This window comes from Labrus bergylta, chromosome 17 (assembly GCF_963930695.1).
Source record: "Labrus bergylta chromosome 17, fLabBer1.1, whole genome shotgun sequence".
NCBI lineage: Eukaryota > Metazoa > Chordata > Actinopteri > Labriformes > Labridae > Labrus > Labrus bergylta.
Genome location: NC_089211.1, coordinates 15216106 through 15338900, shown reverse-complemented (window position 1 = coordinate 15338900; position 122795 = coordinate 15216106). Strand labels below are relative to the sequence as shown.

Sequence of the window (122795 nt, the reverse complement as noted above, 5' to 3'; positions counted from 1 at the left end):
TTGCATGTGCATTTTATACAGAGACAAAACGTTCAGTCAGCTGTTCCTTTTGTCCAAAGCAATGGCTTCAGGGGTATAGCGTCCCCTAAAGGTGAGCACTGAAGTCTAATGTCGGCACACACAGCCATGGCTAGCTGTCAATACTAAAAACAACAAAGGTTTAGCTCACAGCAGCCCTCTTGTGGCGGGTGTCTGCAACAAGGACAACACATATTGAGAGTCGGTCAGGACCCCTTAGCGTCAGTAATCGACACACGGGGTACCCCTTTGGCGTGCATTTTTGACGCAGAGGGTCGCCCCGTAGACTTCAATATGATTCCCAAAACGTCACATATGTACGCTATGTGACGGTGGCCAGGCCATCCAGCTCGTGGGATACCCCCTACGTCGATCAATGGTGCTAAGCGGTCCTGACCGATAAATATATGACAAGTTGAGTCTGAGCCTCCAACATCTTACATGTTATAACTAGGTCAAAAAACACCATAAAAAAACAAAATCAAGGGGTAGGACATACGTGTGGCTTCAAACTATGAAAATATTTTTTTCCAACACTTCCAACTGGCAAAAAACAACAACCTTAGCCTCGTGTAGTAGCTTCTTAATTGCTTGTCAAAGAACTTTCTAAAATATGAATCAAATCACATGTCAACACATAATGTATTTCCTAACCAAAAGCCCTGAAACAGGAGGAAATACAGACTACAATACAAAAAAATCAAAATGGAGCAGAAACAAATCACATACAGAAACTGGTGATCAAGATCTACTATCATTTTTAGGGTCACACTGGGTCACCAAAAAAACAACTGGATAAAATGCATGATACTGAATGGAGCCATATTCAAAGTCTGCTGAATGAGAAGCTCATTTCCTCATTCCACTCATATAAACACCAGCATCAATGAGGCCACAGCAGACACTATCTAAATTTGCCATCAGCAGAGAAATGATAAGCCTTGTGTGAATGAAAGGTTTTCAGCTTGGTCTTTGGCTGGATACACTCTGGCTGTGGTCCAATGACACAGTGAAGAAAGAACAATCTCTGATTCATCTCTCTCCCTATAACTGCAGGATACATAGACAGCTGGAGGATTTGGAGAAAAAAACGGCAGTACACTGTAAAAACAAAAAGTCATAACAACATAACATTTTACGTTAGTTTTACTTCAAGTCTATGAAAATGTTGTGTCAACTCAATATTATACGTTTATGTCACCTCAACTAATTGAAACTTTTCCAACTTTGAAAAGTGATTCATTTTAACTTACAAATGGCGAGCTCTGTCAAACCCTGCTTGCTCGCGGAGACATCTGTTGTTAGTGCAACAGAGGGCGCAGCTGTTATTTGTGCTTATCTGCACATGTGATGGAACATTGTCACAAGGCTTGAGCACTTTTTAAAATGTTCATGAAGCGTGGGTCCTCTACTACTTCATATGCGTGCATGTTGTTGCTGGTAGTGATGATGATGGTGACAATAATAATGATGATGTTGTGGAAGAAGATTATAATCATTGCTATAACCTGACGTTACATATTCATTCAATGTTAATATTATAATAATAATATAATAATATATATATAATTTTTTTTGTTTTTTTTTGTGGTTTGTTTTTTCCGTTCCTCTTTCTTCCCAGTCTGATTTTCCCTCAGAGTCTCCATAGCCTACACCAGAGAGCCTATTAAACACACAAGCAAGCACACTGCCGCTTACTCTGTTCTCTTAAAATGGGGTAAAAAAAAAAAAAAAGGCGAGGTCTCCCAATGCCGACCTGACTAGAGCTTGCACGATTGTTTGTGTACATTGATTTTATGATCTCGTAAGGGTGATATCTATCTCTCTCTCTCTCTTTTATCACAGCTTCAAGTGAGAGCAGATAACTCACCTGCACTGTCAAGAGGAGACTGTCATGCAGGAGATTTTCCACTTCCACCATCTTCCTCACTCCTTTAAATCAAACATAGAAAGAGAAATTACTGAAAGTTTGGTAGTTTTGAGCAAGTTGTTTAAGTTATTTAAGAAAAAAAGAAAGGAGACAATACATTTGAGGAGAGCACAAGTTGGTTTAGCAGTAGTGTTGTTTCACCTTGATATAGCACAGCTTCAAGTGAGAGCAGATAACCTTTCTCAGATATACTGTTGAAGAAGCTCGTCGCAAAGCAGGATACTGCTCGCCACTGTGGTGGAGATCAGCTCTTTGTCCAGCATGAAGACAAACGTACACTTCCCGGTCAAAGTCAGAGTCATTTCAATCAGAATGGATTACAGCCAAAAACAGCTTGAAATGCAGTCAGAAAAACATCAGTGATAAACGTTTGAGACGGACAGCAGCAAGGATATATTCCAATACAGTTTAATTCATGGATACACCACCACAAAACTCACTCACAGTTCACAACACTGCCTCACTTCTTCGCTGTTTACGTTACTTGCTGCTATTTTATCAGACCAAGTCACTTTAATCATCACTTGTCACTTTATCTTGTCATTCTCTGCAAATACTGTCTCAATTCTCAATTCCCCCCCAAGTTAACTTCATCATTCATTTTGTACTGTATATACCCCCTGTTTTTTAATTTATTTATTTATTGATCTTATCTATTCTGTTTAATGTGTATTTTGAGCTTTCTTGCCTGTGCTGCTGTAACGCCCGAATTTCCCCTCTGGGGATCAATAAAGTTTTATCCTATCCTAAATCAAACAAACTCGTGTCATGTTTTTGACCCCACCCCATTATTAAATCACTGGAACAGGTAAATACAAGAGACAAAATCAGCTAAATGATTTCCATACATATTGAAGCATATTATGAAGCATGATCCTGATTACTCATGCCTAAAAGTGCAGCATTTTCATATTGTAAAATAAGTCATTGTGCTTGAACTATAGCGTTGTTTATCAGTTTCATAAGAAGGGCCTACAGCCTAACAAATTTCAATGTGAAGAGAAACTTAAAAACTCTTAAAAACAGAGTAGGAGCAGGAGAGAGACAGTAAAGGGTTTAGGGAGGAAGGAAGCATGCAAGGAGGCACTTAGGAGGCTGTGCAAGTATTGGAACCAGACCCGCTTTGTTCAACAGTAGGGGAGGGCAGACGAGCCCGAATCGTTCATTTCAGTCTTCAAGAGCGGACTCTCCTGTCTTATCTTTTGTCTGTGTGTAACGTGTCTTTTAAACATTTGTCTTTGGTGGATTCTATCGAGGGATGTCAAAGCGAGTGCGAAGCAGAGAGGTCTGCGCTGACTGCAGTGCTCCGGGTACGATGTCAAAAGACGCTAGCTTTAGCTGCGGAGCTAACAGCTAGCCCTGACTACAACCAGCTAACCTAGTTTACGTTGACAAATGCTCATGTAAAAACCTGTAATTAGCAACATCTTCGGTGTCTAAATGATACGGTTCTAGATGTGCTTGTTGGAAAAAAAGTTGTCCGGAAATGTAGCATTTGCGTTTTTTAGTCGTGTGTTGTTGACATTGATTTGTCTTAATCCTGAAACTCTTTTTGCTTGAATTGTCAAAACGTAAACAGATGAATTTATTGAACTATGCAACCTTATTAACTAATAATGTTAACATTATTATTATTATTATTATTATTATTATTATTATTATGACTAACTTAACTAACGATACTGATAAGGATATCTGATGTTGACCCCACGCCTTGTTGCATCTGAGGTTGTGTTTTCGGATGTGTTGAAGAAATTGACCTGTGTTGTTTCTGCTGAATATCCTGATATCACTAAAATCGATTAATAACTATAAAAGGCGTGAGTGAGTGTTAAGTTATTAGTCCTAATTATTTAAAGACTTTTCGGCTAAGTAGGATTTCTGTCTTCTTGTGTTTCTGCTTATAATATGTCTACACTCATGCACTTTAACTTATGTCAGTACTGTCCATTTACAACTGTTTTTGCACATTTACATTTAATCTTCCATATTTAATTTTTAACCATCTACAACTCTGTTTTTGCACATTTACATTCAATTTTCCATATTTAATCTTCCTATTTAAGACTAGTAATGCTTAGTGAAATCCTGGTTGTATATATTCACATTCTTATTTTTTGATATCTTTTAGTACTTATTTACTTTTTAGTTAATATTATATTGTGTTTAGATTTGCTAACATTGTGTTTTTTACTTATATTGTGTGTTTGATAACCTGCTGCTGTAACGCCACAATTTCCCAGTTTGCGATCAGTAAAATAATTCTATTCTATTCTATTCTATTCTTTTAGAGCCACGCTGGGCCTCTGTTAATAGGGGTGTTTTGATCTGTGATGAGTGCTGCAGCATCCACAGAGGTCTTGGGCGACACAGCTCTCAAGTCCGACATTTGACTCATTCGTCATGGCCATCTTCTCAGCTACAGGTGAACACAGCAAACACACTAAACAGCCAGATGCAAGCTGTTTCATACATTGGTTGACATGTCATGTCATATCAAATGTCCAGGTTACTGTCTTAACATGACATGTGTTGTGTTTTCATGTTACTAGATGGTCCAGACACTGTATGGCAATGGAGCTAATTCCATATGGGAGCACAGCCTTCTGGATCCTTCTTCCTCAACAACCGGGAAGCGCAAAGCCAACCCTCAGGACAGAGTACAGTGAGTGTCCTTTAGGGATGTGTCAGTGCTGATTATGATGTGCTTGTTTGCACTTTGAGATAAAGCTCTGTTGGTGACATGGATTTTTATAGTGAAGGTCAGTGAACGTGCATAATCGGGTTTCTGAACCATGAACATGACTCATGGCTTGTCGGTCTCGAATAACCTTTAGAAACTAATTGGATTGATCGTGTGAATTATAAAAAAAAGACAACAAAATGAATTCAGTGTACTAAAAAAAACTTTTTTTGAGATGATTAACTGAAGTATTGTGCATGTGAGTAACTTTCCCTTATAAGGTTTTTTTTTTTTTTTAACAATCATTATGTACTATAACTTGTATAGCTGTGATGGAGTCACCCACATCCACTGCCTGGTATAAACACTGTGTCAGTCTCGTGTCTAACTGGCGGAGTAAGGATAAACATTAAGCCACGTATAAACACAAGCAGCGCTCACACTTTTAGCAAATGCACTTAATCACAAGACAACCTACAGAGACAGACAGAGAAAGTTGGTATGAAACCAAACAGGAGGCAGATTTCTGATTCCAGGATATAACATAATTGCTACCTTATTAGGTGTTTCCAACTGTTTTGTTCACAATGGACCACAGCTAAATTTAGTTCCTGTCTTCCAGGTATAATAAAAGCTCCTTCTTGGGATGGAGTGGGTGTGGGGAGTAGTGGTAAAGCGCTTTCACGCTGTAATACTGTTGACTGCAGCTGTGTCAGCTTCCTCTTTTCACAAAACCAGGAAGTTTGCTTGTAATGACCAAAGGACATGGTGACAAAATTAGGCTTTGTTGCAGTAACCCCTCTAATGTAGGAGCTGTAACCTACATGTCTGGATACCATCAGAGAACAAGTGTTCATGTGACAGTGAGGTGGGCGGGGGGAGGGGGGGGCACTTGATCAAGAAAGAGTTTAAATGTGAATGTTGTCTCAGCTGTCTGCCTTATTTCATTCTACAATATCAATACATCCCTAGTTGAGATCCGTAAAAAAAAACGTTGTTGTCGATCATGTGAAGTGGTAGTCAGTGTTGACGGTTTTCAGTGTTGCTGGTTTTAGTTGGCTTTTTTCTTCTTCTTTTTTTAAGTCCCAACAAGACGGAGTTCATCAAGGGCAAATACCAGATGTTGGCATATGTCCATCGGATGCCTTGTCGGGAGGATGACAGTGTTACCGCAAAAGACCTCAGCAAGGTGAGAAATGTACTCTTAGTGTTTTTAGTGGATTTTAATTGTTTTGTTTTTAACTAATATGGCAGCGCGAGAGAGACAGGGAACGTGGAGAGAGAGAGAGAGAGCGAGAGAGGAGGACCTCTGATTAGAGGACTATAACCTCTGAGCACTAATCGACTAACTGAGCAAAACCAACCCCCCCCCCCCCCCCCCCCGAAAAATTGCTTGGCTTTTTTGGTTGAGCCAATTAGATTCTGTGATTGAAACCCAGCGTGCTGTGGAGAAATAAAGTAAAGCTCGTCTTCTCATCCCAACAAACTGAAGGACTTACATTGCCAAAGTTCAACCAGGTTTTTTTTTTCTCATGTAACTTTTTTATCAGACCACTTCCTATATATTCCAGAAATGTCGTCTTGACCTATTTATGGACACAGATTTTGCATTCTGTCCCACTGCAACATACTGCCGCTCACATTTCCTGAACTGGACACGCTAGGACTTTGAATATCAAACTGTGTAAGCTGTCTGACCCAAACTCTGACATCCTCTACCTCTGTGTCATGCTTCTCTTGGATTTTTGCTTTGAATTCCGTGTTATTTCCCGTAGATAAATGAAGTACAAGCTGAATTATATGCATGTCAAACACAGACATTTCAAAAGCCATCAATGGCTGTCCAACGGCGAAGTCTTTATCGTTCAGAAAGTGAAGAGTGCATGAAGGGTAACGTACAGAATACATAAAAAATACACATACAAAAATTGTCTCTCCCTTGCAAGAATCCAATTTTATTTATGTTGATATTTATCAGGTCGATCAGTTCTTGGCAGGTGTATTCAGTGACGCAAATACTATCTGTTGGCACTTGAAAATCAGCTAAAAAAAAAAAAAACAACCCATTGATTTATCCTTTCCTTTCAGCAACTTCATTCCAGCGTTCGGACTGGAAACCTGGAGACCTGCCTCAGACTCTTATCTTTGGGAGCACAGGCCAACTTCTTCCATCCAGTACGTATAGTGGAAAAAGCAAGCAAACGTTAATGAGAGTTGACATAATACTGATGCTTCATTATTATGTTGTTTTCTTTGGGACAATAGGAGAAAGGAAACACCCCACTGCACATAACAGCAAAAGCAGGACAGATGTTACAGGCCGAACTGTTGGCAGTTTATGGAGCTGATCCCGGAGCTCTGGACTCGAGCGGGAAGACCCCCATTGATTATGCAAGGTAATGCAGGGTCAATGTTTTTGAGGACTGACTCATGACAGTGACTCCTTACTCCACCTCTGTCAACCACAAGTACTGGTTAGTTTGATTTGTCGAGCTGTTGGCTAAACAGATAATCAAACTCAACATCCAGCTGTTTCCCCCCCCCCCACTATTGCGGTTTGAATGATCAACGCATCGAGGGGCTGAGAGCACCAAAAAGCCCAGCTTACTGTCGACTGTAGTACAGGAAATGATTCCCATCCTCGTGTGATTTTAGCGTGCGCTCAGGAACAAACCCTTGTGTGAATTATATGAAGAGTTTTGTATGAGGAAATGTAAAACTTAAGAGGAAAGTAACAGAATCACTGGTTAGGAAAAGAGTTATTAACTTTGAAGAAATAGTCTCAAATGTTTAGCAATACAATGAACATTAGAAATAGACCCTTAGGGCGTTGGGTGGGTGTGACTAATTCAATAAGTGTTTCACTAACTGGGCCAAGATGGGAAGGAGAAACTTGGACTGAAGATGCAGAGACACAGAAACATTATTCAATGATTCGTCATGTTAATTAGAGGTGTGATTTTTTTGTGGTTATTGAAAGTATTTTAAAGAGAAACATAAATGATAAAGACATGCTAAGACAGATAGTAAAAGACAGATACAGAATCATGGGCTTGTTTTAAAAAAAAAATCCCCCCCAAAAAAAAAAAGATCCTAGAAAAAGATTAACCAAACCATATTTGTATACAGAATGAGAAATAAATGAATGCTTTTAAAAAAAAAAAAAAAAGCATAAACAAAATGTGTGCTATTCGTAAATAGTATATTGATATGCTCACTGCACCTTAATCTGTATATTATAATCCTAAAAATACACTTATATTTATAGCATTTATTTATATTTATAGCATCCCATTAATCCAGCCATCCATATATACCTAATAATTCACTTTTTTTTAGTCTACATCTGTAAATTTTGTAATTACTGTACATAGCACAGACTCTTGCACTTTCCGCTTATTTGCACTTCTGGTGAGATGCCAAACCTCATTTCGTTACTCTATACTTGTATATGTGTAATGACAATAAAGTTGAATCTCATCTCATCTCATATCCTACCTCAGTCATGCTTAAGTCTTAGTGATTCTCCATAGTTCTCGAGCGTGACCTTTGATTCTGTTTTCTCTGTGCAGACAAGCTGGGCACCAGGAGCTGGCAGAGCGGCTGGTGGAGATCCAGTATGAGCTCACTGACCGATTAACATTTTACCTCTGTGGGAGAAGACCAGGTAAGCAGGAGGCATATTAGACCTCATTTCATCCACACATGACATTACAGAGCTGACGTCTTTCCACTTTTCTATGATAGTTTCTCTCTCATTATCTCCTCGTTGTTTTGTAGATCACAGAAACGGGCAACACTTCATCATTCCACAGATGGCAGACAGGTAAGAGCTCTTTTTCAGTCATTTCAGAAGTTGAAATGTCTTGCACCACACTACCAGTCTTTTTTTTTTTTTTTTTTTAATGTCAGCTAGAACGTGCTGCATGTTTTACTGTTGCTATGGTATTTTCCCTGTGCTGCTTTGTTCTGATGGATAAGAAATGAGTAAGTATGACTTTCGTTCTGCTGTTTTCGCTGTCTTGTTTTCACGGAATTCTGTGAGCAAAAAAAATCATCAATTTGACTTTCTTTTCCCGTCCAAAGCAGCCTGGATTTGTCAGAGTTTGCAAAAGCTGCAAAGAAGAAGCTCCAGTCGGTGAGACATGTAGTTTGAGGTTTACGATGTTTTGTGTTTTACATTCTCTTGTTGAAGTGTTTTTTTGAAATGAACCAAACGTTCTGTTTGTTTCAGCTAAGTAACCATCAGTTTGAAGAACTTGCTATGGATGTTTATGACGAAGTGGACAGAAGAGAAACGGATGCAGGTAATTAAAAAAAAAAAAAAAAGAACAAAATGTGATGCTGTTTATCTCTGCTTTTATAGACATTCAACTTCGATGTTGAATAAATCTTGTGCTTTTGATTATTACAGTGTGGTTGGCCACCCAGAACCACAGCACACTTGTAACAGACACCACAGTTGTGCCTTTCCTGCCTGTCAACCCCGAGTACTCGTCCACCAGAAACCAGGTAAGTGACTGCACTCAGTGTTTTTTTTTTTTCCTTTCGGATCTTCTATGTGATCGGGGAGAAGTGGATTTAACAGAGCTGCCATGTTTTTAACTTTTTTTATCTGTTTTGTCAGGGTCGTCAGAAACTGGCACGGTTTAGTGCTCATGAATTTGCCACACTGGTTATCGATATTCTAACTGATGCTAAACGGCGGCAGTGGGGTAATTCCTGTGACAGTCCCAAAGGTAGGAGAGGTCTTTCATTGTTTTTGTTTTTTTATATAGACCATGAATGTCTTTGTTTATGTCCTTTTGTTTCTGTTTATGTTGTTTTAATGCAGGAAAATTGTTAATTAGTTATTCACATAAGATTTTCATTTTTTAGTTAAGAAAGCTTAAATTGCTAAATAACTATTTACCATGTGGGCTCAGCTAAACAATCCACAATCAGAACATGAAGTCCTTTAGACCAGGGCTTCTCAACTGGTGGGTCGGGACCCTAAAGTGGGTCACAGAGCCATTTTCAGTGGGTCGCGATCCCGCAAATGTGGGCCTGGAAAAAAAAATGGTGTCAAAAAGTCAGAGGAGTGCTTTATAAACCTGTTTGTTTTGATCCATCTCTTTGTTCTGTCACATGTTTTCTACCATCTGACGCCCAAACTGCCCATTTTTCATTAAGTAAATTTGATAAGTAAAAAGAAAACTAAAATTTGGATCAAATTTCTCTTAAAGGCTTTATATGCGATTTTTTGATCCAGCAGATGTCGCCCTTGAGCACCAGCATGAAACCAAAACAACTCGCGCTGCATTGTTGTGTTAGCACGCTAATGCTAGCGATCTTTATTATGCTCGTATCTTCACACTGCATGTAAATTTACCCGAAATGACCGTGATCTAGAAACGCTTACGTGACATTCAATTAAGCAGTGAGTACAGTATGTTATTCTTCTTTTCTCTAGTCCCTCAATTAAACAACTTTTAATCGCGAGGGGATGAGCTGGCCGGCCGTCCGGGCGATGTAAACAAAGTGAAGATAGGACTCAGAAAACATCACAGACAGTGGGACTCAGGCGTTACACTCATTGTAAACAGTCATGACTCACAGAGTTATTTTCAGAGGATATACGCATATTAAGTCTTTAAAGCAGTTGGTGGTGGGTCCTGAGACTAGCTCAGTTGAGGAATGCTGCTTTAGACCGTATGTGCAGGTGTTCGTGCAGAAACTTTGCCCATCACATATTGTTCATTGTGGCTTTAACAATGAAAACCCCTGACTTCTATAAATCATAGCAAACCACACTAGAGCCTGTTTTCTCTCTCGAACAAACTCAAGAACATTCAGATTCAGGCCAGTATAGAAGAGTAAGCCCTGACTTTTGGATTCAGTAAACACAAATGTAACGCCTTCTTTAGTATTTGATTGATACAGCTGCCGGTTTGCAGCGAGGCTTGTTTGATATCTGATGCTTTGATTTAATGGTCTCTCTTCAGATAATGTGGAGCTGATCCTTCAGGGAATCAACAGCCACCATAACAGCGAGAGCCAAGACAACGACCAGCCGGATTACGACAGTGTGGCGTCAGATGAGGATCCGGTGCAAGAGGCAACCTGTGGGGACAGCTGCAATGATAGAAGGACCAAGGTGGATGTTGTTCTGAGATAATTCAACACGTCTTGCTTTACGTTTTTTTTTTTTTTTTTTTTAAATGGACAAACTGATGCTTAACTATGTGACATGTTCTCCTGCAGAGTTCAGAGTCATCTGACCTCTCTGATGGGCCAATCACAGTGCAGGAATTTTTGGAGGTAAAGACCGCCCTCACTGCGTCCGAAGCCAAAATACAACAGCTTCTAAAAGTCAACTGTCACCTGAGTGAAGAGCTGCGGATGATGCAGAGCAAGGTCAGTGAATTCACATGTGATTGATGAGTAGAGTGGGATTTTAAATCAGAGGTTTTTTTTTTTCACACTTCTGGTTTTTACAGTAAAGTGTTCAAACACAAAAAAACTTATAGTCTGATTTACAGCCCTTAAATGAGATGGTATCACACATTAAAAGTTAAAGACTAGAGCTCACTTTTCTCTGGCTTTATGTCATTCACATTCTCTCTCATACTTCTTATGTGGGAAGCCTTTCTTTCCTCTCGACTGTAAAACAGCCAGTGTTAAAAAAAAAATGTTAGTTTGCCGTGCAAGACTTGATCATTCTCCGTGTTGTGAGAGACATTGAGCAATACGATTTCACCATCGGACATTACAAATGTATGGTCAGGTTTTGGGGCGGCAGGCTGCCCCCCTAATATAATGGTAGGGGAAACACTGCAGTTTAAATAAATGAATATACAATTGACCGTACAAACTCAGTCATGTCAGTTCACTCTGAGTTAACTAACTAATGAATCATAGAGATTGTTATATATGCTTCTGGATGTGGCAAAATTCCTGTGGTAATAATTAACAGCACACCAGACCTCCTCTGGTGTGTTGTTCAGTGGAAAACAGATCAGATGTCGTATTTCTGTGACATGGGACTCTGAATCCTCGCTCTGATGCAGACCACCGATGTCAAAACAGCTGAGTACATTTATCAACAAATAGTGGTTATGGAGGTCTCTATGATGCGTCATTGTAAGTTTACTCAATCACAATCAAAAAACAGCTTAAAACTGCAGTGATGAGAACTTAAGTGTGAAAGATCATTGAAAAATAAAGATCACTACATGGAGCAAGCATAAGCGTCACACGATCAGGCTATATGTATTATTATTCTGGGCAAATCACAGCACTCATTTCCTTATTTCTGAGAAGTACAAAAGTAGATTGTCCCACTTAGCCCCACTAGTACTTAGAAATGCTTTTTTTTTTTTTTTTTTTTTTTAACTTACTGTGAGGAAATCCTCCTCTGTTAATATTTCTACCACTTCAGTAAAAGTTTCCAGAACATCCTGGTTATACAGGCATATCAACAGAACCTGTAGTGGACTGTGTTCGCTATGATCACTCCTTTTTTTGTTAGAATATATTTCTACCGAATTACCGCCTTTTCTACATTTGGCATTTGGATTTCAACTCGTCCTGATTGTTTTTTAAACACATTTACACTCAGATTCTATCCCATCCACCCATACTAGTCCCTCCTCAAAGACACGAGCAAATCAGCAGAAGCAATCTGTCGGTGATCGGATTTTCTAGCCTCAGCTCTAGACTACATTTGCTTGTTAAAGGAAGTTGGTGTGTTTAAAATAGACAATACAGATTGTCACTTAGAGACCCATATTAGGACATGGAAGTATTTAAAAAAGAGAACTGTCTGCAGCCCACTTTCTTCTTTTAATTTGCCTGAGAGACAGTTTGAACTCAATGTTCTGCCTCCTCCTGCTGGAAACATACAAGTAAAGTGGGCTGTGAATACGCCTCTTCTGATAATCATGTTAAATGTAGAGTCTCAGGCAGACGCTCAAGAAAAGGAAACTTGTTTTAGCCTGGTAGCACAGACCTCTATGTCCTTGAAGTCTCTGCCTTTGTGGCATTAGATTCTTTGTTATTCCTCTTATATGTCAATTTATTTGACTTTATACTAGAGAGTGACTTCTTTAAGATGTTGTAAATAAAGAAAGAAGAAGCCTGCTGTCCGTTGCATTTTACAATTTCAAACTGTATTTCATGTAAATAAGGGCAACCACTTGGGCAGCAGTTTCTCAAGGGGTCATTCTTCAGTAGTTGCTGTCAACACTCTTGTGTCAGCATGTTTTTTGTTTAAGAAACAAACCTTTTGTTGTGAGAAACACCGTTGAAGAGAAACCAAATACAAGAGGGAGTCGAAGATGAGCCCAGCATAAAGGTTTTGCTTTTCCCCCTGCAGGGCTGAGCTGTATTCCACTCTATTATTAATACCTGGCAGAGCCTTTGTAAGGAGATCATACCCCAGCTCCACTTGAACTGAAAGATGTTTTGTTCTTCTCAGCTGAGCTCCCTGCAGACTGAAAACACATCGCTGCGATGGCAGACCCCCAGTGGACAGCAGCAGCCCCAGGGGCCCTGTGGTCGACACCCACCCCGCGGAGGTCGCGCCATATCCATGTATGAGACGGGCTCCACTCCGAGACAGTTCCCCCACCGCGTCGACACGGCTCGGCATGAGGACGGAGTCATTTTACAACCTTTCCCGACTAATGTAAGCACACACAAGCACCAATGTTCCTGCTGGTTTGTCGTCAAAAGACAAATCAATGATGCCTGGCTTGGGGCTGGTGTTGGTTTTTCATTCATTCATTCATTCAATCATCGTTCATTGCATCTCAATAGAGTATGCTCAACTTGGTTTGACCCCTTTCTAGATTGGGAGGGGTCCTTTGGGGACGGCTGCTTCCTCCCTCCCTACCTTCCCCTCTTCCCTGTCCTGGTCGTGGGATGAGAGATCTCGAAGGGTTAAGTACTGATGTACTGAAGACGGTGAAAACCCGTCCCGCTGCTTGACCCCACAGTCTTCTCTATCCTGACCTGTGTCTTTAAACTGCTTCTTTTTTTTTTTTTCATCGGTTATGGCCTGCCTGCCTGCTTGCATGCACCACAGTGCCTCTGCTTCAGTTCAGTCATCTGAACACCTTGTTCACCACTCAGCTTGTTATCCACACAAAACCTCAAAGGAGAAGAAGTGAGGACGAGATGTGGCCCCAGAGAAAGCTGTTTGATCAGTCAGGCTGCTGGGTTCAGTATCTATAAAAGATAGATAACATGGCTAATAACAATTAAGTCCTATCTGTTGTTCCACAGTTCACATCAGGATTTCTCTGCATTTACTAATAGCATCCACTGCAGTACACACCGTGTTACACAACATGACACGGTTGTATATCTCCTGTCTTTTTCTCTTCATCTACTCTAAAGCCAAATGTCTCCTACTGTGAGCTCGGTTTGAACTCAGAAATGCATGATTCTGATTTATTTGTGCCTACTGTTAGAAAATGTGTTAATCATACCGGAGATAATGTTGTCACTTGGTGGTAATTGAATGATGTCTCTATAGGGCTGTAGTCTGGAGGGACAGAATATCATGCTGGAGAACGACTACGACATGACGCCCAACCACTCTGAACTGGACGAGACTGGGTAAGAACATTCGTGTTAAGTTTGTGCACCACAGCTCTTAATCACTTTTTTTTTTTTTACATTTTTGTTCTCCCTTTGTAGTTTGTAGCCAGAGACTATGACTTCACTTTGGCAGAAACAGAGTTTAAGTTTACTTGAAAGTGAGGGGGAGGCTGGACTAATAATTTGTCTGGACGAATGTTAGGACAGTTTTACCAGTCTGACTCCACAGGACAGAGATTCATATGAAAGGACTTGCATTTGTCTGACGAAAGCTACCAGTTGTAGAAAAATCCACATACGGACAAATATCAGCAAATGAATTAAATCCATAATTACATTTTTTTAAAAACCTGAATTTTTCACCTCTTGAAACCCTGTTTAACTAAATGTATTGAAATGAGTTTCTTTATGAGATACACATTCGTACAGCACTGTACTAGGATACAGAATGAGTTTTTCTTTTCATTTCTAGCAGCCCTCTGCCAGGGTCTGACGCAGGCGAGCCGGGGGAAGACGGTGAGCGAGATGCCACCCTGCCGTGCACAGAGGACGTCATCTGTAAGACGGAGCAGATCACTAAGAACATACAAGAGCTTCTGAGAGCTGCACAGGAGACCAAACATGAAAGGTAGTATAAGATCTTGAGATTATTATCCTGTCGTATAAAATAAGTCTCTTTTTATATGAAGTGCTTTTTTAATGTCATTTGAGCTTTAACGTTGTTAGGCTACATATGATCCATGACTGTATTTCTGACATTCTGCGTGTCCTTTTGGGGAAAAGAAAGGAAATGGTGTTTCAGCCTTCATCACAGCTGGTTCTATGTCAGTGGTTTCCAGTAGTCGTCCTCAGGGACCAGGGCGCTGCTGGTTTGAATCTTTCATAGTCAGCTAACAAAGACGGATTTTAACCCAGAGTTGCAGTGATTTGATAAACCAGCAGCACCCTTCTCCCAAAGAGCAGCATTCAGAACCCTCCTGAATTTTGGCCTCGCAGACGGGCCCATGTCCTTGTGTCTTAGAAACTGCAGCTGACAGGAAACAAACACCACATGACCACATACTCCCCAGTGACCTTTAAATCCACAGCGAGTCAGTGTAGATAATGAGGTGTCCTGCAGTCAGCCATGAACTAATTCTTTGTTTGTTTTTTTAATAATTTTCCTCCATTCTCCAGCATTTTAATGATTTAAGATATAAATGTTTCACCTCGTGCCAGCTTAACCATTAAAAATACTTTAAAATCAACAGTGTTCATTATTCAGCAGTGTAATTCCTCAGAGTTTTAGCAGCTGACTTGGCTTGCTGTTAGTGCTGAAACTGATCAGGCTCTGTGTTGTGGTCCGTTCCGATCGCTCTCACCCGGTCTGCATCATGCAGGTAACAGCTGGTGGCTGTGTAGTGACAACTATCAGCGGCCTCCTGTTAGTAACGTTACAGCCTGCTGTAGTCTGTTACTGTAAACGTAGACAATGTGACGGAGATATAGCTCCTAAACGTGCATCGTTTGCAATGTGTGTGAAAAAAAGATCACATATAAAACTTAAAAAGATTTAAAAAGAAAAGTTCATCTGAGATTCACGGAGAAGCATTTTGATTTGCAGTGATGATGTGAAACAGCACAGTTTGAGTTGTTTAGCTGAGAAGTTGGAAAAAAAATATTACAAACGTCTTTTTTCTTTTTGGGTCGATCCCGGAGAAACGATCCGATCTGTTAGAAAAAAAAACATGATGTTATCTTAACAGTGGAGGTTGTGATCCGTGACACCACTACTTGACATACAAATTAGGTCATATTTTTCTCGTTGGGCCAAACAATACTGCTTTCAGTTGATGTTCCCTATTAAAAAAAATAATAATAATAGAAATACTGATGTTGATGCCGGGTGTCTGTTTTTGTTTTGTTTTTTAAGTCCCAACAAACATGTCCGACAACCAAGAGTTATTTAATCTCACACTTTGTTCTGATGTGACTCTTTTTTTTCAACATACATGATCATAAACAGCAGATATAAAGTATGTTTTACATCTTAATAGTGTACGTGTGCAAACAGCAGCAGCAGTTGTAATTAGGTGCACTGGATAAACCAGTTTGATGATATGAAACGAGGCTTTACGAGGTTCTTTGTCTATGATTGTAAAACTCCTCTTATTGGAATGAAAAGTGTCCTGTCATTATAGATGAGTAGTCAATGTTTGTAGGACAATAACATCATTTTTCCTTTCCCTTAGGCTTAATGATTAGGAATGTTTTTGGTGTCTGCTTTGCTTTGGTGCTCGTATATACGCCACAGGTCGATTCCCCCAGTCAGCCATTTGTCTCCCTCTCCCACAGCTTCCTGCCTTGTTCAGAAAAAATCTGTGTGGCTGTGACTGAGATGGCCGCCCTTTTTCCCAAGGTAAGACGACTCCGACCAACATCCTCCCCCTCCCCCCCGAGCAGTTATAGGATTTGTACTTTGTTAGAAAACAGCCAAGGGGAATCGAAGCAGACTCGTTTGAAATGGGAAGGTCCAGTTAACCACATTACTTGTTTTATGTTCGCTATATATTGGGTTACTTTGTTTTATGTTGACTCTCACTCACACACATAGCCATCTGAGAGGGTTTTTATTTATGGAAGCTGTCAGTTCAGTTCCTTATCAAGTCTCCATCATCCCTCCATTCCCTCACAGAGGCCGTCGTCAGAGACCGTGCGCGGGTCTCTGTGTCTGCTCACATCGAGCGCCAGCCGGCTCCACGGAGAGTGCCAGAAGGCCGCGGATCACAGTCCCTGCCCGGCGGACATCCAGCTGGTCACTCAGCAGGTCATCCAGTGCGCCTATGACATTGCCAAAGCTGCCAAGCAACTTGTCACTGTGACAACCAAAGAAAACAACAACTAGTAACTGAACCCCAAAGACATTCCTGATAAACACCCCAAATACAGTTTAACGGTGTTGCTAATTTTCCAATTAATTAGTGTTAACACCATTTCCCCCCCCCCTGAATTATCTATGTAAGGCTCACATACATTCCTTAAGTTGAGAAAACATTTAAAAAAAAAAAAAGAAAAAAGCTTAACCATTCAAAGTTAACGATTAATAAAAACATTAGTTTTATTTAGTTGTCTTTGTATCAAGGTTATAGGTAGTGAACGTCATCTTTAAAAGTAGGACCGAATCTGATTCTACTCTTAACCTCACGATGTGAAAGTAGTTGAATCCACAAAATGTCCTCAAGTGCAATCCTGTGTGCGTACATCCAAAACAAATAGAACAAGTTATTGAGTCTCATACGTTGTACTTCTCCCCGTAGAGGTCATCAGTGTAGCTCCTCCAGGTCAGACCAATCTACAGTAGATGAACTATACTTAACACCGGTGACATTAGTCGTTTCCCTATAGCCGTTTTTAAGATGCAATGACAGTATTTTAATCTTGAATCATCATGACACCGCTCGCTTTGAGTTTCAAATGTTTGTTTCGTAAGCAAACTGTGATTTTTAGAAAACCGCTTCACAAGAATGAGCACCGTGTTGAGGCCAGCAGATCCAGGAGTGTGCCAACGATCAATCCATCCAGAAGCTCATGTCACAGTTCAGTCCCTCCTCTCTGGTTTAAGACGTGTTTTTAGGTGAAGCATCGATAGTTTTGGAGTTAAGATGTTACAGCCATACTTCTGATGTTGTGTGTATGTGAATGTGTGCTTGCAAGTGTGTGTGTGTGTGTGTGTGTGTGTGTGTGGGCAATACTGTCACAGAGAATGGCCCGAGGGCTCATGTGAAACCCAATTTTGAATCAATTTTAATAGCATTATGCAAATATATAAGATGTATGTATCCATGTAATTCTTTATCAGAATAACCCAAATGCTATTCTATTTATGAACTTGTATGTCATACCTCTAAGAAAATATCAATGTTTATTTTTTCATAAGCTTTTGTCTAACATGATGCTCCTCACAGACTAACTTGTGTTCTGAGGTTTGGGACAGCTCAGCCGGCAGTAAGTTAAAGGCACCTGGTGAAAAACTCTCTGTTTAATTGATGTGGCATGCTAACTCCAGTGTTTTAGATGCTACGTGGTCAAATATGTACAGCTGTGTTTTACAATCACTGATCACAGTTAATATCCTTTAGGAGTTAGAGTACTTGTTGTAAAACCTGGTGTCCTATGTGCCACTCGTTGTGAGGCAGGAACGTTTAAACCAGGGGTGGACAGAGAAAAGAAATCCCTGTTCATTCAATATTCCTCCTGTAGACCATCAGTTTTGTCTTCAGTTTAAAAAAAAAAAAAAGTGTAAGTAATAAACACGTTACATCTGGTCGACATGAAAGAATGCGACTGTAACAGTTTCAGTGTAAACGTTCAACCTCGTCCTCTTAAGAATCAAAAATTCTGGAGTAATTTCCAAAGTGGTGAAATTCTGAAATTTCAGAACAGGTTTTCATAGATGAATAAGTGAATGTCCACAAATTAATTGTTTATATCTTCTGTTTAAAACAAATGTCTTAAAAATGTGTTTTTTTTTTTTTTTTAACTTTGCATTTACTTGATGACCCTGCAACTAAATTCCATGGCCTAAGAGTCTGCTTTTGTTGGTTGTTTACTTGTGTTTATAAATTATACATTTGTAAAAATATTTTTTATGGTGTATTTTTAATTCTGCCCTTTTCGTGAAAAAACAGTACGACTGGTTTATATTAGCTAGTATGGCCACAAGCTTATGAAAGTTTTTGGTCAAACTAGATCATGTGTTTTTTTGTTGTTTTTTGTTGTTTTGTTTTTACCCTTGAGTGTGAATTAAACAATGATGCCATTTTTGCTTAAGCTGTCAAACTTTAAACTTACAAGGGGAATAAAAGCTGACTTTACTTTTAAAAGTTAGATGGCTTTAAGTCTTTTATTTAAAACCCAAGTATTGTAACAGAGCCATGGGAGCATTGGCTGAAATTGTGCTTATTAAACAACCTTAAAATTACCTCAGAGCTCCTACAAAATAAAGTTTAAAAATACAGATTTTCAAAGTAATGGCTCGCTTTCATGTAGGTAACTCTCCACTCCTGGTTTAACCCTGACATTTAATCCCCTGTAACTTTAAGCCTGCCGCTGCCTCTGTTGTTGAAACCATACCTACCTTAGGTATAATAAAGTATTATCCATACCTCAACTCGGTCTTTGTCGTGCTTTGTTTGGGGATACAGCGGTTTTCAACACGCCTATGTATATTCCCCCCCCACCACCACCACCTGTTGGATGAGGACGCGATAGGGGGCTGGTGTCGCTTCCCCACCCATCTGACAAAAAAAAAAAAAAAAAAAAAGAGTTCCGGGTTGTCTACAACCAAGAGCCGCTCGCCACAGCTGCCTGTTCAGACGGCGGGAACATGTCTCTTTTACTGGATAATCAATTCAAAGAGCTACCTCCAGACAAGTCGATAGACACAAAGTTGTTCCTGGAGACTGTCGCTCATCTGCCAACATTTTTCGGTGAGTGTGCCTCCATTTAAACTCGATAAAAACACACACACACACACACACACACCGAGAGTGTCTGAGGCGGTCGTTTCGTTTCAGGATACGGTTCATACTTGGCTGACTTCTTCCTCATGACATGTATTGCTAAATGACTTGTCACTTCTTCTCTGACACCAGGTCGTGGTTATTTCACGCAATACACAGCAGAAGAGCAGCACCATTGGTCGAGCTGTACCAGCTGTGTCGCCTGTATAGGGACAGTCTTTGTTTACTCATTGCACAGTGGCATACATTGAGCTCATTGTGCCTTTATCTTACTAGTGCATTCACTGCATGTTTAGCCCTTACTGTTCACATTTAAATGCTGACCTGCATTCATGGTTCCTTCTGAGCGAAGGACTTGTGTGATGAAGTCATTCATATTTAATTGATGTACTCTCAAATGTCTTGTCTTTCAGACTGCCTGGGTTCAAAGGTGTTTTCACCCATTAAATCAGATATCAGCGGCAATATAACGGTGAGATAAAAGATTTTTCTGTGCCAATTCATACAAGTGCTTATTCATGCAACTTATGAGGTCTTCTATGGAGTTTAATGGAAATGCCCCTTCATGCAAAACTTCTGCTCATTTTTCAGAAAATTAGAGGAATATATCTCAAGGATCCCACAAAGTATGTGACCCTGCAGAGTATCCTGGAGGCAGAGCGAGAGGCCCATGCAGCAGAATGGCCCAAAGTTGGAGCTACATTAGCTCTGATGTGGCTGAAAAGGTGAGCACTCTCTGGACTTCATGTTATGTCATGCTGTAGGTTGAACTTTAAGCTGCTGAACTGAAGTAGACAGAGAATTATTGTTGTGTTTTTTTTCACTATATGCTGCGTCTCTCCTGCAGGGGTCTCCGTTTCATACAGATCATGCTGCAGAGTTTGGCAGATGGAGAAAAGGATGAGAACAACCCCAACCTCATTAAGGTCAATGTGACCAAAGCCTACGAACAGGCGCTGAAGAAATACCACGGGTGGATGGTTCAAAAGCTTTTCAGTGTAAGGAAAATTGTTTCAATTTCCAGTTTATTTTTTTTTAATGAGCCCTCTTGCGTTAACGGACTGTATCTAAAGAGGTTTCTGTTTTTGTATGAGGTTTGTTGAGTGCCCCCTCACCCTGACATCTCTCCATTAATGCATGTCCATAGGATCTTGTGTATTTCTGCCTTTTGTGTGTGTAATATGTCTCAATAACAGTGTGAAATTAAATTTCCCCTCGCAGGATTAATAAAGTACATCTTCTGAATTGTACATACCTGTTTTAATAACCTGTGCAGTTAATGGTTTAGATAAAGACTCCCCCCCCCCCCCTCCATTACAGGCAGCGTTAAACGCAGCTCCCTACAGATCCAACTTCCTCAAGTCTCTGTCCAAAGGAGAGGAAGTCAAAGAGGACGTCTGTTTGGCGAATGTGCGTCAGTTCCTGGTGAACTACACCATCACTGTAGACGCGATCTACGAGATGTACACGGATATGAACGCAGAGTTGGACTACACAGTTTGATGCCGCTGGACATCAACTTGACTGGATACGCAGCAGCGTCGTGATGACAGACAAGTCCAGTTTTCCTGTGATTGTAAAAGGAGGGTTTCTGTTTTTCCTCAGTGTGCTATTTAATACTTCAATCATGCCTTAATACTATGTGGTCTTACAATTATGCTTTAATTTTAAACAAACGTAAGGAAACAAAAAGCACTTCTATGATATTTTAAGAAATAGTTGATTCATTACAGGAGTTGTGAAGCGCTCATTCTTATGCATCACTGTTATTATGTGGGATGCTGCTATCGTTATTATGACATACACACAGGTAGCTTTCACCTGTTCCACCAGGAGAGGACTGGAAAAACCATTCTTACACCAAACCCTTTCTGTTAATGCCTCACAATAAGAGGCTGTCTCTGCCTCCTGAGCCCGCGAGTCAGTTGTGCCCATTTCAGTTCTGCAGCAGCTACGCACCAGTGTGTGCCTTGTTGTCAAACACGCAATGTTTTTGTTTTCAAATGAAGCTTGGAATGTTTTTATTATAAATTCTGTTGGCCGTAAACCCTTCCCCCCCCCCCCCCCAGGGGTTTAAGGTGTGTCTGTTGAGTAAGTAGGTGTGGTCTGGTTTTAGTGTGTGTTTGTATTGTTGTGTTATCTGTGTTTGTCCTATTTATATCTCAACTGACACAACAACTTCAACACAATGTTTGTCATTTTGGCAGACAGCATATCCTGTACACAATTTTGAATACTTGTTTATATGATCTTAATATAGATGGGGAGTGTGTTTGATTCTCAATAAATTACTATAATTATTTTTTTTTGCTTATCACAGGGTATTTATGTTTGAATTAAATAAAGAAGTTATGCAATTTGGATGAATCAGTCTAACCTCCAGTTACTTTTAAAGTTCTTTGTGATTCCTCTAGGGGGCGATATTAACTTATTTTTGTCCTACTGTTTTAAACGTGTGTTGTTTCAGTTACTAGAATGTTTTAAATAATGCTCAGTGATAAGAAACATTTTCTAAGTGCAATTGGACCAGTTCCAGTATTCCCAAACTAAGCTCTTAATCTAAAATAGTTTTGATTCATGTTTGTCATTTTGCAAGTATGCAACTGTGGACCAACATTTCATTTGCTCACAGCAAAGATACTTTTCATTCTGCTTGCTGGAGAAAATGTGAACAGTGGATGCTGAACACTGTTTTTTTCAAACATCAGCAATAAATTAGAGCAAATTTCCCTCCTCCTCGTTATGTCCCCTAATCCCCCTCCCAGATCAAGCAGCCTGTTCCTCTGCCCAGTCTCACTTATCTGAAGTGTGTCCCAGAGGTTGGAGTGGCTCTGGTTCCTCTCCCGGAGGAGACGAGTCTGAGCTAATCGTCTCTGAGTGAGAGCTAGGCGAGCATGTCTGTAATCCTGAAGGTTTATCAGCACAGTTGCCTGGCCTGGCCTGGCCTGGCCTGACTGATAGATAGGATGGAGAAGCTTCAAGCAAAGCCGTGACACAAAGGGCTGAAGGCAGGAAATCATTTACAACAATGCCTCAATGACAAAGCCACTGACCTTTCACTCAGAAATATTTGTTATCTGCAATGAGGTAATCAATTGAAAATTGCAGTTCTATTCCCAAGAGTGCGTATAATGCCTTTAGTCACGCCATCTAGGTTATTTGTTTTGTAAAAGCCTTTTCAAAATGGGTGTGCATTTGACGTCTATGGCAACCTAAACCACATTACTGCTACAGCATCCAATTTAGGGAGGATAAATGAAGCAAAATAAGAGGTGCAGGCAGGCATGCATGCTGCAAGGCGTCTAGGATTAGCAATTCAATAGCTGGATAATGGCAGGCCCATTTCTACATGTGTGAACAGTAATATTCTTGTTGATTTATCTTCAAGACAAAATGTATTTTTCATGGACGAATGTATTATTAGCAAAGGCCTGCACATTTGTATTTACATATAAGTATTCTATGTCGTCTGCCTAAAGCATTGGCCATCCATCTAGTCTAATATAAGACTCTATGATAAAAAAAAAAAGAATTAGCACTTTTAAGCTGCATCATTTATGAACGAGCCTGTCCAATATATTTCAACACAGGACTGATTTGCATCATATTATAAAGCCTGCAATCCTCCAGCGAACAGATAGATCTGAATAAAATGGTTAAGCCTTAAATCCTTTTGCAATAAACCTGAAGACATTTCTCACATTTCCTGAAATAGTTTATCACTCAGACATAGAATAAAAGCCGTCTTCTGTACTTGATGTAATAACAAATGATGCACAACGACTAAATATTTGCAGGGTTTAGAAAATTTCATTTACTTGACAATCCTTATTAAGAAGAGGCAAAGAGGGTGAAGGATTAGGGTCAGACATTGCAAAATGTAGTTATCTCAACAACATACTCCATGGAGAGCGCTCACATGTTCATAGATAATAATTGCACTTCATAATTATAGAGACAGTTTGCCATATAACTGAACAGGCCAACAGAAATAAATAATAATTACAGAACCAGTGCAGACACACAAAGAACATGTCATCATCATACATACATTTCCTTCCATCAGAGTATAGCCGTACTAAAAAAAAAAAAACATATTTTTAAAAGACTCAGGTGGCCTTCTTACCAGTGTCGCACTCCATTACACTCACGTTATTAATATGTCATAACCTTCAAGAGGAAAAACATTTCATTCAAGAAAAATGTCCACACAACCTTTTAAAATTTCAAAAAGCTTAAAAAAAAAGCTAAAAAAAAGAAAATACAACCACAGGGCACATCTATCTTGGCCTGAATTGCCACAGTGTTGATTTGGATAGGCAATAGTCCTAATACAATATGCTGAGCATGACTAAGTAAAATGCTAAATGGTGTTAAATTACATGACTTGTTTCTGGAGAACATAAAACATATTCAGATAGTTAAAAATGATCAAAAATATTTCCAGTTGATGAAGGATTTGCATCACATTGCACAAGCTATGGGCACTGCGTGATGTATGTTACTGCAAGTAAGGGGGGAAAAAAAACAGAATCTAAAACAAAGCAGAAGACGACCAGAAGTTCAGTTTATAGTAAAGGAAAGTTCCCTCTTAAATAAATGGCTGTTTAAAGTTAAAATATACAACATATTCACATAATCCGTTACTAGCACTCCTTCCAAGTTTGATGTGTGTTTTTTTTTTTTCAAGAAGAGTACTAAGATTATTTCAGTTCAGCAACTTTCCATGTTTAAAACATAACCAAAGGAATCATCTGCAAAGCTGTACAACTCATGTTAAAATGGAACGGGTCATTCTGATCAGTTACTCAGCATCAGTATGAAACGAGGAACAGCAGGCTTGTTTGATGGCCAGTTAAGATATAAAAATAAAACACAGAGTCCATAAGATAAACCTGTATCTTAAGTCATGATTATCATTTTAACAGTTTAGGCTTTCAACACAAAGCTTTCTACAAATACAGTACATGCACAAACTAAAAACGGCATGTCTTTTTCTCATAGACGCCTTGAGCTGACACACTTCCATTATCTAGAAGAGGTTTGTCTCTGCTGCGTCCCTGCGTCCTTATCTGTAGACGGGGAGCTGGATGTGGGCTTGCTGGTGGTGCTCCAGGAGCTGAGGCATCCCCACGGCTTCGTACCCGCGGCCCAGCATGCGCTCTTTGATGCAGGGAGGCTGGATCTCACTGATGAGGCACTCCAGAGACTGCAGGCTGCTGCTGAGCACCGCAGCATGGCACAGGCTATTACTCGGCAGCCCACAACAGAGGTTTTGGTCTGTGCTGTAGGCCTGGGAATGAAGAGGAAAAGGAGGGTGAAGCTGTGGCTGGTGGTAGTGTTGATGGCGGTTCGGGTGGAGGTGGGGGTGGGAAAGCCCCGGGTTTCTAGGCCTGGCTACACATGTACCCGTTGCCAGCACCTGAGAATTGTAACAGTCGCTATGAGGAGTAGCCAGAGCACCATCCCAAAGAGGAACGAAGAACTGTCCGACAGGGGGCTCCACCTGCATGGTGGAGCAGTTCAGAGAGGAGCTGATTGATCGCTCATGCCTCGTGCCCAAACTGCCAGGATGCAGCCTATACGACGCCAAAGGGAGGCAGCTTTCAGGAGACTGGCTGGTGTCTGCAGCTCTGTGCCCCTGAGCGCTATTCCTCATGCTGTAGATCCTCCCTGCTCCCTGCTGATACTGCTGCTGCTGCTGGATTGGATGTTTCTGCTGCCATATTGTGTACTCTCCGTTCTTCACATACCCTGCTTTGCCCCCATCCACACTCTGCGACGGTATCACTGCCCCCGTGAATGCCAGACTGCTCTGGGGTGGCACTCCAAGAACAAAGTCGGAGTCTGAATTCGCCACAGCAGCCACGGCCTGCAGTGAGGGGCTGGCTCGAGCCTCCCCCCCCAGCTGCAGGGCCTGGCTGTGAGGGACTCTGCTCATCTGCCTCATCATCATGCTTTGAACCTCTGCCAGCTCAGACTGGGGGGCCAGGCTCTGATCTCCGGAGGCCATCCCTGCGCTAGAACAAACCGCCTCAACAGGAACATCAGGGGGCTTACATGAGCTTATATGATAGGCCTTGTGCCCATGTCGAACGGTGTAGCTGTTATTCAGAGGATTATTGTACGGTGCCATGGGAGTTTGGCTGTTTGCATGTTTAGTCCTCCTACCCTCAGAGTTTTTCAGTACACCTTTGACCACCGCAGAGGCTTTGATGACGGCTAACAAACCCTGGTTTCCTCCTGAGTATGGATTTGAGTAAGGACTGTAGCGTTGTCCTGTGGTGTCCAAGCCGTTAACAGTTTTGTTCAGCTGTTTGTGCTGTGGCACCCGCACGTCAGTGGGAAAGATTTTGATGGACAGGGGGCTGTTGGCAGTCTTCTGGGCAAAAGCATCCAACTCTGCAGGAGAAGGGTACCGAGAGACCATGGAGGCCGGCTCGCCTGAGAAGGAAGCAGACAGAAATAAGAGATTAACCAACAAGCGGCAGAAAACTAGTAACTCAATCGTAATGCTTTTTTTTTTTTGTTTGGTGATCCTGACAGACATGAACAAACTTATTTTAAGGAGGGAAAGACCTTAATCGTTGTTTGACAGTGCTAAGTGAAATTAATTCACAGTTAGTTCAAGACAATATTAGTTCACTGTGGGAAATCAGAGTGTAAACAGAAGAAGGTAGGGGACTTAATTCCACTGAATCCACCCTGTGAGATTCACCGGATGACATTTAGCAGCTAAATATCAGAGACCAAGATAGAGCTGGTTGTTATGAAAGGAGAAAAATCTTAAAGTTGCTTTAAACTAATATTCTTGTAGCTGTCTACAAATAAAAATCAGATTGAAACCCACCTTAACATAAGTCAGTCATTTCTAACATAGCTGATAATTACCCTAGCAGTTAGCGTAGATGTTACTATTCCTCTGATGCATACCTCCTTTTTGGTCGTTTCTCATAAACCCTGCATTTTTTTCGAGCATCACCAGTTTCCTGCCTATGACATTTCGTTCTACTTCATGCTTTTATAAACCTGACTTGGTTCTACTGTAAAAGCTTGGAGCCTAAACTGAAAGAAAAGTCGAGCCAGATGGAGGAAGAAAAAGAGCAATCACCAAAAGCACTGAGGATTGAATTGTGTGCAGGAAAGCTGTCGGGACGGACATTGGATTTAAACACTATTATTCAGGCAATTTCATGGCTGCTTAACTCCCAGCGACAAAGGAAAGGTGGAAAAAAGGCGCCCCATTTAAAAAACAATAAATCACCTTGTAGAAATTACAGCCTGCATTTAGAGTGACACTTTTATAGAATTCCTGACATCAAAAGAAAAAAGGGACGGAAATGAACACAGATCTGGCTTTAGGTTGGTGGGGAATCTTGGCAGGCAAAAGAACAAGGCAGTAATCTGCACTAAAAGAAGTGAAAAATAAAAGCAAACCACTTCATTTCATTTTCAATAACAAATCCAATTCCAGCTATGCAGAGAGAGAGAGAGGAACAGAGCTCACTTGTTGTTCCCATTTGAAATTGATTTGGGAGTTCATTTCATTTCGGGGCCTACAGTGAGCCTCCCGACTGTGAAAATGATTCAATCTACAAGATCCATCTCATGAAAGAAATAAATTGGGTGTTTAAAATGGAGGGAGGAAAAAAAAAAAAAAACGAGGGAAGGTGGAGTGTTCAATCCATCCAGCAATCTCCCAGCGGAGCAGAAGGAACGGCACCACAGTGCCAGGAGCATGCATGAATTCTACAGAGAAATACAACAAAGCAAAACACTGCTTATTATGTGTCGCAGTGTAGAGCTGCTATAGGAAAGCATAACATCTGCGACATTAGAGAGGTGTTTAAACTGTGAACAACATCAAGATAGAAGCTCTGGTTCCTAGAATCCTCGCTGCAATATCGATTTTTAACAGCGAAAGAGACGGAGTACTAAGATAAGGAGAACAGGTTCATTAGACCTGAAAGGAGCTTTGGTTGACAAATCTGAAAAGAAAACATGTATTTTAATTGCCATGATGCGTTCCGCAATTACCAAAGCTGGAAAAGAAAACAAAAAAGGCTTTTATAAACCCATTTCTTGCCCAATAAAATGTCAGTGTCAAGCTCTGGCATGCTGCGATTGGCTCGCTGCTCCACAAACACTTCAAACACTTTGGATGCTAACACATCTTCACAGGGTGTCTGATATTGTTAGTCCAGAGATTACAGCCCTGTCAGAGCCGTGGAGACACAACACAGCTGCACTTCTTACTGCGGCTGCCTTAATGTGGCACTATGGAAACCTCATTAGCAAATAGGCCATCTCCACTCTGAATTCACAGATTCATCTTCTGACGGCCACTACTGTGTGACATGTGCATTAATAAGGGCTTATTTTAGCTGATTCTGACAGAAGGCCAACTGCTGGATGATGTGAAGTTAAAAAACGGAGATCAGAAACATAAATAAACGTTAAAAATAAAACTGGAAATTACAACCAGAGGCTTGTATCTCAATCCTGAGGACTTTAATACCAATCAATGGTGTTAAATGGTAGTAAACCCAGCCCAGCATGTTATATTTACTGGCTTTCCCATAGCATGTGGTCGTAGCAGTCATAAAAGTGCACCTTTAAGTCACTTATTGCAGTGTTTGCAGGCCTCCTTGCAAAAACATATCCAGAAAAAGAGAGGAAACTTTGCTTACTTTCTGCATGATGTATATCCTGTTCTTCTCTTTATACCTCTTCAGGTTTAATGAAATAAATCACAGTAGGAAAAGAACACTTCAGTCCCATGCCTGTCTTTATTAGGTGCCACTGTAGCCACACAACAAAAGATATTCAGCAGTGGAAATAAAGATGAGGAGTGAAAACAAATACGAGGCTGTTCACATGACAACGGGGGGAAATGGCAGCCGTGTGCTGTCAGGTAAGGAATGGCAGAGAGATAATTAGTAGTCTGACCTTAAGCACTTAATCACCCTGAACCTGCAAACTGCACGCTGTTTCACTCTGCAGCCCTGACAGAAAGCACAGGAGCCGAGACGGATGGAAAACAGCACAGAAAACCAGATAAAAAAAAAAAAACAACCTTCACTGAGGGCGTCATGCAGCCCTTACAAATTTTAATTCTTTGACCCTTCACAACCTCCCCCCCCCCTCCCTCCCTCCCAACCCACAACAGTGCTGATTGAAGCAGCTTATGTAAGATTTGAAAAGCTTTTTTTTGTGTGTATTTTTCTCCTTTTCTCAGAAATCTGCATAATGACACCAACGTGTGAAGCATCTGCAGCGCTGGATTGATAGATTTAATGGTCCCACTCGTCAGTGTTCCCATGTTTTCTCGGTTGGATAGGGCTCCACGCATTAAACATGCTGCTCAACTGTTGTGGCCCCATGCTGAGTGAAACTGGCACACTTTCACAGGGAACACCTAATCCCGATTTCCTCTTTCCTGCATGGAGCGAAACAGTAGGGGGTGGGGGGCCAATTATAGACTCTCAATCAGCACTGGGCTTAAATTGTTATGTTTGTGCATGTTGTTTGTGACTGAAAGGAAGAGATTTCATAAATAATAGCATGAAGGGATAAAACATTGGGTATTTACCATTCTGTGGTGTGTGTGTATATATATATATATGGTCTTGCACAATCCTGTTTCCACCCCCATAAAATCCCACTCAACGCTTTTCCTGCCACTTTAAACTGGCTAATCTTTTACCCGTGGTCACGCTTGCAGCCATTAACCCCCAGATTAGAGCGGAGACCTCATTGTTTTAGAGCAGTTTGAGTTAATCATTAATTTATGGGCAAAACAAGCCCCAGAGGCAAGGCTGAAAACGGCATGACTGTGTTTCCAAAAACCACGGCTTCCAACCACTTCATACCCCAGAGGGCCAGCATAAGGCAACAATTAGAGTGACCACTGTGGATTATTCCCACAACATATTACGAAAAATTCATGAATAATTCCTTGTTAAATACGCATGCACGTTGGCTGAAGTGATAGCCAAATATCCCGCAGGTCTTTGATGTAATGCTGGAGACTAATCATGACCACTTTTGTCAGATAACATGTTTACGAGCATCGCATCTACCACGCTGAGAACCCAACGGTTAACAGCAGAACAAGGCTTCTCAGCAGGCGCAGAAATGTTTACAACGCCTACAATCCTGATATTTCAAATACTCGGGACTACATTAACGAACAGGGGCTAAGCACACTCGCAAAACACATTTGAAAAAAAAAACAACCTATGTCTACGTTGCCATGACAACCTCTTCAATGTACCCAGTTGGCCCAATAAGCTCAGTCATTAGAACCATGTAATTAATTGGCCCTGACCTCATTCATCTCTGTGAGACAAGCTGCTGCATTGGACTACGTGCTGGTTAGAAAAGGCAGAAACACCAAAACTAACTGCAGCTAGGTTCTCCGTTCTTTAATTCTGGCCACAAATTGAAAACAATTACATTGGGTTTTAATTTTGATATTATTGTACGTTTTTATGATATATATGGCTGTGATGGATAACTTCAGCTGTCAATCAATATCATTTTAAACAGCCTGTCAATACAAAGCTAATGTATACATTTTTGGTGATAAGCTGATACTTTACATAATAAAAAGAGGACATGGACACATATATGTATTTAACTATGCTCCTAATTGCTGAATTTGCTTCTGCTCTGATCCTAATCTCTTTCTTCTTCTCCATAGCCGAGCAACTGAGGCTAATGGATTTGGTAGTGTTTGATTAACCTGACAAAAATCTTACAAAAGAAGTAAAACTGGTGGCCCTAGCAAAATTTGATTGTATCATTATCCATGTTTCAATGTTAGATATAGAGGGGGAAAAGATACATTTGAAAAGGGGAAGAACAAGGACCAATCTAAAACTCCAAAGTAAAACTTCAGGAAAAAAGCTGCATACATAAACATCCATAAGTCATAAGAATGGTCATGCAAGTTTGGTTTTTTTGACACCTAAAGAGTCTACAGTAAGTGCATTATATCCACTCCAACTTGAGCTCCGTTAAAGTCCAAACATACACTCCTAAAATAAATATCTAGGTCTTTGTTAGCGTGTTAGTTTAGTTAAATTAATGTGTGTTTGTTAGCTTTGTGAAGTTCAGACATTACAAGCTATAGAGCCCAATGCTAATTATGTGTCTGTTGTTTGGTGCTGCGCAGGAAGAATGCAGTGGTTTCATCAGTATTATTTTCCTGAAAAACAGAACAGAGTTTCTCTGGTTGGTAACATGAACCATATTGTAAATATGTCTAAATGTGCAAAAGATGCTAAAGAAAGATCATAGTTAAAGGCTATTCATTGGTTTTTTGCTTATAGACCCTTTTCACATTGAAGTAACTGACTCATTGACTCAATGTAGATTCAAGTTATTGATTAATACAGAGTCAATAACTATTATTACTACGCTGTAGTGTCAGCAGCTTTTCTTTGTAAGCAGACTGAGAGATACAGACAATAATACTGACCATTAAAGCACCTCGCCAGCTAATTTCTTTAACCTTACAACCAAGAGGATAAGAAGATACAGAATGACACGAGAACATATGTTTTGAAATTTCGCTCACTCTAACCTCTTCATTCACGACCTTCTTTCACAAACACACACACACACACACATACAAATACAGACACTCCATTTTCACATGCCTTCCTCACTCAGTGTCAGTGATCTCTACATGAAGGGTGCTCACAGAGAAGAGTAACCTCAGGGCTGAACACTTAGTTATGTGTGCTCGAGGAGGCTCTGTCGAACACTTCTTTGCACCAGTGTCACTCCTCATTTGTTTCTGTGCCGCTTGGCCCAGCTTGGGCAAAGTTTCCCCTTCTCAAAGCCGTCCCGACCCGAGCGCAGGCCAGCAGCGTGGGAAAAACCATTTCCAGCCCAGGCTTTGAAGCTTAGATAGCTGAGGAGAGAACAGCTCTCATTCACTCTCATCACATAAATCCTAACTCTGGTTTCTCAGAAATCTTTCACATGGGTATGTGCCGCTGAGCGCTTTCATGTCTCGAGCCTTCCATTTATTGATAGCTCGAAATGGAAATGGCTTTCAAAAGCGCGGCAGCGACTAAAGACTGTCCCTATTTAACTCTGTCCAACAACGCCTCATTTAACGAAGAAGCCGGGGCCACACAGACTGAGCTCCCCATCAGCAGCCTATTCCCTGCGGTGGTGCTGGAAATGTCAGAGTAGAGCTGAAAGGTGCTGCACTACGCACAGTCGCACTACATAAAACTCAAGAGGGGCAAAAAAAAAAAAGGCCTGCAGGTAAACAGGATGAGAAACGCAGCTCTGGTTCTGCCTGAGGCAAAGTAGGCCCTTCTGTTCCAGCGTTTAGCAGACAAGTGCCGCATTGATTCCCAATTAATATTTAATAACAAAAAAGACAAGGAGGGAATTTAGATGGTGGAAAAAATGAAGGATGGAAGGGAAGAGTATTAAACATGGAAAATATAATTATAGTTAGAGAAAAACATATTTTTTTAAGATTGTTTGGGGAATTATGCGTTGCACTGGGCTAACATCTCTATAACTTTTCTGTAAGTATTATATGCACCTGCTATATCAAGAAACCCTTCATCTTTCTTTTCTTTTTTTAGAGGTTTAGTGCCCTTTAAAACGGCAAGCATGGTTCCACCTCACTTCAGCCACAGAAAAGGTCTAATTAGATCGCTTGAGTGAAAACACCTGTGTGTATGTGCAGGTGTCACTGAAATCTGAGAACTACAGGCTAATAAAACCTGGAAATCTATACTTCATACAACCCACAAATGCACATACTATGTTGTACATACTCAATGAAGGGTTAGAGTCTGCCGTGTCATATTTCATGATGGATGAACAATGAAGCTTTATGAGCATGCATGGGCTTATACAAATGAACATGCAACATGATAGACAGATAAGAGACTCCAGACCACTGCCCTCTGCACATCCATCACAAAAGCTTAGCTAACCTTGATAGTCAAACATGCCTCCGTCGAAGTCATATAATAGTCTACACAATATCACTGTTCAGTATTTGCATGCTCTGTTTTCCAAGAGGCCACAGTCTGAGAAGTACGTTTTAGCTTCTGCAGAGTGTTAGATGAGTCCAAATACAACTTATTTAATACGCAGGCACGGGGTAATAACAATACAACAGTCTGCAACAACTATGCCAAATAGAACAAGAGATCTTTAAGGACAAATAATGTAATACTTCATAGCTAAGTCCATTCAGAATAATGCAATACATATCCAGCTGAACCATTAAACTGTGAGTAGACCTGCAATATAGCTTCCAACCAGACCCAGCAAAAAAATGTAAGGCATCAGCAATTTTTCTTTTTAAAGCATTCATGAAATCCAAACCAGAGCCGAATAACTTTGTTTGTGGCTCTATGATCTCATTATGTGTATCTAGACTGCCCAGGATGAAAAAGACTATGTCATTTGGGAAGCACTGCACAAATGACATGGATGCAGAGGAACCAATAAAGGAAATGCAGTATTAGACCAAGAAGTAAATCTGCAAACATGTCGCATTCAATCAATGAATTGAACGAAATCTAATCACAAATGTCAGTGTGGGTTAGTCCCGAAGGCTTCCACTCAACCTTTCAATGACTGCAGTGTAATCAGTCAAGATGAAGGTCAAACAACACTGACAAGGACCACTTTCTCCACAAAACGGGAACATCATTAGTAACCCTGTACGAGAGAGCTGATTAACTGTGTAATTTCAGAGTCCACTTTGACCTGCGCACTTTTGCACTGCAGGAGCACACTGATTAGTCGCCCAATTAAAAGGCATCATCATCATCAGGCAGCCCATTATTTTAATTTTAAAGGCTTTAGAGTTGCTCAGCACCCTGCTAAAAACATTCATGATCTTTGTGTGCACCTGGAGGCAACAAGGTCAAGCTGAAGATGATGGATTGAAAATAACTCAGGGACATGACCAAGGTTTTACTAGTCACATTTCTTTTCTATTTCAAACTATCAGTGTGGAACTTTTAGACATTTTAACGTGTGTGATATTAACTCACCTTTACGGGTGCAGGCCTGCAGCGGTGGTACTGATAGCAGTAATGGCTGTGCTTGGACATCGAGGTTTTTGGGTTTACAGCCGAGATGCTGCGATGAGAGATTCTGCCGTCTCTGAATGCAGGCCAGCATGATAGTTCACAAGGGCTGAAACCAGCCTGGGTTAACCTGCTGGAATAGAGTAGAAACAGTTTATTTTTTTACATAGTATCACCGACCTTTAAACATAAACTCAGAAGAGTCCATACAAATGCTTAGCACTCAGTAAGGCTGTGCGTTTGATGGTACAAAAACAACTGGACAATCCCCTGCTCAAAAGTGAAGCTTTTTTTTTTTTTTTTTTTTAGAATTCTCTTAAAACTGCCTTCTTTCTAATGGCCAGTAGGAGGCAACACCATTGGTAGCAAAAGTGGAACTAGATGGAAAAATTACTTTTCTTCTCAGTTAGTATAACACTCCATGATAAACATTATCCTATTTAGAGTCAAAGTGTTGATAGTCCCCATCACCACAATACAAATGTGGAAATACATCTAAACCCTGTCATCGAACTGAGAACAAGCCACATGCCAAACTTGAGGCTTTAAACATTAGTCCACAAACCAGTGGGTGAGTTGTTGGGGATTCGTCCGCTTTGAAAAACACTCTGCAGGCTAATGGTTTCATGATGGGGGCATGGGAAGAAAATTCAACCTTATTTGCATGTTAGAGTCAGAGTATTTCAGGTATTTTGTCATGAAACATACATACAATTTTAATATAAATGTCGGTGCCATCATTTCAAGGCAAGCTATCGGTTAGTTATCGAAACATTTCAAAAACAGAAACAAAAGCCCAAACTTGCGCTGTTGCTGGGGGAGCAAGGGAGGGATCAGCCAAGTCCACTTCATTCTTTGGACACCATAAATGTCTCTACCAAATGTAAACTCCAATCAATCCAAAAGTTGTTGAACTATTCAATAACAGACAAAATGTTGGACAGAATTATAAACAAAGGTCTTTATCTATTAAACAGTAGAGCTGAAGTGGCTTGAAATCCTTCATCCTCACAAAAGGTTCACTTTTAATTTTTGGGATTGTAAAGGACACACGGTCTTGAAGATTACTGAAATTACAAACATCAATTTTGTAAAAACATCAAATTACAAGACTATAATATCTTGCATCCAAGACCAGTATGGTGTGAGAAGAAAACTGCAATCTGGCTCCCTGGAAACCCTACAGGAGACTCCTCTTACGAAACAGAATTTCCATGTTACTTCAGCAGTTTTATATCTAATGCTTCAATATAACCCTGCAACCATTGTGTTCACTCGACATATTCATATTCAGGAGCTTGTCCTAAAAAAGCTGAGATTGTGCATCCAAAAAAGTAATATCATTAAAAGACAATTCCATCTCTGTTCTTCTCCTAAGTTGTTTTGATGGCTCTTCGCTGTTATCAACCTTGTCCTGTCAGTAGCAATTGCACGGATCATTAACAAAGGCATCCGCTAGCCTATAAGGCTGTATGTTTCAATTTGTACCTACCCCTGCAACCCGGCTTCATTGTTCAATACATTTATGGCTGTATTGGTCAGCAGAGAATGCCAAAAGCAGCCCCCTCCTTTAAATAAGCTGTGCTTTTTGAAGGGTTAAGTATTGTTATAGGAAATGATCAGTGTGTCTTTAAAAACCTGCCACCACAGCTTATAGTTGACGCAATCATTCTTCAGACAAGCTGTGATAATCCCATTTGAAATTCTCTTTGATTATCTGAGGAGTCGCCAGTTTTTTGGATGTTTTCACTGCAAAAAACGGAACTGAAGGCTTATTGTGAAAGACTTCTTACCTTACATGAATCAGGTACATTCAGACAGGCAAGTACAACGTCTGGGCCATAATCATACAGCAGCCATTTTCCTCAGAGATAGGCCTAATGCTCAGGGCAGAATATTATATCCTGCTGTGTTTGTATGACTATAGGAAGTAGGACAAACATTATAATTCCATTGAAGTGTTGCTGTATTGTATTGGGAACATATATTTAAAGACTACAGTGAATGTTAGCAATTAGCCACTTCCTAGCTAATTGAACCTTTAGCCAATAAGTGATTTCAAGTCATTACCTTTCTTAGTGTATTAATTTACATTTTTTTTTTACCTTAATACCTTACCTTAATATCTGTTTTTCAATTTCCCTCAATAGACAATAGTTTACAACCACAACCTTTCTATCAAGGCAATGTTCGCATTCAGCCACCTCCTAGCTAACAAGTATTAAAGCTGTTAGCTGAATACTAAAATTGGCTGTTTTCTGATGGTAGCTAATGTGTAAATTGAAATCTTTTCAGTTGCTTACTTACAACCTAAAACACAGACATAATAACATTTGAGCCTCCCTTCCTGAGTGACTTGTCAGAAGAAAACGGCCACCTTATAAAGCCAAAAACAAAAACGGAGTTATATATATGAAAGTAATTTTACTACAGCACAGTCGTCTCCAACAAAGCTAGTATAAGTCTTCAGCATATAGGTGTCAGAATGGCGCCTTTTCTCGTCTGGTTTTGAGGTTCTTTTGAATTTTTGCTTTCATTTCTCCCTCAGGGTCCGGAGAGCAGCTAAAGTGGTCCAACCACAGACTAGAGCGTTCAGAGACGAGCTGCAGAAAAGTGATTACCTTATCCTCAAAAAGGAGAAGAGAGAGTGGCTTTCATTTTACTCAGGTGCCAGGAGCTAAAAAAAAAAAAAAAAAAAAAAGATTCCCTGGCTTTTCCTTTTACCTCATGCGTCTGCCCCCCCTCCTCTGCTCAACATCTGTCCCTTGGTGACAAGCCCACTTCAAAATGCTCAGTGCAACCTGTCTCATCCAAGCACACACACACATTTGAGGAGCTAAAAGCCTCAGTATGTTCAGATTCCATTTAGAAAATAATGGCAATTTCACAACAACCCTTCCATTACCACGTTTTTGGGTTGAGATGGAGATGACGAAAACACAGGAGGAGTACAAGGGAGGAAAAGGCCTCTCCAGGGAAATCCCTTACCAGCAGAAAATGAGGCAGAAATTGGAATACCTTCCATTACTCCCATAATTTTCAGCTGTAATAAAACACATCAAGACAGACAGTATAATTCAAAGAAGGGCCAGCAGTGGCTTTAAGAAAAAAAGTTTCTCTGAAAGCAGGAAAGATGAGCTGGAAATGATGCAGAAAAGTGTGCGTAATGATGGTTTCTTTCATCCTGCCATCTGAATTTTAAATTTGAAGAGATTTGATGAAAACTTAAGCTTTAAATTGCCTTCTTGCTCATGAGTCGGGTTATAAATAAAAAGAAGGGAGAGATATGAGATCAAAGAGATCCGAGAATGCATAATTTTATCTGGCCGACTCATGCAGTGTATCAGTATCATTATCTCCAACTCCCACATAATATTTTGCCCGAAAAAATAAAGTTTTATATTTTGCACTTTTTTTACAATTTGATACCTCCCTTCAGAGATAGAGGCTAAAATATTAGGCTACAGATATAACGTACAGACGTTCTGCAAAGTAATTGTCGACCATCTTAAAAGCAGAGTGCAGTCTAGCTCAACTCAACCTTCAAAATAAAAACCCAGATTTTAAGCCGTTAACATAAGGGTCAATGAAGTCAGCTTTCTTATGATAAAGAGTTATAAACGTGCTTCTTGTGTATCGTCTGAAGCCTTAATTCTTCTGCACTTTCCATGTATTACTAGTTCATATGTTCAAGAACTTCACCAACAGGCAAATTAAAGAAAAAGAGCACAAAGTATAAGCTGCAAGGACGTCTAATCCTGGCCACTCTCAGGCGACATCCATGCAGCTGATAAGCAGCGTGATGTGGTCCACCGAGGGGCCTGTCAGAGAGATAAAGACCTCGTGCTTCGAAGTCTATCTAACTGTCCCCCCAATGGTTTCCTGATAAGGATGCCTTGACAAATAAATCTATTTTTCAAGCCTCTATCTCTTATCATTGACAGGATGCAAAATGGCAATTTTTTTTTTAAGGTGTCGCCTGTCCTCGAATCAGGAAAAGAAGATTGTACGGAGGAGATTATGTCAATTTAAGAGGCAGTGATGGAGTAACTTTTTGACTGGCTTTGAACTCATTTGTGGCAGAGTAGATCACATTTCTGGAGATAATAATGCATAACAACCCTGAAAAAGACATTAGTTTGTTCAAAAAAAAGATCTCAAAGTCTTGTTTTTTTATGGCCCAAGCAGCAAAAGAACATCCATCAAAGCGTGGAAAGGCCCTAAATTATACAGAGACTCAGAAACGAGCATCTGCCTGACCTTCTGGAGTCTTTCATGACTTCATGCAGCATCAAGGGTCAGAGCGAAGATAGAAGCAAACTGCGAAAAAGAAAGCCTCCCCCTCAACAAACATGAAAGGCATAGAAAAAAAAAACAGATGCACACTCCTGCTTCTACGCACTAACACACATCCTCAATATGCCTCGGTCACACACACACACACACACACACACACACACACACCCCTCCCAACCCGAGCCATCTCAGCTCTTGTTAGCAGTTCTCTGAATTCTCAGTTAATAATTAGATGATAATGAAAAAGGTTTAAGACGAGCGCCCTTTTCACTCCCGGGATGGATTAGCATGTGAGTGCTATGCTAATGTTTCTGCTTCCTTCCCCTCAGAACCTTCAGATGAGGACAAGGGAAAGGAGCACAAAAGCAAAAAAAAAGCAAAAAAAAAAAGGTTAATTTAGGAAGAAATAAATGATTAACTGGGAGCAATTGGTCATTATAGAAGAGAAAAGGCAGCGTCTCTCTTTAAATGACATGCTCCATGAATATCAATCCACTTACTGTGTAATTAATTGTATATTATGTATGGCTTTTATATTATCTTTAAGGCAGGAACGACAGGATCCTGTCTAAGTAATGGAGAACAGACAAGTAGGCTGACATACAGGCTGAATTAGACAGCAGTGCTTCTGCAGCTGCTATATTCATCTCTATAAAACCATCCACACACACACACACACACTGATCCCCCCCCAACCCCCTCATACATTTTTAATAGAATCTATTACTTCTGGATTAGCCGATAAGAGCTGGCCTGGTTAAATTCTATAATAGTTTGCATAATTGGTATCAGAGCGGCATATAAGAGAGACCCAGATTTCCTCCTCCTCCTTCACTGTAGAGAAAGAAAAAGAGGCCACAAAGGTTCACATACAGGATAACCAAACAACCCGGAGCCACTCCGCTCCACGCTGCAAGAACACTTAAGGCCCCAGGCTGATAACAATGAGCCTCATTTCCATTGAGATTAGCTGCTGTAAAAAAAAAAAAAAAGAATTACAACAGCGTTAAGGAGCTTTTCCTTCACAATTCATGCACAAGCATAGATTTTATGTAAATACCATCACTGGGCAATGGTTGGATAGATGTCCAGAGAATTTAGATGGATGGAAATCACACAGTGTTAATGACTGGGTGTCTGGGAGAAAACACAGAGACTGTACTGTGTCTGCCATATAGTCACTCTGAGCACAGACGTCTAAAGAATGCTAAATATCACAATAAATCAAATCTAGCTTCAAAATGGTTAAAACAGACTGCTTGAGAAGTCTCTAGTCTCGACTATCTCTTACATATTTCCTCACTACTGCACAATTGGGCAATGAAACTCTTCTTAGTTGTGCTTTGTCCAAAGTGGCTTTCCATTTGAATTCACCATTAAATAATCAATCGGCTCCTTATGAAACTTTCCAATTTGTTAATCCAAAAAAAAAAAAAAAGGTCTATAGGAGTCAAACGCTCTCATAACAGGTCTCTAACTTCTAAATTGATAGCTACTACCTTTTTAGAGAAATATCAGAGTTTTCGTTACAGCTACTTAATCAATTATTTGCACTTTTTATGTAGCTGGGCTTTTCTACTTTGCTAGAAAATAAAATCGGCTACAAACGAACTGAGAAAAAGCTGGACCGAAGAAGAGAAATTAAGATTTCTGTAGCTATGCTGTGCAAAGAAATCCACACCGTCACATTTAGAGATCGTTATCCTGTTGGTGACCACCAGTGATGCAGGGAGACACCTTCATTAATACTTCTGCAAACTTTTTTTTGTGGCTAAAGATTATTTTTTGGGGCTTTTGCCTTGGTTCCCGACAGGACAACTGAAGATAGACAGGAAATGTGGAGAGAGACAGAGAGAGAGAGAGAGAGAGAGAGAGAGAGAGAGAGAGAGAGAGAGAGAGAGAGAGAGAGAGAGAGAGAGAGAGAGAGAGAGAGAGAGTTGGGGATGAAATACACCAAATAGCTTCAGAATTGGGAGGTGAACCTGCAACCAGTGTGACAAGGACCGTAGCCTCCATTCATGAGGAATTCAACATGCAACACTGGAGCAACAAATAATATAAACTGAATCACAGTCTAACTTCTTGGAATCAGAGCTTGCACCATCCCCTTCAGAAGCTAATGTCTCAGCTAAAGTTTTGCAAATCCCATTAACCATTGAATTAGTACTTAACATCATCCATTCCTGTGATCACGTCTGGAGACAAAATGAACAATGAGTAGTATATCACACCAAAATCAATAAAAACCTTCAGGGAATTTTGCTGAGCTTTCATTCAGCAAATAGATTTGTAATACCAAGAGGGAACTTGTCCAATTTGTCCAGTTTATCCCCACAACTTCATACTTTAGGGAATAATAGAAAAGTAAGAAACACAGAATCATACTAGTTTTTTTTTGTTGATAGTGATTCAGACATTGTAAGTTGTTGAGAATAATTGTAGCCATAAATCCAAGGCTGCACAATCACATCTCATCTTTTTGCAAAACCTTTGGTGGACTGACCCAAATCTGCACTTGCCCACAGACAGTGCCAAGGTAAAAGAAACACACTGTATGGGGTAAAGTCTGGCCAAAGCCAAGGTAGCATCAGAAGGTAAACAGAGCTTTATCTCATCCTTAACCCCATATGCACACTGACACACTGTCAGTGAACTGTGCGGGTGCTGTCCAGCCTTTACAAAACCTTGACTTCAAAGATAACAGATGGTGAAAGATGGAGCTGAAGGTTCTGTGCAAAGATAAGTGATCTTTCAAAGGAATCAAACTCAAGGTAATCAACCCAGGCTCATCTCCCATTCGCACCAATTTTTCTTTTAACTTTGGAAAACAAAGAAAATACAGAAAAAAAAAAAAAAGACTATATTACAGAAACTTGACAGTCCCAACCCCCTTAAAGCCTTGTCCTCTGGATTTTCAGGGCCGCTGCTTCCTTCCAGTCATTTAAATCCTCAAGCAAACATAAAACTAATTAGAAACCGTAGAGAAAATTCTGCCTCTAATGTGGAAGATAACCTAATGATGCGCTCTGTACCATAAAAAAACAAAATGCTCTCGGGAAAAGAGGCCCTTTGATCTCTGGACCGACTAAAAAATGTCATCATCTCACTGCGTTTTCTATTTGGGGCAAACGATGATGCATCAATTTCAATTTGGCGGCCGTAATCATTAATTTGAAGTAATGACTGACTGAGAGCCATCGTGTAGGCAAAATAAAGCTTACTGGAGCTCCTGGCAGTCCAGTCCCTGCCCCCCTCTCCTCCCTGTTGACCTCGGAGACGCAGTCCTTAACCTTTCACCCTTAACCCCCTGTCTCCCTTCCCCTTCATCCTATTAGAATGAAAAGACCAATTAGACAGATTTCAGAAGATAGCCGGCTGCCTGTAATTACACATGACGTCTCTTAGCAGATAAAAAGTTGATTAAAGAGGGTGCATGAGAGAAATGGCGAAGCAACCAAGACATTGACGTTTTATATTTATATTTTCAGAATCTCTCTCTACGAGGAGTCCCACTCTACATGTGAAAAGCCTTAAATGTGAAGCTAAGGATGACATGGCAGAAAAAGACATGACCTTAATCAGCCCTCTTTCTGGCCTCGGTAAAAAGACATCCAAGAAAAGGTCACTCTTGTGGTCGAGCCGTTTCCTGCGTTCAGTAACTCGGTAGGCATGGAGATTGAGTGAGCCGGGGGAAACTTCACAATAAATCAGAGCTCAGCTTCACTCCTGAGAAAGCAAAGGGAAGCAGGCAGCCAAAATGACAAATCCCCTCTCTTCACAGAGCTGGAATTACTGCTGGGGTGTGATGGGAGATCAGAGGGAAACCCCCATGGGACACCTGAATATTGACTGCTTCATAGTGGGATGCAATTTACAGGCTGTGCAGACAAGTTCAGGCCATTCGAAACAATCAACCACATCTGAAAATGCCATTAAGATAAGTAAAGTTTAATAGTCTGGTCACTATGGGCGGATTGCAACAAACATTAAACATTTACTCATTAAGTAAAAGCTTAGACTGCGAAACTAAAGTATAGATTTTACCCTGAATCAAGCAAGACAACATACTGTATGAGGAAAGGGGCATGAGGAACTACAAGTTTTATAATAATGTAAATCAAAGGTCATGAGTTTTATTGATTTGGAGGAAATCGAAAGAAAGACATTTTCTAGATTGGGCCAAATTAAGATGCAGCAATTCATTAAAAAAAAAAAAAGAACATTCATTGCTAAGTAGTTGGGTAATCAATCTTTTCGGGCTAAAAATGTAAGTTACTAAAATAAGGATTTGCTGATTTTTCAATTTGTAAAGAAAAAGTTTCTTGGTTTGACGAAAAGAAACAGTTTCAAGACATTCATTTGGACTCTGGGAAGTCTAAATTAGCAGTTTTCACAACTTTCTGACATCTGATAGACAAACTGAGGACTTTGGAGAATCGTTTACATGATTGGTATTAACCAATAAGGAAAATAATCGTTTGTTGTTACCCAAGTCACAAGCTTTATGATATGATCAAAGCGATAAGGTATTTTTCCTCTTTTGGTCAGAAAGCCGCCTGAAGCAAAAAAAAAAAAAAAAAAAAGGAGGAGGACAATAAAACACCAAATTGTAGACTTTCCTCCTCTGCCTCTGGTGGGAAGCTGTGACATCCCATCTCTCTGGGTAATAAAGGATCTGGCACAAGCAAGAAAAAAAAAAAAAAAAAAGCACACAGGGTAGAATTTCACACCTGGGCAATAATCTATAGTCCCCTCTGCTGCGGCTATAACCTTCAACCTCGGCTGCCACCGGTGCAGTGAGGTGCGATGATCCCACCTCCGGCTTCCAGACAATGGAAATGGAAACCTTCAGGCAGCCCTCAATGACCGGTAATATACTTCAAAGCACTTCCTGTGTAGGCTATCCTCTGACATATAAAGCGACTTTCAAAGCAATCGACCATCACAATGATATCACAAGAGTAGAGGGAAAACAGATGCTTGAAATGCAAATCTGAACCCTAACTCGTGTAAATATAAATTCCTGGCTTACAATAACCAGTAGCCCGGACAATAATTTAACACTTCATTTTATTTGGGAAAAAAAAAATTCTGCAAACAATAAATGACTCTAGCCTCGGTATCGTAACTAGGAGGCTCATAGTTGAATTCGGCCCATATGAATAGAAATGAGCAATAGCTGGGCACTAATATACAGTAGGGGCGAGACGCTCCTCGATTCGTGCGCACAGGACATCTTTCACCACTTAGGTTAAACCATGCCATTAGTGCAGGGACAATCCTGACTCGTTGAACAGACACCTCTTTAAATCACCATTGTAAAGTAGGCTATATCAACTGTAATTGTCAAGTAATAACACGACTACCATAAAAAAAAAAAAATCGATTCGGCAAGCATCAAAACAATTTCCAGCGGCCACACTGTCCCGCAAATAACATCGGGATGTAAATGAGTAAAAAAATATATATATATGGATTACTTACAGAGTTTTGTGTGATCATAAGGCTTGTTTATCTTTGGTTCGCCACGGCTGATTGGCTGTTCCCCTGCTCGGAAGGCGTATTTCCTCTGCAAAAGCAATCTCGCCTCTGATTTCAGACTGCGCACTGGAAACCTCCGGAGATAAATCCATTGATGAAGCTGGCTCCATTAACGGAACTCCCTCGACATAGTCACCATTCGTGACAGAGATTATTTCAGCGATTATGTTTTCCGAGCAGCTGCTTGTATGTCATCCCGGCAGACCGACCAAACAGAGTGCGCTTCAGAGAGAGTGATGTCGGAATGGAAATGTGTCTCTCCTGCTTCGTTGAAACCGGCTCTGAGCCAATCAATCAAAGCCGTATTTGAATATTCCCACGGCTCGGCCAATCGTCAGGAAGGGAAGGCGGTCGCTGTCGGGATGCCAAACCCGTCAAAGTAAGCGCGTTGCTGTTTCGCGGAAAATTTTAAAGGAGAAGAATATCTTTAATAGCCTATATCTTCAACCCTGTCTCATGTGTGTGTACACATTTAGATATGATTCGAAATCTCAGCTAAAAATGCTTCAATAATAATTAATCTGAACAGATCTTAAGTAGCCTAGAAGAGCTGGAAGTAAAATATTCTCAATTTTCACCCTTTCAAAAATGTTTAAGTAGACTAGGATAGGCCTAACATGCAGGACTACTTTTTGGCCACTACTAATTTCTTGACTCCACTTAGTCACTGCCCCTAGACAAAAACAGCCCAGTATAACAGCCAACAAACCCAAAACATTTGTTTGTTTTTACTCTTTAGTTTTAATAAGAGATAAATACAAAAAGAAAAATAGTCTACCGGGAATCAATTCTTGCTGCCAATTTCTGTTTCCAGACTTTATAGACTAGGTTACTTAGCCAAGCGAAGAGGATTTGAGTCATTTAAAAAAAACTTTTTTTTTCTCAGAATTCTGGCTCCGAGAAAAAAAAGTCAGAATTCTGAGATTAAAATCAGAATTAAAAAAAAAAAAAAGTCAGAACCAAACTTTAGCTTCACTTTTTTCAGAGCAATATGAGAGTGGAACCCATAGGGCCATAGGCCTATCGAACTTTTTTGAAACCAGTTAAAGATTATTCCAAATTAAAATATAGACTATAGCCAGAATTTTTCTTTTTTTAAACAACAACCAAAAGCCACTGACACATTTAACATCCAACTCAGATCCTGAATTTGCCTACCCAAATCAAGAAACCCAACAATACCTTTCCCTTTCTTTTTTTCTTTCATTTCTTAGCATTTGTCTTTAAAATGTGCTCCAGCCTATAAAATCTTCCCAACATGCACAACATGTTTAGATAAATCAACCAACCCACTAAGAGTGGTGTTAGTCATTTTCCTGGAAAGACATCAGACTAGAGTAACATTCAAGAGCTATAGCCCACTCTGACCTTTTCTCTGTGTGAAAGATCGAATCGTTCTTTACAGCTTTGTCAGTGTCATTTTTCAGTATGAATGAGCATTGTAAAAGGCAAATGAGGTTGCCATGCCAACCAATGTCTCCTTATTGAAAATTGTAGCTGTGGATGATTTATTATTCTTAAATTTATAGCATGAGTCTTTTATGACTGTACAGTTAGGCTGAGTAAAATGATTTCTCTCTTGGGTTTGAGAATCATTGTGACACCAAACCTACAGAGATTGGGTGCAAACAGGTCAAACATCTAAAGTCTGTGAGTTAGGCCTACTTCTCCAGGTTGTGCTCTATAACTCACTTAGGCCTACTCAGCATATACATTCTTTCTGGTATGCTTTCATGAAAGACCAAATAACATTAAAAATAAGTAATTATATTGCTGGAAATGATTACTCAATTCCATTAATTGACAGAATCACAATAGCTAATAGAGATTCATGCATATCATTTTTCATAACACCTGATAGGTGTCGTTTTTTTAATCATAGAAAGATGAAAAAGTAATCTTTTGATTCAGAAGTAAACCAACCATTGCATCCTTTTCAAATCAACCTTTTTTTCTTTTACTTTTTCTTTATTTGTCTTTGCCATATATTTCACAGCTTTTATTTTCGGACAAATATAACTCAATGGTCTGATAGCCTACAGATAACTTGGGAATACAAATTTAAACATGACACTACTACAAATATTTTGAACATGGTATTGAAAAAGGTTCAAAGGGATGCAACTGCATTCCCTGGATCCAGGACATTTTCCCCAAAACAATATGCTCATAAACAAGTCAAATTAATTATTATATTGATGTTTAAAAAAAAAAAGACTAACAATCTGTTCACAAAAAAATGGGTTACAGTTTGTTTTGAATAAACAAGGTATTTCTAAACCTGTTGGTGTCCTCCCTTCTCCTGCTTATATGTTTTGGCCCTGTCAACATGTCCTTATATGATGTCAAGCACTGCCTCTTAAGACGGTCCTCATCAGAGCAGAATGAAGCTGGCACTGACAGTAATAAAGAGCTCCATCTGTGCCTGGCAGGCAGAGGCAAATGAACCAATTAAGGTCTAGTGAAGTCGCCCGCTTTAACCTATTGGCAATGGCTGCCGTCATCTCCATCATTTTGAAAAGGAGAGTGTGCAAGGGTAATTAAACACTAGCAGGAGCCGCAGGGCAAATCTAATAACTCTCAGTAACAAGCCTAATAAGAGAGCTTAATGCTTAACAGTTAACACAACCCAAAGCATGCTCTGTTTGAGGAAGACCACTTACACCCACAGAGTGTCTGATAGTTATAGGTCTGCATATCTCATAGAAATTGACCTTGGGGGAATAAAATCTGCAATATGTCAGCACAAAAAGCCTCCTATCTCCTTGTTTATCGTCCATAGCCTATAGTGATCTCTTCTGGTGATATCAGACCTGGCTTATGCTCCACTGTTCTGTATCTGGACATAATGACTTATCTGTTGTAGTGTTGCCATCTGCTGGCAAAAGTATGCGAGTGCTGCTTGTGCTAGAAACCAACCAACTTTACTTCTTCAACCTTTAGAAGCAGATCAGATCAAATAGCACATCTAAACATTTATAAATGTTTTTACCTAAAATACTGTGCTGGCTTGTTGGTAAAAACCATTTCCACACAAGAATGTGCAACAAAAAAAAACCACAGTTGTCTTTCTTTTGCTGCATTTACCTCCCAGTTTTACGAAGACGTAAAGTAATAATAATAATAATTTAAAAAAAAAAGACCATCACCTTTTCTCGTAACGTATACTTACTACTTACTTAATATTTACAGTCTATGCTACTTACAGACGTCCCCTACATCTACGTAGCAACGTCGTTCCCACGGCAACGCTTTGAAGCTTCCTCCAAGAGGATCATGGGAAACAATTCTGATAACTGTAGCGGAGGGACTTTCGAAATGCTTCATGTTTAGCTGACGTGAAACATGTATTACAACACGTTTAATATCACTTTAGCAGCTAAATGATGTGAGCGTTGGACGAGTCTAGCTAATTCAGTCGAAGCCCTCAGGTTTCGTCATATTTCGGGACTACTGCGCCGCGGAGAAAGAAATGGCTAAAAAAAATAGCTAACATAGCTAACACCAGTTAACGGTATGTTCACTCTTGTTGTTTCTTGTTTATGGACGATATTACCTTCTAACAAATTTGCTTTAACACTTTAAGAATACGCATATGTTCACTACGAACCTATAACAACATCATATATTTGCTTCAGTTACACCCACTTGGTGATTGTCTACTGACTTTATGATTCATGTCGTCTCGTTTTTTTTTTTTTAGAGTTCTTCAATCTCTTTGAACCCTTCCTGTATATCAGGGGTGGGCAACTGGCGGCACAGGGGCCACATGCGGCCCCCATCGACCCTTAAAGTGGCCCTCAGGTCAATTTTAACATGAAGAAAACATGATGAAATCTGCCATGAAATCATGAAAACCAGAAATATGTCCATAATAATATTTGATCACTGGTATATGTTGAGTTAAATTTGAGACATAATTGACTGTAATTGTTTTTGTATCCTCCATTTTTGGCCCCTCTGGCAGTGAGAATTAAATGATTGTGGCCCCTTGCTGTGACCAAAGTTGCCCTTCCTCTGTGTATATCAAGACAAAGAACTCATGTTGTCTGTTAAATATGGAGCTCAAGTTGGAGGTTGTGGTGTCATCCAGCATCAAACGGAAGAAACCGTGGCCGCGATTCTGTTGGCTTGGCAGGGTGAGGACAGTAAACAAGTCATTTCAGCCAGTTTCTTCATCTGAAGAACATGATTGTGAAAACTGCCATGTGATTCCGCAGGAGAAGGAGTCTGTTTTCCTGTTAGATGACAAACGAATCAGTGAGATCAACATGGTGTCTGGACGAACCAAAAAGAAGACTCCCAAACTCCATCCTTTGCTAAATAGTGTGGTGAGAATGGCTTCATCCCACAACGGTGAGTTTAATGTGTAAACACAGCTCAATCCTTATCAGCTTTCTTCTCTGAGCATGCATTTCATTTGTCCCATTTTTTTCCCCCAGGCATGTGGCTCTGTGGACTTTTGGCGTCAGGAGAGCTGTTTCTGTGGAACCGGGATAAAGACTTGTTGAAGACTTCTGCAGCCATACCAGAAGTAGTTCAAATGATTACAGGTATATGTCATGTTAAGTTTTATACTAGCATTCTTCATAATGGCTGGGTCATCATTCAAAAACTGAAGAGAAATGTAACTTAAGTAAAAAGGATCCAGGTCTGCTTATTTAACATATGATCAGTTTGGATAATTTTGACCAAGTGTGGAGATTCACTGCATGTATCTACACATGTATTCTTTATTATATGGCACTGTAATATACTGTTGTACATATATACTGAAACCTTTATATATATTTTATCCTGCATATAACAATGAAAGCATATTCATATTTATGTTTTTTTTAACTTTAGCTGCACAAAGAGTATCCTTATTAATTTTCTTAACTTGAAATATATATAAAAAAATCTTCATCCCATGGATTTTTGTCCTTATTTTTTTTCAAAGGGAATACCACACGACTGTCACTGCAGGTTTCGGGGGATGGGATGCGTGTTCTTCTGATAGCCGTAACAGGGCAAGTCTTCCTGTGGGAGTGCATGGATGTCAGGGATTTGATGGGAGTACGGGATGGCACAGTCAAGGGACAATGGACTCACATCCAGCCCCTTGAAGACTCTGTTATGCCGTCTGAACAAGACAAAGATGCATCCCAGCACACTATCTTCATCAAGACAGAGGTCTACAATTAGATTCCACAGATTCCACACATGTACAGACCTGCATTCCATATATTATTTTCTATTAGCTTTGTATCTCTTCATTTAATCCTTCTCCAAACTTCCTTAGGTGATGGGTGATGCCTGCTTATCAGCATTTGTTTTCACATCTGCAAAGAAGGTGATCATCACCTGCCTGAAAGTCCAGTGGGAAGAGGGCCATGTGAGAGTGGGGTGAGTGACCAGCTCTGTGTAACAGATAGGAGTCTTGTTGCTTTTACAGTAGTTAAACATACACATTTCTTCATATAGTTCTATAGGATACAGCATACAGTGGGCCACCAAGACCTACCCCATGTCAAGTCTCACCCCACCCTGCCAACCAGTGAAGTCCAGAGGGGCCTTGGTGCCAGCCTTCTCCCCAGATGGCAGTCTGTTAGCTATAGTCCTGAACCAGAGACAGCCTCAGGTAAGCTTCTGTCCCGTCAGTTAATTTCTTTTCATCGTAATCTGTTTTTACAAGTCTGAGTCCTTTTGACGAAACACCATTCAAGATTTGTCTTCCATGTTTTTTTAAATGTAGGCCACACAGGTACTCTTTGTGAGCACACAGAACTTTGTCTCAATATCAAGAGGTCTAGGAGGATGTGGGAGCAAAAGAATGGAGATCCCTTCTAAATACATAAGGTACAGTTACACTATACCTACATTTAAAAAGGGAAAAGGTGCTTGGGCTGGTGGCCGAACCTGGGCGGGGGAATCTGTTTAGTGAGACCATCCAAATATTGTTACTGAATATTTATGAAAGTTCAGTTATAAGCAAGTTTGATGCTGTCTTAATATGAAAATGATCAGGGGAATTAAGATGTACAAGCATGTCCAGCAAACATAACCATATCATAACACTTACTACCACCTACCTTTCTTCTGGTATTAGAACTCCATTTGAGTTGGGCTTAAAATGTGTATTTTCTTTTAGGTCGTACTGGGTGGGCAGTGTGAGCTGGTCACCAAGCGGTCTTTTCCTAGCCTGTGTCCTGAAGAGAGGCTCCCTTCTTATGTTGTCACACCTTGGGGGTCTTCTAACACTGTCAAGCTCCGGTTGCAATGTAGATTTTGGACCAGCACACTTCCTTCCCCTGCACCCGCTCGTCACTTACAGGTAGTCAATTTGTTTTTTTGTTTTCCCATTTCATCTGGTTTCACCCTTTTCTGTTGATTACTTTACTTGTTTAGCTTTAGAGCCTAATAATTGCCCCTATCGATTCAACTGCCCTAATCCTTGAAGTATACTTTCAGTATAACAATGTAATATCTCATACTAATTACGGGATGCAACTTAGGAATTTTTAAATTGTTAATAATTTTTCTGATATTCTTTTTGATCATTTGGCCAATTATAAGTCTTGTTTTGTTCTATCAACATCCCAAAAAAAATTCAGTTTCAAGTAAGCCAAATAGGAAAACAGCAAATCTTCATATTCTTAGAAAAAGAAAACAAAAGAATCCCTGCTATTTCAGATGGGTAGTTGTTAATTTCTATCAATTGACAAATTAACGATTCATCGTGTCATCAATGTTTGTCATGAAAGGTTTTCCCTTTTTTTCCACTTACCATCATCCACTGTAGGCCTCCAGTGTCTGCAGGAAACAAGGACGCCTCTCTGTCCAGCTCCAGCTTGTCTGTGCGGGATGTCCTGAGGCAGCGCTATTCTGTCACCTGGCATCCCCGGCTGTTGTACCTTATTGTGTCAGATGGTTATATGGCTACAGTTATGAGGGTTCTAGATAAACCATCTCCTGATCTGTTGCTGAAAACACTCCTGAAGGACACAAGCAAAGACCTCGAGAAGGCCAGCCGGGTACTAGATAAATCACAGGTGCTAAACCAGCGACTTCTTACTCTGATTTTGTTAGTCATTTCTGCTGGAATATTCGTGACATGACACTTGCCTTGAATTTGTGATTTTCAGATTCATGTGAGGGCATGGCTGGAGTCTGTATCTTGTCTGAATCTTGACAACAACTCTGAGGTGTTAAACCCAAGCTTTACACTTGGACCAAACACTTCAGAGTCTGTCATTTCAGCAGCCACAGATGGATCCACTTTGCCACTTTTTCTGCAGGACCAGGGGACATTGGGTGGTACCAAGGAGCTTTTTGAGAAAATGCAGGTTGGTCAAATAGCATAAACTAAAAATTAAGATATGCCTCTGTAAAAATGTGTCATGGCTGCTGTATCAATTACTTGTTTCAGTCATGTTAGCTGTCTTTAACCTTCTGCACTTTTGTGTGATTTTGTAGGCTTTCTTTGAGGATGACTCTGATTTAGAAGGACCTCCTGCCGGTTCTTATTTGGAGGATCGTGGCCATCTAGAGTTTGCCTCAATGTTTGACACACTCCATGCTCTGGAGACAAATACCGACATCAGACTTGTCACTAGCTCAGATTCTGAAAAAGACTTTGTTAAAACAAAAAGAAGGACTTCTAAAGTTCATCATGAGCTTGGAAAAATCCAGAGTAAGCTTTTAACAGCCTGGGCTTTGGGCTTGTCTCTTGGAAATGCTGTAGAGAACAGACCCCGTCTGATGAAGCATACCCTCTTCTGTGTGGTGCGATTAGCTGCTTTACTCCGTTTGTTTTGGGAAGGGAAAAAGCATAGCTCGGTTTCTTCTTGCCTCCTGAACCTTCTTAAAAACGTTCTCTCGTTCCTTCCCTGGGATAGCGCTCACTCAGATGGACCACGCTGCCTGGGGCTGATGGTGGAGCTCAGTAAACGGTTGATACACCTCTCACTGACCCCTCACCCTGAATCCCACCAGACTGATCTCTGTCAGCTATCAGCCCAAAGTCTATCTTCAGCCGTGCTCATTTTGCAGCTGGTCTCTGAGTCTCTGGACCGCACTTACAGCCTGCAGCAGAGAACTTTCTGGTCCTCTGGAGAGAAGGGATCCCAGCTTCCACGGCTCTGGCCTTCAGATGTGCACCATGTACCGATGTTACATGATGGAAAGGAAGAGGAATCCAGCCTTACGCATCACTCACAACCAGTTCCTCAGAGACCATCCAGCAGGTACGGACCATCTCTCTGGCCTTTCAGGTGTCCTTTTTTTTTTTTGACAAAATAGTCAGTTTATTCAACTGTTAGGCATAATGTCAGTTTTGGCTGGTACTTAAGAGTATATAAGATTTTTGAGTTTTTTCTCTTACTTAGATTGTTGGGAGTGTGGCAGTGGGTCTACAAGATCACCAAGCAATATGCGGATGAACTGAAAGGCTTTGAAGGCTCTCAGGGCTTTGATGAGGAGCAGAAAGAGTTGTCTGTCATCATGTCCCAGGTCCAAACAGCTCTGCAGGCTACAGGAGAAAGGCTCGAGGAGGGTCCTGCACTGCTGAGTTACCCCGGTTTGTAGCAGAAGAACAAATTCACTAACTGATTACTGAGGCAGCAGAATGATAAGAATGAAAAAAAAAGGGTTCTAACCAAAACAAATCCAAAATAGCTTTTGCACTCCTCTATTCTCAGGCGAACATCTTTTCCTGTTTGGCTCGTACACAAAAAGTGCAGACACATGGCGGTCACAAATCTGTGAGGAAAGTACAGAAAGTAAGAACCTCTGCCATTTTCTAGTTGAATTAAACGGCATGGTCACATTTGGCTTGAAATCCTAACAATTTGTCTTTCTTCTAGGCTGTCATCGTAGCGTCTTTAAAGAGACACGGCTCTGTCTGGCACTGCTATACAGTCTGTTATCTGAGTATCGTCTGAGGGAAGCCCAGGAGTTGGGGGACCACGTGGCCCGCCTGATCCTGCTCCGTGTTGGACACCAGAAGGACACCTGCATTAGAGGTCTGTAGTTGTGAACAATTAATTACTCTTTATATGTAGGTCACTTGATGGATTTAGGTTGTACAAAGCTCTTCATATCACCATGTCTTCCTTTTAATTTGTTATTTCTGCATTGAGTAGAGCCCACTTGTTACCCAAAATGTAAGGCACAGTTTGGTTTTATTTATTTAAGTATTTATATTTATAGTGGGAATGATGCACATTAGTCATCATCACTGTTATGGAGCAATGTTGATCAAAAGGCACATTTTCAGCTGTCTCATAGCGAAATGTAAGGTTTGGGTTAGACAGAATAAGCTAGTCAATGCAAGCTATTACCTTTTCTTTCTGCCCTGCAGCAGACTCTCTTCCTTGCCCTTGGCTGCCTGTGGACCTTCACAGTGATACAGCATGTGCCGTGGTTCAGACCCTGGGGAGATTCATGGCATCTTACTTCACCAACCAACCCCTCTACATCCTGCCCCCTCACCATGTGGCTGTCCTGCCTCCACTACACCTACCTCATGGTGTGTTTCCATTGAGTTTTTTTAACTGAAATAAAGCAAATTCCTTCATTTCTATTGCTATTTGATAACAGTCTTTCTCAGCTCCTACTGTAGGGCGCTTGGTGCCATTGTGCCAGGAGGAGGTGGCAAAAGCAGTACGACGTCAGCAGCTGTCAGAAGTATGGACTGTAGACTACGCCCAGGACCTACTCCTGCTTGGGGGTCTCCTTCCTGAGGCCGTGTGGTTAGCTTACCATCTAGGGGACTGGAAGACAGCGGCCTCTTTGAGCCTGGCTTATACAAGCTACTGCAGTGACCACTTTGACTTCACTCGGTCAGTTTGAAAACAGTCAAGGAGGGAATGGGTTTATGGTTAAAGCTTTCTGTTACTGTTGCCATCGCTGGACCACTTGGATTTGAATCACATACTTTTGTTTTGTTTATTATTATTATTATTATTTTCTTGACTATCTCAACGGTATCTTTTACAGGCTCAGGAGGAGAGAGCTTCACCTCCCAACAGATCTCGAGCCAGAAAGTATTTTCCAGGTTGAGTTGGAGTGTATTCTAGGCAACAAGTCTCACTCCCAAGAGCTCTGGGATAAGAATGGGGACAAGAGCTTTGCGGGTTGGTGAGACATGACAACTCTTATGTGAATACATCTTGCGTAAAAAAACATTTTTTGACATCTTTTTTTTTTTTCTAAACTCCTTTTGCTAGACACGTTGGAAGCAGAAGACTGGGACTTGATACAGGCAGCCATGCAGGAGATTCTGAAGGCTTCAGTCATGGCTGGAGTGAATGTGTTGTCTTCACCCTTGTCTTCCTTGCTGAACACAGCAAAAGAAATGTGTTCTCTCCTGCCGGCTGTGGTGCCAAATGGACTGTATCTGCCTTCCCCACCACTTTATTGTCCTCAGCCTTCCCCCAACACACAGGTACATACAATGACGGTCAACTTTTACACACAGTAAGTTGACATCTAAGTTCAATGATCATTTATTTCTGTTTGTGGTATGTTTAGGACCCAGTTGGGACAACCGGGCAGTTTGAAGAAGTTGCATCTCGTCACAAAGTGTCTAGAATCCTGCAAAGATTGCTGTTGCTTCTGAAATCTGCACGTTGTTGCCGCCCTGCTGCCCAATGGTACATCAGCCATCTGCGTCGAGCCAGACATATTCTGCACAAGGTACTTTTGAGTTTTTATCTGTTTCAATCAATTAGAGATTTTTCCCCCCCTCAGTTTTCTTTAAAATTTCACAGTTACAATACTCATATAAGATATTCCTCTTTATGACTTGATAACAACTTTTTTTTTTTATCATATCAAATTTGATTGTTTTAAAAGGAAAATAAGAAATGATAAAACTCTAAATTATGTTTATTAGTGTCTCATATGTCAGCATTCTATGACAATATACTTTCCTGCTTATATTAACATGTTCAAACGTTATCTTAACCTTTTAAAGTTATTTATAACACTTTGATATGAAGTTCATTTCCAACTAAATATGCCAAATGTATCACGTATTTTCAGATCAAGAAGAAGTACTCTTATCCATCTGCTGCTGAAGAAGAAAAGGCGTTCCCAGACGGCCTGATGAAGTTTGTCACCCGCAGTGGATTCTTCAGGAGGGGTCCCAACAAAGAAGGTCACCTGGACCCTGACACTATCCAAACTATTGGTAAGTTGTTCACTACAGTGAATTTAAGATATCATAATCAGTGATCTACTTTGAAATGCACTGATTCACTATATTCTTCCTACTAGTCTGTTTCAGGGAGCTGTGTGCTTTATGCTGGATGCTTCACGTCAGGGACCAGCTCTCCATTTCCTGCAGGAAGTATCAGGCTGCCAGACAGCGTGTTAGAGAAGATCAGGTACCGGTCCTTTTTTATGTGTCTCTTATTGTGATATTATAATGTACGTATAAATATCCTCAGCCTTCGATGTAATCTAAATATCTGTGTTTGTCCCTCAGATCACAAATGATTCAGAAACGAGATCCACCTGTGTCAACGCTCTTCTCTGGGCCTGTCGTTTGCTGCCTTTCTCCTGCTTCCTCAATGTTGAGGAGATCCTCCAGGACATTCTGCTCAGCCTATTGTCTGAACTCCCTCCTCTCTCTCTGGTAAGAGGTGTTTCCTTGCCTTGTCCTACACAGACAGCATTAATCAAAGTGAAATAAAATGGCCATGTTACGCAATTTCTCATCCTTGAAATGTTCCTAGGTGGCTGAAACACTGGTACAAACCTTCCCGGAGGAGGAAGAATCAGTCAGAGTCCCCCTGAGAGAAAAATATAACTCACTGCTGCAGAGACTGAGGCAGAGCAGTGTCCTCGGTACGAACACCTACAACGTAGAGTTGGTTCATAACACCACTCTTTGTTCTTTATACATATTTTACATACTTTTTACATGTCTGTTCTGCAGAGGGGGAGAAGGAGGATGTGAATGAGTTGATGATGATCGTGATTCAAGACAAACGCAGGCAGAGGAGGAAACATCTTGGGCGTTTGAAGAGGCACCTGACCCTACCTGAGCTTCATCTGTGGGAGAAAAACGAGGAAGAGGAGGACAGGGGGAGCAAACATGGAATGGCCATGTTAAGGCAGCTCTCTCTCGGTACAACTCTGAGCACCAGCACCTTGACTGACTGTGCCTACCCCCCGGTGTGCAGTGATGGAGACACAGCGGATAATACATCTGAGGCTCTCTCCCCGGAAATGCAGAGTAGAAGCGCGACCAGGTATGCAGATGCAATAGTAGCTCTAGTGTTACACTGAGGTGTCACTTAGCTTATATGGCTAATTTCCGTTCTTTGTGTTGTTAATTTACAGAAGCTTACATGGCTAATTTCCGTTCTTTGTGTTGTTAATTTACAGAAGCAAAAAAGCAAAAAAAGTGAGACACAGAGCAAAGAAGGCTGCTGTTAAGATTGACAGTGTCATTCAGGAGGAGAATTACCCAGATGATGCCAAGGAGAAGGAGCAGCCGCAGCCACCAACCGTAGGCACCTGGGAGTTTGAGCTGGAAGATGAAGAGTATCTCAACTTCCTGGAGCTCTTCCTCAGCTATGTGTTGGAGAAGGATAGCTCTGAGGGAGCGGAATTAGGCGGTGAGCTGCCTTTGTTGAAGAGCTTCTCCTCCCAGCTGAGGGAGAGGGAGCTGCATTCTCTCACCTTTGATGTGCTCACAACCATTCATCGGCGTCAAAGAGATTCACACCATTCATCGAGGAAACACTCAGGCAGTGATATGCCAGTGTTCAGAGCTGGCTGCTGCTTCAAGTCTTTAAAACAAGGTGCAACACCTGAGCTGCAGACTCCATCTCTCTGGAGTGAAGCCCCTGTATCTAGAACAAACCTTTCTGTCAGCTCTCTTCCTGGGCTGAGAAGTGGAAGGCAGAAAGGTTTGTTTGGCCTCCGACAGCAGCGCAGTGTGCCATTAGATCAAAGCACAAAAGAAGGCCTCTTAGGTTCTGGGACTAGTCCTAGTCCAAGTCCCTTTCTCATGAGGAAGCACTCAGAGAGCTTCACATATGGCTCATCATCCATGGAAACTGTAATTGACCTGCAGCAGGGACTGGACCCTAAACTAGATGCTCAGTTTCCAGAGCTGGGAAGGCTGCTTGAGTGGATGGTACGCTGGGCTGATAGGAGGGTGCTCACCGGATATCATGGCAAAAAGAAGAGAGACAGGAGAGAAGGGGCTGGAGGACCAGCTGATGACGGAGTCATGATTCGCGTCAAAGCCTCCGCCCCTGCCATCCTCACGTCTCTCAGCTTGCTGCAGAGCCGGTTCACGGCTCTACTCGCGAACGAGTGCTACAGTGCCCACATCCAGATTCCAGAAACACAATGGACGGTTGCCCCTGTGCTGCATCCTGAGGGGGAGAGGCAGCTGGAGAGAGAGAGCAGTGTTGATACGGGCTACCCCGGATCTGCAACTACTCCCATCATTGGCCTTGATTTACATCCAATAGAATTTGTGTGAGTGCAAAATTATTATTATTCTTTATATACAATGGTTTTATTTAAAGAGTAAATGGAAAATTGCAAAGATACATTAAATCAGTGTGCAATTAGTTAACAAGAAGCTTCACAAGAGCCAGCAGTTAATCTCAGAAAATGACAGCTTTCCTAAATCTGCATAATCTAATATTTTCATCTGCTACTTTTATCCCTGCAGTGGTTCTGGTACCGATGAACCAGAGGAACTTGTATTTCACGGCGAGCCTCTCCCTAATGACCAGGAGGAACGGAGCTTTGACGCTCAGCAGAGACCGTCCAGTTTACAACAACTGTGTCATGATGATTTAGATGTTACGCCAGAAAAAGAAGGTATAGTACTCAGTAATATTGGATGCTATAATGTTGCAATAATGCAGGCCCTTGTGACTGAGAATATTAATTTGTTTGATATTTACAGGCCACAGTAGCAACAGTGAGGGCTTGGAAGTGTCATCCTCTGTTTCCAATGGGAACATTTCTGGACACATGCCTGATACGGTAAATATAAATATTCAGTATTCTCATTTCTCATCTGAGTCATTGATGTTGTAAAAAAACACTTCCACTGTTGTTTCTCTTTGCAGAGTTTAAAGCTTGCAGACTTGGACTTCAATGAAAACACTGACGACATGTCCAATTCTGCGTCTCTGTGAGTTTTCATTAAATGTATTTTTTTGCAAAATCACACATGAATGTGTAAAATATTTTCTACACAAAACAGTAACAGTAGTAAATGAGACATGATTATGGCAGAAATGTGCAATTTATTGAATTTTATTTTCAGATTTCAGGTCTTAAGTATAGTTTAAGTTTACCTTCATTCTTGAACACCACACTATATAATTATTAATGTAACATTACACATTATCCCTGCTGCTTATTAAGACATTAACATTTAGTTGGTAAAACCTCAGAACAAAACCAAACAAAATTACATTTTGAATTAACAATGACCTATTTGTTATTAAAGCCCCAGTCAGATTAGAAGCCTACAAGCACCTCCACACCCAGAGCCTCAAGCTCTTCCTACTGTCCAGCCTGAGGCGGAGGTCCATGCAGAGCTCTCTGGTCCGCCTGGGGTGCTGCCTCCAAGCACACCTGTGGATAATCCCCACCCTCAGCCACAAAGCGCTTTGGCGGGTGCGCCCGCTGACGCTTTAGCAACCCCCAGTCAGCCATTATCCACTGAGAATCCACAAATGAGACAGCGCCTGGGAGAAGACTTGTACCGACTAGTTCAGGTAAGAACAGACTGACCCAAAAAAGTTCACACAAAGCTGACTCCTTTATAGATTCTGAGCTGAATGGTTTTGTCCCTTTCTTTTCTTTTTTTCTACAGAATATCAACTACATGAGCCTGATGGAGGTTTTAGGAGCTTCATTTTCTAACTTACAACTTGCCCAGCAGAGCTCTTCTTTGGCCCAGTCCAACATGAACTCCTCACAACTTCATGTGCCATCAACTAATGCTCCCAGTTTCAACCCTCAACTCAATGCCTTCCCACTTCAAACCAACATTCCTATGACACCTGAGACTCAAGGATGTGTGCAAACTCCTGCATCCAAAATCACTCAGTTTAGCCAGGCCCCTGCATGTGAGTCTGCAGACCAGCCTGACTTACAGAACTCAGGGAACACTTGTCCAGCAAGTAGCCGTTGTCACATCTCCATGGATGTAGCCTCCACCTCTAACGTTGCAGGTGTAGATTATCAGGTATTGCTCATTTTCATTCTATGTAGAAAAAGATTCTTGAATCACAATGAAACCAAACTGAATATTTGTCTTTTTCTTCAGGCAATGCAGCCACTCTCTGTGCAGGCAGAGTCTCCAGAAATCCAGTTTAGGGAGAGCAGGACATTTATTCCACCTTCACAGGGACTCCTGACCACGAGTCAGGGTGCACACAGCGCCCATGTGTTACCAACTTCTACTGAAAACATACAAAATGATTCTACAGCCCATTTCTCAGGCCTGAAGTTGCTTCAGCTCCATCGTCCTCCATTATCCCAGCAGAGTACCCAACACCATCCCCAGACGCTGCACACTTCAAACCCATCAAAGAGGACAGAAAAGGAGAAAAGAAATGTTTCTACATATCAAAGAAGACATCTCAGTTTTAATCATACACATGATCCAACTCCTGTGATCTCCCAACACAACATCCAGACATCAGAGAGAACCAGGGAGCATGACTTCTCACTACTGCCTCCGGCTTTTCCAGCTCACACACCTGCACCAATGCAGGGCCTTCGACTGCTGCAATACGAGCCTGTTCCACACAATAGCGTCACGTTCCCAAAAATACCCGGACAACCTTCCTCCAGGTCAGTCTCCGTGTTTGCAGCTCCGAGGGCGGAAGCACCCATCAAGCTTCTTCGTTTAGAATCCGGCCCTAAAATGGTAAGCATCACTTAAACATTTTCAAATATCTAGCTTTGAATCCTGATTTGTAGTTCATGTTAAATTTCTCTTTGCCTCAGATGTTTCCAAAAACAGCCCCTTCAGCCCCAGTGATCCGCCTCATGTCCATGGAAGAACTGACGAAGTCGGTGATGGCGAGACAGAACTCTGAAGAGGCTCGACTCCGGTTGCTCAGAGTCGATCTTCCTCCTGAAAGCAGCAGAAGAGATGCCCTCAGCTCTAACTCCAGCAAGCGGTGATGACATATTAGTCTCCTTTTTCTTTATTTCTCTTCCTTAAGCTGACTCATCCTCTCAGTTTAATGCTCACTTTATGCTGTTTATAGGCAGAAGAGGAGAGAGCAAAAGGCAGGGAGGGAAGGAAAACAAGAAGTCACATTCAGACCGAATGATTCTATCGTTCTAACACAAGAGGTAGAATGATAGGAATCCTCCTAATCAGAAGTATTTTGAGCTAATTCAAATGTATACATGTAAGTTTACTATCATTTGTTTGTTCCAATGTATCTACAGCAAACTAATGAGCCTGAAACGCTGGCAGCTGCAGAAGAGATCCCCACAGGACAGGGTGTGTCGGCTCAATCCGGTTAGTGTCACAGACAAACCTAACTTCACTAAATGTACCAACTACTTGGCATCTTGCCAGGCAACGTAAGAGCTAGATTATGCTTGTTTGTTTGCAGAACTTAGAAAAAGGCTTTCCCCTTAAGGAATGATCAAATCGAACAGACTTCATTTGTAGTTTTTGTCATATGTGAACTCACACCTCTGCATTTTAGGGGATTTCATTTAATATTTTTAAATAGAGCCACAGAAGCCTCATACAAGCGTTCAAAGAAACCTTAGCATTGTTCAAATTCCTATGAATTGTAGTCAACACAAGTTTTCCTTTGCTGTTTTCTTTCAAAACAAGAAATATTTCTGCTAAATAAAGACTCTCAACTCTTCTTTCACAGTATTTCATGTCTGGATCTTTGGCTCGTTATTATTATTATCTATTATTTTTACAGTAAAGTTTGTTCTTGTTCTGACCATGTCAAACTTTTATAATGTTGTATTTTAATTCTAATGATCTTGGTATTTTTCTTTTTACTCCAACTCCCAGGGTTCTTTGACTCTATGCTGACGGGTCAGAGGTTATTGGACAGGGCCATGTCCACTTCAGCTGAGCTCCATGCATTTGCTTCCACGCGTAAAAGACCCCCAGAGTGCCACGATGCTTTCACCAACACTGACCCAGGTGAGTTAGAGATTTGATTCAAATTTACAAATACTGTAATAGTTTGCCTTGTTTTATTGTTGTTACACAGGTGTTGTGTTGTGTTGTGTTGTGTTGAAATGGCCGTGCATTTACTTTTGTTTTGATCAATGTCTAATGAAAAAAAGGTTAACCAGACTTTGGATTCAAAGAAATGACAAATGATCTATATTTCCCTAGCTTGTCTTCCAGCACTCGTGGACAAAGCTGTCTCTGTGCTGGTTGGTAACCCTAAATGTAAGTTGATTTCCAACATGTTCAAGCATAACACACTGCTTTATATTTGTGTTTAGGATTTTATGAAGAGGTCGATATTATGTGTGTGTCTGTGTGTGTGTTCTCCTCTCAGCAAAAAGTCCAGGACCTCTGCAGTTTAGCGACCAGCATCATGTTCAAGTCCCAGAGGAGACCCCACAGAGGCTGGAAGAGAACCTGGTAAGAGTCCACACATAATGGGTCTTTTGAATGTTGTTTTATATACTGTAATACTGTGTCTGCATTGGTCCTTCATGCCACTTACTTAACTTATGCGCTGAATACAACACAGAGTACTGAAATACTCTCTACTCTGCAATGAGCAAAAAGCATCACAAGATATAAATAATGAATTGATTGAAGAGGCTTCACTTTTGCTGCAAACACATCTGTCCTGTAATCCAGCAATGTCTGTACAAGGCAAAGAACTATGTTCAATTGTATTAAACGCATATTTAAGCAACCCCGTGTTTCTTTTTCTCCAAGGATCTAAATGGCCACCAGTTCATAAGTGTCTTGGATCTAGAAGACGAATCCCTGCATCAGGATTTACCACCCTGTCTCAGCCCAGGAGCACAAAATATTCCCTCCAACCGCCCTCCATCCCCTACTTCTGCTCAGCTTCATGTTCTTGCGACATCTGTTTTAAGGAGAGCTGCTGCTGATCCACACCCCTCAGTGACAAATCAGGAGGATCACATGAAAGCTTCCACTCACACAGGTCTTTATACAGACAGTCTCATGCCGTAATGGCTTCATTCTGAATTCAATCGAGCAACTGTCGGTAGAATCTTTCTATAATATCTGTTGTACTGTATACTCCAGGTATCCCTGAGGAGTTGCCTTCATGCAGCCACTATGAGCCAGTTAGAGTACAAGAGAGAATCACTTCACAAGACATAGAAGATCCATCTGACTCTGAAATCTGTCAGGCCATACAGAGCCAGAGCATCAAACCTCACAGCGCCTCATCGACACTTCCAACAGTCTGGTTCTCCTCCCACCTGTCTGAGATGGATTGTCAGTTAGCTGCTCTGCAGAACATCGCGGACAATCTGGAGAGGGACTTCTCCAACTCCAGGATGGTACATTATTTATTTTACGTAGTTTATGCTTATGCTATTGATGACAACACAGTTTAAAAATGTGTTTTTACTCTAACATATCACTCGTTTGTCTCTGTAGTTGGTGAATACACCGCTTACACCGGGATTGGCTCCTGATGTGAAGTCTCCAACAGCAGTGAAAAAGACGGTCAGACTGTCCGTCCCACAGGAAGGTATGACCAAACTAATCACCTGCAATAAAAACAAAAAACTGTAGGATTAATAGAATTATATATAATAGTGGAATATTTATTTCAGGAATCTATTGAAATATTCTTTTAAAAATTGTCTGTACATTTTAGAAAAGCATAATTTGTATGTGGAAAATTTAAATTAGATTTTTTGGGGGGGAACATTTTTATGAATATGATCATCAGAATTTTTATCTTAGATAAAAGTTTCTGAATATATCTTCTTCAGAAACTTTGCCTCATTTTTCATCTAGAATTGTTGATGAAAATCACATTTTTGTCTAAGTTTGGAAAATTTCTAACCATAATATAATTTTGAAATTTTGTATCAGAAATTTCCATCAGAATAATTCATCAGTGGTTTTTTAACTTTGTTTCTTAAAAGATCATTTCTGTCCGAATTTTTGATTTTTCAACTTTTCAGAACTTTCCATCGGACATTTGTTCAAATAATAAAACAAAAAAAAGTTTATTCAGTCACCTTGAAGACTTTTGTTCTTTTTCTGTCTCTTCCAGCATGGATGCCTAGACTGGATCCACTGAATGAACTAAATGCCTTGGAAGAAGAAGAGGAAGATCTGGAAGAAGAAATTGTCATTCATAGTTACTCTCTCACTCCTGAGAGTAAGCCTTCTTTTCGTTATTCCACTTCTCATGATCACAATGCTGATCCTTCACACGTTCACACCCCACCAAGTAAAGATACATCAAAAACCTCCACCAAGTGGTTTCTACTTTATCTCATCTCCATTGTTACTAACATCTGCATTTACTGTATAGTGGATGGATGGAGTTGTTCTAAAAGTCATGATATCGTGAGTTTAATGTTTCTTTTGCTCACACAGGGTTAAGAACTCAGCTCACCAGTGTTTCTGGAACATCTGCTGTGTAAGTTTTATTGTTGTTGTTGCTTTTCTGTTGTTTTTGTTGTTTCTCTTCTGTTGTTTGTCTATTTCTCTGCTCTTTTGATCTCTGCCTCTCGGCCCCCACAGTCACAGCAGATGGCTGTGCACCATGAGTCTGGTTCTGTTTGAGGTCTCTAAAAAGCAAGTTTTTCCTGCAACTGTTGCCAAATATTTCAAAAGTGCTTGCTCATGGGGGATTCTCTGTAAATGACATAACAAAGAGTAAAGTGTATACCTGCTCTTTTTGGAAAGTGTCTGAAGATAACATTTTGTTATTATTTGGCACTATATAAATACAAATGGACTGGTTGAAATGAAATGATAAGCTCAAGTGAATCTGAATATTATCAGTCACTTTATTAGCAGTTCTGTGTTGAGGATGTAATTGTCACAGTTGTATTTTTTTCTTCTGTTGTACATGCTCTGCTCTCACTCTGTCTTTAGATGTGCGGATGAGAACTTGGGTCTGACTGGGCTATCTGATACAGCGGAAATTTTAGACGAGCTGGTGAGGGAAGGCTATCTATCCCTGAATGACCTGGATTTATCTTATCCACAGACTGCGCACCCTAACAGGTATTGTCATTTCTCAAATTCAGCATTGGCCAAATGTGAAATCTGTAACAGCTAGGATTTTCACTGACCTGATAAGTATTGTGACCCCCTGCAGCATGGAGCAGCAGCGAAATGGCTGGATGTCACAGAAACGAGTCCGTCCAGAAGATGAGAGGAGGGAGCTGAGGATCTGGATGAGGAGGAAACAGAGGGAACAACTGGCTGTTTATCAAAAACACAGAGAGAGCCTGAGGGAGAAGGAGCACAGACCCTTCTATTCTTCTGGAGCAGCAGTGAGTGATCATTTTATTTTTACTTGAACTGATGTTCTAATGTTCATCGTTTAAAGAATCCACATTATGTCTATCTGTTTTACCTGCAGAAATCAACAAAGAAGAATGACACAACTGTTTGGAGAACCAGGGAGGAAAAAGAGAAGTATGTATGTCTTTGCACTATCTATCTATCCATTATGGACATCAAGCTTATAATGTTCATTTCCAATCCATTTAATAGATTTATTCTTCTGGATCAATACAACCAGAGGACCCGTGAAGCTTTTTCATTGGCCAGGGACTTTTCCGCCGATCCACCAACCACACGCCCTTCTTCCAGAACTGGAGTTTCTCCACTGCCCTCAGCGTCACGGTCCAACTCTGCTCCTCCACCTGGCAGCACCTACAGGTATCTTCTAGAGCAGTGATGGGACCAGGTTCTCATCTCATCAAAGAATACTTTAACTCTGATTTTGATCAAACTTTATATCATTTCCTAATTATTCTACCATTATCAGATTCTGTGCAGGCCCAAACTTGATCATTCTAAACTTACCTGGATTTAGTAATGGAGGTACTATCTTTTATTCAGGGTTTCCAATGTATCTGCCAGTGATGAAAGAAGTCTGGAGTCGGGGCGGGCTCAACCACACTCTCGACCATGGACAGCTGACACACAGGGACGGACTTCAGAGGACGAACGCAGGAGACTAGGACTACATAGACCAGGTACGGTAAAGATATCCGTCTACCACCCTGTTTCCAAAAAACGTTCAGACACAGTGTAAAATGTAAATAAAATCACAATGTGATGATTTGCAAAATATTGAAACCCCATATTTGTTTGAAAATATCACAAAGACATGACATCAAAAGTGGAAAATTAGAAATGTCATTGTTTTAGGAAAATTATATGCCAACTTTTGATTTTCTGCAAGCAACATATTTAAAAAAAAAAAAGTTTGGACAGTGTCATCTTTATCTCTCTGTTACATTACTTTTTCTTAAAACACTTCATAAGTGTTTGGGAATTGAGAAGACCAGTTCTGTAATTTTCAATGTTTATGTTTATCTTTATATACTGTCGGATTTCAGCTGTTTAAGAGGTCAGGGTCCATTTCGTCTATATTACGCTTCATAATGACCCAAACATTTTCAGTTTGTGATACACTGTCCCAACTTTTTGGAAACATGCTGGTTTTACATTGTTGTCAAACCCACAATTGTAAATGCAGCAAACTGGTTCACACGGTGGTATATTTTGTTGTGTTAGTTACCTCTCTGCCAAGGGACCGTCTGTCTCAGGTGACCAGACGTGGCATGCTCACAGATCCAAAGAGCAAATCAAAAGCTCTTACATCCAGCCAAAGTGAGGAGCGGCAATTTGAACACCAGCAAAAGACGGGGCCAAACAAAAGTCTTCCAATGGTGGCGGCTGCAGGGAGAGGGATCCTAAGGAAGACCAGGATGGAAGAGACAACAGAGTTGAACACTTGGGAGCCCACATCAGAATTGGATATGCTGCTGGGCCAAGAGGAGGCGAACAGGGTAAGATAACAATATAGTGTACATCTGAGAAGGAAAAAACTGTATTCTTTTTCACTTTCATCACAATGTTGTACATCTTTTAGGTCGGGGCTGGGCTGTTGGAAGAACAGAATGATCGATGCAGAGCTGGTGTGTCGGACACGGACTGGCTGGACAACCTTTCTGAGACCGGCAGCACACTCGGCAAAATAGACTGGGCAGCTATCGAGAGGATGGTGGCTGCAGAGGATGCTTGAAATTAAATGTCATAGTGGGGGGGGGGGGACAAGATTGTATGTGCCTTTTGAAATACTACCAAATCAGATTGATTTCAAACTACGAAAATAAAAATTGTTATTAAGATTTATCTTTATTAATACACATATTGTATTTAAATGAATAAAGTCAGCATACAAGAGATTATAGATGATGGCTTTTATACTAAAGCCATATTTTTGTTGCACTCACACTTGCATTGATGTCCTTTTATCTATGTTTTTTTGTTTGTTCTATTTGTACATTTTTCTATATTTATTTTTATTTTGTACACATGTAATTGTTTCTGGAATTAAATTTTATGGTTTAATTTTTTTTAAAGCTGCTATCGTGTTATTTTCACATTTAATATTCTTCTCTATTTAGCCTGATGGAGCTACCTGCTGGATCACACATGCTTGCGTTTAATATTTGTGGTTCTGTCTTAGTTTGGCATCTATCCTACGAATGCTAATGCTCCCATACATTAATAACAGCAAACTGATTGGTTCTGAATTTAATTAGCTGACTGTGTTTTGGATTATACAGCAAATCTTTACAGTTATATACAACAAATAATACATTAGAACAGTGCCATGTTATTTCTTAAAAAGCTAAAACTCATAATATATTTCATTGTATTTTATTGTATTTTAAATAATAAATAATTGATACATATTCATATAGGTACAGTGTTGTTTCTTTTAGAATTGCTATGAAGCGACATTATTCTGCTCTCTGAACACTAGGAGCGCCCTGCAAACAGCTGTGCCGCAGCAAACACCACAGAAGAAGAACGAAGCACTTCCGGAGTCGTATTTGAAAACATGGATCCAAACAAATTGGGAGAAGGTAGCCACTTTTTGCTTTCACACTTCTTTATGTTTTTCTGTATTAGTGATGAACGTCTTACATGTATGTGTATCAGCATTAGGCTGTATTTCCAGTCTGTGTCACATTCACCAGCTCATTGAGCCAGGATGTGTGAGCAGACACGTTTTTTTACCTTTGTTAGCTTGCTTGCTAGCTTACTTTCTGATTTGTTGTTTAAACAAAAAGCCTTTAAAGCCAATAATAAAGGTCAAATATTTGAACATTCAGTGCTACAAGTTAACAGTATGTTCTTAACAAATGTGTGTGAACTCGACAGACTCAGCTGTAGCTCGTTGATGTGTCATAATGTTTATTGTTTTTGTTTTGGAAACCTTATTGTAACATTATAACTAAAGTTAGTACAGTTTATTTATATATATATATATATATATATATATATATATATTATTGTTTAATAAGCTATATTGTTTAAGAGCAATAAAAGATTAATAGAGATAACATATCCAGAGACATTTAAAAACAGATAGTTGCATTAAAGCAGACATAGACAGATGTGCTGGACATTTCTTGTTAACAATGCAAAAAAGAAAAGGATCATGAGTCAGTCAATGTCTTTGTTTAGTTTAATTCTTCTTGCAAGCAGAAGGAACAAAGCCTTCAGAGTGTCAATACAGTCTGAAGGAAAAGCTCCAAGTAATCACAATATGCTTCTGTTTATATACACACTCTTCACAGAAAAACCTTCATGCCTCTATAAGGATTGCAGATACAGGCGCAGTCAAATATCAAATACATTTCAACACGTCGCACAGCAGTAATGTCAAGGAGACTTCAAGTCTGAGTATCTTTTGATATTTAGCCATTTGTGAGAAACCTTCATCCTCGGGTAAAGACAAAACAAGAATATTACGTGTTAACTTATTGCTGCATTTCTCAAGCGAGCTGTGAGTAAACATGTGTCCTCGACAGTAAACAGAATTTTTCCGTTACACTTCCCGCCTTTTGATTGTATTTTAATCACCTAAAAGAATAAAAAGACCCGTGAAAAGGCAAACGTCAGTTATGACAATCCCTAAGGTTCAAATCACAACATCGTACAATTCACACTGAAAAGCAAGTCGCTGTTTTTTGTAGCCATAGACGGCTGTTAAGAAGTGTCAAGCATTGAGTGGCAGAAGATTTAAGACACAGAATACTTTGTCATACTTATCCATGTAAGTCATGATTCTCGTCGTCAGAGGACTCATCCGAGTCATGATAGAAAGGAAGAGTGGCAAGTCGAAACAGATGGATCTGTTAAATGCTTTTTTTTAGTATGTGTGTATGTAGGTGTCATTAAGTTAAACTGTGAGTATTGTCATCCAACCTGTTCTATTTAACATTGGACTGTAAGTCACTTGACGTTATTTATGTCACGTCTTCTTGTATATTCTGAATTAGGTGTTTCCTTCCTTCAGTTTTTTACTAAACTGGTACTGGTAGTTGAAGCTGCTTTTAAAACAAAAAAATGACCGAACTGAGAGGGCTTTTATTCTTTTACATTAAACAGTGTATGTAGACACAATGGCCTTTGCTGGCATAAACATTTTTTCCCTCTTTTGCAGCCTCTGACAGGATGAGTGATGATGGAGAAATGGCGTCAGTAATGGGATTCTCTGGGTTTGGTATGCACTGTCCAGAAATACAAGTCAATTATATCCAATGCCTACTGAATTCCCATATAATAACCTGACAATGTGAGATGAGTCACCCTTCATCTACGTCTGTCTTTGTTCCCTTCAGGTAAGAAGGCTCGAACATTTGACCTGGATGCCATTTTTGAACAGACCCGTCGAACAGCCATCGAGAGGAGTCAGCGTGCATTAGGTAGGTTTAAAACATTGTGCTTTTTACCAACCGTTTCAACCGGGTGTATGCAACTAAATTATTGTTGCCTCTTAAGAGGAGCGCCAGACGGAGAAAGAAGGGGAGAGCTCCAAATCAGCCGAGTCATCGCTCCCCACTCAGAGAGACAAATCAGCAGCTGCTTCTTCAAGGTAACAATGTGTTTCTGTTTTTTGTTTGATGATTGAAGAAAAACTACATTGAGGTTTGGTCAGGCCGCTTGTGCCTCAGAGGTAAATCACATGTCTGTTATTTAAGTATAAAATATGTCTGTGCTTAGGCTAACAGTGATGTTCTTTATTTTAGAAAACAGGAAAGCAGTGGTGACAGTAGTTCAGGTTCTGATTCAGACTCGGACTCAGAGCTTATTGGGCCTCCACTGCCTCCTCAATACACAGCCCAGGGCGATGAAGATGAGCTGGTTAGGCAGTCTCATCAACCTGGCGGCACAGCTCACAGTGATGACGAAGATGATGAAGAGGATGCAGAAGAAGATGATGATGATGAAGATGATAATGTAAGTCTTTAAGTGTGTGCCCCCCTTGAAGATGGAGTCAGTAGCTTTTTTCCTAAGAAATAAAATATAGACTTAGACAAGAGCAATGCAACTCAGTCGTTTCTTTCGGGCCTCCATACACGTGTGGTGGTGACTGTCTGCAGAAACTCTGTCCTCTGCCAAGCGGATAAAGCTTGTTCCAAAACAAGGGTGAACCTTGTGTTAGGACAGACAGGTGCCAAACACCAGTGGTTACCTTGTGCTAGCGTACCATAGCTTTCAGTGTTTGGTACAAGCAGTAAATGTATGTGAGTGTGGGGAGCAGGAGGAGGGGCCCAGTTTGAGTGTTGTGTTTTACGAGCTGCAATGAATAATGCTACTGACTCTGCCTTTAACAGTAGGAAAAAAGACAAGTATGACTAAATATTTCCCACCACCTCTTCATGTGTTTGTTCCTCCTGTCGAAAATGTCAAATCAGCCTCAAATAAGCATTTTTTCAGAGCAGACACTTTGACTTTTAACATCAAGAGAAGAACAGTTGTTATTATTGATGTATATGTTAGAGCCTTGTTTTATTCATATATTACAATAAGCCATACAAAGAAGCAAAGCTGAGCTTTCCTAATGTGACATATCAAAATGAGTTCTGTTAAAGGGCTTATTTAAAGGCGCCTGCCCCTTTTTGTGGGGCAGGTTTAAGGTTTCACCACTAGATGGCAGCAATAGACAATATAAACATCAAGTGTAATGCTTAGGATGAGAAAACTATGATTGTGTTACTAAAAACTAAATGAATATTATTATATGATATATAAGTCATTATAAAAATCCTAAAATGCCACATTTCTCAAAAAAGTCTCAAGGTGTGGTGGTACTGTGTTTTCACTCAGTCATCTAGTGAAGTAACTGTCTGAGGTTATAAGTCATACTGCTCAGATTCTAACCTTTAACATCCAGCAGTGTAACTGTTTCCAGTCAGGTATTTGCAGCTGAGGACTGGTTTGAAGCTTTCATTTGTGCTGCCTATTAGAGTCTAAATGTCATGTGTAGTTGTATTTCTGGATGAACTTCTGCTCACATAATGCAGCCTTCTTTATTTCTTACTGTTTCCTTATGTTCATGTCAACGCTGTGCCCTAGAACCCCGTGAAGAAGATTCCTGACACTCATGAAATCACTCTGCAGCACGGCACCAAGACAGTAAGGACTTTTTTTTTTAAGCACCTCACGGCTCTATGGAAACACATTAAAATAAAGACATTTACCTTTATTGTTAGAGGAAAGTGGCTTTTAATCAACAATCAACATATTATATTTACATTTTGCACACACTGATATGTCATCATTTCAGCACCATTTTCTCAGCAGAAATTTCTGTGTTTTTTTGTGGATGTCTTGTATCTCAGAGAAAAGTGATACATTTTGATATTATATATACATATATACATATGTATATTTGACGATATGAAATACAGGTTCAGTGCTGATTGCTAATTAAAACATTTTTTAGATTTGATTATTTGTTTATGACACAAATATAATATTTAAATATTTAGAGGAGAATGATGACACTGTGAAATATTTAAATGTTTTGAGCATCATTAGATCGATTTGTGTATTATTTTTAAGTAAGGTATTTAACCCCTCAGGTTTCGGCTCTTTGTTTGGACCCCTCTGGAGCCCGTCTGGTGACCGGCGGTTATGATTATGATGTCCGGTTTTGGGATTTTGCCGGTATGGACCAGGCTCTGCAGGCCTTCAGATCTCTGCAGCCCTGTGAGTGGTGAGTTCACTTCTGAGAACATAACGTGGAACGTCAACACATTTGCTTAACATGTGCTTAATTAGACTCAAGCAAGCATGCAGTGGACTCGCTGTCGTTCCTTGAGCCAAAGTGTACACAGGAACAGAAACACTCACACATTTGCTGAGCATCATTGAACCTCATGTTAACTTTGCAACATCCTCCCGTTTCATTCAAAATGAGCCTTTCAGAAGCAGATGGTTTAGATATGTGGGTGTTTGTGTGTCCGCGCATGTTTATTCTGTGTTTTCCTGAGTCTGTCATCAAAGAGCAAATTCTTTTTTGGTTTTGGAAACAAGTGGGCTGCGCTGGAGCGGGCTTCCCCTTATTAAGAAAATTTTACGCTACATTTAATTTGATTAAAATGAGATCTAGTGGCCTGTTTGGCTCACTAACAAGCTGGGATTTGTAGAGAGAGCTGTGTCGTCCTTGAGGTCCACTTTTGCTCTCTCCTGGCCCAAAATAGCAACTTATGAGCTCAGTCAAACTAAAACAATGAGGAAAATGAGCAATTGGTGGTATGTAATGAGTCTAAGAAGATGCCAAAGCCTCCAAAGTAAACATGATATTTCTTCTAGCGTCACTTTCATTTCAGAAATTCATCTTTCTTCTCCTTAAACAGAGAAACACGTGTCCAGTCTTACCTTTACTGTGCTCAACATTATTTGATATTAACTTGAATTGATAATATATCAGATTAAATGGTCTGGACAGTTGTCAGCCTCTTCAGTTGCAGCGATGCTGGTGGTCTTTGTAGATACCTTGTAAAAGTTTTTTAAGGCTTTTTTTACACTGTAAGTCCGCATCAGCGCTATAAGAGACTCTGCCGTCAGTTCGTCTCTGTACTCATACACTGAATACAAAACGGTGTAATAATGGTGTCTCAGTGTGTGATTTTATTTATTTTTTTAAGATTCTTTTTTTGGTCTTCTTGTGCCTTTATTTGAGAGATAGGACAGTGAATAGAGAAGGAAATCAGGGAGAGGGAGTGGGGATTGACGTGCGGGAAAGGTGCCACAGGTTGGATTCGAAACCTGGGCTGCCCGCGTTGAGGACTATATAGCCTCCATAAATGTGACGTGCGCACTAACCACTGCGCCACCAGCACTCCCTCAGCGTGTGATTTTATACTGCATTAAGGTGTAACAGAAGCAAGGGACACACACACACACACACAAATCGCTGCTCCATCTCACTGGACCCGCCTTCTTAAAGTGATCCCATCTCAGCCCTATAACGCCTCTGTTACTACCTCTGATGCCAGCACAGCAGTGGGATGACTTGTCCCCACAATGACACTTTTGTGACTTTAACATTGACGGTCGGCGAGATGTTACAGGGCCGTAAATATCCCGCCTTAAACCAGACATGTAAAAATATAACATAACATTTATATATATGTATATATATATATATATATATATATAACATACTATCCTAAAAAGATAAACTTCATCTTCACACAGGATACCTCGCCCTGTTTCTTGTGATACATGTCAGTGAAAGATAATTATGTTTATTTTTTCTTAAATGTCTTTCATCGTGTGCCTTGTGTCTTATAAAGTAGGATGTGTCATTCCTTTCTTTTCTTAGCTGTATAATCCTGTTATGTTTACAGTGTGTCTGTTGCGTGCTGTTGATCAAAGGTACAACCATCACATGTACGTCAGATGTTGTCCTGTTTTGTTCCTATAGCTACTTGTATCTATTGTTTGTTTTTTTCTGTCCCTGAACCCTTTGAAGGATTCTTGTGTAACTATGTTGTGGTGCAGATGTCTTTCACAATCACAGCTCGCAGATGGCCCGCAAACAGATCTAAAACACTTATCTGAACGTGTCAGTACCACAGAGATGCCATGTAAAAGTGTCTTATTTTGTCTGATTTTCTTTTTTTTTTTTGTGTGTGTGTGTCGTCTGTCTGTGTTTCCTCAGCCATCAGATTAAGTCCCTGCAGTACAGCATCACTGGTGATGTCATCCTAGTGGTTTCTGGGAATGCTCAGGCAAAGGTGTTGGACCGAGATGGCTTCAATGTCATGGAGTGTGTGAAGGGAGACCAGTACATTGTGGATATGGCCAACACCAAGGCAAAGTATTTCTTACACTTAAGTTGTATTTTAGTATGTTGCTTCAGTTGGTTGCTATTACAGTTCAGTACACTAAGTAATAACTGGAGTCCGGCCACACGGAGAGAAAGTCTGACAGGGAAATAAACACAAGCAGTCAGATGATCAAAAAAGTTGTAAACAAAGTAACAATTAAGCACGATTTTAGGCCGCTTTATTTGGACAAAAGGATAAACTGGAGCACCAGAAATGTCAGTAATAATCCATCACCGTAGAAGAAAACTGAGGGTAAGTCGCTGGGATGAACCACAATGTAAGTCTGTTTTTCTTCAAAGTACATTTAGCAAACGTGAAGGTTTGTTGAAACCCTTTCTGTTCATCCTTTCTCTCGTTCTGTATGATTTATTTATTTATTTATTTATTTTTTAATGTTTCCGCATTCCAGAGTTTCAGCTTCTGCCTTGAGGAGCACAATATTTTTAGAACGGAACACAATGATATTTAGGATTAAGACCTTAACATAACAAACTTTGACCTGCAATGAATAATTGTTTGGCCTATTAAGGGCAGTGAGTTGTGTACTCATTGTTAATAAATCATCTTTTAAGTTTGTATTGAAAACTTGTTCGCAAACAGTTGCTTATTCACACATTCAGCTTCTATGGTCCATTTTTTTCTCGCCATTTTGAGCTTTACTTCTTGACTCATGATGAATTAAAATCCAACTGTTACTGTTTGGTCTTTGCCAACTCATGGGGGGGACATATCTTACTCTGAAGCCGCAAAATGCTCTACAAGCCAGTAGCCAATTGCGCACTTCTGCTCTCAGGGCTTGAGCAGGCTGAGTTTAGCGTGTTCAAAGAGCTTTTTTGCTGTAAACAGCTCTCTACATCGTCCACATTATCCAAATTCAATGCTACATGGACGAACACATGAATATTAAGACGAAAGTCATGTAAAGCTGAGCATTTTTAACGTCTTTGGCAACAGCAGCAGCACGTCTAAACCAGCCTGCTGAACATCATCACAGGCTGGATGCTCTGCTCCTTTGCTCTGTGGGTAAATCCTTCCAACTCATAATGGCAGCAAGGTTCGGCAACGAGCTGGTCTGTGTCTGAATGTGAGGATAACGTTAAGTGCTGTGTGATCAGCCAGAGGCGGCCGCATAGGGGGAGATGAACACCACATGCTTTCAGGACAGTCATGGTTCATCTCTTGCTTGTACCTGCATCTACAAAGGAGGATCCTAATTAAGCGCCCATGTTTGGGTTTTACTGTGTTTAACAAAGCTGTATTGGTGGTCACTAACCATCTGTGCCAGCTGCACTGCATTTAGACATGGTTTATACCACCCATAAGAATCGCTTGCTACAAGTGAAGGCCCATTGATCGTGAGTAGTGTTTTCCTGGATGTCCTACATACTTGTCCTGCTCGGTCCCATCTGGAGCCGATGGGAGAGTTTGGTTCAATGAAACTGCTCTTTGGCCCGCTGACAATGTCCCAGTCGATTAGCTGTGTCTCATGTGATAATGAAGTCCTTGCTTCTGCTCCCCCTCTGATGACAGACGGTAACGTGCCTCCTACTGTGCACGGAGAGATTTTCCACACAGAAGGTTTAAATGTGCTTTCAATTGGAGGGCAAGATATCTGATTTTTTTTGGGGGGAATAATAGTTGTTCTGTTGAATCCAGGAAGATGCAAAAAAAAAAAAATAACAAAAAAAGCTCGGCTCTGTTTTCAATATCCAAGAATGCTTAAATACATTGTTTTGTCCATTCATTGCTCAAACCGAAGGGAGTGAGGGAATAGCAGAAAAGGAGCACAACCTCTGAAAGCTGACACCAGAAAATGTTTGACTTTAAAAAAACCAAAAAACGAAATCACCTAAACGTTAATTCAATCTTTCTTTAAACAATCAGAAATGTTGTCAGTTAAATTTCTGTTTAATTCATTTATTTTTTATTGATCATCCAGATCTAGTTAATGCTTGATTAAGTTTATTTCTTAACCTACTGATGTTTTCAGCATCTCCTTCATGAAACCTTGCAAACACAGTAATCAAAGTAACTTATGCTAAATATAACTCTGTATGCCGGTGTGTTCCTGATGCTGTTTATCATTAAAGTGGCCCTATTAAAGTTATTATCGTTCTGTTACTATTTCATTTTTGACTGTCGAGGAATGCTTCTGTTTATTTTGATGTTGTTACCCTAAGCAGGGAAGAAGTCACTCACAGTCCATTCGAGATATAGTAAGATTAGAGTATAACAAACATAGCATTTTATTACCCGTCCTTTTAAAGATAAAGATAAACTTTATTGATCCCCCGTGGGGGAAATTTGTGCATTACAGCAGTTCCAGAAAACAGGGGACGGGAATATACTTACAAAAAATAAAAACAGAAGTTAAGAAACAGATCAAACATATTTACATCATTTAAATAAAAAAAATACAATAATGTAAACAAATACAATAATGTAAATGTAAAGTTACACAATACAATACAATAATGTAAAAAAAATACAATAACAATAACAATTTTCAGTCGTTTAACAGCATGGTCTAAGCCGTTACTTTTTTATCGATTCTTAGAGTGATGGGTTTGAAGTATACTAATAATAGATTGGTGTCTTTTTCTGATGCACACATACCGATGTCATTCGGTCAACTTCTGCTGCTAATGCTAGGCTCTGCTTTTTGGAGCATCCTGTCATATCACAGTATGTCATGTCTGAAGCCTCTTTGCAGCACACTGCAGTGTTCCTCTCTGACCTGGCAGTTGTGGAGGCCTCTCTCTGGGATATATTCCACTTTGAAGTCATTTGTTATGAGTAGCTCTCCACAGGAATACCCCAGCAGAGGAAATGTCTAACAGTTACTCTCGCTGTTAGAAGCTCAAAGTTTGAAACCGTATCACAGCGTTCTGCACTGCTGCAGAGTTTAAGTCTGTCTTGAGGAGGGCTAAAAGTCAAGGTTGCAAAACAGGCAGCAAATTAGAGGTCCTTAAAGGTCCTTTCCTAAAGGAAGAGTCCTTTTTAAAGTGCAACATAAGTGGTGCCTCCAGGAATCTTCTCTGTGCTTAAAACCAATCTGAGTCGATGTTCTTACAGACATTATACTTGAACTTTAAACTGCACAATTCTGAAAATGCACAAAAACATAATGACACCCCTGAAATAATTAACTGTGACATTATATTCCGCGTTATGGCTGCCACTGCAGGTTTAACCATGAAGGACAACAGCCGTCTTTACACATGTTAAAATGCACCTTCAATGGTTCCTCCTGTAGACTTTCCCATTTTGTGTTTCCACCAGGCCTTCTTCAAGTTTCAAATCAGTTGAAAAAGTCCATGTTACTGACTGTTCAACAGTTCTCCACATGGTTCACAGTTAGCTGCTGCACCTCAGTGTCTGCAAGCTAGCCTAAGGATCTGCTTTATTAACTACTTATTGCCTTTTATAAATGAGTAGTTTCTTCATTTTCTTCTCTCTCTCTCTCTTTTTTCAGGGTCACACAGCCATGCTGAATTGTGGCTGCTGGCACCCCAAGACTAAAGAAGAGTTCATGACCTGCTCCAATGACGGGTGAGTCTTAAATAAGTGTTGTGAGCTCTGAGATGAAGGAGCAGTCTTTACCTTTATGTCTCTTTTGTTTTAGATTAAATATAGTAAGTAATATAACATCAACATCCATTACGTTTTTATAGAAAAAACTGTCACCAAAAAAACGACAAAACGCACAGGAATATCAAACGTGTTGTTATTCCAGCATTAGTAATTAGTCTACATAAATATTTACAAAGTCCATAAGGGAAAGACATCTAATAATAATTATGTCATACTATGACTTACTATCGTGTTTGCTCTTTCTAACTGTAAATACATTGTGTCTCTGTTCCATGATTCCATGTGATTTATCAGGATGTGCAAAAACATTAGGTCTGCATCATCTTGAAAAACAAACAATAAAAAGAACATAATGTAATTTTGAATTTTTTAAAGACAACCTTCATGGTCAAACCTACTTCATATTGTAATTACTTGTCCACTATTTATTGGTAATCTTACTCACCCGGCAGCTAACCTGTGTTGGTCATGTCTAATACTTTTTTTGCTCTCTTGGTCGCTGCCACCAGCAGGGAGTCCTCTAGCCCAGATTTTGCTGCTGGAGATAGAAGCTTTTCCTCACAGCTGTGCATTGCCACATGGCACATTTTATATTGCATGCAGTCCAAAGGCAGCCCTTTATTTGCATGCAGTGATTTGGACCAAAGCAACTCTGCTGGAGATAGAAACACGCCACACACAAACACACATTTCAGATCTTTCTGCTTCAGAAAGAAAAACTTTAGCAGGCTCCGTCCCCTTAAAAGTGACACTCTACCTGTATTACTGCAGAAACTGTAACCCTCAGCCCTTTTTAGAGGTGTGAGTGAATATTTGTGAGTGAATATGTGTGACTCTGAGCAAGACCACGGTGATGAGTCTAAGTGAGTGTGACAGGCAGCAGCGCAGCAACCCTGTGCTATTATCATCAAGTGGAAACAAGGGCCTCGCTTTGTGGGCAGGCCGCAGACCAGTGTTTACCAGTGTTCCGGCTCCCCCAGATGTGGGGGCAGGTTTATTTAGCTCTTACTGAGGCTCTGGAAATCCTCCCCTGGCACGTTAGCACTGGGTGTTGCCCCTGGTCGGCTCACAGGAGAGCAAGCGGAGGAGATGGAGCGCACTGGGAACCATTCACAGGCGGAACAGCTGCATGTGAATGGGGCTCATGGCAGCAGAGCAGGTCAGCACAGCAACGAGAGATGAAAGAGAGGGAGGGCTTGTCTAAAGTGATTTACAGGGGAAATATTTTTCAATCCAGCCCTTTTTCAAATCTCTCATATTGCACCTTTACTTTGCATCACATTTGTTGTTTGCAGCATAATATGTGGGACTCCGAAGACTTCACACGTTTACAAAGATCTTTCTTAGTTCTCAAATGCAAGGTACATGTAGCCATCTGGCTTTCAACAGGTGCAAAACATCCAGATTTCACTATTTAGTCCTTGTTTTTGTGCTCTGGTAGATTCTCTGTTGTAGAATAAAGTATTTTGATGCATTAGCAGTCTCTCTCTCGGGTAAATTTTACCTATTAAATTGATTTGCTTCCCCCCCAAAAAGCCTGTTTGGCTTGTGACGATCAAGTCACATATGAGGGGATTCTGGATTTACCTCCTCTTTGGAACTGGCCCTAGAATATTTTTTTTAGGACTTTTGCAAATCTTGGTAGGGTATAATGATGTGTGGTCGATGCCTCCATCTGCAATGCTCTCGTTATTGTGGAAGGACTATCAAACAATGCGTCTTCGTGCCGCTCTCTCCTTCCTTTGAACAACTTTGGGACCCTGCAGGGGCCAGATTGTAGTCAGTGGGCCTCATGGACCAGCAGTTGGTCGATAGTAACAGTGGGTGTCTGCTACTTGCTGTATCTTCTTTAATCAACACCTTGGTTTTTTTTCTGGTTCTCCCAGTGTTGCCCTAGTTAGAGACTCTTTGTTGTGTTTATTTGAAAAGCGTATTAAGTATGATCACTGGACCGCCCAGCTGATTCATTTAATGTCCCCTTTTAGAATCTCATTCATAAGAACAGACTCCCAGCTTGTTGAATGATTTCATTTACAGACCTCTTTTCCCCTGGAGGAAGTGGATAAGAGGGAAGTACGGATGGAGCACAATAATGTAGCAGCAGGGTGGTAGTGATTGTCCTTGGACACTGAAGGTTCAATGAGGCTTAAGTAGAACTGTGTGACTCAATACCGTCTGCGAGAAGCTTTTCGGCTCAGACTGGTGTGAAAGTTTCCTCATCTGTCATTCTGTTTGAGAGTAGTCTGATTTTAAAAGTGTTTTCCAAACTTTTTCATATGTGGTCCAATAGGGCCAAATCCATATTAAGCATTCAGCCACTTTAACTAAATCTCTGCTGAAAGGCTAAACACCTGTTTGAAATCGGCTGATTTATTTCTTGGAAAGTGAAGGCAGTTTGTGAAGGTTTAGTCCCGCTGGAAGAATTTCATTGGCAGGATTGAAGTTGAATTAATTTCTAAAAATACGGCTGGGGCTTCCTTGAGCTGCGGCTTTTCCTGATGGCCAAAATCAAACAGTAGTTACTGAAACATTATTGAATTGATTTGAGGTACACAAACTTTGCTGCGTTCTGTAGATTTGTTTAACTTTGACTATTATGGTGGAAAGCTTTGCATCAAAGCGTCTTCATGGATATGACACTGTGGATTCTCGGTTTCACTTTGTGTCGTTTTGTGTTCCCCCTGGAGGCCGATAAAAACTTCATGTTATGCTCTTTTTGTGACTGAAATTTCAGCCAGCCCAGCAGAGGATAGGACAAACGGCGACTTTCTAATCAGAACCACATGTTACTTGTGTCGAGTCTTGGGACACACAAGCGCATGTGAACACACAAATACACACAATTTGAGGAATGCTTCCAGGAGGTTTGAATGCCAGGGATTCCCTTTGTGCTGGCCTGATGTCAGAGCTGCAGCTGGATTTGGATGTGTGGCTGTAAGGAAGGAGACCCTGAGGACAACATGGTCGCACTAAGTAGATTCATGATCCTCAGCTTTGATAAATCCTTGTGTTCAAATATATGTTTTCAAGTAGGAGTAGGTTAATATTTCTTTGAAGTAGTGTATCATGTTTGATTGATTATTAACTGCTTGCACTATCATTTTTCCATTTAAGTAGGTCGTCTATTTTTCAGTGCTTTCAGCCAAATGCTTGGTGATGGCTTACATTGCCATTGTTTCAAGGGGAAGAGGCCCTTGCTGCTTGGTGTGGAGCAGAACAGGGACAAAGACTGAAAACGGACCTCAAACATTGTGTGTGAACATGTTGGGGCGATTCACACATCAGGTTCATCCACAGTCCAGCTCGTCTCAAGCTGTTGCTCACCTTACACAGCAAGTGTTCCATATCTTGCCCAAGAACGCACATACCATACCTTTAAAGAGTGCATTCATCCTTCATGTTCAACTTACAACCATGGCTGAATTTTTCAGTCAGGACCCTCTTTAGGGTGTAAAGTATTATTTTATTATTGAAGTAAATATGAGACCAATTTCTTAAACTGAGCGAGCTTATCAACCAGATTTCTTGATTAAATTTGAAAAGCTTCTTTTAGCTTGAGTTAAGTATATATATATATATATATATATATATATATAATTCTGCTTAACTCAGTGTATCTAAGGTCCTATGAGGAGTTCTTACATGGTTATAAAACAGACTGAAATTAGTCTCTTTGTGGGCAAACAAGACCATTAGCGACAAGATTGATCATGATGCATACATACCCACAGAACAGGTGTTAGAGGAGGGGATGAATAGAACCCTGAATTAACAGCCTTTTTTAAGTCTTATTTTTGGCCACTTTTGCCTTTATTGGTCAAAGAAAGTGGAGACAAGCCAGCAAAGAGCTGAGATCGGATTCTAACCCAACACCGCTGCGATGAGAAGTGTAGCCTCTGATTAACAGCCTTCTTTTGTTTTAGTCTTAAAAAAATAAATTAAACTACTGTACTTGATGAAATCCGCAACAGTTAAGAGGTACTGATTTGCCAACAGAGGGTGCCTAAGTCAACACAAAACAGAAGGAGGCAGAATTTTCAAAATATTGATAAAAGATTATGGGCTACGTATCAGGTCTACTATTGTGAGTTACCCTGCAATTTCCACCCCTAGCTTAGATGATGTCATCAGCCCACCCGCTCGCTCAAAATGAAAAACTAATGTGTACTGCGTCACACTACGGTTAACTCCATGTACGCCACTACTGGACAATGCCAGGACTTTCTTTTGGAAAATCTTTGCTTCAACCATCAGTGCTCAGTCTTTCTTGTTTTTGCTTGAGTGCCCCTGTGTCTGTTCCTCCTCCCAAACCGTGGAGCGTCTTCTCACTCCTTATCCGTCGTTCTCATAACAAATGCCCCAGTTATTCAGTCAACCAGCCACCAGACAACAAAACCTGTCCACATCATCAGAATTTGACCTACGTACATCCTCAAAGCAGAACTATGCCATTGTTATCCATTCTTTCTTCCTATCTCGTCATCTTGAAAAGTGATCCAAGCAACCGTAGCTCCCACCAGGACTACAACCTGATGCATAGATAAAAATCTGCGGCCTAGGGAGTTGTCACTGTGCAGTCGAAGCGTGAGTGACTGTGGAACCTCATGAAGAGCTGCATGCATGATCAAGGATGTATGGGTCTCATTTGATAGTATTCATACCTCTGTCTTTGAAGCAGTTGTGCAGGAAAAGGAGGCTGCTGATTGAAGGGAAAACAGGGTTCAAGAAGAGAGGAACGGGTGGTTATGTTTTCAGTACTTTCTTCTAGTCACTTGTTAATATTTTGACACCTCATACTCTTTCATTGCTATTAGTTTCCTAAGACAACTACCTCCTCTAAGAGAATAATATCTGGACGCTGCCCCAGATGTTTCCAGTGAGACTGAGTGAAAGTTAATTAGTTTCTCAGATCCCTCTTTGCATACAGAAGGTTTTCACACTCCAATTAAAAGTACCCGAGTACTTCCTATGATAAGGGTTTGCAGATCTGGGTGTGCAGTGAGTGATTGCCCTGTGCTCCACACTGTTGGGCGCCCCATCAGCCAGCACTGCCACATTTTGGAAAGAGTCCATAGCCCTTTTACGATAAATAGCATTCCAGGTTTTGTGTGCTACGCGAAAGGTTATGTTGTCTTTAGTGGCCTGATAGATGCCTTAAGGCTTCTGTAAACAAAATAGAGATGTCTGTGTGAGGCAGCAGGTGGACCAATTTGTCATCAAGTCCGTGACTATCACTCTTCCTCAGTCACTCTCACACAAACACGTGTATATCTGCTCGTGTAAACACTTACATGCACAATGCATCAGCTCTTCATGTTGCACTCTGGCGACCCTCTCTTTTTTTTTTTCCCACCAGAGTTTTTGATTTATTGACAGCTTTGGTTTATGTGGATTTAAACGCAGCCATGCATCAAACAGAGTTTTATTTGACCCTTGCAAGTCCTCACTCAAACCATATGTCTTGAGCTGGCATTTGTATCACATTGTTAGAGTTATCCAAACACAGTTGAGTGTGTCTGTCTGTGACTTTTGTAGCCAGCCACAGAGGAATCCTTCCCTGGCTTTGAGTAGCAGCATTGACTCCATGTTTATACTCCTCCGCTGACCTCATGACCCAGAGGTCGAGATGCTCACTAGAGCAAGCAGGGTGTCACAGACGCATTTGGACCCACTCTGTCTGGCATTAGTGCCTGTGTGGGTGTGTGAGAGGTTTGCTTAATATGTTTATGTGTAGTAGGTAAGGGAAATACCAGTGGAGGTGTGAGGTTCTTGTAGTAATTAGTAGATTTGCCTCTTTGTCATCAAGTTTGTCTTCTTTTATCACTCTCTGTATTTATTTTTTGTCATTTATTACATATAACTTTATCCTCACTCACATATTCATTCTTTGAGCCCTGAACAGGTGTGAACATAGTTAGATGAAAAGAGAGTGACTAAAGTAAGGTGGGTTAAGTTGAGAGCATCACTGCTTGCTTGGACATCCTCTCAACAGGAAGTCATGCCAGCAGAGTCAGAGGTGAAATGTTTCCCCTGGTTTTAATACAAATACAAAACGTTTTTGTTATTTATCAGATCCTTGAATTAACAAAAAAGTGACTGTTGGTCTTCTTCACTTTTGTATTTTGTGTTAAATTTCTAAATGGACGACTAGCCCTACAAACCGTGTGTTTAATTTCACTGCTATAGGGACATCCTTAGTTATCTTGAATTCTCTCATTAAATAAATACTAATTATGCTAGTATGTTTTCAATGTTTGAATATTAACCTTGATTTCAGGACATTATTGAATAAATTTACTTTTTGCACATTTACTGTTTGAAAACCTTGAACCGCCTCTTGGGGGTGCATGTTGTGTTCTATGCTAAAGGACTAAATGAAATCTTCAGACATGACTGTCAGACTGCTATGCTGTTTGTTAACCCCTCAACCTGCTACTTATAGCTACCCTACCCTTGTGTCCATGTGAAAGACATTACGTTGTTGGCTGTTGTCTTAATATATGTTTTGAGGGACAGATACTTTGTGACTATGTCATGATGGGGGATCATTTATTCGTTTTTCTGTCTGTCCATAGCACCGTGCGCACATGGGACGTGCAGTCTGACAAGAAACACAAGTCTGTGTTCAAACCGCGCTCCTTCCAGGGGAAGAAGGTCATCCCCACGTGCTGCGCCTACAGCCGTGACGGGAAGCTCGTAGCAGCGGGCTGCCAGGACGGCACAATCCAGATCTGGGACAGAAACCTAAGCGTGAGTTTTTAAACATACACACATACCAACCATAACAGTATGTAGAAGGTTGTAAACTTAGGAAGTCTGTTTTGTTATGGCCCTCAGTGCAGAGTCATGAGCCTTAGGTCATCCGGTCACAGGGCAGAGAGGTCAGAGTTCAAAAAGTCATTAACACTAACCAGAATTCAAAATTCCTGCTTTTCAAATACATTTGTCCAATCTGGGAGTAGTTGAGAATATATACCAGTCCGACCAGTGTTTACCCCGTGATCACATTTATCAGGAACATCGCTGTCAGCTTCAGCTTGAGTTCCATTGAGTCCTGCAGAAAGAGTCTGAATCCATATTTTCTTTGTCTCTGTGAGGCTTTTCTTAGACACAGCAGTGCTTTGAGCTAAAATCTTACATTAGCAGTGCTAACCGATGTTAAGCAGCTATCATGTAAACCCTGTATATAATAAGTAGACCAGCCTCCATCCTGTCACCCATTGGTTTGTAGTGGACCATTTTGGAGTGTTACATCTCTGAAAGTTTTTGAAAGAATGTGGACAGTACCCCCCCCCCATGGCTCAAAATAGCTGATTATGTAACTGAATGAACTGATGTGTGATGATTGAAACGAGGTTCATAAAAGTTACTGGGAGGCCAAATCCCAATTACCCTCTTTACATTTTCCACTATTTGTTAATTATGTAATTAGTGGATCAAAGTGTGCATTCCATTCTTCAAGACTCACATTGTTGAGGTAATAGTTGATCTTGGCTGCTCTGTAGTATTGCAGTACTTTCTTTTGCGCTCTCTTATTTGACTGTATTCACTTGAGTTATTTGACAAATTGTTGCAGATGATCAGATTGACTTCCATTCAGTGTCAGATAATGCGTCTCCTCACCTTTCATCAAATGGGTTAAACATGGCTGTCATTCTATCCACGAGCCTCTCTTTCCTCAAGCTGTCACAATAACTTGCTGTTGTTTCCCTTTAGTCAGTCACAATCCAGGTGTGGCGGCTTGCTACGCATTCGCTTGCTCACACACATTACAAAACAGATTGGAAGAAGAAAAAAAGAAAGTTGAGAGGTTCAGTTCTGTTGGGGAGGGGGTTTAGGGGACCTGCAACAATCGTAATTCAGTACTTGGATAGAAGACGTATGTCAGGCATCATTCCAGTTTGGTGTTACATCATGGCTAGCTCTTTTGCAAACACACTTTCAAAAGTTATTTTCCAAGGTGTTAGAAATATATTACAGTCACTCGTTTGGGAGTCCTAAAACACTATAAACCAACATTTCAAGACTGGTTATAAAACTTATGGAGGACTACACACAAATAGTTAGAGTATCCAATACAGCCAGTATTAAACATCCAAGTTGTTTTTTTTGTTGCTTTAAATGTTTTGGAATATTTCTACTCTAGTTCTTTTGTTTCACTACATATCTTTTCATCTGTCCATCCCCTCGTGTAGACAAGGTTGAATGCCTCTGTTTGTTAGTTTGTATAAGAATAGTGACAGTGACAATTAAGCTGTAGTTAGTGAGTTGGAACAGCTTGATTGGACTAAGGGGCTTATCCAGATTAGTCAAATGGGAAGTAGGCTACCCGATAATTACTCCCAACAGTCAACTTTGTAATCACAGGACAAACAAAACATGTGCGTAGCTAGATGGAGGATTTGTCTTCTTTGTTTCTACGCTCCTGTTGTCAGAGCTTTTGTATCGACTCCCACCTCTCCTCCACTCGACCATCAGGAGTGATTGGGATAAAGCTCTCAGAATTTATTACCCCTCTTTGACCAAACTAAATATTTACCCTGCATCACATAGCAGCTTACAATAGTCATGTCTGCAGCCTGACCACTGGAGCCTGTCCTGTCTGAATGGCTCAAGAATTTCACCGGTGCCCTCTGCCCTAATCATCAACCTGGGCTGCTGACTCAAATCCAGCCACAAGCCTAAAAAGGAGTCCACCTCCCGATGCTTTTATTGCCGTTCCCTCCCCTGCTCAAAGGAGGCCTATCTCCTGTTGTATCGCTACTATTACTCATGGCCCGAATATGCAGGCAGATCAATCACGGTCAATCATGTACATGACCTTGTTCTCCTGCTCAGCCCGAAGAGAAGCTATTGAAGTTGACACATCGTGCTCCTGAACCCTGACATGGGCTGATTGATCCTACGATGGGAGTCAAGGAGGTCTCTCGTAGCGCGCTGACACAGAGAGTGATTGCACGCTCCTTCTCTGACCAGAGGGGTCGATGCCAGAATTACAAAGCTGCGTCTAAATGGTTGCCAGGTAATGTGCACTCTGCAAGACTTTGTGCACTGAGGGGTGCAGACCTTAGCTGAAAAACATTACCACAGAGATCTGAGGAATGTCATGATGTCATTGGATGACGTAGATTTTTCTAGACATCAAAGCAGTCCCAAAGAAAGTGGTAGTTTTGATGAACTACTCAGTCGGGGAGTGTTAACATGAGATGTCGAAACTGGCAAACTTTCTCTTGCTTTCTGCATCTGTTTGCCGTGCTACTCAGTGCAAGCCTTTCCTTTCACCTTGAACCTTAATGCCTTGCCTTCAAATCGTCGTGTTCTTTTAAAAAAGGCTCATTGCTCAAAGCTCGCTTTCACAACTCATCATGTTATTCTAGAACCATTCACTTTTTTTGTGTCCTGCATAATTTGAGCACCATAGTTGACCAGCACATTATACAGACCCAGTAGGACCCTCAACACAGTAATGTGACACTGTGTCACTGTAAAGAAGTTACTTGGTGGGTCATACAAGATTGAGAAGTGGAAGATTAGACCAGAAAATCAGAGAAGAACTTCTTAAAATCCAATAAAAAATCTTAACTAAACCTTCTACGATTGAAATAACCACTAGATTACAAAACAGCTTTATTGAGATATGTCTTCATGGAAAAATATAAATACATAACTTCAATGTTCATTGTAAACATCCCCTCCAAAACAAACTGACATTAATTGAAACATGTAAAAAAAACAGTCAATAAAGCAGTGAAAAACTGTTTGTCTTTGCTCGTTGCTTAAGGGACTGCTCGCTGAGCTACTTTTTCTCTGATATCAGATGAGTACAATCATTTATCCTATGATATATTGTAGTAGTGGAAACAATCAAAAAGTTGTTAAATGGTAGATAAAAATCTTTTCTACATCAAGTGCTTGGGTGGACTGATTAATGACCATCTTACAGGTAAAACACGAGGTCTGATAAAGGGGTTAGTTCTAGGGTTGAACTACCAAAAGATTAATCACAAATCAAAGCTACCTTTTTCTTAGTCACATCTGATTTGACTTACATATTTTTTGGGTCAGCTACCCTTTTGCTACGATCAATTGAATGCTGCTGTATTGTGCCCATTCCTAACCCGTGTTCCAAACAGCATTAAAGACTTGGAAATGACGAGTTCAGAATCTCACTTTTTGCCAAGTTTGTAGCAGAGAAGAAAAAGAAAAATATGGGCTTTTAAATAACACGCTGTGAGATTATGTGGACACTGGCTTCAGTGTTGCTCCTCTCACACACACACGCGGCTGCGCCATCCCTACTTGTTGATTTCCATGAAAGATCAGAGCAGCTGTTAAGGACTGTGGTTTGGCCACTCGATCCCCAGAAAGTAGCAGAGGTCAGAGTGAGATGTTACATCAGACTTCACAGCGAGCATCAGTAAGTCTTTCAGGTGTGCGGTTGTAAAAGTATGGAGGCTGGGGGTAAAGCAGAGCCTGGCAGTATTTATACTATGATGGTCAGATAGCGTGGTTGGGAACAGTTGGCGCAGTGGTAGATTGTTATCATAGTCTGCTGAGGATGAAACCCAATGCTGTATTCCTTTAGCTATTTATCAACTCCTGCTGCTAGATGGATGTATTAGTGTGCACATGGATGTGTCCAAACGCAGACTTTGTACGCTTTGACAAAGTCCTACAGATTGTTGTACACTTGAATATCATTGTAGAAATGACCCACAAAGGCTTTCTTCAGTTTCATTAGCCTGATGCTTTCTCAGGCTAGAGAAAAGGGCATAGCTTACAGAGGATGTCATGAGGCTCGAGATGAGTTACAAACAACATATGAGAATCCAGTTTCACAAACCGGCTGTGTAGATTATCACAGGAAGCAAACACCATGGCATCTACCGACGGCAGCCAACATCAGGATAGTAAATAAACACTCAAGCGCTCACAACCGCAGTAAATGATCTAGAAATAGCTGGCGAGGGTGTATGTTTGCAATTCTCAGCTAAAATAACCACCGGCTACCTATTAAAGGGACTACTTTTCTGACTGTTAGAGATAATTACTCATGTTTGAATGAGATTAAGTGTTTCCTGCTTGGTAATGATTAGGCTACAGTATTTTTACTTGACCCATTTATTGTCCTCGTCTCTGTTTTTCTTTCCATAATTTCCTCCAGTTGGACATGAGTTGTCTTACCTCTGTCCACCTGTTTAGGATGAGAGCATGTTTTTCAAATATAAAAATGGACATGTAGAAAACATTTCTTTCCTGTACTAACAAAACAGACATCGAAGACAGTATAACCATAACAGTAGAACATAAAAGGGGTTAAAACACAGCATGTGCCAACAGCAGATGGAGTTAATTTTAGAAAGAAAGACGTCACATGTGGAGTGATTCATCACAGGCCGAACAAGAGCTCATAACTTTTCTAACTAGTTGACCTGAGAAAACCTGTGGCCAAGTGAAAAACATTGATTTTAAGGTCGTGTTAAAAAAAACAAAAAAAAACATCACTGCATCCTCTCTGAAGTTACATAAAGCTAATTTCGTCACCTTCTCCTCACAATATATTTATGGTGTGATATCACGTTTTGAGACAATATGTTCCTAATCTGCAACTCTGAACGTCTCAGTCAACAGCGTTATTCCGTTACTGCCAGGACCATCCTCTGCATGAACTCGTGTTTTTATGATGTGCCATTGATGTGCTGCATGTAACAGTTCATAAGACAAGATAATTGTGAGAAACTGGTTCACTAGCAGACCCTTACACAACCTAGTTGTGCCAACAATGCATAGATGTTCAACCAGTTACATATAGGAATGTTGTGTTTGGATACGCTCCTTTTTGTCCATGAAAACACAACACAGCTGTTCATTAGTCATTATGATGGCACATTGACTGCATATATAGACGGATGACGGGTCTACACCCCCTCCTGTTGTACAAAAAAGACGGCAAAAGACCACCAGGGACGGATGCTGACCTATTGCTCTGGTGAACTCCACCTACCAAAACACATATTTAACTTACCAATAAAAAAAAAAAAAAGACAAAGATCTCTGAGGTCAGAACAATCCACAGCAGAACAGATTCTTGTGTCAGTTGGAAGCAGACACTTGTGGTTATGGAAAGTTCAAAGGCTCCAAATGTTTGGCTTCACATTTGGGGAGCTGTCATGTCATCCATCTTTTTACATGGTCTAAGCGGCATGATTGAAATGGGGCCCCCATATTTCCTTGTTAAAGTTGTTTTGTTGGAGTAAAATTGTTAATTCTCAGAGCTCAGTCTTTCTCAAGGTGAAATATTGTGTTTGACTGGATTTAAGCCTTGCCCATAATGCTTTAGCTGCTGTCTAGTAGGTCAGAGATGACCTGTGGCCAGGCTGTAAGATTAGACATTGTAGTTTATATATTTAAATGACCTCTTGACTTCTTATTTAAGTCAATTTCAAAGCAGCACATAAAAGAATAGGTAGATAATGTAAGATAACAAACAAGCGAAATGGATTTCAGTTGGAGGCAATAAAAGAGGTAAATGATGAAGGAAGGCAGGAAATTATCCCTGCAGAGACTAAAGAGGCTAGATGGCCAAGGGCTGGAAAAGAATCCATGCTATCTCCAGTTCAAGGTAACAGTGTTATCTGTCTCGTCCAAGTTAATAACTTCCCTCCATTTACTTTGGAAGTGAAGCATGGCCTCGTTTCCGTCTTGTATCATAAGGACACATCAGTCTTTCACCTCACACTCCACTCTCTCCTGCTCTTTATTTTTTGGGGCCAATTTTTCTCTATCTTATCGGTCCTTCACACTCTGTGCTCACATCGAATTCCTTATCCAGCTCCGTGAGTCAAAAGACCCTATTGCAGCACTTCTCTTTTCACTGATTTATTTGCATTCCGTTTAGAATTAATGAAAATGTAGCTGTATAAACCAAGGTTATGTTTGTTTGAGTGTTAGCAAGCCTACTTCTCAGGCTGTTGCTTCATCGTTCTCTTTTAATGATCGATCATGGTAACCTGGCCTCGGAGGCCAAACTAAGGTACTGGAAAGAGAGTGTGGAGAGAGCAGAAAGTGGACATAGACCACAAGGCATAACGCGAAATGCTGAAACAATTTGATTATACATGTAAAACCAATCAGCAACATATTTTACATTAGATTACCTGTTTAGGCTGTATGCTGCTTTTATAACACTTGTGGATGAAAACTTTGGATTTTTTACAGCTGGAAGTACAAAAGAAGATATTTGAAGACATTAAAAAAGCTATTAGAAATTGAAATTAATCATTTAATACTAAAATGCCCAAATACATGGTTTAACACGCACAACAGTTAAGAATGAAAGTCTTCAAAATGGGGCAACTGTGTTTCCAGAGCTGGAGGTAAGCTTTCTTAGGTATCAATTTGGTAAATAATTGTATTTCTAATAATTGCTTAGAACATATTTTGGTTTCTAATCATAGGCCAGTGAAAACTAAATGTTGTATTGAGCAATATGAATTATAAAGTAATTTCAGTTGTTCAAAGGTTATCTCCTTTTCCATCTTTTTGCTCATATTTTGAGTTAACTTTAGAGAGCTTGTCTCGCCTTTCTTTTCCTTTGTGTGTATGTGTGAGAAAGATAAAGAGAGGAGAGTGGTCGAGCCGGGTTATTTCCAGCCTGGAGCTGCGCGCACACACACACACACACACACACACACACACACACACACACACACACACACACACACACACTCTCTGTACAACCGTAGTACACTGCTTGCTCTGAGTGAGCTATGAGAAGTACACTGAAAGGCGGGCCATCTTGGAAACAGCTGTTTAAAAGTGAAGCTAAATGCTTCTGTTTGCAGAGGACATGTCTGCAGTGGCTGGGATTAATTAGAAGTGCTTTGGATGAATAGTGTGGTAATTTGTCATGGTTTTTTAAAATAACCCCTAACGGCCAACAATGTTTCTCTTTCTTTCTATAGCTGTATAAAACAACATATCACACCATGAACTACAAAGATGAGACTCCATTCCCTTTAACTTACTCTTTTCTCACCTCCATACAATGACCCGCAACTGAAATGTCAGTCAGCCTTCTTGGTTTTCACTGGTACATGTTGATCATCACAGCCAAGCTGAGTAAGGTCACATTCTGATATACAGCAACGTGCCGGAGAAATAGTTATGAGGGCAGAATTATACTCATGATAAGCCTCACCAAGACCTTGAATTTAACTCTCTTTAAGCTCCAGAGACTGCTACTTGTTTTTTCCAGAAATCCAAAACACAAACTTATTGAGCTTAGGGTTGTCTGTTTAAACGTCTTCCTGTCTTAAAGTCCATTTCTCAGATATTCCTGAATGAGATAACCATGATGAACTGGTGAGAGTTTGGTGTTTCAAAGATTGAGATTACTATCATGTTCATTCCATCCTTGTGAAAGTTGTTTCACTGCAAAACATTGTAGGAATGATTTAATAACGGGGTACATGTTTATGATTTTATTTTTGTTCATACTGCTGTAGTGATGTCACTAGAAGGGACATGAACCTGCTCTGCAGAGAAACAAAGAGAAAGGAGACTGTAACTGTACAGCGTTTGCTGACTTGTGCTTTTTTGGGGTTTGAGTGTAATGTACTGGTCTATGAAGGCACCCCACTGCAAGTACTAGGAAGTATAATAATTTGTTTTGAACTGAAGTGGCAGATCAGCTTTCTAAGTTTCAGATTAACTTTAATTGAACTTGGTAATCTTTCTTCAGACCTTACCTACCTTGTTATCATCGAGGTTAATAGATAACCATCTCAGGCCTGACGAGCCACAGAAAACCCACAGAAGACTTTATCAAACTTTAACAGGTTTTTATACTTTTATACTACCCATGATGACTATTAACCTTACTTTAATATGTAAATAGTGGAGTCCCTTGTCCATTCATTTAGAGAGAGGACTTTAAGACTTTGTCTAAACAGTTAATGATCTCAACGACTCCAAACCGCTGCTGACTCATAGTCTTCTTGCACATGTGCTGTTAAAAAGCTGTTTTCTTATTTGTTTTTTTGTGGTGGTTTGAAGTTTCATTTGACACTTTAAAACAGTTGTTGTTACTGGCTGACCTCTGTGACCTAATACTGGTTTGAGTATAGTTTATAAGAATGAAAAACCAAAAGCAATGTTCACCCAGAGTTAACAGGCTGTCTGATGAAGGCTACTGGCTGGTTCGCTGTTCACAGTAGGAATACTAGAATAATACTTAAGGTAGGAGCAAGGGGAAAAATATAAATACGATGTGCCTGCCAGACGGGCAGCTCGGCCTGCCAAGGTAAATCTCTGTGGTCTGGAGTGTTGCTTAAGAGCGTGGCGGGTACAGTGTGTGTAAAGTTGGTGACATTTCATAAGTTGTGGTGGGCTTCAAAGTTGAATATATTTGATGGTGTTTTATGGAGGAAATTGAAACGGCATGTGTTGAAGACACAGAATGAAAAGGTCTTTATTTTGCTGCCTTGAGCATCTGAAACTTTTACCACTGAAACAGAGGATTAGCAGTTTCATATTGAAGTATATCATTATATCAGAAAAACTATTTAATATTGATCAGCTGTAGTTACTGCTGTGTTTATGGAAAAGGCAGAAAGCCAGGGATGCAATTTTATTGTGTAATTAATAATCAATTTCATCTTAACTGCTCCTTATATTGTTTTTTCTTGCCAATACTTAACATACTGTAAACGGGATGGAATTGCTGCTTTAAAGACCTCCAGACTACTCTCTTTCATGACATGGAATAATGTCACGACATTTCATCTTTTATTTGATCTCAAAATCACAGAGTTAATACATTGTTGTTTCTGTTATAGGTTCTGAAGCTAGAGCTGTGTAACACATCACTACTTATAAATACGTTATACAAGACCCTGTTCAACTATATTGGTCAATACATTGTTTTTTTTCCTTCTTTAACTTTTTAGGTGCACACTAAGTTTCACTGTAAACAAGCACACATCCCAGGATCCGACACCTCCTGCCTCTCCTTTTCCTACGATGGTGTGACTCTTGCTTCACGTGGAGGTAAGAAAAAAAGACCTCAGTCATGTCCTCCATATTCATCAGCAGCTCCACACAGATCCTCCATTTTTTTAGGTCTGATGCTTAATCCGTCATTCAAAGCGAGGCTTCTAAGAGAAGAAGTAACATCTCTCTTTTTGAGCAAAATAACCGCAGCCACAGCCAATAGAACATAATGTTGAAGTGATCTATACACAGAACAACTTGAGTTTGTGTTTGGAGGCTGAGCTAGTCAGGAGTTTTCTAACACAGTGGTAAACAAGAATAAATCTCTGAAGAGCCTCACTTAACATGCTTCTGTTAATGTAATTGAAAAACAACTCTAACAGCCTTGTTGTAAGTCAAGACGACACGGTGCTCTACAGGGAAATAAATAACTGTTCCACTGTGATGACTTTGTGTATTGTAATCAAACAGTTAATAAATGTCTCCATCGTTCTAGGGGATGACACCCTGAAGATGTGGGATATACGCAACTTCAGGAAGCCTGTGAATGTAGCTACTGGCCTCACCAACTACTTTACGATGTAAGCCAAGAACTGAGATCTTAATTCTAATGAAGTGGAATGAATAAAATAAGGCTCATTAACTGACGATACTGAATGTGTGTGATTTCCCTCATCAGGACCGACTGCTGCTTTAGTCCAGACGATAAACTCCTCGTAACGGGGACATCAGTGAAGAAAGAAGAGGGAAACGGAAAGTTGGTTTTCTTCGACCGAGCTTCCTTTCAGAAGGTCTATGAAATAGAGGTCACAAACGCAGTAAGTTCCGCCTCGATCTTTACAACCACAACAGCTCTTTTTTGCAAGATGTTTTTCAGCTGGTTGAGCTAATATGTGGGATACAAACCAAAGTGATCCGAAATGATGCACAGTGGAAAAGAAGCACAAAAGGAATCCACTGTGAAACAATAAAAAGTTAATGAAAACAATGTGCATGTCCTCTATGCACTAAGTTGATTTGCCAACTGCAGCCTCTACATGTTTGTGTTTGGTTAAAAGAGAAGCAGCTAAAGGTCTCGTTATCACAGCTCAACAGAATGGAAGTGGAGATTCTTTTAGCTTCCAATTTGTCCAAGATTCCAAGAATGTTTTAATGGATGAGAAAATGAGTCTATTTGTTTTAGTATGCATTTATTAAAGCTGGGGCAGGCATGTCACTCCTCCGAAACGTTGGAGGAACTAGCTTGTCGCTGTAGCTCCGGTTAATGGGCCTTGCTCTCCTTGCTCTAACACCCGGACATGAACCAGCACCGTGGATTTGATGGCGTCTCGTAGAAGCACCGCAGTTTGGAATTATTTTGATCTAGAAAATGGAGATAGAGCAATTTGCAAGAAGAATATAACAACAATTTTTATCAATCAAATGGCCAAATCATCCTTCATTTACTTTTTTTAATTTGAATAACTGTACAGTGCTCTACCTCAGCAGCAGAACTCAATACATCTTTTCTCCATCTTTCCCAAGTTGAAAGATTGACAGTAGCAGGGTTTCGGAGAAAAATACTGAGGAAGAGTTAAGCTCAGAAAGTGGAGTAATTTGACCTTTCCTTTCTGCAAGTACTTCCCACAAAGCTTTGGCAGGGGAGCGTCTGACGCTTTTATACGTTCTGCATTTTACCTACTTGAAAATTAAATTATCTGCATGTTCCATTCACATGCACGGCACTGTCAAACACGTTAGCATACAGTACATTATAGTAATCCTGCTTTCTCAGAAATCCATTTGGTGAGGGCAGGCAGCCATAGGTGCTGAAATAAAGGGCAGAGGTGCTGTCTGCTGTAGAAAAAAAAAACTTCTGTTGTTGCTTTCTGCTCCTCCTCTGTCTCTCTTCGTCAACAGATTAAGCACCGTGTTTCTATAGTCACAACAGTGAGGTCTGACAGAGGCTAATGGCTTCTAACTTGGTCTCTAGCTAAGGCATGACACTCTCGCATTGGCCACTGAGTGAAACATGTTTGAGAGAGGGGAGAAAGACACAAAAGCTGTGTTTGTGTGTCCGAGCATCCCCCCATCCTGCCAGCCAGCTGCTGTTAGTTGCGATGCTGTGCCAAGGTTTGCAAGCTAAGTGCACACCCGGCTGCACAGTTGCACTAACTGAGAGAGGGGGGGGGGGGAGGTTGTCTGTGTTTTAGGTTGACCTAAATGAACTCAGACAATAACTTATATTACACAAAAAATCTATACATACAGACTTTTTGTCAATTTCTCTTATAAATGTGACTTTTTACAGTTATTTAAGTTGTAATTTTCTATAAAAGAATGTGTACAGCAAGGGGTGGGAAGTAAACCGGTAACAATACCGCCATCGGTACAACGTTCTGCCACGAACGACATGAATCTTTGCCGAACTGTCATATACTGTCAGTATGAATACACGTTTCCATGCACACAGGAGGAAACACCGATTGTTCAACCTACATGCCACAGTGAGGGCTAAATAAAAGAAGCGTTAAAATGTGATTTGTGACAGACAGCAGCGTGTTAAATTGAATTCCCCCCTCGAGGGATTAATAAAGGATATGTTCTTCTTCTACACTACACACCTGGTTGTGTAGGTTATGCTACTGTTCTTGTCCTCTGTTCCCGTAAGAAGCAGAGCTCATGTCAAATATTAGTGGACAAAAATCCCCTTGACTTTTGAGTATTATATATATATTGCCACTTAAAGATGATAATAGTTATAATTTTGCGTAAACTAAATCCACATAAGGCCTGCATGATAGCAACAGTGAAGAATGCCTATTTGATACAGTATCACACTGTTTTAATGTTTAATGCTGTTCTCCATGTTATATCTGTATTACCAAAATGGTGTTGAAGCACAACCATTATACCCACAGCTCCATCCAATGGGTAGAGTGTACACATTCTGAATGAGAAAGCATGACTTGTTAACATTTTCTTTATGCATTAAGTTCTGACTTCTGCAATGCTTTTATTTTGAATACTCAAACGATGAAATTGCGTTCCCTTATCCCCATTCAAGTAATCTGTCATTTTAGACGAACAGTGGCCATGATCATATGTTGTATTAAGTTATCAAGTTATATATGATGTTTTCTGCTGAGTCTGCATATTCTTTGTAAACAGCTTCACCCTCTTCCCTGTCGGACAATATCACTGAGGGCAGCATCAAAGAAAGACCTCTACAGTTTGGGTCAGAGTCTGTAAACAACTTTAAAATCCCTCCATATTCTCTGCTCTTCTTTTATTTTACTGAAGAGTGTAAACATTTGGAAGTGGTTTTTCCATTTTCATTTCACTCCTTCCACCAATCTGCCTTTGGGAGAAACTCTAAAAGCTACGGCTCACTTTCACTTTGAAAGATCGCAAGACCTCTTAACTCTCTGCTCACCCTCAGTGCTTTACACAAATCCAGCAGATTTCCTACAAAATCAAACCTGGTGCCACGGGAAACAATGCAGTCTAGAGACTGGTACAGGCTGCCAATCACCTTGGCACTGATTTGAGCAAATAGTACAATTAATCTATCAAAATTTAAATGCCAATAACAGAATCTTTTAATCATAGCCGATGGAAATGCCATTAAAGCCATTAAATAAAGGATTTTTTTAGCCATCATATTACTTAATTTGCATGAAAGTAGCCATTTATGCATCAATCTGGGTTATCACATGCATGGCAATGGGACCCAGATAGAATGCATGTTACTTGATCTGCCCTAATTGCATTGCCTGTGTCCAGGGGGAACATGAAGTGTGCATTTGTTTTGTCTTGCATGCTGCCCAGGTATATTTGACGACCATTTTGCATTGTTCTTTTTTCATCCACACACAATCCCCATCTAAGACCAATGAATTGGTGGATGATCCACCTCCCTCATTCTGCATGCATGTCCTGTGTCTGTATGTTTTGCAGGCGACCAAATCGAAACAGAGAGAGAGACTTTTAAGTGCACTGTTAAATCTCTCCTGAAATGCATCGGTCCTCAACGGTAGTTATAATATAACTGAGATCACTAACACTTACATTATATAACTGCCTGGATATTTTAAGGTTGTTTTTTTTTCTGAACGGAAAGAGTGGTGCAAAAAAACTGAACTGTTTTTCATTTTAGGGGTAAGGTTGAGGCACCAAAACATTTGGATGTCTACATTTTGGAATGAACCTTTCATAGTATTTTATTATATTAGATTTGGCATCATGTTTTTCACAAATTCTCTGGGTCAAGCAACCCATTGAAACCCATTTACCACTTCTAAAGAAATTAATTGTGAAGACCCCCCCCCCCTACATATATTTTTATGCCGTTAAATTTAGTGTTGCAGCAGATCAGTTCTTTCTAGCTGACGTGCACTCTGTGAACCTGATGAATGTTCTATTTACTATGTTTACATCAGCCGGCTGCTCCATGGATGGCCCCCTGAATTTAAGTGCAGTCTTTATAAAGCGGAGGCGGGTGAAAGGAAGGTCCTCCAATCATCTCTGACTAAACTGTCTACATAAGCCTCGGACCTGAATTCTGGTTTGCAATTTGAAGTGAAAGCTATCTTTTGGCCTACTTGGCGAATACCTGAGATTCTTTTAAGTGTATCTTAGTGCATCAAAGGAAGCAAAAACCAAGTGAGACCATAACGACTGTCAACTCAATGAGCTTTTGGCTGGAATTCAACTTAAAACCTGGAGTCCTTATACACTTTCTGTAGGAGTGCATGCAAAGAAGTAGCAGTTTTTTTTTAAAGCTCGACTGCACCAATTTGAAACTTCTGATTGTCTCTTCTGCATTTCAGGAGTGCGGCTAAACACCCTTCAATTATCTCAAGTATACATTTTTTAAAACTTACCTACTACATGCAGCGGGATTTATGTCAGCTGAGAGCTATTTTTGGATCACCTTCACGAGTTTCTGTTTGCCTATTATACACCTTCCACCTCATGCTTCATCGCTCTCAAACAGTGAGCTGCTCCCTGTGCCAGTGCTCCTCTAGAAGGCCTTTAATGCATATCCTCAGTCAGGACAGCCACGCTTGAAAACTAGAAGGGAGGCCTTAACTTTGTTCTTTCTTGTGCATCATACCAAGCAAATCTGTAAGATGAGAAAGCCAGAAGCAACAGAAAAAGTGTTCATACTAATTACAGATGTCTCGGACGTGAGCCCACTCAGTGTGTAGCTGAGGTGCGAAGTCGAGAGCTCTCCTGCTTTAGTTTGTCTGCGCGTTCCCGAGCACATTTGGATCCACTCACCAGCAGCGTAATAAGAACACAGCTGTAACTCTTGGGTCCCATTAGTGCTGCATAACAATATTTCAGCAGCAGTATACATTTTGGTGGATTCACTGTTTGCCTATTTACGCTAATCAACTGTTGGTATTTTAATCTGATGGGACAAAGAGAGCGGCTACTGAAGAGCTGCCTGATTAAAGTTCCCCTCTCACTGATGTGATGTAATTCTGTGGACATGAAGCCTAAACAGGGGTTTCTACAGTGTAAACACGCTGCTCCGAATATCTGGAAAGCAGCCTTACTGTTGGGCTGGACCGAGCTGTGCTTGGCTCGGGGTTCTCAGTGGATCCAGCTGGTGCGGGGGGCCCCTCTGAACTGGGCTGTTGGGCTCTTTCTGTTTGACTTTTTTCACCGCTGACAGAAAGATTTGTTTGGGTCTGAAGAGAGTTGTTTTCCGAACTTTCTTTGGCTGCAGTCACCTGGCTGTGTTGTCACTTTAATTTCAATTTTACTGCCTGATTTGGTAATCGTGCGGAGTATTGGGTGAATTCCTCAAGCTTTAAATGAACCTGTTGAGTGTAACCAAATTCCTAAGTGTCACCTCTGTCTTTGCTAGAATGCAAAGGCCGCCTGCTTTGCTTTGACAACCCTTACACTGCAATTTATAACACATTACACATTTACACTGAAGCGCAGCTACGGCCTGAAGTCTCCAGTTGTTCATAATGTGCACATGTAGATACATGTTGTTGTGGTATTTCTGTAAAAAAAAAGCTGAGGATTTAAAATAAGAAATGGGATTCCTGCAGTGCAATGCAAACATATCAACGCTTGTCTGAATTATTTATATGCATTATCATCTGTGTTCCAACATATGAATGGAATATGAAAGGCTCATGTTAAGCACATACTGATAAAAGCCTTTTCCAGATCCTTCTATCAGTTACAGCCGGCTCTTGATCTGGTTGAGCAGATTAACCCTCATCTGTCCTGTGCACTGCTGGCCTGATAGCATTGATATGCATGTATGAGGTTTGTGTCGAATTTCAGTACACTGTGGAAATGTTTCATTCAGTAGCAGTAAAAAGTCTTCCAGTTGTATTGTATATGTTTTGTATTGAAATACCAAGCGAATCATCAATGAGCCCTGATGGCGTTTTATTTGTGGACGTGTATGCGAGAGATCTTCTCTTGGAACGTGCCTGTCCTCTGTTGTGTGTGCGTGTGTGACTGATGTGTGTGTGATTGAGACTCCTTCCTCTGGTATCCTGGTGGGAAGCCGAACAGCTGGGCGCTAAGCAGCTTTTACCGTCACAGAATCTGGACGTCCCAGTGGCTGTCCTACCCACCCCCCATCCTATGCCCCATGGCCTACACCCCCGCTGCCCCCCCAGAGTGCCTCCTCTGCTCCACATAAAAAAAAAAAAACCCAACAGATTTCTGCTTTAAAAAAAATCTGAACAACTACTGAACATGCACAGCCAAAACATACATGGCTAGTTGTTTACGATGACAATCTGAAGCACAAGTCATCCAAGAAGTTTGTGATGCTCTAATAATGTGTGAAAAGAGATGAAGCACTACTGCAGGGAGTCTGGCTCTCTACTCGAGCTTACATATCAGGATAAACACAAGGCCCTCATCACTGTCCCACTACTGTGTGTGTATTTCTCTCTCTGCCCCTTTTTTAGTGTCTCTATCTCCAACACACACACACACACACACACACACACACACCTCTGAATAAATGTGGTCACATTCGCCTATTGGCACTGGGCCATCTGTCACACAAAGACTGAGGGATCCAGCCCTCATCCCAACAACCAAATATAGTCAACTAGAGCAGCAGTGCACGCTGGGACTGATCTCCACTGTACCACAACCAACCTAAGATACACACTCGCAATACCTCTGACAACAAGATATAACAGAAACATCTCTGCAGGGTGTTCACTGCGTGCTGTGGGCTGATGTTTTTAAAAGGATGAGCTCATTTCCTCACATGCTTCATCCCAGCCTACTGTACACAGAACATTTATGTATTTTGTTTTTTTGTCTGTCTGTGTTTTGCAGAGCGTAGTCCGCTGCCTGTGGCACCCAAAACTAAACCAGATTATGGTGGGGACTGGAAATGGACTGGCCAAGGTGTACTATGACCCGGTTAAAAGCCACAGGTATGTTTGGTGATTTTGTTTAGAAGGGAAAATTCTTTATTTAAACATTTTACAGACAACGATCATCCTGAAGAGGCTGAAATCTACAACAAAAAAGATCCTACCAATCACAACCCCTCTTTCCCTCAAAACTGCAGAACTCTAATTATCAATAGAACAAAAAAAAACATACATACTTAGTGCAATTTTTTCACAGTAAGTGTAGAAAATGCTTTTCAAAGTAGCTTAGATGTTAGCATGACGTCTAAAGAAGAATTCAACAGGTAGAAAAAAGAAAAATTGACCCAAATGTTTGAGCCAGTAGTCTCTACTATACTGAGGGTGGCCTCAGCCTTCATCTTTTAGTCTTTAACTGTAAAAAGCAGTATTTGTAAACTACTGACTCTTTTCCAGGGGGGCAAAGCTGTGTGTAGTGAAGAGCCAGAGGAAGGAGAGACAAGCAGAGACGCTGACGCAAGATTACATCATCACACGTAAGTTTTCTTCTATTCCTTCTTAGAATAAGACGATGAACCTCTGAAACAGTTTGTTACTTTATTTGCTGCAGCCATGCCTTGTCCTGCATGGAGCACAAATCACCTTTAATCATTAAACAGAAGCTATTAAAGTGAAGTACTTATCTCCTCTATAATCCCGCTTGAGTCACTGTGCATGCTACCTCTTGCTCGATTCTCACACACAAAGAAAAAATCCAAACACACTATTTCATACCAGAGACTTTGGCAGCAGTCAGAGTTATGCAGGGTTTTTAACAGGTCTATTAGCTGATGAAGTAGGGTGTGGGTGAGTAGATCAGCAGCCTCAGGGCCATGAGCCATGCAGTGGCCATGTGTTTCCCAGCCACACCAGATCACGCTAAGGACAGCCGCCTTTTCCACTCTGCTGGCGTGATCTCCTCCTGCTGGTCCACACCATGCACACGAACACACACACTCACCACCCAACATCCTGTCATCCTCTCTTACCTCCAAAACACGGGGCAGTCACCTCTTCTCTGCGTGCTTCTCACTCCTGAAGTCATGAACCTGGACAAGCGGAGCAGCTGGCGATACGTCGTCTCTGATTGGCTACAAGGGCCCAATTCAGACTCAATTTATTGTTTAGGCTACTGATGCATCATGTGATTTCTCTGCTATGCCAACAAGGTGTGAAGTAGGCAGGCGTTAGACTGCCACGAGCGGAGAGTGACGCATTTGATGCTCTGGCGCTGGAAAATTAGAGCGGACAGGAAGCGAGTGACGGCCCATTGAGAAAAGCGAGGGAATCTGTTAACGGTAACCTTTTTGCTTAATGTAGCGTGGAGGAAGAAGAATTAACAGTGAACAGCAACAGTGCTCCTGAATGGAAAATCACTTTATCTAAACCTTTACTAAAGTGTCTCTGAAAGCCCTGAGGAGAAGAGCAGAGCACACACACACTTTCTCGCACACATTCAAGGGCACTCAGTCACTGTTACTCTTGCACATGTTCACACACTTGTGGATTTAAGTGCTGCGGGCCTTTATTGTGATGGAGTTCACAAAAGTGTGAAGAGTAGCGGAGAGATCGTCTAAATGTAAACACAGGGCATATAATGAAGATGTTGGTGTGTCCTATGCCAGGTAAGTATACAGGAGGAGTGATGCTGCCTGAGGTCAGCAGGTTCATGTATTTCAGCGTCAATGCAGTGAGGTGAAGCAGTAGGTGATGACTTTTATTGTATGAAAACTCTGCAAAACCTCAGCTCTCGACTTGTAGCAGAGCAGAACAGTGAAAATGCCCAAAAACACAAACATATTGCTTGGTCTGCTTATTTGTGCGTTACCAAAGCAACTTGATTATCCTTGTTTGCCCTTTGTGTCTCCAGCTCATGCATTGCCCATGTTCAGAGAGGCCCGGCAGCGGAGTACACGGAAACAGCTGGAGAAGGACAGACTGGACCCAAAGAAATCTCACAAACCAGAACCCCCTGTGTCTGGACCAGGTACATTCTCTTACTTACTGTATATAAGGCACAAACATTGCCCTAATGGAACAGATGAAGAGGAAAGAGGAGAAAAAAAGTAACAAGTGAACCAACCGGGTTCCTGAGGGACGAGGCAAATTATAACAACTAATGAATAAAATAAAATAAAATAAATACTGTTCTCTAAGTATAGCTACAGCAGTCTCATTAGTCCTGTTCTTAGCTGGGTGAATACATGATTCTGTTTGCAGCAGTTACACAAATCCACAGATGTTGATGTTTTTGGTATTGTGCAATCCATCTGAATTCATGTGCTAAAACAGTACTGCTACAGCTCAGCCTCTCAAAGATTCATTGTTTAATGCTGTTGCCTCATGTCTTTAACAGCTTAGAAATAACCATTAACTTCAAACTTATTTTTGGACCTTAATGAGGATCTATCGACCTTTTGTTCCAAAATGTAATGTAGATAGGTTTCATGCATTTAGACGTGCAGGAACCAAAATATGTTTATTTGAAAGATTTGTTTTTTGGTTTTTTTTTTATGCCTTTATTGTAGAGACAGGACAGTGGATAGAGTGGGGAATGACATGCAGATTGGAACCCAGGCCACCTGTAATGAGGACTGTAGCCTCTGTACATGGGGTTCACAAACTAACCACTAGGCCACCGGAGCCCTGAAAAGTGTTTCTTTTTATCAGTGTTTCTTTGTTTCATTTGACTGGTAAAGATTGTGTAAGAAAAGGCAAAACTGTCCCTTACATAAAAGAGACTTAATAAATACAAAGACATCATGAACCAGGATACGTTACAACCGCCAGGCAGTTTTCAAAATGTTATATAAAAGCAAGAAAACATGAAACGTGTAGAGCTTCAGCAAAGACAGAAAATAGTCTGCAAATGAACATGAAGCTGTACTTTATGAAAAGAAGTTTGACTACTTGACAGCAGCTCAGTGGTTTTTAGATGACAGGCTGTCTTTATATTGTTTATCCTCCGAGTAGAATGTCTTTGCATAAGTGCAAGGTGATGTTTGGTGGTTGGCTCAATGCTTACAAGCAATGGAAAGAGGTGCCTCTCCATCTCCTAAACAACCTCCAAGCTCACGACTGCAGCAGGAAATCCCTTCATGTTTGGGGAACGTATGTGAGGTTGTGTGTTTTGCACAAATCTTAAGCCTTGATCTTTTAAGACAAGCGAATAATGTCGTCTCTGGAAAGCAGGAAGTGTTTTTCTCCAAAAGCTCCATTAAGTGCAGGTCAATACAGCCAACATGAAGTAGTGTAACCACAGCACACACCAGTGTAGCATTCATGTAGCTACACTAAAGTAAGAAAAAGAAAGTGACATCTCCTCTTAGAATTGGCTGTTTTAGAATTTATAAGAACAATGGTTAAAAACAGTGCATCCCACTAGTGCTGAAATAAGAATAAGCATTTCAATGCTGCATTGTTTAAAAAAGTTTTTGTTCTAAATAACAGTGAGTGGTGTATTTAATGGATATGTTTCCAAACATTGCTTATTTGCTTTACGGCTGAGTGTTAGCATTAGCATTAGCATAAATATTTCAAATCTCAGCCTGAGTCTCTCCAAAGTTTAACAATAAACCAAACAAATCCTGTAACCGCCACTGATCAACAGGTTATATCTGGTTTCTTCAACCAGTCTCAAAAAGAGAAATCTAAAATAATAAAATCATTTATCATTTTAAATCTTATTTCTTGACAGTTTAAATATAGAACCTAATCCGTGATCAGGTCACGCACGTATAGATGAGGGATTAATCAACAATTCTCATACATTTCTAGATTTTAGAAAAAACGGTTCACATAACTGTTTAAACATCTGTTTGCTTATCTTTGATGCCAAGTGATGCCGCTATCTTTAGAACAAAGCAGAAGGAGTTAATGACAGAAACATTGACTAGCACATGGTGGACCGACTTTATGCAATATTTAAATGATCTGTCAAACTTTCAGAGTTTACACATATTACATTCAGCAGATTTCGATAAGTAACTTTCAAAATACAATTCACACACTTTAAAAAATGATATTAATCTCTGTTAGTGTTTTCATACACAGTGTTATGTTTAATATTTTAAATATGAGAGCATCTCTGTTCTTCAGCTTTAAAGGCTTGCTCTTTATTTGTTCAAGTCTTAACTGTGTCTAATCCAGTCATCATGTGTCCTGACAGGTCGTGGAGGAAGAGTAGCGGCTCACGGTGGCACCCTGTCTTCATTCATCGTGAAGAACATCGCTTTGGACAAAACAGACGACAGTAACCCACGAGCGGCCATCCTACGCCACGCCAAGGAAGCTTCTGATAACCCATACTGGGTTGCCCCAGCTTACACGCAGTAAGAACCGCTCATATCTTCACTTTGAATAACATGAATCATTTACAGCCTCTCTGCAGTCTCTCATTTATTCCTCACTCGCTCATCTCCTCTCATTAGCACAGAGTGTAAGACGAGCATACGGAGTGCTAATCAGGTTATATTGATGGTGCTTGGGTTTCGTCATCCTCGTGTGACACATGCATTTTTAAAGAGTTTTACACTCTTTAAACTGCAGGAAGCAGAGTAAGTAATGGACAGCTTTAGAGAGGCTATCAGACTCAGACAGCTCTGTAAGCGCCGCGTGCCAATTCAGGCAGTCTGCTTTTCATTACACAGGACGGAAAACTATTTGTAACACTCTATTGATATACATTACAGCAAATTAATCTGATAAACTGCACCATTTTAGGCGTAGGTGTAGAACTCCAGGAGCGCATTATAGTCACCATCACAGCTCTCTCCGCTTTGCAGGGAGTTACATTAAACATCAAATTATTTCTCTGTGGGAGCTGCCCGGTACATGCAGGTCTACAGGTCTACAAGTTTTGTGCTCCAGGTAACTATCACATCTAATAAGGATCAGTACTTTAGAAAAAAACAATTAGTCCTTAGCACTTATACGACAATATTAAACTTCTTAAAGCCCAGTTGTCATCACAGCTGTCTTCTCAGTTTTTCTCTTTAATTTGCAGTTCTTTGCTTTGCTGGATTTGCCTGAATTAAAAAAAAAAGATCTGTTGGACTTAAACTCCTTTCTGTGATTCTTTCCAGCACCCAGCCAGAGCCTGTGTTTGCAGAGGAATCGGAGGAAGACGAGGAGGCGGAAAAGGAACCAGAGTGGAAGAAACGCAAGATCTGAGGTGCTTCAACAGCAGTTTTTTTTTTTTTTTTTTTTTTTTTTTTTTTAAGTATCGCTGACATGGTGGGCCTGTGGTTGGATTAAAAAAAAAAAAAAAAAACTCATAACCACAAGTTCTCAGGATCCGTCCCAGAGTACTGAGTTACTGTCACAAACTGTGCAGACAAGCATCAATTAAATTACTAAATAGTACAAACCTGTCCTCCCATCTCCGGTGTGTTTTTAGCTCCAGTGTTTTTATGTGCATGCTTCTGTATTTCGTGGGTAGCACAGGCAGTTCTACAAAGCAGGCCTAATATAATTTTATACAGGTTTATGTTTTCTCATTGCAATTCATCAACCACTAAAAGAACTTGGCTTTTTACGTCTGTTTGGATTATACGTACTTTACTTTCATCATTTCTATTGTCCTCTCCTCCCACAGCCCTCCACTTTGCTAATTCCTCCTAAATCAGCTCCAGATTTTGTGGTCTGGTTCTGTTCATCAGCTATGGAGAACAGTTTACTAGTTTGTAAGAAGTACATTGTAAAGACATATACAAAAGGGGGTTGCAATTTTCAGGACTGCAATTTGTTGGATGTGATACACAAAACTTCTTTCAGCCAACTGCTAATTCAAAGTATTTTTTTTTCTGCAATCTGTCTTTAACCTCAACAACCTGAATAAAGGAATTTGTATTCTCTCGTAAAATGGTGACATTTCATCCACTGTTATAGATTTTACCAGCTGATCAAAGAAATTCCTTTGTCAAATTCCTTCTTTTTTTTTTGAGGCGCTGGCTCAACCCTGCAGAAACACAGAGTCCTTTCCAAAACTCTTATTTAAAGTCCCTGCTTTAAATCTACTGTAAGGAGACTTTAACTGTTTAATAAACAGACTGAAATTCATCCTGATGCCTTTATATCCACTTCAGCAGCTAATGAGACCATCAACGAGAAGAATGACTGTTTCTATTTAGTTATTTTGATGACTGTCACATCTGCCATGTGGGTTGGGGTGAGGTGAGGGGGGGGTTTACAACACGCAGAAGTACATTTGACTGTTAAAGCAAAGAAGAAAACAGGATGAGATTTATCTTTGAAAAAAAAAAATAAACACCACTCACACACATACAGGAAATATCAGCATAGAGATGAGAGACGCCACTTTACAGGGGTCGCCACAGTCAACACAAACCTAAACCACACTAGTGCTTTAAAGACAGTCTCTCTCTCTCTCTCTCTCTCGCTCTCTCTCTCCCCCCCCCCCCCCTCCCCCCCCCCCACACACACACACACACATTTTTATATCACACTATACTGCAGCTGTTGAAGTTAATCAATGCTAAATTAAAACGTTCTTCTGACTAATCCTAAAAACAAACAGGTTTATTTGAGCCTTTACAGCCTTGATTTTCTCATGGAACTATTCTAAAGGTGAATAATGAACTTCCACTTGTCCATGTCTTTGGTCCCAAGTACCAAAATTAGGTCACATTGTCAGATGTTTGAACTGTTCAAATGCTTGAAGTTAAAGAGCCAATGAAGGTATGGACACTGTATGTGTTGCAGTAAAAAGACAAAACAGTGCAGAGTATTCATAGAACCTTTTACAGATTTTCTTCCCTTTGTGTGTTAAATGACCTGGACAGTGTCTAACGGGTATTTTAGCCCACAGTTAACCATACGGATCTTATGAAAGCCATTATTAGGTTCTTTGTACACATTGAAACCTCATCATCGAACATCACACTAAAGCGACTTATTTGGCTTTTTATGGACAACTAGTTTGTAACAACAGAATCTTGAGGTGTGTCGTACATTCTGTTTAAATTAAGAATGTCTACATGCAGGGAGCATGGGGTACAGAGGCTAACTCTGTTACAGCGGCTGTGGGTTCGAATCCGACCCTTGGCTGCATGTCATCCCCTACTCTCTCCTGCCAACATTTCCTGTCTCTCGTCAGCTGTCCTTTCCAATAAAGCCATAAAGACCCCAAAAAATAACTTTAAACAGAATGTCTACATGCATTGCGACACATGTTTTATGGCACTGTTGCATCTGTTCCTCCTTCATTTACTCAGCAACCTAACATTGTTAAGGCATGGAAAGTCTTTTTACTCCATAGCTATCATCTAACTGGTGTTTCTCCTCAGTGACTCACAATGACTGAACTGCAGAGCAATCTCAAATCCTGAGCCAATCACAGTTACAAGCAGACAATCGTATGTCTCTGTGTCCTGGCAAGAGTCCTGTGGTCATAAATATGAGACAAAAAATCCCAGGACAAGAAAAATAGAGGGATTAAACCAGTGAGTGCTGTTTTTAAGGGGAGATCGGCCTCATGTTTGCGAGGCTGACGTCAAGCTCTGCTGGAGGAGAGGCGTTTTTAGCCAGCAGCAGCAGGGGAAGAGTGACTGCTGTTTGATTAAACTGTCACTGCACCACCCTTTCCTCAACCAGTTGGCATGTGGAGGGCAGAAGCTTTGTAACATTCTTACAGTTCCTCTAGTGGCGTCTATCTTTTCCTTTCCATAACGCTACTTTATGGGCTGCTCAAAGCATTAACAAAGTATAAACTCCAATTTTCTTCCAAGATACAATTTCCCAGTTAATGAGAACACCCACAGACCTCATGCTGCCATTCAAACACATTTCCACAGAAAGCAGTCCCAAGGAAAACTTTGTGTTTTCATTCAAACAACTTCTTATCCAAGTAGTAGTCAAAAAATAGTTTAGACCCAAAGATTAAATACAGGCATAAAATCAAATTCAACTTGAAAACATAAACATAAGATCTGGACTCTTGTCTTACATAACAATCTCTGTGATAATTCATATTTTCTTCCTGGTTTTGACCTTTTCATCTCATTTTCTGACAATAAAGAGTTCTTTCTACATTGTCTTACCTCCCTTTCTGTCTGTGGCGCCCTGTCCCAGTTAGTTGGGGTTTGAACACGCACATTTTCAGCAGTTCAGAACTTCAGCGTTCAATTGGATTCTGTGTTTTCTGACCCCATATTTATTCCCTTTTACAATAAGGCTTGTGTATTGTAAACCAAAACAATCATCTGAAAGATGCTAAAATGCCCCATAGAGCTAACAAAGGCTGCAGAGGGTTATCGTCACCTAGGAGTTTGTTACTTTCAGGGGCCCCCTTTTCTTGGTTATGTAATCCATTGTCCATAAATGTAAAATATCAAATTAGTGATAAGAGCAGCTGTCATTATTGGACCTCTGGGCTGCAGAAATATGGCATTATAATATTTAAACTCTTGTGACTTAGTAAAACAAGAAATGGACCATGACGTGGAATTTTCCCAGAAGACATCAACTATACATTGTAAACACACCTTAAGCTCCTGCTTAATGACACACTGTCTGCAGCAGCATTTACATATCTTCTTTGCACAGTGGAAACATTCTTGAGCGCTTTGCTTATAGGTCAGTGGCTCTTTACGGTTAGCTTTGTTTACTGTAGACCCTCGGCTAGTGTTCAGGAATGCAGAACAGGAGGGGACGATGCACTATAGAGGACCATCCCTCAAACCGTCCCCACAATTCTCCATTTAACCCAATTTTTCATCCCTTATTCTACATGATGCTTGTGTAAACATATCCAGGGCAAATTAGCACCATCTGGCACTGGGTGCATTGTCGTACATGGGTAAAACACCAGGAGTCAAGCTCATTTGATAGAAACAAGTTTAATTTTTTAAAAAGTTATAAAATGAATATTGTACAAAAATAAAGTTTGCCTAGAGCTTTGGTTCTGAAACACGAAACAAGTGAGACGAAATGACAGGTTTTTCACAGAGGTGTGAACACAATGAGGAGTGAAAACGACTCCAATCCTTTCTTCAAATGGTAACACTGAGGATTCTTTTGCATCTGGACCTTTTGTTTGATACCTTTTTCATGAAAACCAGAGGACTTCTCAAATGAGAACAAACAGAGAAAAGAGCAAACGTTGATAAAGAGCAGCGGGCTGGTGGTCACAGTTAACATACATTAATGTATGGTATGGTATTGGAGGGTAGCGAGGCCCTTCGAGGCTTCTGGGAAATCTCCTAACGGCACATTGTCATCTGGAAGGGCTTACGCACAAATCAGTTGTTAAAGGGGAAGATGATCCAATTGATGAGGTATGCCTTGATAAAAGCAAGTTTTTTCCCCCTGTCTGTGTACTGTTTGGCCTAAATTCAGCTTTATGCAGTGGATTTGTCCTGTGTGTAGGGGGATTACACAGTAAAGCTGGCTTGCTTGCTGCTGGGTGGGCACAGATACCTTGGTCCCTAATCCGTGCTAACATCAAGACCTACCCGAGGGCTCTCTTTGTTCCACTTAAAAAGCTCAATGCACAGGGTATCAATGGGCACAGCAACATGCTTTTAAAGAGCTTTCTGTTTTCCTGGATGTATATTGTTGTAAAATTTGGGAATATTCTTGGCTGAGCAAGTTATTACACGAGGAGAGCATGTTGAGCCTACCTAGTCGCTTCTGTCTGTTATTCCAAACAATTCCCTTTGTTGTAACGCATCGTTTTCAGATATTTACAAACGAATAGTGATGACAGCCGCTACAGTAGCTAGATCTTCCTTAAACTGCCTCCACCAAAATGCCTTTGCCCACGGGGATATTTGGTTTGGACTCATGTTAGAGGATCACTTTCAAATCCCCTTTCAGGGAGTAAGACCTGTCTGTCAGAGTCGAGACAGAAAACATGCAGTCCCGTGAACTTTAAAGCCTATTGGGACGGTAACCGCTACAAAGCCTTTGCTCAGACTTGGTGCAAGGCCAGATTGAGGTTTCGGATAACGTAATGCTAGTAGGCGGGCATTCTCGCAGCTTCTGTTCTCTGTGACTTAAAAGATGGATCCTCAAAGGCACCTGCAGGTCCTGAGGGAGACCGCCACCTTACTCATGTTCATTTTAATTAAAGAAGTGATAGACAATAAATCTGTTCTGGACAAAGTTTTTGAAAGAATTTTAAAAAAGTCCGAAAATGGAAAGCAGCGATGAGTCTTCTGGTGAACATACATATTTACAATGTTTCATGAGAAGTCTACATCCAGGTGCTGTGAGGAGAGCGCAGTCTGCAGCCCCCTGTCTTAGGGTGGTCAAACTTGCTAAAATGAGGTGAAACGTCTGATAATGAAATCCAGCAATCTGTCCGTCAAAACTGCTCATAAACAACACATCAATTCAGTCAAAAGAAAGCTTGGTTTGTATATTAGGATCCCCTGCAGCTATTCTTCCTGGGGGTCCACATTGGTCCCCTTCTCTGTGTCTCTCCCGAAACCTCCCTTTACTTGGTAGCTAATGCTAATCTGTTGGACTGATGAAACCTAGAAACCCTGGAATCTTCGTGAAGCAAGAAAGCAGTATCAGGATGCGTGGGTGAGTGTTTTACAGTTCTGGGTCAACTTTTCAGACTACGCTTGAGAAAATGCCCCACTTTGGCACCATCCTGGACAGACAAAGCTTGAAATAAATAAGAAAAACAACTGTTTCTTTCATAAAATTGATCAAAATAAATAACAATAAGTTAATTCAATCTTAATAAATATACCTCTTACACACATGTGTATGTCTATATTTTCTATGTATATAAACATATATATATATATATGATCGGGTTTTGTTTAGATGCATTGCACCTTAAAGTCTTTGCTGAGCTCCGGTGTGTTTTTTTTTTTCAGTCATCCCTTGGCTCTAAATGTTTATCTCGACATCCAGACAATGCAGTGGAAGTGATTTAGATGGCAGCTGAAAATACTCCTCGAATCTCTGGTTTGGAGTCATAGGAGCACACGATGGAAAAACAGATGTGCCTGGGAAAAGGACCCCTTGTAGACAAACAAGCCCAACTTTGTCAATTTTCTTCATTCACCTTTTTAGCAGATCTGGAAGTACAACAATAGTTTCTTCTGCAAAATCTTCCACACACCTCGTACATTTCTGCATTTGTCTGATTGCAATCTGCATTACTGAGCTGAGTCAAAAGTAGATGTACAGTATTAGGTTCCTTTAGTAGCCAAATAGAGACAACTCACTCAGTTTTTGAACTTTGATGCCCATTGAAGACAGAGATTTCTGCCTTTTGCAAAATCAGATTGTAAAGGTGATCCTTAGTTTACTGATGCTGGTCATGTCTGTCATTTGATTACATCCATGTGCCTCCCTCAGACACAGCCACACTTCCTGGCAGAATGCTTCTTCAACGTGTGATACACAACATTGTCGTCCAGGAAAGATAAGTCATCGTCGAAAGCAATCGGTCGACAGCAGGTGCGCGAGGGCGTGTCCTTGTTCAGCTTCTTGTTGTGTGTGAGGTTGTTGAGGATTTTGTCATAGTTTGTCTCTGCTTCGGCACAGGGGCCACTGCAGTACCGGAAGATCAGCTCCTCTTTAGTCTGGTAGCCAAGCCCCAAGTCTGTCACGTTGAGGTGAACCTCCTTCAGCAAGCAGCCTCGAGTTTGCACCGATATACTCTCCCTTCCCCTCTCGCTCCGTCCTCCTTTATTGCCTCGACTCCCCCCCCGCCCGCGACCTCGCCTCCTGTCCCCATGTCCTCTCCCTTGTCCTCTCGTGCCTCCTGAGTTTGCTGCTCCCCTCTGTCTCTGCTCCCTCCGTCCCCTGGAGCCCTCTCTGGAATCTGATGATCTTCGGAGTCTGCCAATAGTAGCCTCGATGAAATCCATTACATCATCGAACTGCTCTGGATAGGGACCTGAGATGTCATCTGAAAAAAAACAAAAAACAGACAAAACAGATTCAATTACTTATTCAAACCATAATTTTAACTCAGATATGGACACTAATGAAAAGTATTTTCAAAGGTGACTCCAATGATGTGCTAATCAATGGTTTCATGTTGTGTAAGAATGTAAAAGGCAAATAAATAAAAGTTTAAATATCTCTGTGAAACAAACAAATCCAACATAATAAAACTTAATGACTGGTGTGGAAACATTGCACAACCAAAAACCAAAAACATTTAAGTGATAAATTATCTTTATGATCAAGTTCAAAACCATTCATGTAATGTGAAAATAACATTTTATCTGAACAAAAGATGACATTTCAGGAAATGTGGGTTTTTTTTTGTTGCTTTCTTACAGAGAGATTTAAAAAAAAACGCCTTACCACTCATGACCGTCTGTTAAATATAACGTATACAGTTAGCTTTGCTTAGCACAAAGACTGGAAATGGGGAGGAACCACAAGCCTTTGCTTTTCCAAGTTACAATACCGGGGCTCCAAGGAAAAAAGGTTAAGAACCACTGTTCTAAACGATTTCTTTGACTGCGGAAATTCAAACATGTCAATAACGTGCAGATTTAAATAAGTGCAGTAGGACCAATAAAATTCAAAAATGTAACCCAGATCTGCGACACAAATTTTCAACAAAAGAGCGGTGTACTATGTTGTTGACGTATACTTTCATAGTCAGCCAGCAGCACATGTTCTCATGCTGACACAAACACAGACAATGTCCATAAATACTGACAAACGTGCAGATGAGAAATGGTGCATGCTGATTTATAGATTAGTCCCGGCTGGAGGAATGCATAAAGCGGTCCAGAGTTGCTCATATGGATGTGCAGGTGCCCCGCTCTAACTCCTTCCATGATGGCTGTTGGGGGATGAGATGGAGGTTGAAGGTCAGAGGGTGTTGTCCATTCCATTTTGAGAATTTTGTCATCAAAAGAGGAAGAAGAAAAGTGTGTTCCTCCTTAATGATGGGATGCCGGAAGACTTGATTTTCTTTTTTTATTGAAAGCATAGTGCCTCCATAAAGTTCCAATCATCTTGGAACCTGAGATGTTAAAGGACGTTTCGGGCTGTACAGCTTTAATAACCAGCCTCGCTTTCACACACCTATTGCCTGTATTGATACAGTAGGCGAAGACCAATTACACCACCATTAGGGAGGTTGTTTTTCAGTCATTTAAACCTTTCACGGCTGTAATTTTAGACCTCTAAGACTTCAAAGGCCAAATAAATGGAAATCATATGCTCTGAGTCATTTAGACATTGCGGATTGAAGTCTGCTTGAAACTGAAAACACGCACCAGCACAGCCCTGCACCATCTGCAGTGAGGAGCAACGAGGACTGACTGAAAACCTTGGACCCTCCTGTGTTACATGTTGATTCTATTACGGAGCAACGTCCTTCCCACTTCTACACCCGCAGGTCTGGAAACGCTGGACTGAATCATGAAGACATATTGTTCTGAAATGAATCAATTAGTTCGCCTCTAATCCCCATTACCTGCGTAACTCTGCGTACGTGAGGTTGGATGTGTGCCTCAGTCGTGTGTGTGTGTGTCAAGAATACAGTACGGCAGAGTGTGATGTCTGGCAGGTGGCCTTGTGGTTAACACGGCTTCTCTATTGCGGTGTCACCTATCTCTATCATCTTTTACCTGTTCTTCTTGCTATCTGATCTGCCTGCACTCTCCAGCTGATTGGGCCGCGGTTCATGTATCAGGTGAGCCCGGGCCAATCTGTTTAGACACACCTGCCCTTTGATTTGGACACCTTCTATTGTATGTCTGCTGACAGGAAGGGTGGATACAGTGTGCAGCTGCTGACAGACTAGAGGGCTGGTTGAAAAAGGATTCAAATTGTGCCTTAATGATACGACTAAAGAGACATGTTTTTGTTTAAAAATAATCACCAACCCACAAGCAGCTTTGGACAGAGAAAACTCACTAAATGCTTAAAAAAATATAGCCTACATTGGTTTTCTTTAAGATGGTATTTTGCTGAAATATAAGTCTCCTTTTGAAGCTAATGACTGCAAATTGTAGTTTAACCGACGTGTTTAAGATGATTGGCTTTCACACAGTCATGGTTTCAGTAGATACGGTGGGCGCACCATCAATGGAGAGGTTTTATATCCGTCATTTAAACCTTTCATGGGTGTAATTTCAGTAAATGAAGTCTTAAAAATCACTAAATGCAACAAATAGCATTCGTTTTCTTCCAGATATTTCCTCACTGAAATATCAGTCTCCATGTGCGTTTGATAACTGAATACTTCAGTTTGAAATGTTAAAAAAAAAGCAAGTGTTTCTTTGTGATTATGCTCAAACCTAAATATCCCTCCTCTCTCGGTACTGCGGTGTCTTTTTTACACTATTAGTGCATAGTTAATGGTCTCAGGTTACAAAGCAGATCAGTGATGTCAACTTGGTCCAAACTGAATATGAGGTGGCAGCACAAACATTCGTCCAAATGTTCCATTCCTTATCTAGTTCTTGGCTGCGACTCCTTCGGTGTGAAGATGATACAGTGTCACGTTGATCCAAACAAAATAAATTCCTGCCCACTGTCACTGTTAAAAGGAACATAAACACAGAACTCTCGCTTGGTGCTTCAAACTTTCCGGGCCCTTGCCAGCATCTCTGTCTGCCCCTGGAACTTCTTGTGACCTGGTTCAAACTCGTTTTCTCAGAGACACGCCATGATTTCTGACTTTTGGCAGACGGGTAGAGGTCATAGGTCATTGTGTCACAGAGATGCAGGGGTGAACATAAACAAGGGAGTCTGGAAGGGTGGGGTGGGGGGGTATAGAGCTGTCAATGCCTTTTCCCCTGCTGCTGGCTTGTTTTGACATCAGCATGATGTAACACACAGCAGCCATAAAACACAAATTAAGATCTTCCGCCTGATAACCAGCTTGTCTGAAGAGCTTATCAAGGTAGGCCTCTTCTCTGTTGGCTCAATCCATCCGCTATCACTATACGTGCTGTTTGTCAAGTGTGATAAGTGAAGAAGAGCTTAATATCTAAACATTCAAGCCAGAGTTGCCCTTGAGCTAAATGAACTGCACACCTTTCATCCCAGTTCACATATCACAGTTAATTAAAGATTAAAACATGTTGAATCTCACTTTTTCCCATGTGATTAATTGGTTAGATGCATGTTGGGTAAGAGATTTGTTTTACAAGCAGCATAAGTGACAAGTTGTTTTGTTAAATAACGCTTTGTGCCTTACATTGATCCTCCATAGAGATCTCCTGCAGGTTGTGGTCTTCACCCTGGAACGTAGGCTCTTCCTCCTCCGCGGACAAGGGAACAGGATCACTGTAGCTGCTGGGGAAATAAGTCCTCTTGGCTGGGTATGTGTGTCGGTAGAGAGGCCGTGTAGCAACAGAGCTCAGGAGCAACAAACACGTGGCCAAAACATCCCATAACTTCATCTTAGACTCAGTTCCGATAAGGAAAGCTGCAAACAGAAGAGGATATTTGATTTGATTTGGAATATGGGGATTAAACTAAACTGATCATTAAAAAAAATGTAACAATTAAGAATTTAAATTATATTAATGAGATGAGCACACTTCCAATGTAATGTAGGCCAGCCCTTGTTTAAAATGAAGTCAGCAGTGTGTGAAAGAGTTTAGCCACCCCTGACTCATTCTGTATTAATAACTGTATGTCATCATCTCAAGAGGCTGATTTGATCCTCACTTTGTCTCCGTCTCAAAGAAGTGTTGGCTGTAAATATAAACATCATAGTAAACGGCTCAAATTCCTCATATATTAATCACAGTGAAAAATGACCCTATAAAGTAAAGATGCCCAGAAAAACAAAATTAAAACCGAAAAATCCTTGAGAAATGTATGCGTAAATTCGTGCGTAAAAGTACCGTTTTTAATATTAAAAGCATCGGCTTTAACCCTTGCACATGTGTAGTCTTCACAGTCGTCCAGACCCACTGGGATTATAAAATAATACATTCATGATGTTGTACTATCAGTCAGGCTGCTCGTAATGAGGCACGGAGGGTGCGCCTCTTACAAAAATGCGCTGCTTAAAGCACGCACCAAAGCGTGTTGGCACCGATAGCCTAAATAATGGTGTGAGTTGGCCAGATGGCAATCCCCAAAGCTTACGTGACTCCGTCTAATGGCATGTTGAGTCTGCAGTAAACCTAAAGAGATACGCGTGGATAAATACTGGCCTTAAACATGCTATGCGAAAGTCCTGACAAGTATGTGTAAACGTGCTGTATGATACATTTATGTTCCCGCTGATATGCTAATTAAACAACAATGTCTTAATTGGGGTTTTTGTGCCCTTTAAGCAAATCATTTGAGGACATAGAATATTCAACTTTCACTTTCAGATGATAAAATTACTATGCATCACTTACCTTAAATATGGCCCATGCAGACCTGAAACTCGCTTGGCTGTTGGTGATAAAATGCAAACAGAAAACGCGACTCATTGAGTGTCCAAAGCTGAATCAGCTGCTTGAATCGTGCGTACAGCCACCCTCAAAAAATTCCCTCAAAACGAGTTCGTATTTTGTTTTGTGTCCCGGTAGGAAAAAGCTGAAATATCGCACCAGTTTGTCTTTCATACTCCGATCTAGTGCACCAACCAAACCATGCGTCTCCCCACACTTTGGAGTCCAAAGGTAGGTGTTGAAGAGAAGCGGACCAAGTGCCACTGCGCCTCACGGGGTACAGTTGCAGTCGCTGATTAATTGGATGCTACGTTTCCACGTTGGAAATCCGAGAAAGTTCCACCATCTCCGACTGAAAGGAGTCCAATGAAGACATCAGCGTCTCCGAGGCGCAAAGAGTGCACAATATCTGTCTCCCAGAGTGCATGAAGCGCTCGTCTGCCTCTTGAGAAAACACTTCAATCGTTGCTTAATCCAGAAATGCGTCAAACGCTCATAATCGCCAACATCTGACAATAACTCGACATGGTAAACAACTCATATGAGTGTGTTGTGTCTCCATTTTCTCCTGGTCAGATAAAGTCTATGTAGCTCGATGAGTTTCCTTACGCGCTGTCCTCATACTGGGACTGAATCCGGACAGATGTCTGCGCATAACACCGCAGCGGGCGCAGAGGGCAGTTTGGAGAGATTTATAGTTCAGTGCGCTCTGACGTTTGGGGCAGTTGGTGCCCGCCCCTCTTTATACCCCTGCAGGAGCAAACAGTGAGGAACAGAGGGTCGGCATATCTCTCCAAACCAACCCCTGGAGCCCACGTTTGGAGCAGCGCAGTTTTCAGATGTCTTGGGGATTATGTCACACATCCTGATGTCCTCGGATTAGATTTCAGTATGCGGAATGCGATTTGGAGATGTTCTGTTGCGATGCATGTTACCAACCTGATCTGCGCGCTCATGCGCAACAGTGTCAGGTTCCGTCTGTTGGCTACCCAATCTCAGATTTAAGAGTCCCACTTTACTTGCTATTTACTAGAACATATTTGTAAATATCCATGGGGAGCATTTAGGGCACAGTGGACACTTTGATAGGCTGTGTCAGCCAATGTAGACACGTGCGATTTATTCCTCTCCAAATTGACAACATAAATGTGTAACTCATACACACCTCGAAGCATCTGCTCATTCAATAAGCATTTTCTTGTCAAGGTGAGCCCGGGGCAACACCACACACACCACAAAAGAAGGAACTAACTAAACCGTGGCACCTGAGAAAGCCTTTCCATCACCCCTCATGATTTACACCCACCTTTCATCTCCTGCACAACTGAATTCCACAAGTAAACCAGCCCTTTCACAATTAAACTCATGTTGTGTTCATGTGCCAGAAGAGACCAGCTCCTTCCAACAACTAAACACTTGCCTTTCCAGGAAGCGTTCTGGTTTTAATTTAACACGTTTAAATGCTGCTAAAGATGGCTGTACAATAAAAGAACTGAAATCCCAGCACTGACACGTTAAATCCACCCTGACTTATCTGTTATTCAGAGGTTTTAAGGCTGATGTTTGTTTGCTCATGGGCTGAAATGTCTTGTCAATACATGTTTTTCTTCCAAGCATTTATGTGCGCCCTGCCCTTACTTTTAAGTATCTGCATGCTACTGAGCCAAGTCGTCATTGTATAGATTCCTTTCAGTCATGTTCTCACATGGTTTCTTTGCATTAAGCTCAATAAGCTGACAGCTTCTAATGCCGTGTTTGACATGAGGGAATCCTTTAACTTAATGGTAATATGTTCCAGATCCAGACATTAGTTACATTTAATGATGTCCACACTTACAGGATAACATATTTATCTTGTGATTTTGAAATGTGACCTGGATGTACAGTATATGAGCTGTTCTGTCATGACTGAAAGTGAGCCCAGTTCCTGTGATTTAGGTGTTACAGTGATCCTTTACATCAGCAGTCATAACTCTCTCTGCCTTCTAGGTCAGGGTAAGTAAACAACATCACTTCTTACACATCTGAAATATATGAAAAAACAAATCAAATAAAGAGATTTCTTTAAAGGTTCCACACAGGAACATTGAACTGTTTTATGGGTCTCTGCTATGTTTTTCCGCTGGGAAAGTCTGGCTCCCATTCACACTGAACAGGAACAAGCAGGTAAAAGAGAATTAATGAAAGGAAATCACACTTCTGTAAACAAACTCAAATGCATGAATGTAATGTGAACTGTCACACATTCCATTAGAATAAAAAAAAAAAAAAGATTGAGTCATCAGAAGGCAGAGTGAGTGTTTTCAGACTTCTGTGGGATTTCTTGAAGGTTATTTAAAGTTCAGAAGTGTCAGAGAAGTTAGAGCAGAGAAATCTAAAACTGTTCTGTCTACTGGTTCTTCTGATTTTTACACTCACTATTACTGTACATGTTGGGTTTGGATGAGGGAATCACTAGCCGTTTAGAATAACGTTTTTATTATTTTCTAACAAGCTCTCTGTCTAAGGCCTATTATGTATAGAAAAAAAAGATCAGTAAAATACAAGACGTGTTTTTATGCAAAGCTATATCACATGCATTATAAACGACACTGTGTGTGCGTCTGTGCATATCGGCTCCAAAGTTCGTCATGTTTTCCAAAGTAACAGGGTGTCACTCTTGAAACAAAAAACAATCCAAATATCAAAGGGCTTGGACTTTCTCACCACAAGAACTTCTTCAACTACATTGCCACCGTTTTTCTCTCCTTCCTCAGAGTCAAGTTTTCTAACCTCAAAATCCAGTCCTTAATCAAAATGATACCAATGATTCAGAGCTCGGCTGATGGTCAGCTGAGGCTTAATCATTGGACAAATGGTATGAATGCATGGCCTGTAAATCATGGACTCAAACTGACTGGACACATCTTTGTATGATCAGTGCATTAACATTGCAATATATATATAAAAAAACATCTCTTTAGGTAGTTTGTGTGTTCATGTGTTTATAGTGCATGTACGTATGGCCATGACAACTACGGAATTATCAGTGCAGTCCTGTTCTGAAATATGGATGTGAAGATCAAATATATTTAAGTGTTGAAAATGAATATTACAGCATTTTATATTCAGTTTGTACATTTAAAAAGCACAAGTATATTTATGAGACACACACACGCATGCACACACACACACACACACACACACACACACACACATACATATATACAGTATATATTCATTGATGTGGTTGAGGTTATACTAACACTGCACTCTAAAACCAACATTATATTGCATGAACTGTATTTCAAACACATTTTAATTCTATCATTAAATGTATTTTTTTTAATCTATTATTATCAATGACATAATTAATACAACATGTTTAATATGACATCGGTGTGGCTTGACAGAACTGCTGGACCTTTTAAACTTTGTGACATTTCAAAGATCAAAGGAGTGAAAATAATCCCAGAGTTATTAGTGATAGTTCTAACTAGATCCCTTATCATGTTAGCCTTAACTTGTTCCCAACACCTCCGGCTGAATCCATTAAGTCTACATGGTGTTGAAAGAAAGTTGCATAATGAACACGCATCGTCCATGTTTCCTCCTCATGTGACAATATACCATTGTTTGCTTGGATGCATTTAATACATTTTAGAACGACCGGATAACAGCTGCAGATTGTATATAGGCGACACTTTGACACGTCACCACATATGACATGTCAGACTTGGACACAGTCACTCAGAGATATGACACACAGAGGCTGTATTGTTTATTGATATGTGCAGCAGAGGGTTCCTCTGTGACCCTCCTCTGTCTCATACAGGCAGAGTGGAGGAGATAATGGTCACCCAAAATAGACCCATCGCACAGACTCGGTTTTTATATGTGAGCGTTGCACAGTCCGACAGCGAGAGTAGGGTCATAAGTCTCCTGAGCTGAATGCTTGAGTGACTATAATAAATATTAATTTGTTTGGAGGAGAAACATGAGTAAGCTGAACGAATCAGCACCACATGGGGTGTGAGGAAGAGACGCGTCACTCACAGAGAAGAGCCCTCTTTCATTATTTGTGTCACTGATGGGACCATCACCTCAATTTTTGATGTCGAGCCTCCTCAGAGAGCTGACAGGCTCGCAGATGGAGAAAAAATACGACTCCACACAGAGTTTATATGAAGACATAACCACAAACAATCCACATTACTGCAGCTGCTTCAGTTTAACATGAAATTGTAAAAAATAATGCAAAACAAATGTCCCACATGGCTGATTAGTTTGTCTTCCATCTTCTTGTGCGTATTGTATCCCTCGATTATTACTTGTTTGTCTTAAATCGTCGTGTTTCAGGTCACAGGGAAACGACAAACAACCTGTTCATGGTTATGTTCATGTGTTTACCACTGAGTCTATGAGTCAGTGTTGCATGTAATGTGCAATAAAATATAGGCATCTGTGGGCTTGTTTAACATGTGTCATTCTAACAACATAAAGTCTCCTTTGAGGATTTAAAGATCTCAACACACAATGCACGACTCCCTCAGGAAGACCATGCAATAAATAAAACTGCTTTGAGAGTGGAAAAAAACAAGTGACATTTTATTTTTACAGCATTATTGTGGCTTGGAAGAGAAACTGTTTGCGATCCTGATTTTAAAAGTTACAGCTGCAGGCTGTGTTACCCATTAATACAAAAAAAATCATGCTACATAAAAGGTTGAGACTATCTTATCATATCAGCTTCCTGAAGACTTGAGGGCAGGGAGAGAGAAAGTGGGGAATGACATGTGGCAAAGACAGGTCGAAATTCAAACCCGGGCTGCCCGCTTGGAGAGCTACATCCTCTGTTCATGGGGCGCGCGCACTAACCACTACCAGCGCCCCAGGAAATGTAAAATGTTTTATTCTAACTCATGCGTGGATTGTGGTTTTATTGATTTTCTGTTTATGTCTGAGTACAGTATGAAAAGTGCTACAAAAAGAACAAGAATTCTAAAATTCTTAAATTTGTACAGTGAGGCTTTCAAATTGAGTTCTGGTGTAACTTCCGAATATTTTCCTAGAAAAAAAAAACACAACTCTTAAAAAAATATACATAAAGCATAAGAATAGATGGAGATAGGCAGGAGACGATGCTGACACCATTCAGCTGTGGCAGACTGATAAGTGGGTCGGCAGGCACAGTTCAGGTTGTTTGTTCTGCTGTCGGACATCTTCTGCTTTCACTCTCCGGCCAAAACATGACCGAGTGAGCAACATTTGAAATACATGAGCAACATTTGAAATACAATACATAGTTTGGCTGCAGATCAGCTGGATCCTTACATGCCTACAGCATGGCAAGGTTATATTTGGATACTTTCACAAGAACAATACATCATCACATGTGCATTTCAGAATAGTTGTGCTCTTCAATTAAGCATAAAAACTGTGAAACAACAAAGAAACATATCCAGCATCTTAACGATCATAAATTGAGTCAAATACCAGCAAAGTATGTCTTTTCAGAATTCTCTTATCGGGATTACGATACAATTGCAAACAATTGCACAGCCCTGCTTCAAACTTTTGTCTTCATGTAATATTTAGCTCTCGGACTGTATAACTGTTGTTGCGTCCACCCTATGCACAGCAGCTCTCATACCTCCACTGCTGTTGGCTTTAACGCCAGTCCTGATGCTAGCCAATCATTCTGTATTCTGCTTGTGTTTGTGTGCCAGAGTGATCTCAGCTGTCAGCAGGGACAGAGCCCCGGATCACCCTTTGGCACCGAGAGCGAGGGACAGAGGGCAGGTAGTGAGGCTGCACTGCTTTCAGCTGATCCATTAGGACATGCTACTATTCAGATATGGCAAACCGCCAGATGCCAAGCCATTGTGGCATTCGATGCAGTATTTCCATCTGTTTCAGTCAGTGCTCAGACATTTATGAGTATTTGTTGGCATCTTTCGCGCATGTATGCGTGCAAAAATATTTGCGTGTGTGTGTGTGTGTGTGTGTGTGTGTGTGTGTGTGTGTGTGTGTGTGTGTGTGTGTGGGGGGGGGGGGGACTGTGCGCGTATGCCAGTGTGTGTAAATGAGATCACTTGGTACTATCAAAGTGCAGGCAGGACTATGACACTGTTATAAATAGAAGGGAGGAAGTAAGGAAGGTTAAATCTCTTAGACACAGTTACTAAATGTGTAAAGGGGTGCCATTTAAAAACACACGTCCCTTTTAAAGATCCATTTCACAATTTGAATGTAATGACATGATGTACAGTTTGTTGTTCTTTTACAAAATACAGTGACAATATGTCTATGTATGGGTCATTGCTACATTAAGTTGTAGCCCGTCATTACATGGCCATAGGCTGCTACAGCTGCAGGCGGTGTGAACAGCTTATTATTAGCCAAGGGTGAATTATCACTTTTGTATTCAAATGGGAATACAGTTAGCGCTCTCCCACAGACCAGT

General features: G+C 40.6%; 6 protein-coding genes across 11 annotated transcripts; 4 read left to right on the top strand and 2 right to left on the bottom strand.

Annotated features, from left to right (window-relative positions):
- The first annotated feature begins 3053 nt into the window (after nucleotides 1-3053).
- git2b (G protein-coupled receptor kinase interacting ArfGAP 2b) lies at nucleotides 3054-19365 on the top strand. Of its 5 annotated transcripts, none has more exons than XM_029276604.2 (20): nucleotides 3054-3258; nucleotides 4240-4373; nucleotides 4501-4613; nucleotides 5715-5820; nucleotides 6720-6806; nucleotides 6897-7027; nucleotides 8204-8298; nucleotides 8412-8457; nucleotides 8721-8769; nucleotides 8866-8938; nucleotides 9046-9143; nucleotides 9259-9370; nucleotides 10616-10767; nucleotides 10875-11027; nucleotides 13090-13299; nucleotides 13463-13552; nucleotides 14152-14234; nucleotides 14689-14844; nucleotides 16551-16614; nucleotides 16891-19365. In XM_029276604.2, exons 1-20 carry the CDS (start codon nucleotides 3207-3209, stop codon nucleotides 17098-17100), a joined length of 2214 nt encoding a protein of 737 aa, XP_029132437.2. In that variant the 5' UTR covers nucleotides 3054-3206; the 3' UTR covers nucleotides 17101-19365. The 5 variants fall into 5 exon arrangements, with proteins under 5 accessions (XP_029132437.2, XP_065821529.1, XP_029132436.2 ...); XM_065965457.1 differs by having other exon boundaries at nucleotides 8718-8769; nucleotides 14692-14844; XM_029276603.2 differs by having other exon boundaries at nucleotides 3055-3258; nucleotides 8718-8769.
- A 139-nt stretch (nucleotides 19366-19504) lies between these two features.
- Nucleotides 19505-22080, top strand: LOC109981139 (glycolipid transfer protein). The gene is made up of 5 exons (XM_020629793.3): nucleotides 19505-19684; nucleotides 20131-20189; nucleotides 20309-20442; nucleotides 20565-20715; nucleotides 21038-22080. Exons 1-5 carry the CDS (start codon nucleotides 19582-19584, stop codon nucleotides 21218-21220), a joined length of 630 nt encoding a protein of 209 aa, XP_020485449.1. The 5' UTR covers nucleotides 19505-19581; the 3' UTR covers nucleotides 21221-22080.
- Nucleotides 22081-23507: 1427 nt separating this feature from the next.
- Nucleotides 23508-43907, bottom strand: LOC109981129 (protein FAM222A). 2 transcript variants are annotated; one of them, XM_065965870.1, is made up of 3 exons: nucleotides 43582-43907; nucleotides 33766-33931; nucleotides 23508-26161 (listed from the first exon to the last, which is right to left on the bottom strand). In XM_065965870.1, exons 2-3 carry the CDS (start codon nucleotides 33893-33895, stop codon nucleotides 24786-24788), a joined length of 1506 nt encoding a protein of 501 aa, XP_065821942.1. In that variant the 5' UTR covers nucleotides 33896-33931; nucleotides 43582-43907; the 3' UTR covers nucleotides 23508-24785. The 2 variants fall into 2 exon arrangements, with proteins under 2 accessions (XP_065821942.1, XP_020485435.2); XM_020629779.2 differs by having other exon boundaries at nucleotides 33766-33934; nucleotides 43582-43906.
- A 3533-nt stretch (nucleotides 43908-47440) lies between these two features.
- Nucleotides 47441-66574, top strand: cplane1 (ciliogenesis and planar polarity effector 1). The gene is made up of 49 exons (XM_065965492.1): nucleotides 47441-47777; nucleotides 47859-47994; nucleotides 48081-48191; nucleotides 48581-48813; nucleotides 48923-49026; nucleotides 49105-49261; nucleotides 49376-49479; nucleotides 49772-49954; nucleotides 50423-50672; nucleotides 50766-50966; nucleotides 51097-51866; nucleotides 52008-52198; nucleotides 52320-52400; nucleotides 52485-52643; nucleotides 52982-53149; nucleotides 53231-53462; nucleotides 53620-53756; nucleotides 53850-54067; nucleotides 54154-54318; nucleotides 54667-54814; nucleotides 54901-55010; nucleotides 55112-55261; nucleotides 55362-55473; nucleotides 55565-55880; nucleotides 56017-57123; nucleotides 57323-57474; nucleotides 57563-57642; nucleotides 57729-57793; nucleotides 58115-58385; nucleotides 58484-58858; nucleotides 58940-59545; nucleotides 59626-59801; nucleotides 59892-59979; nucleotides 60079-60151; nucleotides 60671-60805; nucleotides 61004-61060; nucleotides 61173-61258; nucleotides 61565-61799; nucleotides 61904-62163; nucleotides 62264-62357; nucleotides 62892-62999; nucleotides 63221-63263; nucleotides 63725-63856; nucleotides 63951-64128; nucleotides 64218-64273; nucleotides 64352-64519; nucleotides 64703-64839; nucleotides 65384-65658; nucleotides 65742-66574. The coding sequence occupies exons 1-49, from the start codon at nucleotides 47616-47618 to the stop codon at nucleotides 65892-65894; spliced, it is 9708 nt and encodes a 3235-aa protein (XP_065821564.1). The 5' UTR covers nucleotides 47441-47615; the 3' UTR covers nucleotides 65895-66574.
- Nucleotides 66575-66665: 91 nt separating this feature from the next.
- LOC109981124 (WD repeat-containing protein 70) lies at nucleotides 66666-106694 on the top strand. The gene is made up of 18 exons (XM_020629772.3): nucleotides 66666-66744; nucleotides 68331-68390; nucleotides 68509-68592; nucleotides 68669-68762; nucleotides 68917-69127; nucleotides 70247-70306; nucleotides 70756-70889; nucleotides 72843-72996; nucleotides 76487-76563; nucleotides 83181-83355; nucleotides 92556-92655; nucleotides 93095-93179; nucleotides 93278-93416; nucleotides 99916-100016; nucleotides 100410-100489; nucleotides 101863-101979; nucleotides 104161-104323; nucleotides 105077-106694. Exons 1-18 carry the CDS (start codon nucleotides 66720-66722, stop codon nucleotides 105162-105164), a joined length of 1947 nt encoding a protein of 648 aa, XP_020485428.2. The 5' UTR covers nucleotides 66666-66719; the 3' UTR covers nucleotides 105165-106694.
- A 2137-nt stretch (nucleotides 106695-108831) lies between these two features.
- gdnfa (glial cell derived neurotrophic factor a) lies at nucleotides 108832-117032 on the bottom strand. Its single transcript, XM_020629884.3, has 3 exons — nucleotides 116315-117032; nucleotides 115153-115383; nucleotides 108832-111888 (listed from the first exon to the last, which is right to left on the bottom strand). The coding sequence occupies exons 2-3, from the start codon at nucleotides 115355-115357 to the stop codon at nucleotides 111329-111331; spliced, it is 765 nt and encodes a 254-aa protein (XP_020485540.1). The 5' UTR covers nucleotides 115358-115383; nucleotides 116315-117032; the 3' UTR covers nucleotides 108832-111328.
- Nucleotides 117033-122795: the final 5763 nt, after the last annotated feature.

What these genes read in the sequence shown, in the direction of transcription:
- git2b (XM_029276603.2), top strand. Translation starts at nt 3,207, where the DNA reads ATGTCAAAGCGAGTGCGAAGCAGAGAGGTCTGCGCTGACTGCAGTGCT. An exon ending in CCTCTGTGGGAGAAGACCAG is followed by an intron (nt 8,299 to 8,411) that starts GTAAGCAGGAGG and finishes GTTGTTTTGTAG; the next exon opens with ATCACAGAAACGGGCAACAC. An exon ending in GCAATGATAGAAGGACCAAG is followed by an intron (nt 10,768 to 10,874) that starts GTGGATGTTGTT and finishes GTTCTCCTGCAG; the next exon opens with AGTTCAGAGTCATCTGACCT.
- LOC109981139 (XM_020629793.3), top strand. Translation starts at nt 19,582, where the DNA reads ATGTCTCTTTTACTGGATAATCAATTCAAAGAGCTACCTCCAGACAAG. An exon ending in ATATCAGCGGCAATATAACG is followed by an intron (nt 20,190 to 20,308) that starts GTGAGATAAAAG and finishes CTCATTTTTCAG; the next exon opens with AAAATTAGAGGAATATATCT. An exon ending in TGGTTCAAAAGCTTTTCAGT is followed by an intron (nt 20,716 to 21,037) that starts GTAAGGAAAATT and finishes CCTCCATTACAG; the next exon opens with GCAGCGTTAAACGCAGCTCC.
- LOC109981129 (XM_065965870.1), bottom strand. Translation starts at nt 33,895, where the DNA reads ATGCTGGCCTGCATTCAGAGACGGCAGAATCTCTCATCGCAGCATCTC. An exon ending in GCAGGCCTGCACCCGTAAAG is followed by an intron (nt 26,162 to 33,765) that starts GTGAGTTAATAT and finishes CTTCCTTCTCAG; the next exon opens with GCGAGCCGGCCTCCATGGTC.
- cplane1 (XM_065965492.1), top strand. Translation starts at nt 47,616, where the DNA reads ATGATTGTGGCCCCTTGCTGTGACCAAAGTTGCCCTTCCTCTGTGTAT. An exon ending in TGCACTGCTGAGTTACCCCG is followed by an intron (nt 52,199 to 52,319) that starts GTTTGTAGCAGA and finishes CTCTATTCTCAG; the next exon opens with GCGAACATCTTTTCCTGTTT. An exon ending in CTGGACACATGCCTGATACG is followed by an intron (nt 57,643 to 57,728) that starts GTAAATATAAAT and finishes TTCTCTTTGCAG; the next exon opens with AGTTTAAAGCTTGCAGACTT.
- LOC109981124 (XM_020629772.3), top strand. Translation starts at nt 66,720, where the DNA reads ATGGATCCAAACAAATTGGGAGAAG. An exon ending in TCCAAACAAATTGGGAGAAG is followed by an intron (nt 66,745 to 68,330) that starts GTAGCCACTTTT and finishes CCTCTTTTGCAG; the next exon opens with CCTCTGACAGGATGAGTGAT. An exon ending in TGCAGCACGGCACCAAGACA is followed by an intron (nt 70,307 to 70,755) that starts GTAAGGACTTTT and finishes TTAACCCCTCAG; the next exon opens with GTTTCGGCTCTTTGTTTGGA.
- gdnfa (XM_020629884.3), bottom strand. Translation starts at nt 115,357, where the DNA reads ATGAAGTTATGGGATGTTTTGGCCACGTGTTTGTTGCTCCTGAGCTCT. An exon ending in GATCTCTATGGAGGATCAAT is followed by an intron (nt 111,889 to 115,152) that starts GTAAGGCACAAA and finishes GTTTTTTTTCAG; the next exon opens with ATGACATCTCAGGTCCCTAT.